We start from the raw sequence: 144179 nt of genomic DNA on the forward strand, positions 1-144179 counted from the left end.
CTTTTCAGTAGTTGGGAGGTATGGTTCTGACTCCCCCATACATATCTACATTCGGTTTAGACGAGTGTGTATGCATGTTCATTGGGGATGAGAGGAGAAAGCCACTGCCAGACACTTCTGGTAGTTGCTTGTATCCCAGGAGAAATAAAGGATTGGGTGAAAAAAATTCACTTCGTCCCGTTCTTCTCTCTCCTGACATCAGCTGCTGGGGGGAGGGGGGAGCTCCCCATACACATTAGATTGTCGGCCCAAATTGCTGTTCGATGTGGGCTTGGCTGACAATACACTAATGTGCATGGCGGCTTTAATATATGTGATTTACTGCATATGTATGACTTGTCTCCTCTCATCACAACATACTTGTTCCAGGCCCATCCATCCAAGTAGTTATAAAGAATTCGGGTGGGTTGAAATGGGGGGGGGGGGGGGGGGAGCAGCTGTAGGGGTTCCGCAGAGGAAAGCCCCTCCCTGCACCCAGTGCTGCTGCCCTTGCATTGAGCCTGCTAATCACGCTGGGATTAGACTCATTAAACCCACCGTTAGCTTCCCCGCTTACCGCGGTAATCCCCTCCGCTCCCCCCAGATAAACACATTCTTTCAGGGCTTACACAATATTTACTGGGGGTGACCGCAGAGTCCTCAATGCAAGTCTTGTTTTACATGTTCTTTTCCATCTGCCTCCGAGTGCTCAGTGGGGAGGTAGGAAATGTATTGAGAGATGAGGAGTCATGTAATGTTGGTTTAACTCTGTCACAAGTTATAATTTATCATGATCCTTTTCCGACTCCCTTTCACTTCAGATTTATCAGGTTCAATCTTTATTTCTTCTTCACAGAACCAATACACGTTTTACCATTTCCCATGTAAGTCCAAGAGGTCTACCATCTTCTCTGCGTGAATTGTTACCATTCGTCATTATCTGAAGAAAAACTATTTTTCTATCAGATTATCTATCGATTGAACAACCCCCCCTTCCAAACTCCAATCCATATAGCTTCTTGTACTCTATACATCAGCCAAGTAACTATACCCCGTTCATAGTAAGGCATTTCATCTAGCCATATTTCAGTTTACAGCTATCTCTCCCTTCCCCTCTATTCACTTGTAGCCGAGCATGCATGTCTTCTCAACAGGGAAATGGGAAAATGCTGCCAGCAGCTTATCTCTCCTAGAACAAAAGGATCGGGCATTTACAATAAAACTGCCTAATCCACACACGTGGACCCCATCCACACGCCGCTGAAAAATCTGTGCATAATTTAGCATGCTTTGGATTTTGTAATCTGCATCATGTCAGTTCAGATGCTTACTTATCACTGATTTCCACCCCCCAATTTCCACTTTTCAATGCATTAGATGATAGGCACCAAAAACTGTCAAAATCCACAGGTAACACATGCATATTTCTTGATGGATTCATTGCAGCTTTCATTGCAAATCCATGATGGAAAAATTCTGCAGTATGTGTACTCCTTAGGGCAGATGGCAAGTTATAATGGTTCCAAAATGTTCTGTAAACCCCATAGGATCCTTGTTTTTCCTATCTTTCCCATGTGCTTAATATACATATTCACCAGGAGGATCAGAGCAGTTGTCAATATTCCACTTACAAAAATTGTCTTAACGTGTCAACAAAAGAGAAGAGTGGAGACTCACGTAAGTGTGAAGCACTTTAGAGAGAACTTCTCCATATGAAATGCAAATTAATCTGCAGGCAGCATGTTATAGAGCAGGAGGAGCTGAGCAGATTGATATTTAGTTTTATGGGAAAAGATTCAGTAAAACTTGTAATTTATATATTTAAATCTCTGCTCTTTCTGAGCTTAGTTGTACACAGAGGCTGTCTTATTAGTGACTGACAGCTATCTATGTATACACACTTACACAGAGAATGCTACCAAACACTGATAAGACAGAGTAGAGATATAAATGTATAAATTACAAGTTTTACTGAATCTTTTCCCCCAAAACCATATATCAATCTGCTCAGCTCCTCCTGCTCTATAACATGCTGCCTGCAGATCACACTACATTTCGTGGTGACAGGTCCTCTTTATGTTTCAAAAGGTGTTTATTGAGTTTTGCATAGAAAAAAGCAATATAACAATAATGAATGAAAATAATTATCACATGAAAACAAAACATCTCTTAGAGACAAATAAACTATTGGTATGTTCATTAACATTATAGTAGGGTTATACAAAGTTTGGGACTGGGAAATGAAGCAAAAAGATAATCATCCTGCCTTCGTTTAGGAGGAAACACATTCTTTATAGGGAGATATTAAGACGTAGGTCCGAAGAGTGTGGTGAAGATAACCAGGGATCCCACACCTTTTCAAAAGTGGAAAATGAGTCTGTGCGGATGGCCGCCAATCTCTCGAATATCAATATTTTATTTATCCTATCTAGGACAGCCTGGAAGGACAACGAATCTGAACGCCACTTAAAAGCAATATGGATTCTAGCTGCAAGCAAAATAAATTGAAAAAGTTTAAACCTTGCATAGGATAGCCCATGGGGTTGATCCCCTAGAAGGCAAAATGGTACTGTTAGAGGGAAATTATAATCTAGGACTGATGAAATCAGGTGACAGGTCCTCTTTAAACAAAGAAGATTTGTGAAATATAAGTCTTCTACAGCCGGGCGTATTGCACAACATGTATACTGTTCATATTCCTGATGGTTATATTGAAGCAAACATTTTAATATGGCCCCCAATAGTGACATAAGTTTAGTTCAGTAGGGTCATAAGGGGGGTATTATTTTTCTCCTTATCCACCAATTTGTCTTATGAATACATTTATGTATTTCTCTTTGCTTCTACATTGATAAATTACACACAGTAGACACATGGACAGCTTGATGAAACCTTAGCCAATAGTTCTGTAAAATAATTTATAGCAGGGGTCAATGAGAAGCTGCAGTTTACAAGGTAGTGTGAGTGATGTGCTTACAAGTCATATTCACTTTTGGTCTGCTTTTCATAAACCTTTTAAGTTTTTTTTTTTTTACTCTCCTATATTCAACATTTTATTGTGATTTTCCTAGAAATGCTGACTTTTGATGCCAAAAAATGTAATGGACACGGCTACCACTATAAAGGTCCTTTCTTTCAGTGGCAGTTACCAGATAAGTGTTGTTCCTTTCCATTTGTATTTTAAGGTCTTTTAGACAGGATGATGAAGCAGGTGATTGTTAGGAAGGAAGCGTTCCTTCCCGACAATCACCTGCTCCTCAGCGGAGACTGCTTCATTTACATACAGTGGTCTACTCCACAGTATGAGGAGGACTCGGAGCAATCACTAATGCCATCGCTCGTCCCCATAAAGACTTGTTGCTTGCCGGCAGCAGAGGCAGTTTACACCGCACGATCTGCTGCCGGCAAACGACTGCACAATCTATTACTCGATGAATGAACGTTTCGCTTGTTCATTAGGTAACCGGGGCACCTTTACACCGCCATAATCTGGCAGATTCTCTGCCCATGTAAAGGGCCTTTTAATAGTCTTAATAGTCTTAAAGGGGTTGTCCGGGATTGGGGACATTGGTGTATTAGTACTACAGTGACATACACATTACATACATGCATGTCCTACCTTTGCCACATATTTATGAAGCCCCGTTTTCATATAGGAAATTCTTAGCCGGAAGTGACTGTTTTCTTATACTCGGTGACGTTCCGGGTCTCTTGCAGGCGAGCTGAAGCGTCTTCTTCCGGCTGCTCATGGGCGGGCTTTAGCGCTGCTCTAGCCAGTAAAACGGCTAGGGCAGCGCTAAAACCCGCCCATCAGAGCCGGTCACGTCACCAAACACACTGCCGGGCGGAAGTGTAAACAAAAGAGCCTTTGCCCTGCACGATTAAGCGCAGGGCAAAGTCGAGCAGCGGAGCATGAACTGCTCCGATACTCAAGTCAGTGGGGCTGCCTGGGTGAAAATAGAGATTTTTCCGGGTTCAGCTCTGAACCCGGACAACCCCTTTAAGTTTGTAGTCATATATCCTTGCTGTATTGAAAATCTGGTTTATTGTTGAGCGTCTGTTTATACCCAGCAGCCAATCTGAAGAGGAAGAGTTGTAGAGGGAAGGACAGAGCAGAAGCCTGAACCAATGATGAGACAGGAGGTGTGGCTCAGACTACCTTCAACTCCCTGTAGGCACTGCAGCTAAACTGTAGTCATTGATCACAGGTGTGCCCTAATGGAGATGCAGCTAAAAAGCAGCCAAGCTGAGGAGAATAAGCAACACGCAATCATCACCTATTGTTTGCCAATGCAAACTGAATGTGGGAGGAACAATTTCTGCCGTAGTTGTTCCTCCCTCAGTTCTGTTGATTAACAGCAGCACATCCCTTTTTTTTTTTTTCTGAACCAAATATAGACTTCTATATCAAGCAGTTCAAGTCTACAGAAATATTTTACACAAATTAGTACATTTGATCCTTTTAACCCACCACTCCCCTTTTAATTCACTGCTGCGGGATCCGCCCGTATTTTGATATCTACCTTAATTTCTGTTTCCAAAAATTTCCACTGTAAGGGGTCTTGGGAACCTGGAGCGAAGAAAAGAACCTGCCCTCTCAAGGTATCGTCACTCCGGTCTCCTTGCTACTCTTCTATAAGCCTCAATAGTGTCTAGCCAGGCCCTCCATTCGTAAAAGCTAGGGCTATTCTTTGTACCCTAATATTGGACTATCAAGGCCTTTGCAACCATGAAGCCTTCCATACTGACTCGTAGTTGGTGGGGGGTCAACTCAGAACGGGGAAAAAGACCCAGTATTGCCTGCGTAAAGCTTCGGTTCAGCTTGATCTTATATCTTTTGTAAAATTCCTCATAAATACTAGTCCAGAACCCACTCACTTCTGGACACTTCCATAGTAAGTGACTCAAATCCGCACTTTCTGATGAACGTTTCCAAAACAGGTCGCTCCTTTCCTATTTTGGCGAGGAAGGCGGGGGAGTAGTATAGGCGATGTACAATCTTGAACTGAATCAATCTATATTTCTGTGAGATTGATACTTTTTTTATATTTTGATATACTGTATCCCATTCCATGATGCCCCCATCGCCCAATTCAGCTTCCCAGCCTCCCTCATTTTTAAATATGGTTATTTCCCCCAAACAGTCCCGAAATCTATGATATATTTGAGAAAGTGTGAGTTGGGTGTCCTTAAATCTGAAACAGTAATCCAAAAAAGAACTAGCCCTAATGGCCAATAGACTTTTATCCTGAGTGCTCGTATATGCGTGACTAATTTGTGCGTACCTATATTTATCTAAGAGAGTCAGTGTACCTTTTATTAATTCATCTAAGTGAATAATATTACCATGTGATATTATATGAGTTAAGCGGTTAATTCCGCGTTAATTCCAGTATTTATAATCTACAATTGACTTAAATTCCTTTAAGTTATGATTGTGCCAAAGTGGGGTAAAATGAGTAGGGCATGTTACACCCAGTATTTTTTTTTATCTTGTTCCAAACCCTATTTAGTGTATCACTAATCAAACAGTGTTTTTTCCTCGTGCCCGGGTGACCGGTCTCCAAAATAGAAAAAATATCCCCATATGGCCCCTGAAAGTCCCTTGAAAGGATACTTAATAGCAAAGCGGCCTGATGATCCGCCCCCCAAGCACCACTTTATCTTGCAGCACATCCCTAATTACACAGGAAGATGTGCTGCCGATAATTGGGCATTTTTCCCCCTGATGAAAGATACTCATCAGCCGACAATAGAGCGTTTTCTCATTTATTGGCTGATCGGTTCCTCCAATTATTGAGAATGAGCATTCCTATGAACACTTATTCCCGATAGTTGGCCTGAAAATCGGGCGGTCTAATAGGCCCTTACATGTCATTTCTGAGCTTACAAGTGGACAATGTATAGAACCTGGACATACCAGGACAATGGACCCAAATTGTAAACTCTTTGGGCTTCAGAATTTGTCTTCTTTTGATGGATATGTTCAATTCTTTGACAAGATGTAAGCATTCATAGACAACACATTCACTTAGTCAGTATTAATAGTGATAAATTATAACTTGGTTTATTAACAGAAAACACATTAAATAAGATTGTTAAAAAGATATTAAATTCTGGTTGAACATTCATTGTCTCACATCTACAGGAAGCTGTAACTTTACAATGACCAAATTAAATTACAATTTATAAGTAGAAAAATATACTCTAATAATGATTGTGCAGCAGCTGTGTTAAAGCAGATTTTCTTTGGAATGTTACAATAAGACATGATCTAAAAAAAAATATACTTTTATTCAGGGAACTTGGCAACTCCCTGGAAAACCGCACATCCCACCTTATGTATTTTTAGTAATAGAGTGTGGCCGGAGCGAGAGTCTGCTGTATTCTCTGAATTCATCAGCCCAGTGGATTAGCTTGATGATGAGCTCAGACTATGTTAAGAGGGAACTCCACCCATATATATGTAAATGGAACGGCTATAAAGATATATTGTATATATTGTGAACATTAGAAAACAACAGGGTACCCGCTTGCCCGGGAATGAACACAGATATGTTAATATCTGGTAGATTTGTTGCAAAAATGGCTACAATTCTAAATTCCTTCAGTGCATCGGAATGTGCTTTTTTTTCTGTGGTATATGCATAGATTTCTACCAACCCCACTCAGTTATATGGAGCAGTTGCAGAAATATATGCAATAAATATGCAGCATGTGAATAAGTTCACTTTTAGGCTAGGGCTACACGACGACGTGTATCACGTGACATTGATGTCGCACCAATGTCGTGCGACAATTTTTATAATGATAGTCTATGGTGTCGCACTGCGAAATGCGACATGCTGCGACATGACAGTGGCAAAAAATCCATCCAAGATGGATTTTTCTGCGACTGTCGCGTCGCCGCATGTCGCAGTGCGACACCATAGACTATCATTATAAAAATTGTTGCGCGACATTGGTGCGATATCAATGTCGCGTGATACATGTTGCAGTGTAGTTGTGCCCTATGTGTTGTGCGACTTATTGTTGCGCGACACATGTCGTCGTGTAGCCCTAGCCTTATACTTCAGCTGTAATTGAGCTCCCATACAACAGTCCTTGCCACACCCATGTTAAAAAGGAATTCTGGGGGAAAAAACTTTAAAGAGTTTGTCTAGTTTCTGATATTGATGACCTATCCTCAGGTCAGCTGTTTAAAGAGACTGAAGCGCTTGTATGAGCGCTGCGTTCTATTCACTGTTAACCTGCTCGCCGTCAGCATTGCAGCGGTGAGCAGTGTAAATAAAGCTCCTCCGTCCCATTCACTTGCTTTGCTACAACTGCTTAGCATCAGTCAAGTGAATGGGAGGGAGAAGCTGTAATTACACTGCAGTGTCGATGCTGAGTAGGTAAACAGTGAAGAGAACGCAGCGCTCATATGAGCGCTGCAGTTTCCTTAAGGCCTCCTGCACACGACCGTATGGCTTTTTCAGTGTTTTGCGGTCTGTTTTTTACGGATCCGTTGTTCAGTTTTTTGTTTCCGTTGTGTTTCTGTTTCTGTTCCGTTTTTCCGTATGGCATATACAGTATACAGTAATTACATAGATAAAATTGGGCTGGGCATAACATTTTCAATAGATGGTTCCGCAAAAAACGGAACGGAAACGGAAGACATACGGATGCATTTCCGTATGTGTTCCGTTTTTTTGCGGACCCATTGACTTGAATGGAGCCATGGAACGTGATTTGTGGGCAATAATAGGACATGTTATATCTTTAAACGGAACGGAAAAACGGAAATACGGAAACGGAATGCATATGGAGTACATTCAGTTTTTTGTGTGGAACCATTGAAATGAATGGTTCCGTATAAGGAACGCAAAAAACGGCCAGTAAACGGGGGAAAAAAACGGTCGTGTGCACGAGGCCTAAGAGTTGGACCCCTGCCGATCTGATATTGATGACTTATCCTATAGATAGGTCATCAATATCGGAAACGAGACAGACCCTTTAAGCTTAAACTATTTAAATAATAACATTTTCAATATATTCACTTCTGTGTTCTGATACTGCTCTAGCATCACTGGATGGCCTGGATCCATGTGTGTATGCCAATGTGATGGCATAGGTAATAGCAAGTGTAATGTAGAGCTGTCTCAGGGGGCCAAGCAGAGTGCTGATGCAGAGATAGTATGAAAATGGTAGGTTGAAATAACTGCATATATTATAATGTAATATATATATTTTTTTCTGCATTAATTCCTCTCAGTTTTTCTAAATTTGTTGAAACTATACTACCTCTTTAAATCTAATATTTCATGGTCAACTTCATCGGTAATGCCAGTTAGACATGAAATGCTCACATCTATTCAAATCCATAGCCATGTCCATTTAGAACAATTCTAGTCTTAAAAAAGTATTCCAAAAGAATTCCAGGCTCTGTTCACATCATGTTTGTGATGCATGTCTTGGTCCAGTGTATAGCCTAGAGCACTTTTGACGTGCCCATAGACCAGGGATGGCCAACCTGCGGCTCTCCAGCTGTTGCAAAACTACAACTCCCAGCATGCAAAGGCTGCCTACAGCAGGGCATGGTGGGAATTGTAGTTTTACAACAGCTGGAAAGTCGCAGGTTGGCCATCCCTGCCATAGACCATCATTAGTCAAAAATATAAGATGCCAAAAGACTGTCCTCTTGGCATTCATTTGGTTGGTATATGTCAGCATACTTGATTGACCTTTTCAATTATTGTTTTCAATACAAGTGGATTCTACAAAAAAGAGATACACCACACATACACAATTTTAAAATGACTCAATGATAAATATATGCAGCTATATAGGAATATAGTTGCATATATTGGGTGGTGTTCTTATGCACGTTGAATGTAGTGCCCAGACATGATGTGAACATTGCCTAACTTTGACAGTCAATGGTAATAGGGCTGAAACAAACTGACAACTCGTTTTATGAGCCATAAATATGCTCAGAGAAGTTGTCATTTCCGTGACACAATTCCTATTGGCAGGTTATATAACGTACATTATTAATATATAGAGAGGTACAACAGTATCCAACAGCTACTCATATATGAAAGATTTTTAAAGATATGATGGAAAGTGAAATAAAAAAATATATTTTGCAAAATATGCATTTTTTTTTAAATAATCCTCTACCACTTATTAAGGCTACATTCACACGTCAGTATTTTTCTATATCCCGATTTTCGGTCCGTTTTTTGTGGATCCGTTGTTCCTGAAAATGTTTCCGTATGTCATCCGTTTTTTGCGGATCCGCAAAAAACGGAAACATGTATAAATTTCACTAAGCAAATAAAGTTGTTTGGATTTCTTTGAAAAAAAATAGAAAAAAAATAAGTGAATAAAAGTTTATAAAATAAAAATTTAATTTCCAGGAATGGAATCCACATAAAACGGATGACATACGTAATGACATACGAATGTCTTCAGTTTTTTGGGGATCCATTGACTTTGTATTGTACCAGGATCCGATTTTTGCGGAAAAGAATAGGACAAGTTTTATATTTTTTCGGATATGCGGAACGGAACAACAGAAACGGACAGCACACATTGTGCTGTCCGATTTTTTTCCAGGACCCATTGAAAATGAATGGGTACAGAACTGGTCCAGATCTGTTCCGCATAACACGGAACAGATCAGGAAAGAAAAAACGGACGTGTGAATGGACCCTTAAAAGGGTTTTCCAGGAGTATAATATTTGTGAATATTGGCTCAGTTAGGTCATCAATACCAATCTGATTGGTGGTGGTTCCAACTCCTGGCACCAATCAGCTATTTGAAGAATCCACTCAGGTTAGTGCTGCAGCCTTTTCCTAGGCCGGTGACTTAACGTTCATAGGTCACATGGGCCATGTGCTGCTCAGTCCCATTCAAGTGAATGGGCCTGAGCTGCAGTACCAAGCATGGTCACTGTACAATGTATGGCACCGGGCTTGGTTTGCTGTGGAGAGGTTGCAGCACATACCCGAAGATTCATGGCCATTTCAAACTGGCGATCAGAGGTGGCGGCGGTGCCAGATATCGGAACCCACCGATCAGTTATTGATGTCCTATCCTAAGGACAGGTCATCAATTTTATACTCTTGGAAAACCCTTTAATTTAGGAATGTGTACCAGTGAAAGAGGATGCCACAAACACCAAAGTTAAAAATGTATGTTCATGGGTGTAGTTCCCTTATAACAATTTTGATTGAATCACATATTCACCTCTGCCACTGAGTACAAACATAAATAATATTGTCATTCTGTAGACTGCTCTTAAAAATGTTTTCCGGGAATGATTTAAAATGACCACCAGCAACCTGTCCTAGAATGTGACCATGACTGGTTCCTTTCACTTGCAGAGCTGCCTAGAGGGGTGAGGGGATGGGGCCTCACTACACACTACACTCTGGCACTTGCTTATAATTAGTGAGCATTCCTGTCAGGCTGCTCAGCTATGATGGCATATCATAGGCAGGATCACATCATTACAATCTGTTGTGGAGCATTGTAGTGTTTAGTGAGGCTCTGTCCCCTCACCCCCCTAGGAAGCTCTGCAAGTGGAGGCAACCAGTTCTGCTCACGTTCTAGGACAGGTTGCTGGTGGCCATTTCAAATCATTCCCAGAGAACCCCTTTAAGTAAAAAGCATAGTGTTTTATTGCCTTGTAGCACCCAGTGTAGCCGGATTCCTGCATTCAAACAAGTTCTATGAGAACCTTCCATTACTCAGGACAGATACTGGAAGATCATAGCTTTAACTGAAATCAATGTAATAAATAATCAGTGCACAATGGCCTTTGTTGTCTCCTATGTTTCTGGCTCAACAGATTTCGGTTTGTAGCTGAGCACACTTGAAGATGTATGCATGTATATCTGATGGAACAAATGCTAACTACATGAAGTCATGCCAAGCCAGTCAAAAATGGAAGACGTTCTACGTAGATCGTTATCTCTTTAGTAGTGCTCATCTATGGCCAGTTACATGGTACTTACTGTTAAGCGGATGCTGCAAAAACCTAAAACCTGGCTAGATAAAGTTGGGTTTTGAGACTCATATGAAATCTGTATACTAATCAACACTAGTTACCTGGATTCTACCATGGAATATCCATGTGATCTGCAACAAGTTGTACAAGTATGGATGGATTAGCTTTAAGTGTAATTGCAAAATGAGACCTGGTCTCCTCCGCTACTGATCAAACATCTACTTTTTGACCATCCTCTGAGTTTTCTTATTCTTCTCACATGACCATTACCAGTTATCCACAAAGAATTGGCAGCTTCTTAAGCTAATTTCATGGAGCCTTTGACATGCTGCTGGTCCATCTGAACAACATGATCATTATTCACCAGCTTTCATAGTATAGGCACTTTGGGATTTGAGGTCCTTTGGAGCCATGGGGTATGTGCTGTGATTGTTGAGCTTCTGCAGCATACAGGAAGCACCGGATAGAAGTCACTGTAGGTCTACAAGACCCTATTTCAGCAGCATTTCCAAATTACTGACCTAACATATGGCACTTCATGGCATTTCCCATCTGAGAACTTTCTTGGCCAGCACATAGAGGAAGTGGCAGTACCAATGAATTCCATCACTGTCTACAAATTGTGGCAATATGGAGAACATGTTGTAAAGGAATCTCAAAGGAGCAAATGATATGTGTGCTAGATCATGCCATTCAATAGTTGCATAGCAGGATGTTAGAATGCCATCTACCAGTAGTGTACCATGGACTGTCAGTGGAGCAAAAACCCCAGTTTCTTCTTGTATAGACACACTCACCACTTTAGACGGTAGAATCTGAGTGCCATTGATGTAAATTTGAACAAAGTCTCCCACTTGCACATCATGGGCATAAACAGGCAGGAAAGCTGCCAGTGGGTTTTTGCTTACAAAAAGTAGATGGTTTGGTGTCAGCCGTAGCCTATAAGGATGTCCTTCAGCTTCAATAACAACAAAGGTGGCCAGTTTATCCAAGTCTTTGTGCAAAAATAACAAGACTTCTGTGGTTGTCACTTGTCCAGTCTCATCAGTAGTGAGGATCCTATCACCAAGCTGAAGCTCGGAAAGAGGTTTTCTTTTACCACCAGCTAGGTCAACCATGGCAGTGCCAGGAAAACAGCCCCCAGAACGGACTGCTAAGGAATTGTCTGGAAGTGAAGATAATACAGGTTTATATCAGAACACATTTAAAAGGTATACATTTTAAGAGACACAAAGTAAAAAAAAAGTGGTGAACAAACAACAAAATAGTAAAAAATGCCAAAGCTAAAGGTAATCTTGTCCACCCCAATAAGGAGGCTCTTCTCTACATCATTCTATGTCTTGTCTTCTACAAATTTCTCTTCTCATTTAGGTTGTTTGCCTATTATTGTCACGTACTTTCATGTGCAAGTTGTAGGAAGCTGCCACATGTTCAGGTTTTTTATGCAGTTTTTGAAGCCAAAATCAGGAGGAGATCCTAAAAGTAGAAAAAGTATTAAGGACAGATTCAATTTCTCCTCTTTTTTTTAATCCACTCCTGGTTTTGATTTCAAAAACTGCATAAAAAAAAACCTAAACACGTGGCAGCACCCTTAGGCTATCTACGGGTGCGGGTGAACGCACATAAGATCAGCAAGAATTTCCATGCGGATTTATGTGTATTACTGCAACATGACCACAACAAAATCCACAATTATGGTTTTCATTGCGGATTTGATGCGGTTTTGCCGCAGATCTCACCCTTCCATTGAAAAGTGTGAAATCCGTAGCTAAAACCACAAACATAATTGACATGTCATTATTTGAAATCTTTGTGTCAGATCAACTTCTGCATGGAAAAAATCCGCAAAGTGTACATCAGATTAGTGTAATCTCATACACTTTGCTGGTACTGTAAAATGCTGCGTTTTTTTCTGCACAGGAATCTGCGCTGAAAAACTGCACGTATTCCGCAAACGTGTGAGATGCCCTTAGGCGGCTGCCACATGTTCAGGTTTCTTTATGCAAAACCAGGAGTGAAAGAGCATAAGTCATATCTGTGCTTAATGTTTTCTCTGGCTTTATGATCATCACCTGATTGGCTTCAAAAACTGCATTAAAAAACCTGAACGTGTGGCAGCACCCTTAGGCCTCATGCACACGACCGTTCTGTCTTTTGGGGTCCGCAAATTGCGGATCCGCAAAACACGGAAGCCGCCTGTGTGAATTCCGCAATTTGCGGAACGGAACAGGCGGCCCATTGTAGAAATGCCTATTCTTGTCCGCAAAACGGACAAGAATAGGACATGTTATATTTCTTGCGGGGCCACGGAATGGAGCAACGGATCCGGACAGCACACGAAGTGCTGTCCGCATCTTTTGCGGCCCCATTGAAGTGAATGGGTCCTCACCCGAGCCGCAAAAACTGTGGCTCGGATGTGGACCATAACAACGGTCGTGTGCATGAGGCCTAAGGGTGCTGGCACACAAACAAAAATGCATTCACAACGCAGTTATCGAATTTAGCCAGCTTGGAAGCCTAATGAAACACTAGTGTTCTGCATAGGAGAAATCATATAAATTATTTAATTCATTGTTGCTGGCTCAATGCTTTGTTTGACTGCTTTGTGAATGCATGCTTGCTGACTAACTGCGTCACAACTGCCTCTGTGTGGCAGCATCCTTACCAGCGAGTTTTCCATCCGTGTGCGATGCGTAAAGAAAATGCATAGCATCTGGACTGAATCCTAAACCATTAATTGTTAGTCTTCAGTTTTTTTCATGCGCATGGAAAACGCTCTACGGCTAGGTCCACAGGACGACATTGAAATTTTTTTTTCCGTTTTTTATGTGGTTTTTTTGTGAATTCACTTCTATTGAAAAGGGAAGTGAAACGGGTGAAATCCGCACAAAAAAACAACAACAATTGACACGCTGCAGATTTCAAAACCTGCACAACAGATCAATTTCCGCACCTAAGAAAAAAGCAATGTGTGCATGAGATTTCTCTAATCTAATTCACTTTGCTGCTACTGTATTACGCTGCAGTTTTTCGACACGAAAATTGCTGAAGAAAAACTGAACGTAGTCTGCATTATGTGTATAAATGTGTCACTACCCAGTTATACTTAAAGAGATTCGGTCACCAGGATTATCGATATAGTGATATTTATATGTGCCCATTAGTCTCCATGCAGTGTTTACAATGATCCCTCTGTTTATGCTCTTTGTGTGTTAGATTCTTATAAAAAGCGATATTATTGATATGCAAATCACCTCTGTCAGGAGCCCAAGGGGTTGTCCCACGATATGTTGGAGCCCAGCCGCGCCCATTGATCCAGAGCCCAGCACCGCCTACCACTTAATTTATTCACTCCACTATCCTGACGTCAGTTCTTCTCAGTGCCGTAATCTCGCGAAGAGGGAGCCGGCGCATGCGCAGTTGACTTGTCAAAGCCGGTGCCAGTAGTCCGCACGGGCGCAGGCTACAGTGTCCACTGCGCCTGCGCGAGATTACAGCACTGAGATGAACTGACGTCAGGGATAGTGGAGTGAATAAATTAAGTGGTAGGCGGTGCTGGGCTCCGGATCAATGGGCGCGGCTGGGCTCCAACATATCGTGGGACAACCCCTTGGGCTCCTGACAGAGGTGATTTACATATCAATAAAATCGCTTTTTATAAGAATATAAGGCACACAGAGCACAAACAGAGGGATCATTGTAAACACTGCATGGAGACTAATGGGCACATATAAATATCACTATATCGATAATCCTGGTGACAGAATCCCTTTATTGATACCTTGCATTGTACACCACTATTCTCATCCAAAAACAATAAAAAAAAAGATGTGAAAAGTAAACCTTCCCTTGCAAAATGTCAACTTAGATCTGTTCGTATTTGCACTCGTTTTTAGACATAATCCATACCATAAAATCCACTACTAGGTAAGTGATGTGTGACTGTTTACTTTTTAGTAATTTCAACAGGTAAGTGTAAAAAGAGAAAAAATATCGAGAGATTAAGTGATTAAGGGTGGGTTCACACTAGCGTTAGGGATTCCGATTTGACATGGTTATAACGGAAAATAACGGAATCTATAAGACGGAAGGACGGATCCGTTCTTCTGCCCATAGACTTGTATTACGACGGAATGCAAAACGGAAGCCTTTAAAAGGCATTCCGTTTGCTCTCCGTCCTAATAGAAGTCTATGGGAATCAAAACAGATCCCTGTGGGTGCCGTTATGCAAGACGGAAAACAAAGTCCACAGGACTTTGTTTTCCGTCTTGCATAACGGGACCCAGACGGATCCCTTATGCTTTCCCATAGACTTCTATTAGGACGGAGAGCAAACGGAAAGCCTTTTAAAGGCTTCCGTTTTGCATTCAGTCTGGGTATTCCGTTATTTTCCGTTATAACCATGTTATAACGGAAAGCCATAGCTGAATCCCTAACGCTAGTGTGAACCCACCCTAAGAGAACACAATAGCGAGAACTAAAATAAGAGACGAGAAGAGACAATGTGAAAAGAGGGACTGAGAAGACAACAAAGAGAGTAAAGTGTGAAATGCTGGTGCTAACACAATGGCTAAAGATGTGTGAAAGCAGAATGGGGGTTATAGTGTCATTACACTCAGCACAGTACACACTGTCTAGTATTAATGTGGGTTCATTACTGTATAATGAAGCGATACAGTGTTACATCTCCTCAAGGTAAAACCTCCCACTCTCCACTAGACTGGAAACAAGTAATAACTGTATACCTACTGTGACATGTTTTTACTTTAAATGGCATCTGTCAGCAGATCTGTACCTATGACACTGGCTGACCTGTTACATGGGCACTTGGCAGCTGAAGGCATCTGTGTTGGTCCCATGTTTATTTGTCCCACATTGCTGAGAAAAATGATGTTTTAATATATGCAAATGAGCCTCTAGGAGCAACAGGGGCGTTGTCGTTACACCGAGAGGCTCTCCTCTCTCTGCAACTGCTGCATCCTCTGCACTCTTATTGAAAGGACCAAGCAGTGAAAACATCATCACACCTGGCCCTGTCAATGAAAGTGGAGAAAGAGCGGCAGTTGTAGAGAGAGCTGAGCCTCTCGGTGTAACAGTAACGCCCCTGTTGCTCCTAGAGGCTCATTTGCATATATTAAAACATCATTTTGCTCAGCAATGTGGCCACATATTAACATGGGACCAACACAGATGCCTTCAGCTGCCAAGTGCACATGTAACAGGTCAGTCAGGTACAAATCTGCTTAATAAAGGCCACTGTTCCCCCACATATGGGACATTTATAAAGAGCTCAGGTGACACTTTTTGTAGTTTAACTGCAGTAAAGCCAAATCTCCTCATCTCCATAGTCATACTTGGGCCCAAAAAACTGATAACTGGATTACTATCTGGTGTGGTTCCTAAATCAGTGACCTGTTTTAACTGTAAACAGGCTTACAGGGAATGTGTCATCAGAAAGTGAGCCAGTTGCTGCCCATAATATGTCTATTTTTTTCATTTCTTTTTTTCATTAGTAAATAGCTTGATGAGGGGAAAGGGAACTTTTTTACTTGAAATTTAGATTTTTACAAAACACCTTTTTTACTTTTTATTTTTTGTCTCAATAGGGGAGTTTTTGAGGGTATAACCCCCCTTTTACAATGCAGTACAATACATGCTGTATTGTATTGCATTGTACCTGTCAGTGTTACACTGACAGTTCGCCTATGAAACCCAGCCTGAGGACTGGGCCCAATAGGCCTCCATAGCTGGCAAGCCCCAAGGCCTTGGAAGGCCTTGGGCTGCTATAGCAGCTATCGGCACACCACGATCACATCGCTTGAAGCTGATAGGGTGAGAGAGGAAACCCCCTCCTTCTGTAAACCCCTTAGGTACCAATGTCAGCATTGACCATGGCATCTAAAGGGTTAATCTGTCAGCATTTGCATTTTCAGCGATGCTGGTGGATAGAACAGGTTGGTAACAGCTGGGCCCCTGCCAGCTTCTGTGTCTCCTCGATCACCAAGAAATCTGGAACTCTCTGTCAAAAGGGTTAAAGAATTTTTGGTGATGTTATTTTTAATTTTCCATGTCAATATCCATATAAAAAAAAATCCTGCAGTTTTCAACTGGCGACTAAGCCTAACAATGGGTCAATTCTTTGCGTTTGGGGTTCCGCTTGTGAGATCCGTTTGAGGGCTCTCACAAGCGGCCCCGAACTGATCCGTTCATCCCCAATGCATTCTGAATGGATAAGGTTCAGAATGCATCAGTTTGGCTCCGTTCCGCCTCCATTCCGCTCTGGAGGCGGACACCAAAATGCAGCTTGCAGCGTTTTGGTGTCCGCCTGGCCGTGCGGAGCCAAACGGATCCGTCCTGACTTACAATGCAAGTCAATGGGGACGGATCCGTTTGACGTTGACACAATATGGTGCAATTGCAAACGGATCCGTCCCCCATTGACTTTCAATGTAAAGTCAGGAGTCCCTATTAACCACCTCAGCCCCTATGGCTTAAACACCCTTAATGACCAGGCCACTTTTTACACTTCTGACCTACCCTACTTTCACGGTTTATTGCTCGGTCATGCAACTTACCACCCAAATGAATTTTACCTCCTTTTCTTCTCACTAATAGAGCTTTCATTTGGTGGTATTTCTTTGCTGCTGACATTTTTACTTTTTTTGTTATTAATCGAAATTTAACGATTTTTTTGCAAAAAAATGACATTTTTCACTTTCAGTTGTAAAATTTTGCAAAAAACCCGACATCCATATATAAATTTTGCTCTAAATTTATTGTTCTACATGTCTTTGATAAAAAAAAAATGTTTGGGTAAAAAAAAAAAATGGTTTGGGTAAAAGTTATAGCGTTTACAAACTATGGTACAAAAATGTGAATTTCCGCTTTTTGAAGCAGCTCTGACTTTCTGAGCACCTGTCATGTTTCCTGAGGTTCTACAATGGCCAGACAGTACAAACACCCCACAAATGACCCCATTTCGGAAAGTAGACACCCTAAGGTATTCACTGATGGGCATAGTGAGTTCATAGAACTTTTAATTTTTTGTCACAAGTTAGCGGAAAATGATGATTATTTTTTTTTTCTTACAAAGTCTTATATTCCACTAACTTGTGACAAAAAAATAAGTCCTATGAACTCACTATGCCCATTAGCGAATACCTTGGGGTGTCTTCTTTCCAAAATGGGGTCACTTGTGGGGTAGTTATACTGCCCTGGCATTCTAGGGGCCCAAATGTGTGGTAACGAGTTTGAAATCAAATTCTGTAAAAAATGGCCGGTGAAATCCGAAAGGTGCTCTTTGGAATGTGGGCCCCTTTGCCCACCTAGGCTGTAAAAAAGTGTCACACATTTGTTATCGCCGTACTCAGGAGAAGTTGGGGAATGTGTTTTGGGGTGTAATTTTACATATACCCATGCTGGGTGAGAGAAATATCTTGGTCAAATGCCAACTTTGTATAAAAAAAATGGGAAAAGTTGTCTTTTGCCAAGATATTTCTCTCACCCAGCATGGGTATATGTAAAGGGGCCCACATTCCAAAGAGCACCTTTCGGATTTCACCGGCCATTTTTTACAGAATTTGATTTCAAACTCCTTACCACACATTTGGGCCCCTAGAATGCCAGGGCAGTATAACTACCCCACAAGTGACCCCATTTTGGAAAGAAGACACCCCAAGGTATTTCGTGATGGGCATAGTGAGTTCATGGAAGTTTTTATTTTTTGTCACAAGTTAGTGGAATATGAGACTTTGTAAGAAAAAAAAAAAATCATCATTTTCCACTAACTTGTGACAAAAAATAAAAAATTCTAGGAACTCACCATGCCCCTCACGGAATACCTTTGGGTGTCTTCTTTCCAAAATGGGGTCACTTGTGGGGTAGTTATACTGCCCTGGCATTTTCCATGTGTGGTAAGTAGGTAAATGACCTGTGAAATCCTAAAGGTGCTCTTGGGAATGTGGGCCCCTTTGCCCACCTAGGCTGCAAAAAAGTGTCACACATGTGGTATCGCCGTATTCAGGAGAAGTTGGGCAATGTGTTTTGGGGTGTCTTTTTACATATACTCATGCTGGGTGAGAGAAATATCTTGGCAAAAGACAACGTTTCCCATTTTTTTATACAAAGTTGGCATTTGACCAAGATATTTATCTCACCCAGCATGGGTATATGTAAAATGACACCCCAAAACACATTGCCCAACTTCTCCTGAGTACGGCGATACCAGATGTGTGACACTTTTTTGCAGCCTAGATGCGCAAAGGGGCCCACATTCCTTTTATGAGGGCATTTTTAGACATTTGGATCCCAGACTTCTTCTTACGCTTTAGGGCCCCTAGAATGCCAGGGCAGTATAAATACCCCACATGTGACCCCATTTTGGAAAGAAGACACCCCAAGGTATTCAATGAGGGGCATGGCGAGTTCATAGAAATTTTTTTTCTTTGGCACAAGTTTGCGGAAATTGATTTTATTTATTTTTTTCTCACAAAGTCTCCCTTTCCGCTAACTTGGGACAAAAATTTCAATCTTTCATGGACTCAATATGCCCCTCACGGAATACCTGGGGATGTCTTCTTTCCGAAATGGGGTCACATGTGGGGTATTTATACTGCCCTGGCATTATAGGGGCCCTAAAGCGTGAGAAGAAGTCTGGAATATAAATGTCAAAAATTTTTTACGCATTTGGATTCCGTGAGGCGTATGGTGAGTTCATGTGAGATTTTATTTTTTGACACAAGTTAGTGGAATATGAGACTTTGTAAGAAAAAAAAAAATAATTTCCGCTAACTTGGGCCAAAAAAATGTCTGAATGGAGCCTTACAGGGGGGTGATCAATGACAGGGGGGTGATCAATGACAGGGGGTGATCAGGGAGTCTATATGGGGTGATCACCCCCCTGTCATTGATCACCCCCCTATAAGGCTCCATTCAGATGTCCGTATGTGTTTTGCGGATCCGATCCATGTATCCGTGGATCCGTAAAAATCATACGGACATCTGAATGCAGCCTTACAGGGGGGTGATCAATGACAGGGGGGTGATCAATGACAGGGGGGTGATCAGGGAGTCTATATGGGGTGATCACCCCCCTGTAAGGCTCCACTCAGACGCCTGTATGTGTTTTGCGGATCCGATCCATCTATCAGTGGATCTGTAAAAATCATGCGGACGTCTGAATGGAGCTTTACAGGGGGGTGATCAATGACAGGGGGGTAATCAGGGAGTCTATATGGGGTGATCACCACAGTCATTGATAACGCCCCTGTAAGGCTCCATTCAGACGTCCGTATGCGTTTGGCGGATCCGATCCATCTATCAGTGGATCCGTAAAAATCATGCGGACGTCTGAATGGAGCTTTACAGGGGGGTGATCAATGACAGGGGGGTAATCAATGACAGGGGGGTGATCAGGGAGTCTATATGGGGTGATCACCACAGTCATTGATCACGCCCCTGTAAGGCTCCATTCAGACGTCCGTATGCGTTTTGCGGATCCGATTCATCTATCAGTGGATCCGTAAAAATCATGCGGATGTCTGAATGGAGCTTTACAGGGGGGTGATCAATGACAGGGGGGTAATCAATGACATGGGGGTGATCAGGGAGTCTATATGGGGTGATCACCACAGTCATTGATCATGCCCCTGTAAGGCTCCATTCAGACGTCCGTATGCGTTTTGCGGATCCGATCCATCTATCAGTGGATCCGTAAAAATCATGCGGACGTCTGAATGGAGCTTTACAGGGGGGTGATCAATGACAGGGGGGTAATCAATGACAGGGGGGTGATCAGGGAGTCTATATGGGGTGATCACCACAGTCATTGATCACGCCCCTGTAAGGCTCCATTCAGACGTCCGTATGCGTTTTGCGGATCCGATCCATCTATCAGTGGATCCGTAAAAATCATGCGGACGTCTAAATGGAGCTTTACAGGGGGGTGATCAATGACAGGGGGGTAATCAATGACAGGGGGTGATCAGGGAGTCTATATTGGGTGATCAGGGGTGATCAAGGGTGAATAAGGGGTTAATAAGTGACAGGGGGGGGGGGGTGTAGTGTAGTGGTGCTTGGTGCAACATATTACTGAGCTACCTGTGTCCTCTGGTGGTCGATCCAAACAAAGGGGACCACCAGAGGACCAGGTAGCAGGTATATTAGACGCTGTTATCAAAACAGCGTCTAATATACCTGTTAGGGGTTAAAAAAATCACATCTCCAGCCTGCCAGCGAACGATCGCCGCTGGCAGGCTGGAGATCCACTCGCTTACCTTCCATTCCTGTGAACGCGCGCGCCTGTGTGCGCGCGTTCACAGGAAATCTCGCGGCTCGCGAGAGGACGCGCCGGCGCGTCCACCCGGAATGAATCAACCACCTCCAGGACGCGTCGCTGCGTTCGGCGGTCCGGAGGTGGTTAATATACCATCGGATCGGAGTTTTCTCCAATCCGATGGTATATTTTAACTTGAAGCGTCCCCATCACCATGGGAACGCCTCTATGTTAGAATATACCATCGGATTTGAGTTAGATCGTGAAAACTCAGATCCGACAGTATATTCTAACACAGAGGCGTTCCCATAGTGATGGGGACGCTTCAAGTTAGAATATACTAAGAACTGTGGACATAACGGCCCCCTGCTGCCTGGCAGCACCTGATCTCTTACAGGGGGCTGTGATCCGCACAATTAACTTCTCAGGTGCCGCACCTGAGGGGTTAATTGTGCGTATCATAGCCCCCTGTAAGAGATCAGGTGCTGCCAGGCAGCAGGGGCCAGACCCCCCTCCCTCCCCAGTTTTAAATTCATTGGTGGCCAGTGCGGCCCCCTCTCCCTCCCCAGTATTAAATTCATTGGTGGTCAGTGCGGCCCCCCCTCCCTCCCCAGTATTATATCCATTGGTGGCCAGTGCGGCCCCCTCCCTCCCCAGTATTATATCCATTGGTGGCCAGTGCAGCCCCCCAGTGCCGCACTGGCCACAAATGAATTTAAAACTGGGGAGGGAGGGGGGTCTGGCCCCTGCTGCATGGCAGCACATGATCTCTTACAGGGGGCTATGATACGCACAATTAACCCCTCAGGTGCGGCACCTGAGGGGTTAATTGTGCGGATCACAGTCCCCTGTAAGAGATCTGGTGCTGCCAGGCAGCAGTTATGTACACAGTTCTTTTAGTATATTCTAACTTGAAGCGTCCCCATCACCATGGGAACGCCTCTGTGTTAGAATATACTGTCGGATCTGAGTTTTCACATCGTGAAAAAGCAGTTATGCAGACGGATCCGTTCTGAACGGATGCAAGCGTTTGCATTATAGGTGCGGATCCGTCTGTGCAGATACCAGACGGATCCGCACCGAACGCAAGTGTGAAAGTAGCCTTACTTGACCGCAGTTATCTCTTTATCATTACAGACAGGATTAGAATGACAGACATCACCTGTGTATAGATAGCACAGGATCCACCATTCACAATAGATGATTGTCAATGCTCATCTACTTCCTCCTGACCTCTGCACAGAGCATGCCTAGAAAACTCTCCCATAGAAGTCAATGAGGTCCCTCTACACTATTGTGTCTATGGCCCATGGTGGCTGCTGTAAATACTCTAAATACTGTTAAGAACAGCTCAGGCAAGATGGCAGCCCCCATAATTATGTTCAGGAAATACAATAAAAAAATCTGCAATTAGAAAATAAAAACAGATAAAAAAAAAAAAGGATATGTCTCGCCACCTGGTTTTTACTGGAAGATATCATTTTCTGAGACCTATTCCCTTTAGAGAAGTACCATAGACTAACAAAACGGTGTAAACTAAGTCCTTGACCCTGCATAGTCTTTATTTACAGGGATTATAATTCATTGTTGACCAAGTATTAGCTCCCTGCCAAACAGTAACCCATATATCAGCTTCTCTGTACCACTGGATGGAGATTTGGCACAACTCCAGACAAACCGGAACTTTAAGGGTACGACCACACAGTCAGGTTTCCTGATGCAGTTTTGGAAGCCAAAACCAGGAGTGAATTTAAAAAAGTGAAGTTGTATCTGTACTTTCTACTTTCTCTCCTGATCCGCTCCTGATTTTGGCTTCCAAAACTGTATGCAAAAACCTGTCCATATAGCCATACCCTAAAGTAGTTTTCTTTGATGTGAAGGTCCGACCACTGGGGACATCCACTAATCTGCAGAACGAAGGGGGCTACTCAACTGAACTTATCTATTATATTTTATATTGATCCATTTTATATTGAAATGTAATCTCATATATGCAGTAGTGGTAGTTCCCAGGTCTGATATCTTCTGAAATAATACCTGCTTTCACAGAGACATGAATGTGTGCTTTTGACTCATAATACACCCAGTCAAAGCCAGCTTCAACTGCAAGGCGGGCCAACATGCCATATTTGCTTTTGTCTCTGTCTGAGGTTGTGATGTCAAGCGCACGTCCTTCATAATGCAGGGAATCATGGGAATGGTGGCCATCCTCATCCCATCCTTCAGTAACCCGCAACCTCACACCTGGCCACATGTTCATCACAGAGATAGCCAATGCATTCACTCTGTCCTTGCAGCGCTGAAATAAAGGGGAAAAAAAGACCAGTTAAGAGAAGTATATTTAGGTAATACTTCCACATGCAAATTCCATTTTCCAATTTCTAGTGAAAATTTAATTAACATGTATTTAATAAACTCATAGGTACAAGTATTCAGTTGTAAATATGATGGAAAAGGATCTAGGAATTTTAATAAACAGCAAACTAAGCTGTAAAAACCAGTGTCAGGCAGCTGCTGCCAAGGCCAATAAGATAATGGGTTGCATCAGAAGGGGCATAGATGCCCGTGATAAGAACATAGTCCTACCACTTTACAAATCACTAGTCAGACCACACATAAAGTACTGTGTACAGTTCTGGGCTCCTGTAAACAAGGCAGACATAGCAGAGCTGGAGAGGGTCCAGAGGAGGGCAACTAAAGTAATAACTGGAATGGAGCAACTACAGTACCCTGAAAGATTATCAACATTAGGGTTATTCACTTTAGAAAAAAGACGACTGAGGGGAGATCTAATTACTATGTATAAATATATCAGGGGTCAGTACAGAGATCTATCCCATCATCTATTTATCCCCAGGACTGTGACTGTGACGAGGGGACATCCTCTGCGTCTGGAGGAAAGAAGGTTTGTACACAAACATAGAAGAGGATTCTTTACGGTAAGAGCAGTGAGACTATGGAACTCTCTGCCTGAGGAGGTGGTGATGGTGAGTACAATAAAGGAATTCAAGAGGGGCCTGGATGTATTTCTGGAGTGTAATATATTACAGGCTATAGCTACTAGAGATGGGTCGTTGATCCAGGGAGTTATTCTGATTGCCTGATTGGAGTCGGGAAGAAATTTTTTATTCCCCTAAAGTGAGGAAAATTGGCTTCTACCTCACAGTTTTTTTTTTGCCTTCCTCTGGATCAACTTGCAGGATGACAGGCCGAACTGAATGGATAAATGTATTTTTGCGGCCTTATGTACTATGTTACTATGGTACTAAATACTCTGAAGTGATAACGTAATGACTATGCTTTTTGACGCTTACTCGGGCCGCAGGGGATTTCGTGCCAGATCTTCCGGCCCGTTGCAAGCAAATGGAGGCGGTAAATATGATTTTAATTTTCTTTTGTTAATTTCACCAATCACCAATCATGTATGAGCGTGGCATCTGAGGGGTACAATGATGGGCAGCGGCTATATCGCACTGGCCACTAAGCTACCAGCTACTTACAAAAAAATGCACTCTGTAATGAAGTAATTCATCACAAAGCGAATTTTTTTTTGAATTCGGCGAAGCAGCCAAATTGAATTTTCCAAAACTTTGCTCATCTGTAAATATTACCGTAGAGTCCTATATACATGCTTTTAGGAATTTCCATTAAAAAGAAGGTTTATGTTGCAGCAGTTTTTGGGATTTAGTATGGGACTAGCTTTTTCTGTAGTAAAGAATATACCTGTCCTCGTCTCATCTCTATATCCTAATGCTGTCTTCCTTCCTCTCATGAACTGATTTAAAGTGTAGCTGCCATTTATTTATTTTTTCTTCTAATGTGTAGGGACAGTGATAGGGAACATGCTGGTTAGTTACTCAGCGCATCGGGGATACAGAACAGAGCTGGCCACGGTGTGTCAATATAGCAGGAGGGCATGGCAAATTTCATTTGCACAGTACAGATATCTGTTTCTAGAAATATATAGGAGCCAGCAGGGAGGTAAAAAGAATTAACCCCAGCCGTTTTCACATTTCAGGGCAATGTTTCTCATATAAATGTAAAAGTTATCTAAATAAAGTGTATTATAAAAATTTTCCCTATTACTGTCCCTACACATTAGATGAAAAATAAATAAATGGCAGTTATACTTTAAGGTTTCTATTCATATTTTGCCTAGTAAACCCTCAGTCTATTTGTTTTACTGTCATCATTTTTTATTTGCCAGCCATGTACAATTAAAACTACAGACTGATAAATGGTTTCCTTTAGGAATTCTGTAACAAAATGCTGTGCCCAAGCAATTTGTCTGGTGCCCATCCTCCACCAGTCACCCACGGGCACAGCCAGTTATCTCTGGTATGCTTGCTCTGTAGTCAGTAGCGAGGGACAATCTTGTGTTTCTCTGAGACGATGCATTGGCACAGAGATTTTGTCACGTCAGCTCTACTAGATCTGTAGATACATAAAATGTATCTTGTATGCCCAATATACCATCAGTGGGCCTATTTTACATGTTTTGCCTTATAAATTTCAATAAGTGTTTCCTTCTGGTATCTTATTAGGATACATTAGACGCACAGAGCAGAGCACTTTATTAGGTAAACCTTACGATTAATGCAAATATCTACTCATCAAGGGGCATCATGAGAGGAAGCCAATGTGGTCCAAAGGTTCAGTTATAGTTTAGACTCAATACTAGAGTTGTGAAGAAATATTATGTGAATGACTGTTGATGACAGGTTTTGTATATTAAAAAGTGCTGAGAGACAGCTAATGGCCAGCAGCTATTGAAGGTGTATGGGCATCTTTAGACTGGGTCAGACTAGGTTCCTTGGGCCCACTAGAGGAAATTATTCACGGGGCCCAACCCACATATCATCATTAAAGTCTAAAAGGTTTTGATTAAAAGAAATAGACCGTAGTGGCAAACGATTGGCTCCAAAGGCATCTCCAAATGTTTTTTATTTTCTCCTGGACCTTTGAGGCCAACTGTGGTATCAGAGCCTGGGCCCACTGGAGGATCCTCTAGTACTCTTGTGGGCCAGACCAATGCTGTCTTTAGATGGTCACCAGTTCCCAATAGAATATAGCACATCTGGCATATTAAGAGAAAAGGGAGATTCCCAGCTGGAAAGTGTAGCCACAGCAAAATCATTTTTGTGAGTATAGACCAGAATCTCTCACAAATGTTTCGAAGACGAGGTTGAATCTATGCCATAAATAATTCAGTGCAAAGTGCATCCTAATCAGGCCTAAAAAGATGTGCCTCATACAGTCCTGATCAAAAGTTTAAGACCACTTGAAAAATGGCAAAAAATCATATTTAGCATGGCTGGATCTTAACAAGGTTCCAAGTAGAGCTTTAACATGCAACAAGAAGAAATGAGAATGAGACAAAACATTTTTTGAGCGTTCAATTTAATGAAAACAACGAATAAACAGGCTGTTTTTCAGCTGATCAAAAGTTTAGGACCACACCTCCAAAAAAAAACTAAACCCCCCAAAACAGAAATCCAAACATGAACTCAGTAATGAGTAGCTCCACCGTTATTGTTTATCACTTTTCGTTTCAGCATGCTTGATGCAAGCGTTTCCATGAGGTGAGTGGGAACATTTCTCCAAGTGGTGAAGACAGCCGCACGAAGGTCATCTACTGTCTGGAACTGTTGTCCATTTTTGTAAACTTCCCTTGCCATCCATCCCCAAAGGTTCTCAATTGGATTTAGATCAGGGGAACACGCAGGATGGGCCAAAAGAGTGATGTTATTCTCCTGGAAGAAGTACCTTGTCTTGCGGGCATTGTGTACTGTAGCATTGTCCTGTTGAGAAACATCGTCGTTACCACACAGACGGAGGCACTCAGTCATGAGGAATGCTCTCTGCAACATCTGGACATAGCCAGCGGCCGTTTGATGCCCCTGCACTTCCTGAAGCTCCATTAGTCCACTGAAGGAAAAAGCACCCCAGGCCATTATGGTGCCCCCTCCACTGTGGCGCGTAGAAAACATCTCAGGTGGGATCTGCTTGTCATGCCAGTAACGTTGGAAACCATCAGGACAATCAAGGTTACATTTTTTCTCATCAGAGAATAAAACTTTCTTCCACCTTTGAATGTCCCATGTTTGGTGCTCTCTTGCAAAGTCCAAACGAGCAGTTCTGTGGCGTTCAAGGAGACGAGGTCTTTGAAGAAGTTTTTTGTTTTTGAACCCCTTCAGTCTCAGATGCCGTCTGATGGTTATGGGGCTGCAGTCAGCACCAGTAAGGGCCTTAATTTGGGTCGAGGATCGTCCAGTGTCTTGACGGACAGCCAATTGGATCCTCCGGCTCAGTGCTGATGAAATTTTTTTGGGTCTTCCACTTGACTTTTTTGTTCCATAACCCTCAGGATCATTTAAGAAATCCCAAATGACTGTCTTACTGCGTCCCACCTCAGCAGCGATGGCGAGACCCTGAGAGACCCTGCTTATGTAGTTCAACAACCCGACCACGTTCAAAAAAGGGAGAGTTTTTTTGCCTTTGCCATCACGACGTGTGACTACCTGACAGAAAATGACAATAAATCCACATCTTTGCACAGATTTGGCCTTTTAAAGGCATGTGGTCCTAAAATTTGGATCAGCTGAAAAACAGCCTGTTTCAGTTTAATCGTTATTTTCAATTAATTGAATGCTCAAAAAATGTTTTGTCTCACTCTCATTTCTTCTTGTTGCATGTTGAAGCTCTACTTGGAACCTTGTTAAGATCCAACAATGTAAAATATGATTTTTTGCCATTTTTCAAGTGGTCTTAAACTTTTGATCAGGACTGTATATATATTTGGACTAGACTATATTTGTGTGTGCATGTCTATTCAGGTATGGCTGCTAATTTGACTTTTGATCACTTTCTGTAATACAAAGGGACATTCATTTTATGAGCCACTGAAGCCTTTATTCAATAATAAAATAATGTGGCCATGAATGCCTGAATGAAGCCAAGCTCCCTGTCCCGTCACTCCCAGCTCGTAACATACGGCTCAATAACTTCACTTTAATAGCTGGTCATTAATTAACTTGCTTCCATGCAAATTTCTAATCTGGAATGTTGAAAATCTAAAAACTTTAAGATTTTGCTTCCTGCAACACTCCCACTAATGACATTCTTCATGAGACACCTTACACAAAATATACAGTATTCCTCATGTTCCACCGAAAATTCACTGCAAAACGTCTCCAGGTCATAGCTGTGGTAATATATATCATTTGCCATAAAGAAAAATATTCTGATTTTTGCCTCTTTTGCTAGATTTTTGGGAGGGAAGGCCATATGTAAGTATACTGTAGAAGTGAGGTGAATATATAAGAGTGAAGACTCCATGGTGAATTCAAAACTTCCAGGTGTGGACCGGTGATTTTGAGTGCAAAGTGCCACCTCAGAGTGCTCTGGCTAAGCCCTTCCTTAACTGCACACTCATTAAGAGAATACAGAGGCCATTTTCTAGACCTGTGTTCTGTCAATGAAGATTTGGAGGGTGGTTGTGATGGTCATTAGTGCTTTACCCCTTTATCTCCCTACACAGAAGAAGTAATTGGTTCCTATATTCTATTGACAGGGCTTGATTTCCTCACGCCTGTTTTTTCCTTTTATTAGAATCAATCCTGGGACTTTTTGGAAATGCAGTTGTCTGAGGCCTCCATACACATTAGGCCTCTTACACACGGGCAAGTTTTCCACGCAGGTGCAATGCGTTAGGTGAGCGCATTGCACCCGTTCTAAATCCGGACCCATTCATTTCTATGAAGCAGTGTTTTTCACGCATCACTTGTGCGTTGCGTGAAAATCGCAGCAAGCTCTATATTGTGCGTTTTTCATGCAACGCAGGCCCCATAGAAGTGAATGGGGCTGCGTGAAAATCGCAAGCATCTGCAAGGCGTGAAAATCGCAAGCATCCGCAAGCAAGTGCGGATGCGGTGCGATTTTCACGAATGGTTGCTAGGAGACGATCGGGATGGGGACCAAATCTTTATTATTTTCCCTTATAACATGGTTATAAGGGAAAATAATAGCATTCTTAATACATCCACTTGTTCGCGCTGTGTGGCTTCTCTTCTTTCTTCTTCTAGGTGATGGACCATGTGATGTGCGCAGTGACGTCACCAAAGGTCCTTTTCCTCCCAGGTCATCAAAGAAGAAGAAAGAAGAGAAGCTGGGCTGCGCGAACAAATGGATGAGGTGAGTTAAATTTTTTTTACATTTTTTTTTTAACCCCTCCATCCCTAATTTACTTAGCATTCTGTATTCAGAATGCTATTATTTTCCATTATAACCATGTTATAAGGGAAAATAATAAAATCTACACAACACCTAACCCAAACCCGAACTTCTGTGAAGAAGTCCGGGTTCGGGTCTGGGTACCAAACATGACGATTTTTCTCATGTGCGTGCAAAACGCATTAAAACGCTTTGCACTCGCGCAGAAAAATCACGCATTTTCCCGTGACACACCCGCATCCTATCCGGCCCCGTGTGAAAGAGGTCTTAGTGTATAGTCGGCTCAGCTAAATGTAATGATACATTTCACTTGTCGATCCGTTGCTTCATTATGGAGAAAAGTACTTTTAATCAATATGCAAACAAGCAGTTAAGTGCACCAAGACTGACCCGAAGCCACTCTGTGCACCCTTGCTCCTTCCGCTTCCTCTGCCAGCCCCTCCCTCTCCTTCTTGATTGGCAGGGCCAGAGGATATGAGGATGCAGGAACCTGGTGACAGACTTCCTTTAAACTAACCATTATACAAACTCCAGTAAATTGGATAGAATCAGTCAATTTTTTCATCTTTTTTACTTGTAAGTCACAAGATAGCATACATGCCAGCCACCTACCACCACTCACTAGGTTTGGTCTTATGGTGAATTTAGACTGCCCGACAGAGCAGGCAATTATCATATAACTGCCTGCTTGTCAGTAAGAGCAGCACTTACATGCAGAGATCGCCTCCACTGCTGCCCAGAAATGATAATTGAGGTGCCCACATTCAGCATTCATCTGGAGATCTGCGGCACCTTTACATGGGCAGATTATCGGGAACCGGAGTTCGGACTAATATTCATTCCCAATAATTGGCCCAACAATTGTGCTGTGAAAATCCACCTTTAGTTGCACAGATAATTTAGTAGATATGACTGTTGCTAAACATTAGTATTCATCACGTTAACTAAGTCCAGATTGTTTGCAAACTACTTTAACTTCTTTTGCATCTATCACAAAATGTATCAGATACTAAAAAAATCTCTTTGTCTAACTGACATCACTCTCAGGGACAGTTGCCAATTAGTCACCAAGTGAGTGGGAGACATTGATTCCCTCTTGTTTTCTTTCCTGGCAACTAGTATAAAGCATCCTACACATTTACCAAAGCAACAGTATATTGATATATTATATGTGCACTTATTATTCAGATATGTTTGGGATGGATATCTTCTATCTTGCAAGTGATTAAAGTGCCATTCCTCTTTGGTGGTACAGAGGATATCACATATGCAGTCACCAAGAGACTACTACAAGCAGGAGTGGATTGAAACTACATTATGGAAATTATGGCAAAATCAAATCCCCCCCCCCATTCTCTAGTTTTGGATCAATTCTGCTTGTTTCAGAAATCATGCCTTTGGGGAAAGCACAGAATATTAGGAAAGGAATGGAATCCCATATTATATTTGCTTGTGTTGCCCAAATCATAAACACACTTTAAAGTAACCTCTCCTGACATGTCTGCTTTAGTAACTACATGCATTCCCATTGTAATAAAGATTCTGGAGCAGCTATTCTTATGACTCTTTGTAGTGCCATTTCTTTATTATTCCTGCTAGAAGTTAAGAATGAATTACTAGGAGGTTGCAATGAAGATCCAAACGGGTGTCACCAGCTATGGTTGTGTCCCTGCACAGTCTGACACTGGCAGCACTGATTGGATAATGTCAGACTGTTCAGGGACACACCTCCAACTGGTAACACCTTTCTGGACCTTCACTGGGGTGTATGTATGGTAAGGTCAGGCAGCACTGCGCGTTAGTCGGCGGGTGCTCGGTCTTGCGGATGTAATTCCGAAGTCTGCACAACGAAGAAAAACCGGCACTCCGATTTTCTTTGCTCAAAAGGATTTATTGGTCACTCATGTGACGCGCGTTTCGACACTCACAGGTGTCTTTTTCAAACAGAAAAAGACACCTGTGAGTGTCGAAACACGCGTCACATGAGTGACCAATAAATCCTTCACTGGGGTGTAATCTGGTGCCTGTATGAAATTGGGGGCTGATTTGGGGTGTGATCTGGGGTCTGTATGAATTTGGAATCTGATCTGAGGGTTTTTTGGGGCCTGAATGAATTTGATTTGGGGTCTAACGTGTGCTCTGTATGAATGTGTGGAATGATCTGGGGTCTGCATTAATTTTAGCATTTGATCTGGAGGTCTGCATTAATTTTGGAGTCTGTCTGGAGGTCTGTCTGGTCTGAAAGTCTATTAGTTTTGGGGTCTGAGAGTCTGTTAAATTTTGGGTTCTGCATCAATTTTGGGCTCTGTCTGGAGGTCTGTATGGATTTTGGAGTCTGGTCTTGGAGTCTATTAAGTTTGAAGCCTGGGGGGTCTGTTATTTTTGGGGCCCAAGAGTTTGTATTCATTTGGAGGTCTGTCTGGAGGTTTGTATAACTTTGGGTTTGGAGGTCCATATTTATTTTGGACTTTGTCTGGGAGTGTATTATTTTTTGAGTCTAGTCTGGGAGTCTATTAACTTTTTGGGGTTTGTCTAGAGCACTGTATTAATTTGGGGGCCTAGGTGTCTGTATTAATGTCTGGGCGACTGTATTAATTTTGAGGGTCTGAAAGTCTATTAATTTTCAAGTCTCATCTGGGGTCTGTATTAAGCAGAGGTTGTCCAGCCATGAATAATTTATTTTTGAAAACTACCGTAAGTATAATGTCATAAAATAATAAAAGTAGTGATATCGTTCTGATCCCCCAGTGCTCTTTTTCCGCTGCTTCCAATGTCCTAGCTGGTCTCTGTACTTCCAAGTCCTTCTCAGCTTGGACATGTGACCACCGCGGCCAGTTACTGGGAAGCAAACGATGGAGGGTCAGTATGGTTTCAGTAACTGAACCTCCTGGGCCCAAATGCAAAATATGTAACCAAGTGCCAAGTGCCATTTATTAATACTGATGTCTTCTTATATAGGAGAGGGGGCTGCATACCCTGGCCAAAAATGCCTACGCAGTAAACTCAGCACTCTTCAGGAGAAACTGTCACGATGGGCTGTTCCAAATGGAGAACAAAGTGGAGACATCATGTGTAAGTCACTAGATTTACATTTGTTATACTTGTCACTGCTTCTTTTATAATATGTTTACATTTCTTTATTAGAAAGTAAGGTCACTTTAAATTAATTCAGGTTGGACAAAATTAGCCTACTCTTCCTAAGGCACCAAAATACTTTGTCCCTGCCCTACTTAATGTAGAGGTGACCTTATTTTGTAATATATAATGTATAATGGATAATATATCAGCATACACAGCATTCTTGTTCATTCGGGATGGAATATAACCACTTAGACTACTTTCACACTTCCGGCAGAGTGATCCGGCAAGCAGTTCCGTCGCCGGAACTGCGTGCTGGATCCGGCAAAACGTATGCCAACTGATGGCATTTGTAAGACTGATCAGGATCCTGATCAGTCTGAAAAATGCATTGCAATACCGGATCCGTCTTTCCGGTGTCATCCGGAAAAACGGATCCGGCGTTTATTTCTTTCACCATTTTTTCGGTCTGCGCATGACGGATCCGGCATTCCGGTATACTAATACATTCCTATGGAAAAAAATGGCCGGAGATAAAACCGTAGCATGATGCGGTATTATCTCCGTCCTGATCAGTCAAAAAGACTGAACTGAAGACATCCTGAACGGATTGCTCTCCATTCAGAATGCATGGGGATAAAACTGATCAGTTCTTTTCGTATACCTAGGACGGAACTCAGTGCCAGAAAAGAAAAACGCTAGTGTGAAAGTACCCTTAGGCTGGTTATTCACAGTCAAGTTTTTTTTTTTTCTAAACATTTTTGTAGCCAAAACTAGGAGTTCATTGAACAAAAGAGGAGTAGTAGCACCTGTCTTATATACAGGACTTTCTCCTGATTTATGATCCACACCTAGTTTTGGCTTAAAAAAAACAAAAACTGAACAAAGCCTGAGTTTGGAAACCCAGCCTTAGGATGCGCCTCTGCAGCTGTAAACACACATTGGGGAGCTCACTGGGTTGGGGGCCCACTCAGATGTGTTTCTATAGAAAACCCCCTTCCCCCATGCTGAACCCCTAGCTATGTTTCTGAGAGGATGCAAGTAGTTGCTTAAACAGACAAGTTAGAAGAGGCTACATAACTCCTCAACACTTTGAAGATTGTAATGTTGAAATTAGCGGAAACCTTCACAAGAAACCTGAAAACCCACCCCTTCAGACAAGCCTACAACCTACAGTAATCCTGCTGCTGCTATACCACTATGACCAGCTTCACCCTCACCTACTGTGTCCTTCTCCCATCCCTTGTAAATTGTAAGTCCTCGAGGGCAGAGTCCTCTCTCCTTCTGTACCAGTTTGTAACTCATTGGGCCAGATTTATCATTACACCTTCATCTTACTCCACTTTTACATATGTCCAAAGTCACTTTTGGCTAAGTCAGATTTATTAATGGCCCTTTAAGACTGTAATAAATGTGGTTTGACGGTAGCAGTATATTCTTCAGTAAGCGGCTTTACAAAAGTCGCACGTCTTTACGAAAAAGTCGCATGTTCTATTAAAAAGTCGCATAAGATAAGCATGGTCCTCACTGGAGTGAAATTGTGCAATTTTTTGCGACTTTTTAAAATTGTCGCAATAGTAAATCTGTCTAGAGATTCTGTCTAGAGATTCTGTCTTTCAGAAAACTGGCGAGCATAGCGCAGAGCCAATAAAAGTCGCAAATTGTTGCGCAGTTTTAGCGATTGCGCAAAAATTTCCGACTTTTTCACTCCATTATTTTGATTTGATCTAATGATAAATCTGGGCCATTGTGTTCATGCTTATTGCAATTGTCTGTATTATGTATGTGCACCCCTTTTCATATGTACAGCGCCATGAAATGAATGGCGCCTTATTAATAATGATAACAAAATTACCTTTTCACTTTATGGCTATACAGGGCTTGCTACAAGACACATCTCTGAAAACTGTACCGTAGTGAGACATTCACCTCTGTGTCCATTGTATAACCAAGACAGATTCTTATTCACTGGAAGTAAACTATCACGGTCCCTCTTGAATAACTACAACCAGAGATCTTGTGTAGATACATGTAGATATACAGTATATTGGTAAAAATGTCTAACATTGCATTACACAAAGAACAACTTTTTTTCTTCTAAAAATGTAATCCCCTTTATGATACAGCCACACATGGCAGATACATTGCAGATTTAGGCCTCATGCACACAACAGTTTTTTGGGTCCGCATCCAAGCCGCAGTTTTTGCGGCTCGGGTGCGGACCCATTCACTTCAATGGGCCTGCAAAAGATGCGGGGCCAACGTTCCGTTGGCCCCGCAAAAAAAAATATAGCATGTCCTAGTCTTGTCTGTTTTGCGGACAAGAATAGGCATGTCTACAATGGGCCACCCGTTCCGCAAATTGCGGAAGGCCCACAGGCAGCTTCTGTTTTTTGCGGATTCGCAGTTTTTTGACCGCAAAAAATGGAACGGTCGTGTGCATGAGGCCTTAGGCTATGAATTCTGCAAACTGGTGCAGATTTTGCTGGTTGGAATACTGTCATATAGGCCTCATGCACACGACTGTGGAGTGTTTTGCAGTCCGCAAATCGTGGATCTGCAAAACACGGATGGCATCCATGCGCGTTCCGCAATTTGCAATTAAATGCCTAAGGACATGTTATATTTTTTTAGTGGGAGCACGGAATGGAGCAACGGATGCGGACAGCACATTGAAGTGAATGGGTCCGCATCCGAGCCTGCCAAAACGGCGGCTCGGATGCGGACCAAAACTGCATGAGGCCATAGACTGTGGATTTTCTGCCCCAAAACATCCGCAATGGACCGCTGTCCCATGTGGACGACTGTGTTTGATAATAATGGTAGTTGGTTTTGAAGCAAGCTAAAAGAGTGGCAGTGGCACAGAGTGGTATTCATGACCGTAGTCTATACTCATGGAAATAAATATAGATCATGGTAGTTGATCTTTTCGATAGGGGCACATACAAAGTCTCAATGCTGGCTCAAGCTATGTCATTTTCCAAGCTATGTCATTGCCTAGATTGTTAAACTTCATAGTATAGTATTTATAGCTGTATATATTTTGTAAATTATTTTTACGGAGCAACACATAGTCATAGAGACCATTAGAGGTGTTGTCCTATGAAGACAACCCCTGTATATAACCCATTATATAGCATATAGACATAACACAGGATTCCCCTGCTCATACCCCTACTCCTCACGAGACAGTTGCTCTGTGTCATGTGCCGAAGGCCCGAAGGCAGACCTCCGGGACGTCTTGAAAACAGGACACCAGCAAGATTCAGACCAGCGAACAACATAAAACTTTATTACACATGTAATAAAAGAAACATGAAAGTAAGATATGCAGTACAAGAAAATTTAGACTAGCACATTCATAATCATAATCACAGGTGCATATCCATCAAGCAAATATGGTTGATAAAAAAATGGCTGCACAACATTTCATATGCAAACAATAGAATTGAGAAATGGGGATCATTCTAGATTAAAGTGATATTATACTATAAATGATAATAATAATAATTGGTTCCTGCACTGCCCTGAAATTTGTAGGCTTAGGTAAGTCCAATAGAGGCGGTATATTAGTGTTAGGTACCCATCTGCGGAAGCCACCTTGACGCCTGGTAGATGGGCCCGACACACGTTTGATCAAAAATGCGCGCAAAGAACTTCTATTTTTTTCATTTATAGTAGGTATAATATCACTTTAATCTAGAATGATGCCCATTTCTCAATTCTATTGTTTGCATATGAACTGTTGTGCAGCCATTTGTTTTATCAAGTAAGATATGCAGGTTAGGCAATAGTGGTAGCACTACCACAGAACTAAGTGCACTGGCAGACCACAGGCAAAACCCAGAGGGCAAAGAGCCAGTGCGCCCCATTTTTCACAGAGCCCCTGGTGGTGGGGATGAATTGGGCCGAGGGCTCACTGGTCGCACCTCCAGGAAGGTACACTTGGCCCCTACCTGCAAGCACCAGCAGAACAGACAACAGAACTGGAACCCAAGCAAACACAGGACATGAAACAGACAACGGGACAAACGGGAACCAGCACAGAAGCAGATGCCTGGACCCCATGCAGAATGGAAGCATGGCGGTTTCAGGCAGAGCTGCACACAGACAAGAGATCCTCCCTCCGGAGAACCCAGGGACCCTCTCACGAAGGCAGGACAAACACAGGAAAGGAACAGAAGCAGTAAGGCACTGCAGGACAGACAAGGAACAGACTAGATCAAAAGCAGTAGGCACTGCCAAGTTGGACAAGGTACAGGCAGGAACAGAAGAACAGGCAAGGCATGGACATGGATAACATCAACTTCCTCACAGGACAGATACAGACAAAGCAACAATAACAACTCATTACCAGGCAACACCACACAGAAGGGAAGATGGTAAAAAAAAAAACTGGCTCAGCAGCAAGGGGCTACATCCAGTAAGGCACAGGACAGACAAAACCTCCTGGGGGAGCAGCAAGGTACTGCACCCAGCAAGACATAAGATAGACTGACAACAAGCCCCACAGCTCACAGGTAGATATAGCTGCATAACGGGCACCAGATAAGCCACACCCAGGAACAGACCAGGGGAAGTTAACCCCATCAGAACGGGAGTACCAGAACCATAATACAAACAGGCAGCAGTACAGGATGTTGCCCCTGGCAACCAGCATACACGGAGTCCACTGCAGCCAGTACGCCAGAGCACAAACAACCCGTGTCACAAACAGAAATGCATCTATTCTGAGACCCTGTTCACACACAAGGCCGCAGCCAGCACGCATAACAGAATCAACATGCATGGGAACGCCCACAGCCAGTACACAAAGCACATGCAGCCAGCCTGAATGGCACCGGTGACTGGCACCACAGAGATGCAGGAATCACAAACACATGCCACAGTTCACACACTACACCGCAGCCAGCACGCAGTCCCAAGCAACCGGCATACCCGGGTGTTGGCCTGCAGCCAGTACGCAAGGGAGCCTGCAGGCAGCCTGCACGGCAACAGTGATAAGAACTGCACAGAGATGCAGACACAGGGAGTACACACAAACATGGTCATAGTTTACACAAGGTTTCGGCATGCAGCCAGTACGCAAGAGAGCAAGCAGCCAGCCTACATGGCCAAAACTGTCACAGTGAACCGCACCGTGACACTCTGTAAGAGAACCTGCCGCTCTGTGGGACCTTGATTGTTCCTGCATTACGCAGACAGCTATTCAATTCAGTTGAAAGTAAAGAAGAGGCTTCCCCAGGTTCATAAAGAGGCTGTCCTCCTTTTTTTCCATAAAGCTATGAGGATGAGCGCATCTTAATCTTCAACTTCTCATTTACTGTATGTTACATGTGTTAAGGTCCCTTTACACTACCAGATGTTTGGGCAGATTATCACTAACAAGTGCATGTATGAACGCTCGTTAGTGATAATCTGCCATAGTAATGGTGCCGCCGGTTTCGCACGATCATTGTCCACATTGGTGTGGACACCTAAATCATTGTTTGGTCGGCAGTAGATTGTGCCATCTAAACAGCACTCTGGTGCTGGCAAACAATGATTCTGTATGCAGACAAGCCATGGCATTAGCGATCACTCCTCCCCGATGAGTGTAGATACAGCGGTCACCTCCACTGATGAGCAAGCAATTGTCGGGAAAGAACGCTTCCTTCCCAACAATTGTCTGCTCCATTGGGTCATGTAAAGTGGCCTTAATTCAGTCTGGTCTTCGCTTAAGGCCTCTTTCCCACTACCGTATGGCTATTTCAGTGTTTTGCGGTCCGTTTTTCACGGATCCGTTGTTCCGTTTTTTTTTGTTTCCGTTGTGTTTCCGTTTCGGTTCCGTTTTTCCGTATGGCATATACAGTATACAGTAATTACATAGAACAAATTGGGCTGGGCATAACATTTTCAATAGATGGTTCCGCAAAAAACGGAACGGATACGGAAGACATACGGATGCATTTCCAAATGCATTCCGTTTTTTTGGCGGACCCATTGACTTTATTGGAGCCACGGAACGTTATTTGCGGCCAAATATAGGACATGTTCTATGTTTGCACGGAACGGAGATACGGAAACACGGAAACGGAATGCATACGGAGTACATTCCGTTTTATTGCGGAACCATTGAAATGAATGGTTCCGTATACGGAACGCAAAAACGGCCCGCAAAACGAAAAAAAACGGTAGTGTGAAAGAGGCCTAAAACACATCCACCAGCTGCACAATAAGCTTCCTGCATATTCAGCAGTGACTCACATGTTGACTTTCGTGGCCTGGTTACCAAAAACAATTCACATGTTAAGTAGAAAGTACAGCTCAAAGGTCGGTGAAAATGGGACGTGTATTCCCTGCTATCAATAAATGTTTTATAGGTTTGAAAAAAGTCTTCAGAAAAGCAAGAAACATGTAATAAAATATGTTCCGGGCGTGGCAAGTGCCAAAGAAAATTGTACGTGTTTGCCCTTTTTAATTGCCAGTATAAAAGCAGTGAACTATACTACAGAAAAAGTGATCTGTGAATGTTAAATCTTATTACAAAGCTATATGAAGTTATTTAAATATACGTAAGAAATCTAAAAAAGAAGGACATTTCCTTTAAAAGGATTGTTTCTATATGACCCGTTAAGACATTTGGATGTCACAGAAGGAGGTCAACCCCATTCTCATTTCATTGCATGGCTAACCATACATTTGAATGGCTGATAAGTAACGCTATCCAACTCATGCAGCAACATTCTTCTTCCTCTAGTGATAGGAGATGATTGATGGAGGATTTCCACTCAAAATGTAAAAATGACCATATTCTAGTAGATCAGAAGTTTAATTTTTAATGCACATACTAAGTCCTTGTCCTTCAGCTGCTCATTTAGTGCCAAGGATGGATTTAGATCCCATCCTGGGATATCAGGAAAGTCTATTAGACTTTGAGAACTCTTTTCTAGATCTTTCATATATAAATAAGTATAAGCCACTAAAGAGAGAACCAAAGTTTGTTAATAATGTTTATTTTACTTACAGAGATATTGGATTTTTATTTTATTTTGCAGTAGCTATCTGCTTTGAGTTTAGCTACTCTGTAAATTGTCATTTTATTATAGCTTGAACAGGCTGACAAAATGACAGTTGATCATCAATTTTGAGAAGTAAAAAGGGTTATTCTGTCCTCAGAATAGGCTATTGTTAGCTGATCGGCGGGGAACTTCAATGGGAGCAGCGCTGCCGTGACAATCTCAGTCCACTACAAAGTAGATGGAGCTGTCTGCACTTGGCAACTGACCTACCGTTGAACAGCTGATCGGCCAGATGCCGGGTGTTAGACCCTGAGGATAGCCCATCACTTGATAAAAGGAAAATGTGCATTTTTTTGGAGTGAAAGTACGCCAACTTATTGGTGGAGTAACTTTAGACTAGACAGGGATTTTTTTGGTGCACGGACAAAATTCACTATGGTTATTATTCTGCGATCATCCATCACTGTTGTCTTCCGTGGGCGTCCAGGTCTTTTAGCATTGTTGCTTTCTTTCTCAGGATGTACCAAACTGTAGATTTTGCCACTCCTAATAGTGTAGCAATTTCTCGGATGGGTTTTTCTGTTTTTTCGCAGATGAAGGATGGCTTGTTTCACCTGCATGGAGAGCTCTTTTAACCGCATTTTTACTTCTCAGCAAAATCTTCAAAATGCAAGCACCACACCTCAAATCAACTCCAGGCCTTTTATGTGCTTAATTGAGATTGGGGTTCAGGTAGATAGCGAATAATGACAGTGACCAGAAACAGAGTAATACTGAACCAACTCTATCTGAATTGAATCCAGCAATTCAGCAAGGGTAATACACCACACAGCAACAAACAAATTCCAAACACACGAGGAAGACAATCTACAGATGCCTGAATACAGAGAAAACACACTTGACTTGAACAAGATCCCAGAATACTGAACAAAGTCCAAAATATCTGGAAGGGAATGCACTTAGCAAACATTATATCCAACAACCTCAATGACGTGAAGTCTGGATATACAAAGGCTCAACAATCACCAATTTCACCCTAATCAACCAGGCAATTTCACCCTAATCAACCAGGTAGTTGTATATTACTCTCTCTGTGACTTTTATATTCTAAGTACACACCTGTGCTACCTCCCTCTCAGTACACTTTTGACTCAAAATGGAGGAATCACTAAAATTTAACGTTTATTAGGATTGTTTAAAAAGAAAGTGATGTAAAATATGAAGTAGTTTCAAAACATTATGGGGTCATTGATTAAGACCGGCATTTTAGACGCCGGTCTTAATAAGCCTCTGCACTGGCGGCAGATCCATCGAAGTTATGTAGAGGCGCCAGCCTTTACATAACTTCGGTGTATCCAGCGCCAGTCTAAATGTAAGCCAGCTTCCTTGCTAGCTTACATTTAGATAATTTTGTATGCCAAAACAGGCGTAGAAAATGATGAATGAGACGGGCCTGCCAACCCATTACCTTCCACGCTGCGCCCAATTTTTTTTACTTGGCGTGAGCGGGAAAAAGTCGCAGATTGCAGCCCAAATAACCGTGGCACTGCAATCTGCGCCAGGAATACGCCTAATATAGAAGTTAGGTATAGTAAGCTGGTGCCAGTTATTGAGGTAATAAAAACTGACCAAACAAAGTTAGTGACTAGGTGAACATGAAGCAACATAGAGACTCCTGTTGCTCATAACATTTCTTTAAATTCTGACTTATTTATATATGGCCAATATTACCTTATGAGTGGCTCTTTAAATTAAATTGGACAAACAGATTTGACCTTTGTTGTTAGTGATATATCTTGTAAGCAATTACCATTAACTTATCTATATTAGTGGTAGATACAACTTCGCATGTATTGACACTAACTCCACTTTCATTCCACATACCGTAGTTTTCCATAAATTAATGTTTTATTATTAACTACATTATTACTTAGAGCAAATAGATAGCGATAAGAACCTTCACAAACATTTCACAGGCATTTTTACAGCATAACACTTACCATTTTATAGTTATTATTTCCACATTCTTCTTCATTAGCAATTACAACATATCACGGCACCAATTTTTCAATTACTGGACCATAATGGGCTGAACAATTTTACTACCATAAGAAAGTAAAATTGTCTGGACAGGGACAAGTTCCAACCAAAACTGAAATTTCAGTTTTGTTTGTAATTTTCCTTAAATAGAGAAATACAAGGAAGGTTGTACATTTCTGAAGTTAGGAAGTTATTCAAGGGGTTTTATGGTCGGAATAAAAAAAAAATGGGCCAGAATATGTTAAAAATAGCAATGAAACTTTACCTCCATCAATGCTTCTGATCCAACGATGCTCTGGTCCCTGCTGCTCTGTACTTCCTGTCTTCTCAGCCAATCATTAGTCTTAGCAGTGACCTGCCCCAGCCAGTGACTGGCTCATCAGGGATTTCCTAGCACTGAGCACTTCCTGAAAGCCAGGATAGGAAGTGCAGAGCACATAGCAGTATTGGAATGTCAGTGGCAGGCGATTAGGAGGTAAGGCTTCTTTGTATTTTTTAACATGTTCAGGACCATTTTTTAAACTCTCCCCTTTAACATTTCTTGATCCCAGAGACTCCAAAATCAAAGCTCAGATAAGTTCATATTGCAGATTTTCTTAGAAAACAAATATCATTCTGCAAACACTAAATTTCTGGGGACTGGATATTGGCTGATTATGTGAATCCTTAAATAAATTAATTCTGAGAAATGTGCCTTCAGCATATACAATGTTAATAATAATGTGGCTTTGTAAATGCAAACATTTAGGAACAATGGCATTACATTCCTTGGGCAAATACTAACACACAATTAACATTTGTCTCACTCTCTTAGAAAATTAACGATTTCTTATTTTGGAACGGGGGGGGGGGGGCGCTAAAGAGGGAGGTGGAATGGGTGTTGGTTAACTGTTTATTGACATCAGGTTTATCTAGCCTTGTAGGAGAACAAAGGGCAGTTCTAAGGAATTCCAGCCCTACAAAGTGTTCTGAAAGTTCATTGCATGAAGGAAGGGTTATTTATAACTCATTCATCTAGAATATGGTATTTAATATACTTTGCTCTGTTCACAAACTGTTCAAGCTATTCTAAAGAAAATGGCTAAAAATGAATGCCTGAGAAGGTGTGTGCCCTGTGTACTACGAGGCAAATAAATCATGTATTGATATTATGGAAATAACCCTACAGATTTACCACCAGGCATACATATCTCCAGTTCGGGGTCACCGTATGGGCGTCTTCGAATCTGATAACTGATTCTGGTGTAAAGAGGCAGGAGCAGACATTTTCCACTGCTTGTGGCTATGCCCAATGATACAATCTTTGTGGCATAAAGTTCACACACTACTACCCATCTGCTGTCTGCAGCACCCCTAGATCCTATATGGGTCATATTTGGATACACTGACCCAACTATCACATGGTGCACCCCTAGTATGTCTGATAGCAGCTGCAGGAATCAAGACCATCCTCCATACCTGGATTGACCCCACACCCCCACCGTTTAAGCTATTTCTCGAGAAAGTCTCCTTCTTAATGAAGATGGACTGGGTCGAGGCATCTTCTAGGAAGGAGACCCATGTGAAGCAGTTCTTTACTTGCTGAGAAAGCTTTATAAATATACTGCCCCTCCAGATCAAAAGGTCTATTGAGAAATGTTTTAAGCTCACCTCCTGGTATCAGACGCATGTTTTATTAGGCGATCCGCCAATCTCAGGAACATGAATCTGTCTGATGGCTCACTGGGGGTGCCCGCGTGCCTGCTCAGATTCTGACTCTACCAACTGTGGGGGAGAGGTGATCATGTTGGGTTATTGTTGTGTTCTACCCACCCTGCAATTTGTGGGGTGTTAAGTTATGGTTTCTAAATTAAGCTGTGTTAATAACCCCCCATAACATTTCCCTCCCCCTCTCCCTTTTCCCCTCACTCCCTTTCTCTACTTGTATTAAAAAACCGACTAGTGTCAGAAGGGTGACGTAGCAGCTCCAATATATCATCTTGATTGTCTTTCTTGGGACTTTTACTGAGGCCATGTCACTTAAAGAAATGCTTCAAAGTACTACTTATCATACCGCTATGTATGTACTCCTTTATTATGTCAACCTGAAATAAAAAACTTTTGAAAATAAATCCGGCCATATGTTTTGTAAATTGGTCTCATTAAAACCACCATTCTGATATTATTTAAGGGCTTGTCTCACTTCAGAAAATGGCATTTATCATGTAGACAAAGGCTAATTAAAGTACTGGAATTGTCCATATTGCCTCCTTTTGCTGGCTGGATTCATTTTTCCATCACATTATTCACTTCTTCTTCCCAGGGGTTATGACCACCGTGACTTGTATTAACTTTCTCTACATGATAAATTCCATTTGCCGAAAGAAGACAACCCCTTTAACAAAGTATTATTATTTGACATGATTGATAAAAGACACGACCATTATTGGGTTATCCACTTTCTGTTTAGTGAGTTTGTATGATGACCACATGGCTCTTACTAATATAATCTTTGTTGAAATTCTGCACCGTTTTCTATATTTCAGAAGGTATGCCCCCTTTAGTGATGTCCGCACAGAGGTGTTGTCCATAAAATGGCTGCTGATGGAGGGTCATGTGACCAGGCAAGTCACCTCCATGTGAAGTCTGCTCCATTCTAATACACTTCCTCTGCCATCTGCACTTGCACAGTTGGGAGTTTAGTGCAGGTACAGTCTGTGTGAATGGAGGAGACCTCACATGGAGGTGATTTGCCTGGTTACATGACCCTCCATAAGCGGCCTCTATGTTGACAGCACAGATTTGCATAATAAGGGGACATGGCTTATGAAATATAGCAAACATCACAGAATATCAACATAGCCTATATTAGTAAATGCCATACAGTCATCTTACCTACACAGCACTGGGACGAAGGGGTAGGCGGGGGGTAGGCGCCCAACTAGGGTAGGCGCCAGCTCATACAAGCTGGGGGGTGGGGTGCAAAAATACTCTTAATGTAGTGCATGCGAGTGCACACCCAGCACCTCTCTTCACCCTCAATGTCTCTATGACAGACAGCATTTCCTTGTCCCCTGCTTGTTATAATGTTCCACACTGCCAGACCAGCCTCCCCCGTCCCTGTGCATCCTACCGATGCTACAATATTCTCTGACTTGATTGTAGAATTGGTACGGCGTATGGCGCAGCACTCAGTCAGCTGGCTGCCTGCCTTCTTCCCTTGTGTGCAGTCTTTTGACTTAACTTCGGTAGAGGCGGCGGGCAGGCGCAGCGCAGGAAGAAGTGGTGGCTGGCTGCTCTGCTGGCAGGGGACAGACAACTCAGCTCACTGTCAGGCCCTAGGGCCAGTGGGCGGTGTACTAGTGTAAGGCACTCAGCCTGAATGAGATCGGGAGCTGTGGGAAGGATCACCGCACAGGGGAAAAGCTAACCAGCAAAGTTCATTGCGTGCTGCCTGCAGGTAATGAACGCTTTCCTCTCATACTGATGTAAGCTCTCATCGGTCTGTCAGTTAAAGCATCACTGAACAGAACATGAGCGCTTCCATCAGTATCACTGTACAAATACCTCCCAACTGTCCCAGATCCAGCGAGGCAGTCCTGGATTTCAGTGGCTTTCCCGTGGTCCCGGAACAGCTGAGGTATGTCCCGCTCTCAGGAAGCTGTCTCTAAATCCATAGGACGTAGAGACAGCTGATTGTAATGGCGAAGCAGGGTGCCGTGTACTCCCAGCTTCACCATTCAGCTCAGCTGCCGGCGCTCACCAGCAGCAGCACAATATTTGTCACATATCCCTCTGCTGGGCTGAGTACGAGGAGCCGGGAATCAGCCTGTGCACTCCTCCTACACTGCCCTGCAAGCACAATGTGTATCCTCCCTGCTGCTGGGGAGCGCAGGGGTGAGCTGTGATAATTGGAGGAACTAGGTCAGTATTTCCTTTTTTCTTTTACTTTCTGTGAAGTGGGCTCATATCTGGCCATAACTACTGCGATAGGACACATATACACATATCTGGGCATAACTACTGTAAAGTGGGCTCATATCTGGCCATAACTACTGTGATGGGACACATATCTGGGCATAACTACTGTGAAGATGGCACATATCTGGCCATAACTACTGTGAAGGGGCACATATCTGGCCATAACTACTGTAAGGGGACACATATCTGGGCATTGCAACTGTGAAGGGGGCACATCTGGGCATAGCTACTGTGAAGGGGGCATATCTGGGCATAACTACTATGAGGGAGCACATGTGGGAATAACTACTGTGTGCTGGAACAAAAGGGAAATAATTACTATATGGGGCATTAAGCGGACTTGGTGTGTATAGTTATGTTTTGGGTGGAGTTAGAGATGTGTCCTAAAATTACGGGCGGCGCACACATTGTTCCTCTTTGTGTTTTTCAAACGTTTGGAGGTATGTGTATAGACAGTCATCACACTGCAATGAAATAAATGGGGCCGCAGGTGGCTAGAGTGCGGCCTGATCTTTGTAGCCCCTCCTGCCTAGGGCATCAAAATAACTTGTCCCGGCCCTGTACCTACACTACAAGTAGCCAGAAGGTGGCCAACCCCTTTAAGTTTAGTTTATTATTCTACTGAAGTCTATCATTCTACAGCGTGGGTATGGGAGGTAAGTGACAGTTCCTGCTGCCTGTTCTTTGAACTACCAGTTCTTTAATAACAGCGGTCGGAGCAAGCAAGACGTTATCTGACCAATGTCATGGTTTAAAAAGGTGTGTGGGATCAGCATATTCATGACCTATCCCTCAGGATAGGTCAGATCGATGGGATGAAGCTGCAATATCCTGCGCTGTTGCTACTAAGCAGACAACGTGCAGGTAGTCAGCCATATGTACATAATGAAGAGGCAGCAGTCACATAAGCGCCATTAACCCCAACAAGCAGCTTGTTGGTGTGAGTGCCAAGAGTTGGATCCCCCACTCCCAGTCTGATATTGATGACCATCAATATACTGATCCTAGAATGCCCCTTTAAGGGCACACTTCTTGTAACCAAGGAACAGAGCCTAAAAAAACAAATGCCTGTTATGAGGACAAATGGAGTGAACCTTGCATATGTACATGTGTGTGTATATATATATATATATATATATATATATATATATACACACAAACCTCTTGAATCACTGGTCCCATAAGTCCCAAAAATCATAGTCTTCACACATAAGTACAATCATTTTAGGAAAATATTTGTTTCATGTCTCTTGATGTCTTTTGTATTTTTTGTCATCTGATTCTGTAAATACTCATGTACCTAAAAATATGAGTAAAGTGAGGTTAGTTATTAGCCTAGACCATATACAGTATCTACTAGGACCATCCTGGATTTCCAGTGATTGGTATTACATGTCTGACATCAGGCCATTAGACACATACATGGTCATTACTAAATATAGCTCTTTGTACATTAGTTTCTGTTCTGCTGTGGTCTTCAGTAGAATGAGATCACACAATCGTGTATCCTGCGAGAACCACCAACGTTCCATTTCCGTCTCCATAAAACCCCTTTGTTGATACATTTCAAAGCCCCATGTGCCAGTGTTTTTCCAGTATGATTGGCTGTTGTGTCTTCTACTTTCATAACCAGTCTACAACAAAGGAAGCAGAGGTTCTGGGCGCTCTTGCCATCTATTTAAGAGGGGCAGAACGGACTCAAGCGGTGGTGACTAGAACTTTCTTCCTACTCTCTCCAAACTACAACATAAGGATGACAGGAGTTTCCTTTTACTTCACTATGTCTTCCTTCCTCTCATCATCTTTAGCAAATGTTAGCGTATACAAAGTCAATGTGTATATGTAATAATGTACACTGCTCAAAAAAATAAAGGGAACACAAAAATAACACATCCTAGATCTGAATTAATTAAATATTCTTCTGAAATACTTTGTTCTTTACATAGTTTAATGTGCGGACAACAAAATCACACAAAAATTAAAAAAATGGAAATCAAATTTTTCAACCCATGGAGGTCTGGATTTGAAGTCACACTCAAAATTAAAGTGGAAAAACACACTACAGGCTGATCCAACGTTGATGTAATGTCCTTAAAATAAGTCAAAATGAGGCTCAGTAGTGTGTGTGGCCTCCACATGCCTGTATGACCTCCCTACAACGCCTGTGCATGCTCCTGATGAGGTGGCGGACGGTCTCCTGAGGGATCTCCTTCCAGACCTGGACTAAAGCATCTGCCAACTCCTGGACAGTCTGTGGTGCAACAGTCTGTTGGTGGATAGAGCGAGACATGATGTCCCAGATGTGCTCAATTGGATTCAGGTCTGGGGAACGGACGGGCCAGTCCATAGCATCAATGCCTTCGTCTTGCAGGAACTGCTGACACACTCCAGCCACATGAGGTCTAGCATTGTCTTGCATTAGGAGGAACCCAGGGCCAACCGCACCAGCATATGGTCTCACAAGGGGTCTGAGGATCTCATCTCGGTACCTAATGGCAGTCAGGCTTCCTCTGGCGAGTACATGGAGGGCTGTGCGGCCCTCCAAAGAAATGCCACCCCACACCATTACTGACCCAATGCCAAACCGGTCATGCTGGAGGATGTTGCAGGCAGCAGAACGTTCTCCACGGCGTCTCCAGACTCTGTCACGTCTGTCACATGTGCTCAGTGTGAACCTGCTTTCATCTGTGAAGAGCACAGGGTGCCAGTGGCGAATTTGCCAATCTTGGTGTTCTCTGGCAAATGCCAAACATCCTGCACGGTGTTGGGCTGTAAGCACAACCCCCACCTGTGGACGTCGGGCCCTCATATCACCCTCATGGAGTCTGTTTCTGACCGTTTGAGCAGACACATGCACATTTGTGGCCTGCTGGAGGTCATTTTGCAGGGCTCTGGCAATGCTCCTCCTGTTCCTCCTTGCACAAAGGCGGAGGTAGCGGTCCTGCTGCTGGGTTGTTGCCCTCCTACTGCCTCCTCCACGTCTCCTGATGTACTGGCCTGTCTCCTTGTAGCGCCTCCATGCTCTGGACACTACGCTGACAGACACAGCAAACCTTCTTGCCACAGCTCGCATTGATGTGCCATCCTGGATAAGCTGCACTACCTGAGCCACTTGTGTGGGTTGTAGACTCCGTCTCATGCTACCACTAGAGTGAAAGCACCGCCAGCATTCAAAAGTGACCAAAACATCAGCCAGGAAGCATAGGAACTGAGAAGTGGTCTGTGGTCACCACCTGCAGAACCACTCCTTTATTGGGGGTGTCTTGCTAATTGCCTATAATTTCCACCTGTTGTCTATCCCATTTGCACAACAGCATGTGAAATTGATTGTCACTCAGTGTTGCTTCCTAAGTGGACAGTTTGATTTCACAGAAGTGGAGTTACATTGTGTTGTTTAAGTGTTCCCTTTATTTTTTTGAGCAGTGTATATAAGTAAATTCCACACAATCTCTCCAGAAGTCAACCTCTTTTAGAAGACTACTACTATCTGATTTGAATTGTCAATTCCCTTTTATTCTGGGCAAGGGCAGACATAGACAGCTGAGGGTCCAGGTAAGTGCCCCCTTTGCTCTCCAATCATAGAGCATCCTTCTTATTATAGACCCCCCCCCCATGTCTCTCCAACAATTTAACAGTAATTGTAAAGTAGGAAATCCATTACCTAAGTCCCTTACATTAAGTTTAATAGACAGTGGGACGCTGTGTATTGCTCTCAAGGTGGCAGAAGGTTCTCCTAACTGCTGGGCCTCTCTACATCTGCACAGGGTGCACATATGTCTACCCCTGATTCTATGCATATTGATCCTCCTCATTGAGAGGATTACCCCTCTAAAAGACCATTTCACTACAATTTTAAGAGGTCATCTCAGATAGGTTTCACTCTATATAAAACCGTTTTTGAAAACATCAGGTAGCTGAATGATGTCTAGTTTGTGTTAATTGCCCTTACGATCCTGCTTTTAAGGGGTTGTCCCATGAAAACATATCCCCTATACACAGGATAGGGGATAAGTGCCTGATGTCCAACTTCTGGGACCTCTGTCAATCACTAGAAATGGGGTCTGTGTTGCCACTGACAATAAGACACTTATCCTGTAGAAAGGGGAATACGTTGTCCTGGGACAATTCCTATTACTCAACCGTGGGATATATCCACATCTGCATTCAGTAAATCAGACTTTAATGATAATATGGAGTTTGGGCCCCAAGAATAATTTCCTCTAGAGGGCCAAGTAAACCCAGTCGACACTGGGAATGAACAACGCTCATGCTTAATCAATGCCCCGTGTAAGCATATAGCTGATCACCTGACAAGCTAGTAAACTCTTAAACCTGTATCATTAATTAGCAATTATTACAGATACTGTATCTCTCCTGACTCCCCATACATACATGTTGGGTTTGTCCAAGCGTGCATGTGTATTCAGTGAGGAGAGAGGAGAAAGACGATGTCAGACACTTCTGGCAGTGGTTTATCTCCTGGGAGAACAAAAGGATATAGTGAAAAATATTTAGTTCGCCAGGAGCTCCCCACACACATTAGACTGCCAACTGAACCCGCTGTTCTCGGCAGTTTTTTCCTACAATGCACTAATGGGGGTCTTAAGGGACAAAAATCAATACGTGTAAATGGACCCAATGTCCTAATGTATCTTGTCCAAACTTAGTATACATGTTGACCCGGTGAACAAGGTGACTATACAATATTAACTAATATTATATCACAGCTTGCCCATCTGTATGAAAATCAGCCATAAATGGGAAGATATTGTGTAAAGAGTTGCCAACCAGCAGCACTTAGAGGGCCGATGGCGGAGTTCTTATGAACTGTGATGCCAGCTACAGTAGATGTCTTACCATGTATAGTTGCATTTGCAATATGCTAAAGCACATACTGCAGAGTGAAGCCTCTCCAAAAGGCCACCTCTTTGAGGAGACCACCCCCTTATCCACAATAGATTTCCTGTGACAGCTTTTCATCTCCACCATATATTATTTATACTGCCCATTTTTTTTAGGCCACCCCATAGAAGAACACTTTTTAATGGAATTTTCGGTGATCGTCTGAAAGAAGTTTCAATGTATGGAAAATAATGACTAAAACATAAATTTAGCAATATGATCACTACATTTATTTGTCGAATCCCCTCTTAAACTATATGGCACTGTTTGGTTCAAAATTGAAGGGGTTGTCCGGTTTCTGAAACAGGACAACCCTAGTTGATCCTCCTGCAAGAAAGAAATGATCATTACTTACCTGTCATATTCTTTGCCACCACTATGGTTCTCCCGGCTAGGATCTGTTTACCTGGCTGCAGCAGTGATGTCATGTCTTCGATGTACTGCTGAGGCCAGTGATTGGCTGCAGCGGTGACATGTCGCCACCATTGCAGCCAGGTAAATATAGACTGGCAGGGAGAATGGGTGCGGCCACAAGCAGGGGCGGACTAGAAATATAATGTGGCCCTAGACAGAAAACCTAAAAGTGGGCCCAATATTGAAGGTGGGTCCAAACTGAAAAGGTGAGGCAGTGCAACTAGATGGGATCAATACAAGTAGACAGGGTCAGTAATACCATAGGGCAGGACAGACTACCATCCCACAGAACCAAATACCACAGTGCAGCACAAAATACCTCCCCAGAAACTGTCCCACTGTGGTGGCCATCAATAACTGCCACAGTCCTCTTTCTCCAATTGTCTCTAATATGGTTATCCATCAGGGGCTTAGGAGGTGAAATGTAGGCCACAACACCAAGCCAGCCTCACCTTCAGCATGCTGCCTGGACTTCCTCTAATAACGACCCCTATAGTGCCCTCTGTTCTATGTACCCAGCCAGCAGCAGTGAGGAGGGCTCAGGTGGCCCTATGGGCATCGGCCCACCCGGAAAATTTCCTGTAAGGTCTATGGCCAGTCCTCCCCTGGCTGTGCAGGTAAGTAATAATAACTTGTTTATTGCAGGCTGTCCAGTTTCCCCCTGAATCCAGACAACAACTAGTTAACAATGTAGGAGCCCCATACCAAAAATACTGTATACCACCTTGAGATGCAATGAAAAGAGTTTGATATACCCCGATGCATTGTCATAACTGTTTGTAAACCGTGAAGAATAAGCAAGCCACTGTCATTTGTTCATGTGGGTATACATAGCATATGTGGTGCAGAGATTCAGTGGGTTACTGTACATGATGCAGCTGCAGTCCACTGAATAAGCCTTATGTTGTCTTCTTATCCTATTGTAAACTGGCACCACCTCCTCCTACACTCTGCCCGTTCACTGTCCGTCTACCAAATATCTTTCTCCACAGTCCCTTCCAGTGCGCTCGGCCAGCACAGGCGGAATGTTGATGGATGTTGATTTTTTGATAGTTCAGAGTTATTCTGTGGTGGAACAATGGCCTTTGTTCTGTGTGACTTTCTGAGCTGGGCACAGGTTTTTTTTGTCCCTCGGGTTCCAAACTGCCTTTCACACATCCTCTTGTTATCCTCCCACAGACAGGAGGTGCAGAGATGAGGACACTGACCTTCTGCTTCCCATTGTACAGACAGAAAACTAGAACAGATTCTTAGAAATAATAAGGCTTAAATAAAAAAAATAAAAAAAGAAGCAAATTCTGAAAGATGTGATCCAGATTTCAGTATTCTAGCCAATGAAGAGTTAATTAAAGAATCCATACATTAATATGTGTGTCGGCACCTTTAAGCATCTTGACCTAGGAAGAAAGGTCTGCATGTGGAATGGTACTTGGACTCCTTGCCAAGCCCAAACAATAGCCATTTTCCATTCTCCAAATGACTTAACAGGGTGAGAATTTGCCAGCGCAGAGTTCAGAAGCAACATACCAGCTAGCTCCCCAGCCTGCCCACAAAAGAGCTTTTCAGAGACGTCACTGCTGTCAGGAAGCGGGGCAAACGGGGAAAAGGGCAACGTGGGACTAAAGAGAGATCACTGTGCCCTGTGTGCGTCCTTCCCCTCTAGCAGGCACAAATGGCTCCTTGTAGACACCTCTCATGTCAACCTGAACTTCTTCACAATGTGAATTGCAGAAACATCATGTCTACTATATTGCCTATATAATAGACACTTGGATAATGCTCATATCTCACTGTGGTATATACTATATCTAGTTTTTATCATTGTATTATCAAGTTCACAGTTCAAATGGGTGTAGATTATTATGTTTCCAAAGTGTAAGTGTCACAGGCAAGGCTCTTCTGTGTTTGTCTTGCAGAAGGCCAAACTAAGCATAGAAAATACCAAGACTTCTTGAAGACAGCATGTACAGAATCCCTGTGAATGCTTGTATGGGTTAGGCTACTTTCACACTAGTAATTTTTGCGGATCCGTCATGGATCTGCAAAAACGCTTCCGTTACAATAATACAACCGCATGCATCCGTCATAAACGGATCCTGTTGTATTATGTCTTATATAGCCATGACGGATCCGTCATGAACACCATTGAAAGTCAATGGGGGACGGATCCATTTTCTATTGTGTCAGAGAAAACGGATCCGTCCTGACACACAATGTAAGTCAATGGGGACGGATCCGTTTTCTCTGACACATCGCGGACAGAAAAACGCTGCTTGCAGCGTTATTCTGTCCGCGATGGGAGCACAACCAAACGGAACGGAATGCATTTTGGTGCATTCCGTTTCGTTCAGTTTTGTCCCCATTGACAATGAATGATGACAAAACGGAAGCATTTTACCCTGCTATTGAGATCCCATGACGGATCTCAATAGCGGAAAGGGAAAACGCTAGTGTTAAAGTAGCCCTATACAATCACCCCTATTCTGTCCAGCAAAAAAAGATGGAAAATAAAGCCAGCCAGACTAGTTCAATAGCTGTTCGGTCCTCAGTTACCTGGTCTGAATCCCTTCTGACTAGACATACACGTTTAGTTCAGCCAAGCATGTACGGGATGCATCGTCAATGGGGAGAGGGGAGAGAATTGATGCCCGACATTTCTGGGAGAACAAAAGGACGGGCCAAAAAAATTCCATTCGCCACATTCTCCCCCCACCCTTCCCTTCCACGACAAAATCTATTGTGGGCAAGTCGGGTTCTCCCCATACACATTAGATTGTCAGGTGAACCTGTCATTATCAGCGGGTTCAGCCTACAAAACACTAATATGTATGCAGTCTTAATGGAAAGTAGGAGAATCAACCTTTGGACTCCCTTTTTCTTCTAAAAGGGGTTGTCTCACTTCAGCAAATGGCATTTATCTCGTAGACAAAGTTAATACAAGGGAGATGTAGCTGCCATCACTCTTCCTCATTGTGTGTGTTTGAGAGGAGAGGAGCAGCAGCAGAGGGTGATATCTGATTGGTTAGTGCACTAGCTCATCTATTACATCACACCATGAAGTGCCTGCCCACGAGGAGAGAGAAATTTTACATTTATGGAAAGTACAGACTATGTAGGTTAGACACAACATTTCTGTAGTAATGATATGTACACTTTAACTTCTTCATATGTCTTCAGAAGATCAGTGAATGATCTGCAATAATAATGTGGAAAATATCCGCTGTTTGGATTGACAGATACTCACAGACAGGTTGGCAGGGGTGGGATTCAGCTATTCTCCTCGGTTCCACCACACCGGGTGCCCATCTGGAACCTTCAATTGTTAAAAGTTTGAATCCCTCCCAAAACGTCAAGTCTCAGGACAAGTGATGTCATGGTGGCTTAGGTAACTATTTACTTTTTGATTTACTAATCTGGGGAGGGAAAACAGTTTTCATTTAAGAGCGGAGGCAGTTTATGATCATTTTTTTCTTTAGGTCACTGCTTATGGGATTAAAAGGTTTATAAACACTGCCATCAGGTTACATAAAAGGATGTAATATATCATTGACTCATGGGCACTAAGGCACTGAGCAGGTATAGTAGTTGAACCATTGACTACACCTGTAAAGAAACAGCTGAGCTTTTTCCCTATTACAGTATGTCTAGACATTTGACAACTAAGAGCCGATGCTGCACATCCCAATCAGTCATACTAATTTATGTAATAACATGAAGTGTAAAGCAAAAAGAAGAAAAACCAATGCAGCTCTGGTATTCACCTGCCATAGTACGAATTCCACTGTAGTTACACAAAGTGCTATAAAGTGGCACTCAACAGTTTCACAGTACTCTGAGTGGCACGACAAGTTCAGGTTTTCCTACAGCAGCCGGACAGGCTTGAATAGAAGTACATAACTTACATATATAACCTTCTATTCCAAAAAATGAACTCTAAGGCTCTGCTTCCTGATGACACTTCAAAAGTAACAAGTGTGGATGACATATTAAAAAAAACATGAAAATATTTCAGATGCAATCGATTATTAAAATGGACACTGATACTTTATGTCAAACATTCCAGGGCTTCCTAAAATGTACAGTCGTGGCCAAAAGTTTTGAGAATGACACAAATATTAGTTTTCACAAAGTTTGCTGCTAAGCTGCTTTTAGATCTTTGTTTCAGTTGTTTCTGTGATGTAGTGAAATATAATTACACGCACTTCATACGTTTCAAAGGCTTTTATCGACAATTACATGACATTTATGCAAAGAGTCAGTATTTGCAGTGTTGGCCCTTCTTTTTCAGGACCTCTGCAATTCGACTGGGCATGCTCTCAATAAACTTCTGGGCCAATTCCTGACTGATAGCAACCCATTCTTTCATAATCACTTCTTGGAGTTTGTCAGAATTAGTGGGTTTTTGTTTGTCCACCCGCCTCTTGAGGATTGACCACAAATTCTCAATGGGATTAAGATCTGGGGAGTTTCCAGGCCATGGACCCAAAATGTCAACGTTTTGGTCCCCGAGCCACTTAGTTATCACTTTTGCCTTATGACACGGTGCTCCATCGTGCTGGAAAATGCATTGTTCTTCACCAAACTGTTGTTGGATTGTTGGAAGAAGTTGCTGTTGGAGGGTGTTTTGGTACCATTCTTTATTCATGGCTGTGTTTTTGGGCAAAATTGTGAGTGAGCCCACTCCCTTGGATGAGAAGCAACCCCACACATGAATGGTCTCAGGATGCTTTACTGTTGGCATGACACAGGACTGATGGTAGCGCTCACCTTTTCTTCTCTGGACAAGCCTTTTTCCAGATGCCCCAAACAATCGGAAAGAGGCTTCATCGGAGAATATGACTTTGCCCCAGTCCTCAGCAGTCCATTCACCATACTTTCTGCAGAAGATCAATCTGTCCCTGATGTTTTTTTTGGAGAGAAGTGCCTTTTTTGCTGCCCTTCTTGACACCAGGCCATCCTCCAAAAGTCTTCGCCTCACTGTGCGTGCAGATGCGCTCACACCTGCCTGCTGCCATTCCTGAGCAAGCTCTGCACTGGTGGCACTCCGATCCCGCAGCTGAATCCTCTTTAGGAGATGATCCTGGCGCTTGCTGGACTTTCTTGGACACCCTGAAGCCTTCTTAACAAGAATTGAACCTCTTTCCTTGAAGTTCTTGATGATCCTATAAATTGTTGATTGAGGTGCAATCTTAGTAGCCACAATATCCTTGCCTGTGAAGCCATTTTTATGCAACGCAATGATGGCTGCACGCGTTTCTTTGCAGGTCACCATGGTTAACAATGGAAGAACAATGATTTCAAGCATCACCCTCCTTTTAGCATGTCAAGTCTGCCATTTTAACCCAATCAGCCTGACATAATGATCTCCAGCCTTGTGCTCGTCAACATTCTCACCTGAGTTAACAAGACGATTACTGAAATGATCTCAGCAGGTCCTTTAATGACAGCAATGAAATGCAGTGGAAAGGTTTTTTTGGGATTAAGTTAATTTTCATGGCAAAGAAGGACTATGCAATTCATCTGATCACTCTTCATAACATTCTGGAGTATATGCAAATTGCTATTATAAAAACTTAAGCAGCAACTTTTCCAATTTCCAATATTTATGTAATTCTCAAAACTTTTGGCCACGACTGTATTTTACAGTTTTTGACACAAGATAAATTTGTCTTATGTTATGGTGGTCACATGATCTCAAAGTGGCATCATGGTCATTTGGATCAGTTAGTATAAACCAATTCAAGATCGGGCCATTTACTCCCCTTTCTGACCAGATGCATTTTAATTTTATTTTTTTAGGACATACATCTTTGAAAGCCATAAAGTTTTTTTTTCTGTTTGGTTATGTAAATAATTTTTATGTATTTTTTCGTGATACGTTGTGCTTTATTTTCATGTCATTTTTATTTTTTATAGCTGTGAAAAAAAAAAAAAAAAAGGAAAATAGTCCTCCAAATTTTTTTTTTTTTAGCACAATGTGCAACTAATATACTTATTTAAATTATGTCCTCTTTCTGTAAAGTCATTTTGATATATGGGACGTATGGATTATGAGTTTATGGTAGCCGAGGCGGTGCTAGAAACTGTGGCATTTTTATTCCTTTTTTTTCCCTTTTGGGCGACATTCAACATAAAATTTTTGTATTGCTGATTTCCCCTGTAACAGGGGCTGACCTAGTGGCCCCAGTTAAAGGGGGAATACAACCTCCAGAGAGGTTGTACAACCGTGTACAGTCTCACTGCAGAGCTGATGTGGGTCTGCCAAGACACTCAACCCCTGGCGATCACAAGAACATTGTAACCAAAGCAATAAGCGGTATTGCCACTTGCTGACCTCTGTACACAGTGCTCATTGAGCATTTTTCTCTTCTGCACGATATATCTCTAATTTTCAGTTGTCCTTGAGCTGGAGGGTGGAGACTTGCTCTTGTGATGTCTGCCCATAGACTACATATGGAAACAGAAGACTCTGCTCCCTAACTCTCTGTCTCTCACTGCAACACTTATAAGGACCATATAGAACATTACAGAGAATTACTGAGCAGTAACGATGTTAATAAAGCACTTGGGGTGAAATATAACACATACTATTAGCTCCAGCAGTGTCTGTGCTGTTTCTGTCTCTCTCACTGCTGTTCACTCCTACTCCCTCCTCCATAGGCTTTTATGCGATGATATAATGTGATCCTTCAAAGAGCAAGTAGTCTGTCTTGGTCCTTCAGGATGGATTTCTCACAGAATTCAGAGAATGATAGGGAAGGTTGGAGGAAGAATGGAGCTGATAACTGGAGAATAAGACATTTTCTCTAATAAAATGTATTACAAAGTTTCTTATATTCAACTATATTATTGATTTATGCAACATTATGTTAAAGTACAGTGACCGTGTAAGAAATATATGAAAGGACCACAGTCAGTATATATTCTATGAAATTCAATCAGTTTAATGGTTACTTCCACGTTTGCAAGCATTTCTATTATGCCGAAGAATATATAATAAAAATGGAGCAGCTTTGTAAATAGTCTTGATTAAAAATAACCAACATTTTTTGTCTACAGCTCCTGTACAGACCAACAGGACAAGGTCCCCGTAGAGTTTACAGAATTTGCCCCCTTCTGCCCCAAACCCCATTTCATATGCTCGATTGGCTTGGAAGTTCATGCATGTGTTCTCATTAGGTAGAGGGGAGTAAGCTACTGCCATAAACCTTAGGAACAGGCATGCTGAAATCCAGAACGACCAACCTACCTTTCCTTCAACATTTGCAGGTAGGGGAAAGTCAGTATACCCCATGAACATTAGATAGCTACAAAATCATCAGATTTGGTTGACATTCATGTTTGTCCAGTTTCATATGCCTCATTAGCATATGGATAAGAAGGTATCATATGGAAAAACATATGGAAAGAAGGTATGAAGTTCTGTAAGGACATACTTTTGGTTTAATTATCTAGGTGACAGATACCCTTTAATTAAAAAAAAACAGACCTTAGTGGCAAGTAATTGGCTCCAAGGGTAGCTCCAAATGTGTTTTCCCCCATTGGATGATCCTCTGCTACTCTGGTGGACCAGGGAGACACTGCATTTGTGTATCCTTTATCATACACACCTTTCTAGCTATAGTACAGGGAGTGCAGAATTATTGGGCAAGTTGTATTTTTGAGGATTAATTTTATTATTGAACAACAACCATGTTCTCAATGAACCCAAAAAACTCATTAATATCAAAGCTGAATATTTTTGGAAGTAGTTTTTAGTTTGTTTTTAGTTTTAGCTATTTTAGGGGGATATCTGTGTGTGCAGGTGACTATGACTGTGCATAATTATTAGGCAACTTAACAAAAAACAAATATATACCCATTTCAATTATTTATTTTTACCAGTGAAACCAATATAACATCTCAACATTCACAAATATACATTTCTGACATTCAAAAACAAAACAAAAACAAATCAGTGACCAATATAGCCACCTTTCTTTGCAAGGACACTCAAAGGCCTGCCATCCATGGATTCTGTCAGTGTTTTGATCTGTTCACCATCAACATTGCGTGCAGCAGCAACCACAGCCTCCCAGACACTGTTCAGAGAGGTGTACTGTTTTCCCTCCTTGTAAATCTCACATTTGATGATGGACCACAGGTTCTCAATGGGGTTCAGATCAGGTGAACAAGGAGGCCATGTCATTAGATTTTCTTCTTTTATACCCTTTCTTGCCAGCCACGCTGTGGAGTACTTGGACGCGTGTGATGGAGCATTGTCCTGCATGAAAATCATGTTTTTCTTGAAGGATGCAGACTTCTTCCTGTACCACTGCTTGAAGAAGGTGTCTTCCAGAAACTGGCAGTAGGACTGGGAGTTGAGCTTGACTCCATCCTCAACCCGAAAAGGCCCCACAAGCTCATCTTTGATGATACCAGCCCAAACCAGTACTCCACCTCCACCTTGCTGGCATCTGAGTCGGACTGGAGCTCTCTGCCCTTTACCAATCCAGCCACGGGCCCATCCATCTGGCCCATCAAGACTCACTCTCATTTCATCAGTCCATAAAACCTTAGAAAAATCAGTCTTGAGATATTTCTTGGCCCAGTCTTGACGTTTCAGCTTGTGTGTCTTGTTCAGTGGTGGTCGTCTTTCAGCCTTTCTTACCTTGGCCATGTCTCTGAGTATTGCACACCTTGTGCTTTTGGGCACTCCAGTGATGTTGCAGCTCTGAAATATGGCCAAACTGGTGGCAAGTGGCATCTTGGCAGCTGCACGCTTGACTTTTCTCAGTTCATGGGCAGTTATTTTGCGCCTTGGTTTTTCCACACGCTTCTTGCGACCCTGTTGACTATTTTGAATGAAATGCTTGATTGTTCGATGATCACGCTTCAGAAGCTTTGCAATTTTAAGAGTGCTGCATCCCTCTGCAAGATATCTCACTATTTTTGACTTTTCTGAGCCTGTCAAGTCCTTCTTTTGACCCATTTTGCCAAAGGAAAGGAAGTTGCCTAATAATTGTGCACACCTGATATAGGGTGTTGATGTCATTAGACCACACCCCTTCTCATTACAGAGATGCACATCACCTAATATGCTTAATTGGTAGTAGGCTTTCGAGCCTATACAGCTTGGAGTAAGACAACATGCATAAAGAGGATGATGTGGTCAAAATACTCATTTGCCTAATAATTCTGCACGCAGTGTATATTAAAGTAAAACTTTGCTGTAATTTATTTCCAAAACTTAAAATTCAGATGCCGGGAAGGTGAGTTTTACAGGAAGTGTCATTGTAGAATTAACTACTTTTAGTTACTTTGCAAATTGTAATGATATGCATTTTCATTGCTTCTCATTGCAGTGCATTACAGCAGGAAAATAATTCTGGTTATATTAAAATACAAATTCTTCTCTCTTCTCACACCGAGCAGGCTATGATAATTTAACTTCACAGCCAATAATAAGCATTCACACTTATAATAAGTGTTTCTATAGTCACAAAACACTCTTGGCCCTCCAGAGGAGCTCATCACAATTAGTGGAGTGAAACGGTCTATGGCCAGCATGAGGCAGAGGAGCCACTATCCCGCTCTATAATGCACATAATGAGCTCAGCATCTATAAGCATGAGGATGCAGTTATGAGAGGGTAAGGGTACGGCCACATGGTCAGCTGTCTGCATGCAGTTTTGGAAGCCAAAATCAAGAATAGATCATAAAAGGAAAGAATAAAGGTCAGATAGGACTCCTGATTTTGGCTTCCAAAACTGCACGCAGATACCTGTGTGGTCGTACCCTAACATAGAGAAGAAAATGTAGTCTCAGGCTGGCATTGCCGGGAGTTTGCATTCCGTTATTGGCGAAAGTTTGTAAAGCTTTACAAACTTCTGGCAATGCCGGAGTGCGCAGAGTGGTGGAACAGCTTGCCGGATTGCCGCTACTAGCGTGCAACTAGACTAACCCAGTTCACATGCAACTGATCATTCCCATGCAGTTTTGGGCATAGCTAAAAATCTGTTGTAGAAATAAGTCTCAGATTTCTGCCTTAGAAATATGGCACTGTACCCAGACGAGTGAACATACCCTAAAATGCATATGAACTTAAGACACAGAGAGTGTCCCTGCCCCCAGCTACACCTCAGCAGCTCCAGGTAATGTGAGGTGGAGAGAGATCAAGGTGTGTAGCAGAAAGAAATCAGAAGGGGGGGGGGGGTGCTCTGTTGTCTGAAGGGGGTGGTGTTTTGTGAGTTCAAGGAGTGCTGCAGGGTCAGCAAAAGTTTATCACCCATAAAAATAAAAAAATAAATAACACTTCAAAATCCTTGAAATTACTGCCATTCCAGCGGGCTGGGAAGAGTGTCAGACAGAGAGAGGGACACATTTTGGGGATAGGACACTGTTGATCCTTTCTTGGAGACATACACACTATAATTCACATACATAAAATGTGTTGTAAACTTATGCTCCATACACTACCCACAAAAGTTTGGCTTTCGTGTGAAATTTATGGAAAACTTAAAAAGTTCACGCAACGGTGATATTATATCATGAATGTAGGGCATTTAAGTAGAAGCATCTTGAGAATCAATTACAGCTTGACAACGACGTCTCATGCTGTTCACAAGTCGACTTATCATCTGCTGAGACATGGCATCCCACTCTTCTTGAAGGGTGGCCCTCAGGTCATTGAGGTTCTGGGGTACAGAGTTACGAGCCTCTACGCAGTTGTTGTTCATGCAGAGGCACAATGACTGGATTAATGATGTTATATATATGAAGTAGTATGGGCTTGTCACTGTACCATTCACAAAGTGTAGTTCACATTGTAACACCACCACCACTAAAGGAAAACAGTGGCTGATGCATAGCGCTCTCCTTGACGTCTCCAACATTGTTGGTGACCATCATTTCTGCTCAGCGTGAATCGACTTTCATCAGTGAACAGCACTGAGGCCCACTGGTTCCTCGTCCAGCGTAGATGCTCCCAGGCCCATGCAAGACGATGCCGCCTGTTCCTGGTGGTGTGGTCAAGTACCCTTGCAGGTTGTCTAGCACGCAGATTAGGCTGATGTAATCGGTTTAAAATGGTCTGACGTGACACTTGGGTGCCTCTCACCTAACTTAAATGTGGAGTTGTGTGGCATTCATCATCCGGTCCCACAGGGCATTGTTCACAATGAAGCGGTCATCAGAGTGGGATGTGGCCAAAGGATGTCCACTTCTATGCCTTTCTATGACTTATTCCAGTCTCTCAGTATATCTGTGGCAACCTGCTGATGACACTCTGTGACACTCTAAGCTCAGTGGCCACTTCCGTCTGAGAACATCCCACTTGAAGACTCGCAATGGCGAGGTACTGTTGATCAATTGTTAGGGGTCTCATTATGTCAAAATGTGAACAGCATGATGAGGAGGACTGTTTAAATACCAATTCTAACTGAACCAGTAAATTTATTGGGAGATTCATGGATCAAACATCTATTGTGAATTTTGCCGTTAAGCTCCTTGTTAGAGAACAGCAAGTTGTGCAAAAAGAACTGAAGCACTGAACAGTTGGACATGTGCGTTCAAAAGTTTAGAGAAGGTCACATTAATTTCACCTGTAAAGGTTAGAGTGCATTTGAGGTTCATCCTGAAATTTCACCCACAAGCCAAATATCCCAAACTTTTTGTGAGTAGTGTATATACTTTACTTAAAGGGTCACTAAACTTTAAAAAAAACTTTTGATATGTTATATTGACATATCAAAGGTTTTGACGAGTAGAGGTCTGTGTGCGGAGACCCCCACCGATCACTAGAACGAGGAAAGTGAAGCCTTCACATATCGCAATCTCTTTGCTCTGTGCAGGAGACTGAATCGAGACGGGTCTATATACTTTCTAATGAGACTGTCTCCTCCAGTGAGGAGAGAGAGTGTGATATGCGTTCTCTTCTTGCTCATCTTTCCGACAATTGGTAGGAATCTTACGCCGCTGATCAAAATCTGTGATATGTCTCTATGACGTATCAAAAGTTTTTTAAACGTTCAGTGACACTTTAATTATTAGAAAACGACTTATCTCATACATATACATAACGGGGCACATTTACTGTTGCTGTTGCACCAGAACACTGGTCACTTCTTTTTAGACTAATTTGTTAATAAGAACAGATGTTTGCTGCTTGGTAGACAGATTTCAAGAGTGTCTAGAAAAGGACGTGTGGTCGGCAAGTCAATTTATTACTGGAGTGCACAGGGTTTTTTGGCACAAAATTATGGTCTAAAGCTAGTTTCACACTCCTGGCACAGCTCTTTAGATCTAATGTTACCGCAATGCCTGCCATCTCCATTGCGGTAACATCCATCATTGCTGGATCCAGAGAACTCCGGCAGGCTGTGAACTGTGCCACGAGTGTGAAAGAAGACTTGAATAAGCCAACTATCGCCCAGATTTAGTAATCCTATAAATGGTGTAAATTTAGAATGGCAGTCTAGACCTGCGTCAGAATTATCACAGGGGCTCAGGCTGGATGATACATGTGGTGCAGGGATAGACATTTTTGTCTAACTCTGTTCCAACTATTGGTTGGCTTACTTTAAGACAGAATTTTACATGAGAATTGTGGCTCAATTTTGAAGCAAATTGGTGCATTAAAGGCCACACCCATTTCCCACAAAGCCCCACCCTTCTGATCATCCCCACCCCTTTCGAGCAAGTCATAAAAAAAGTCTACAAACCCTAGTTACATAAAACTGGGCCAGAATTGCACCAATTTGCACCACTTTTAAGCTACAGACGCATTATTAAATCTGGGCCCATAAGGAGCTGAAATAAGTAACAGAAAAGAGTCACCAAATGTATCACACAGCGTGCACTATCGTGATGACTTCAGACTAAATATTATACAGCATTGGTAAACATGGGCCAGCGTGTGCCTACAGACCTGTCAGCTCTGCTGATGTGTGCTTTAGTCAATACTTGTAGTCTTCGTGAAATAATTCTGGAGCATCTTAAAGGGAACTTGTCATCGACTTTATACTGACCTCACTGAGGGCAGCACAAAATAGTGACAGAAATGCTGATGTCAGCGGTGTGTCACTCATGAGCTGAGAGTAAGTGGTTGCTGAGAACCAGCATCATAATCATTGGAGCCCGGGCCCTGAAAAGAGTCCAATCTACCTGAGAAGAGTCCTGGTTATTCCTAATCTCCTGCTCTCTCGCCCATCTGCTGATGATTGGCAGTTCTCTCCTAGAAAGAAAGGGAGAAAACTAGGTAGAAGACTGTCAGCCATCAGCAGGTGGGCCGGGGGAGCAGGACTTCATGAATAACCAGGACTCTTCTCAGGTGGCCGGGACTCTTCTCCAGGCCCAGTCTGCAATGATTGTGATGTTGGTTCTCGGCAACCACTTACTTTTAACTTATAAATGACAGACCGCCGAAATCATCTCCCCTGTCTCTACTTTATACTGCCGTTAGTATGGGCCGCACAAAGTTGATGACAGGTTCCCTTTAAAGGGAGTGTGTCTCCTATCGTTTTATTATGTCAATTAAAACCAGACAGCGACGCATATTCTTTTTTTCTAATCTGTTATTTTTTTAAATTGTAGATTTTTATATTCTAAGCTATTCTGAGCAGCATTTAGCCTGGGGCTAAACTGTGATCTTGACCCACAGCACGAGCAAAGTTTACCAGCTACACTAGAGCATTTTTCCTTAAAACTGTATATTGTGCTGTTCCTCTATTATTTGTTCTTGACGTTTATGAATAAAGGCACATCTGGATGTTACTAGTTGTGGGGGGGGGGGGGTCCCTGCATAGTCTGACACTGGCAGCACTGATTGGATAGAGAAAGAGAGTGCAGGGACACACCCCCAACTTCTAACATTGAGTTGTATCTTTATTTATAAACTTCTAGCAGGAATAATAGAGGAATTGGACAGCACAGAGTAAGAATAAATGCTCCAGAATTGTTATTTCATGTGGAATACAATTATTTACTGTAACAGACATGTCACAAGAGATGACAGGTCCTCTTTAAAGGGGTAGTTCCACGTGAACATTTATGGCATATGCCATATATGTATGATAGGTGCAGATCCCACATCTGGGACGTCTCAAAAACAGAGCCCCACCGTGAATAGAGAGCAAGCCACGCATGCATGTTTTGTTCCATTCAGTGCTTTGGGACTTCCAAAAATAGGTTCGCCTATTTTTGGAAGTCCCATTGCAGTGAATGGAAAAGTGAACGTTCCTAAGCGGCATCTTTTCCATCCATTGCCATGGGATTTCTGAAAATAGCCTAGAGCATTGGCTTAGCTAATTTTGGAAGTCCAATAGCAGTGAATGGTGAGGACGCAGCACGTGAGATGGGACCCTATTGCTATACTATACGTGTCCTAGATGGGACAACCCCTGTAAGTGATCTCCAACTGAACCGAATCTAAACCGTCCTAGTCCTTATTCACTTTTGTCATAGGACGAGTGATGTAAGTAACCCTAAATTTGCTTTAAATTGTAGGTTCTGGCAAATGCATTGAACCGCACAACAATAGATGCCGCTGTTGTTATCTAGTCCAGTCTTTGGTGACTACACATTTCTGTTCTAACTTATTTAGGAAGAATAGCAAGTAACATTTCTTTATTTCTGTAGCCAATAATCCAAAAATTCTAAGTGCAGGGGCGCACTGGGAACTTAAAGTGGCCCTACAAAAACCTAAAAGTGGCCCCTATGTTGTAGGTGGGTCCAAAGAGACAGAAAGCAAGGCAACACAAGTAGACAGGGTCAGCAATACCATAGTGCAGCACAAAATACAGCCTCAGCAGAACCAAATAGCATAGTGCAGCACAAAATACAGCCTCAGCAGAACCAAATATCATAGTGCAGCACAAAATACCGCCTCAGCAGAACCAAATATCACAGTGCAGCACAAAATACAGCCTCAGCAGAACCAAATATCATAGTGCAGCACAAAATACCGCCTCAGCAGAACCAAATATCACAGTGCAGCACAAAATACAGCCTCAGCAGAACCAAATAGCATAGTGCAGCACAAAATACAGCCTCAGCAGAACCAAATATCACAGTGCGGCAAAAAATACCGCCTCAGCAGAACCAAATATCATAGTCAGCACAAAATACTGCCTCAGCAGAACCAAATAGCATAGTGCAGCACAAAATACCGCCTCAGCAGAACCAAATATAACAGTGCGGCAAAAAATACCGCCTCAGCAGAACCAAATAGCATAGTGCAGCACAAAATACCGCCTCAGCAGAACCAAATATCACAGTGCGGCAAAAAATACCGCCTCAGCAGAACCAAATATCATAGTGCAGCACAAAATACCGCCTCAGCAGAACCAAATATAACAGTGCAGCGAACAGTGCCACGTTCTGTCCTCCTCCACCAGTTATCTCTAATTAATATATGGAGCATGGGACTTAAGAGTTGAGATGAGGGCCACAGCACCAAGCCCGACCTTCCTCCAGCGTGCTGCCTGTATAGACCTCCATGGTACCTCCAGTAGTTAGCTCCCCAAGTGACCAAAGAAAGAAAAAAAACACTTGTTCCAAGCCACCGTCTGAGGTGGAGGCCTTAGGGCTCTTGTAGCCTGTGGCCTGAGACACCATGAGGATGAACTGCTGGGCAGAAAGACATGGTCTGCCGTGCTGTGCCGCAGTATTCAATCATATTATTGTCCTGAGGATGGCAATACAATGGAATTTAGGTGGGCACCTGTCCTGTGGCCGTGGGCCAGGTACCTGAGTACCTGATGCTCCTAGCATTAATTAATGATGAGAACATCAGACCATTATGTACCTGGCCAGCGGCAGTGACGAGGGCATGGGCAGCCTCCTGGGCATCGATCCACCAGGAAATTTCCCTGTAATATCTACGACCCGTTCGCTCCTGGTATAGTCTGATTTATGGGAAAAAAGTTCTAAATAGCTATACATCTGATATGTACATATGTTATCTATCTGTGACTGTCTAAATTGTAGTGGAAAAATACATTGTGTTGGGTAGTAGATTTTTACAGAAGGCTGGGCTAAGACACCTTCTTCTTCTTCTTCTAAACACAAGAGAGGTTTTACATAGGTGCAGGTTACTGCCTTATACCGGGAGAATAAAATCCTGATGGCTCATACCCTGAGCGGATTTCCTGGTCACGGAGGGGATGAGGATTACATACGGCACCCAGCACCGCTCTCTAGTGACGTGACTCACACATTCCCGAAAGGATCATGGACATCGCTGATCCTATTTAAACCAGAAGCTTGGAAGTACATTTGAGGGGAGGTGGTGGGGAAGGGGTATGGGGGTTAAGTGTTTTGATAAAGATGGGGAGGGTGCCCTAATGATACATAAGGTGGAGGTATATAGATAAAGGCTTGTATACAGAAGCCTGTTTGCAAGTCTGGACACCCCTGTTTAACTGGGCTGTGCACAAAACCTTAAACAGAAGCCGGAATAAGATCTTAGACGTGCTTAATGCTGTTTTTATTATTCTGTCCGGAATAACACAAGTGACTTCACACTATGGAGCAGTAGCATGGTCATTTCTCCATAATATGCTACTGGAGCAGTACTCAACATAAGAGGATGAATTTCTAGTCATAAAGATGATAAAAAACAGGCACTACTATAATTCACACAAAAAGATGTAATTCTATTTAGAAGTTCTCAGAACTGGAGATACAGAAGCAGGAAGAATGAAACGCAGTAGAAGCCAATTACATTACTCTGTAGATGTCAGTGGAAAATAACCTAAGAAGTTGGTTGTCCCACCATAAGAACGTATCCCCTATCTACAGAATAGGGAGTAAGTATCTAATTGGTGGGGTTAAGACCAATGAGACCCTCATCTATGACAAGAATGAGGTGCCAGAGTGTCCAGAATGAATGGAGCTCTGCCACTCTATTCAACTCTATGGTACTTCCAGAAAGAAGTCAATTACAGTGCTTGTTCCATGGAGCTGAACGGAGCAATCCGCATGCTGTATCAGCGATCAGTGCTCATTATAGGCTGGAAATCTACCCATATCAAATAACTATACCTGCCAACTGGTACGAAGGAGTTTAAAGGGACACTTCCTTCAAAAAAATGTATTACATATTAACAGTCTGTATGTGAATATTCCAAATAATTTTTATATAAAAATGGGTGAATGGTCTTCTGGCCATAAATGTCCAGATAGGAATACCCTTTTAACTTTCTCAGTCAGCCCATCACTGCGGCCAGGGAAAGGGAGGAGGATGAATGACTCACCTGGAGCATCATAATGTATGAGAATTGAAATGTCCCACCAATCCAAAGCTGAGGTGCAGCTAGAAGTCCAGCGCACACTCTCAAGTTCAAAATAGGCAAAAATTCTAAAATTATTGTTTTCTATGAATATTGAGATTTTAAAAAAATGACCCCTTTCTGATGGAACTGTCTTTTCAGTCCTTTTATTTTTTAAATGTTATCTCAGCTGTATCTTCTGTATCTTTAAGCTCTAACGTCTATGGTATATGTAAAATAGAATTATAATAGTTTGCTGCTTTCATTACTCTTGTGCCTGTGCTCGAGGAACATGCATCAGAATTACCCTGTACTAGATCACTTGGGTAAGGCTACATGCACACGACCGTATGTATTTTGCGGTCCGCAAATTGTGGATCCGCAAAAAAAAAACGGATGACATCCGTATGCCATCCATTTTTTTTTGCGGATCCATTGTAACAATGCCTAAGACGGACAAGAATAGGACATGTTCTATTTTTTTTTTGCGGGGCTACGGAACGGACATATGGATGCGGATAGCACAGACATGGAAACAAAATACGTTCGTGTGCATGATGCCTTAAGCTGATTCTTTCCAGGTATAAATTGGGTTAGGAAGAAGAAAAATGTAAACGTAGGTTGATTGCAATCATCTTCTGACCCCATTTGGTCAAAAATGATCAAGTTCAACAGGTCATCATCATTTATTAGTTATCATATTTACTTTGTAGTCAGAAATATCACGAAATTAGCGACAGAATTCCAAGCCCGTGCAAAGCGATATTACAGGTGAAATTGAATATCCAGGAAGCTGAGAAAAAGCTACCAGCAAGCACCGCTAACACCTCAGATCTGGTGGGGAACCTGCGAACAAGTTACGCAGCGGAGGTGGTGAGAGCCGCTGTGCGCCAGACAGCCTCGGTTAAATCTTAAATCTTACACTGCATTCATAAGAGTTGGACATATCAGCTGGATTACATCTATATACACCTATGTACTTTGCTATCACACTAAGTCACTCACTGACAAGGGATTTGATATACAGTATACAACAGTGAACGTTGACCAGCAATTGCAATATTGGACACTAACGCAGCAGGCGTGAATTGAGACTAACTGTGCATGCGAGGGCCATGTGGCACAGATCGTATTGATTTAGACCAGGACCATACTATTCAGGTCCTCCCTACCAGTCTTTCATTACAGGATGGCAGGGTTGACGTCAAGTTTCAACAGTGTATCGTTAGGGTTGATTGTTCTGAGTACTACTAAAGCTAATGCTAATGAGGTGCTCAGAGCACTGAGGGGCAAGCCTAGCTCCTAGGAGCACTTCTTCATTTCTGCCTTTCAGCCTGAGCCACTCTCCTGCACTGATTGGCAGGGCCAGGCATCATCGCTGTTTCAATACTTGTCCAATAAATCTTGCACTTTCGCAGTAGATGTCATTCAACTGTCCCCACTCCTGAGATCCGAATTGTGCCGACTGAACTCCCACAGGCACTTGAGAAAGTTTTCGGAGCAAGGCATCATCAGTGTTCTGATGCTTTGCTCTCAAATCTCACACATACACAAGGTCAGTTCGGATCTCAGGAGCAGGGATAGCAGATCTACTGTGAATGCATCGAATGAACTCTTGCCGAGATTTAAGGGCCAGGCAATGGGACCATAATTATGCCTGGTCCTGTCCATCAGTGGGAGAGAGAAAGTGACTAAGGCTGAAAAGATAAAAGCAATATTTTCTCCAAAACCAAAGATTGGTTTCTACAAGACAGAGGTCATTGCAATCAACATCATGAAGTCCTATCAGGCAGTATGTCTGGTTTATTTAGGTTCATCTTGCTGACAGATAAGGCCAGTGATTGGCTGCAGCAGCCATGTGTTGTTGACATGATGTTAGTACTGAAGCCCTGTAAACAAAGTCGGGGAGTACAGGAATTTCAGCTCTGGAGCAGTGGGAGATTTAACAGACAAGTACTACTTATTCTGCTAGATTATGCCGCCGCTTGCCAGTGACCCAATTTTTTCTAATCTTGGACATCCTCTTTAAGGTGAGAAAAAGCAGCATCGTCCAAGGGCAACGTGCCAGGCAATTCTCCCTTTTTTTTGGCTTCCTCTGCATCCTGCAGTGTTGTGGGGTGGCTGTGGTAATAGTTGGCTCATGAACACATAACGTATTAAAGTATGCAAATTTTAACCACCTAGAGGTGACTATCTCCAGTGCCGTGTGGGAAAATAGAGCAAGACTTCTTGTTCCCTCTTTCAGATCTGCAGAGGGTTCTGGCAGGGTAAACACAGCAGCCAAACAAACAATTCTGCAATAAATGACGAATACACATACAACAATCCGCCAACCTGGCTTACAATACTTGAAAACCTGTCTAAAAAATGATAAAGGTCAGTGGCAAATAATGACTGCCCAGCCCAGGAGTGTTCATGTAACTCACACCACACACTCCAACATCAAGGACGATAATACAAAGAACACCTAGAAGGAGTGAAGATAAAAAGCCTGTTACAATATTGTAATGCTGAAGGGTGTTACATGGATCCTTACTTTACATACAGATGCTTCACCGCCTTTTTTTGTCTGGTGTTACTGTTGTTTTTTGTCTTACAGAGCTGTTCTTCATCTTCTCTCTTACAGGACTGTTGATCGGGTGTTTTGGAAGTGTTCACTATGCCTTCTACACAAAGGTGTGCACCATTTGTGCAATTATCAGACTTTGAACAGGACCAAATAGGGGAACTTCAAGAAGTTGGATGGTTAATCCATGAAGTCTTGGAAAGAGATGGGCAAGAAGCTTCTGTAGTGCATCGGAGGGCACTCAAGGATACCTGTACTGATATTCCGAGAGAGCCCACTGAAGGCATGAACAGCAATTATAGTGTTCAGTGATGAAAGCAGGTTCTACCTTGGTACTAAGGGCGGGTTCACATCAGCGTTATGGATTCCGTTTTTGTTTTCCGTTATAACATGGTTGGGTCCCGTTATGCAAGACGGAAAACAAAGTCCTGTCGACGTTTACTCAGTCAGGAGATGTGGTGTTCCAACAAAATAATGCCTGCCCGCACTACACAATGTGCTCTTCAGGATATCTAGCAAGCTTCCCTGTCCAGCTTAATCATCGCCTGGGACTAGATGGGGCACCGGATCTTCAACAACAACCACCTTGGCTGAACTACAGGTGCAAGTTGAAAAAGCTTGGAATGACATACCACAGGAGGATATCCAGTACCTGTATGACTAATACCATGCCTAAGTGACAGCCGGTATCACAGCAAGGGGAGATGCCCCTCAGTATTATTGTGACCCTGCCTCAACATATACCCCTGCTACAGAACCCAAAATAAAGGGTGCACCACCATGGTTGTGTGATCATTGACCAAGCACCACCAGCAGTTTATACTTTGTCAGTCTGAGCTCAATCACATTATATTTTCCAGGTGTTCTCTTTACGTTTTCGGATAGTGTATTTTACACAGATTCCTTGCAGGTATCAACCATTTTCATTGACTTCAACATTCCTACCAACAGATTTGGGTGGTCTAAAAGGTGTCAATTATTATAACACATACATCACAGATGCACTGGGTGCTAGGTCAAACATATTGGGGGATAATAGTGCTGTCTTTTGCGCCAGAATATTTTGCCTCCACCCATTTTATAATGTGCCATCTCTATGACTAGTGTGTTCTTTGTCTGTTAAATGTGTTGTAAATTGCGAATGATGCAAATGATGTGTTTTGGAGAAAAAACGGACTTCCAGACAGTGTTACGTATCTGTCATGTCACAAATGGGTACAAATTCTGAAGCACGCATTTAGTATATTTGGTGCATCGAGCGCGTGCTCCACAAATTCTGGTGCAAATAAAGTATGATTCTAGATGCACATTAAAGGGGTTGTTCAGACTACGGATATCTTCAGGATAGCTCATTTCGTCAAAAAAAAACTTTTGGAAAGTGATGGGTTAGCCCAACCTTAATCTAATTTGTATAGGCACTTTTACACTTAATGGGGGAGGGGTGTTAGTCCAAAATGTTCTCTGGAGTAAGATGGGAGAAATTTATTAATAGTTAAAGGTGTTTTCCGGGATTTTAATATTGATGACCTATCCTTTCGCCTCCAACATAGCAGGTGGAATTACAAGCCGTCCCATTCACTTCTATGGAACGGCTCATTTGTATTCAAGTAGTCCCCTATCAATGCTCATTTTTAGAATTAGGCTAGTAATATCTAACCACTATTGTACAACCATTCATTCATAAACCTGGCAGAACAGTTGACCTCAACATCAGCACTGTGGACAATATTGTCCACTGTAGGTGCCCATTCACACCGTACACTCACCATTCTACACAAAGCACCTTTTATTTCACCATTCTCTACTTTATTTACCTGGAATATGTGCATTTCTCACAAGGTTAACAACCCCATAAACAGTCACACCTGCTAAATGGTCAAACGTGTGGGATCTTCTTTCCCACTGCTCATGGTGACAATTTTACCCAAGTATTGTAGATTTTAGTCTGAATTATCCTGAATATCCATAGAGAAGGAGGGATTTCATAGTAAATTAAAAAAATAAGCCCCATGTGTATCTACTGCTTGACACTAAGCATACTGCCATGTAGGGTAGAGGCCTCAAAACACAACCAGGCCTTTCTTGTGAAAATCCGCTCCTGTAATCTTGAATAATGCTTCCCTTTACTTTATGTAAATAAGTCCTTTTGGGCAGGGTGGCTCCATCCAATACTCATGGCTTCCCCTGCATCATCGCTCCTGCTCTGAAATCTCAGGGACAGTCAATCAAGCAAATGGGGAGGTGTTGGGGGCGTGACTATGGCGGAGGAAAGATGCACCAAATGGAGTGGCCCCGCCCACTGTGCACCAAAAACCTTATTTGCATAAAATGTATGTAATCACTTCTCAGAATCATAGGACCACATTGTCACAAGAAACATATGGTTACATTTTGGGGCACCTTCCCTACATGTCTACTTTGAAAACTATTTTGGAGGTTACAGTCTCCCTTTAATCACTCGGGGCAGGAGGTCCTAGAGCCCTCATTGCTGTTTTTAGAACTCATACTACTATTTTTATAATTGCTAACATTGTAGCACCTGAAGATTTGTCATATCTATGTAGATTTTACCACACATTACAATGGAGACAAGACTAAGGCTGAGTTCACATCACCGTTCAGTCTTTCCGTTATAGGAGCAGGAGAACGGAAAGGACGGATTCGGCACATAACTGAGCCAAACGGAGCCTACGGACCCCATAGACTATAATGGGGCCCGTTAGGTTTCCGCTCAGAAGATGATTTTGGAGGAGAGACAAAAGTCCTGCGCGCACAACTTTTGTCTCCGCTCCAAAATCATCTTCTGAGCGTCTCAGTTATGTGCCGAATCCGTCCTTTCCGTTCTCTTGCTCCAATAACGGAGCAGGAGAACGGAAAGGCTGAACGCTGATGTGAACTAAGCCTAACCCGGAACAGGTCCCCTCTCCAGGGGTACCACTGCACCCACATCCCACTCACTCCAGGGGTCCCATGGCGCCCACATTCCCCTCTCTCCTGGGGTCCCATTGCACTCACATTCCCCTCTCCCCAGGGGCCCCATTGCACCCACATTCTCCTCTTTCCATGGGTCCCACTGCACCAACATTCCCCTCTCTCCAGGGTCTCATTGCCCCCACATTCCCCTCTCTCCCGGGGTCTCATTGCCCCCACATTCCCCTCTCTCCCGGGGTCTCATTGCCCCCACATTCCCCTCTCTCCCGGGGTCTCATTGCACCCACATTCCCCTCTCTCCCGGGGTCTCATTGCACCCACATTCCCCTCTCACCAGGGGCTCATTGCCCCCACATTCCCCTCTCTCCCGGGGTCTCATTACACCCACATTCCCCTCTCTCCAGGGGCTCCATTGCACCCAGATTCTACTCTCTCCCGGGGTCTCATTGCCCTCACATTCCCCTCTCTCTCAGGGTCTCATTGCCCCCAAATTCCCCTCTTTCCATAGGTCTCAGTGCCCCCACATTCCCCTCTTTCCAGGGGCTCCATTGCACCCACCTTCCCCTCTCTCCCGGGGTCTCATTGCCCCCACATTCCCCTCTCTCCTGGGGTCTCATTGCCCCCACATTCCCCTCTCTCGGGGTCTCATTGGCCCAAATTCCCCTCTTTCCAGGGGTCCCATTTTACTCACATCCCCTCTCCCCAGGGGCCCCATTGCACCCACATTCCCCTCTCCCCAGGGGTCTCATTGCCCCCACATTCCCCTCTCTCTCTGGGGCTCATTGCCCCCAAATTCCCCTCTTTCCATAGGTCTCAGTGCCCTCACATTCCCCTCCCTCTCTCCAGGGGCTCCATTGCACCCACCTTCCCCTCTCTCCCGGGGTCTCATTGCCCCCACATTCCCCTCTCTCTCGGGGTCTCATTGGCACAAATTCCCCTCTTTCCAGGGGTCCCATTTCACTCACATCCCCTCTCCCCAGGGGCCCCATTGCACCCACATTCCCCTCTCCCCAGGGGCCCCATTGCACCCACATTCCCCTCTCTCCAGGGGTCCCATAGCACCTGCATGGGTTGTCTGTGTGGTACATTGGGCACCTTAAAGCACATGTTCACCTTTGAACACATTTTACACTTTACCCACAGATAGCATCTATTGTACATAAAATAGTTGAGTAACTATGTAAATACATTGAAACCACATCTCCGGAACCTGATTTCTAACCTTTCCTGTGGCCTGTGGCTGCGTTCAGAGATCTGTAGCCTGTACACCTCACATCTCCCAGCATTGCTGGCTCTAGTGATATAAAGGCACAAGTCACAGCACAGTAATCTGACTTGCATGGAGCCACGGAACGTGATTTGCGGCCAATAATAGGACATGTTCTATCTTTAAACGGAACAGAAAAACGGAAATACGGAAACGGAATGCATACGGAGTACATTCCGTTTTTTTGCGAAACCATTGAAATGAAAGGTTCCTTATATGGACCGTATACGGAACGCAAAAAACGGCCAGTAAACGGGGGGAAAAAACGGTCGTGTGCAGGAGGCCTTAAAGATAGAACATGTCCTATTATTGCCCGCAAATCACGTTCCGTGGCTCCATTCAAGTCAATGGGTCGGCAAAAAAACGGAACACATACGGAAATGCATCCGTATGTCTTCCGTTTCCGTTCCGTTTTTTGCGGAACCATCTATTGAAAATGTTATGCCCAGCCCAATTATATCTATGTAATTACTGTATACTGTATATGCCATACGGAAAAACAGAACGGAAAAACGGAACAGAAACGAAAACACAACGGAAACAAAAAGCTGAACAACGGATCCGTGATAAACGGACCGCAAAACACTGAAAAAGCCATACGGTCGTGTGCAGGAGGCCTAACTCTGCAGACAGCATACGTTGTCTGCATCTTTTGAAGCCCAATTTAGGGGAATGGGTCTGCATCCGATCCGCAGTGCAGCACAGAGTATTACAGTAGTGCAGCACAGAGCATAGCATTACAGTAGTGCAGCACAGAGCATAGCATTACAGTAGTGCAGAACATAGCATATCATTACAGTAGTGCAGCACAGAGCATAGCATTACAGTAGTGCAGAACATAGCATATCATTACAGTAGTGCAGCACAGAGCATAGCATTACAGTAGTGCAGAACATAGCATATCATTACAGTAGTGCAGCACAGAGCATAGCATTACAGTAGTGCAGAACATAGCATATCATTACAGTAGTGCAGCACAGAGCATAGCATTACAGTAGTGCAGCACAGAGCATAGCCTTACAGTAGTGCAGAACATAGCATATCATTACAGTAGTGCAGCACAGAGCATAGCATTACAGTAGTGCAGCACAGAGCATAGCATTACAGTAGTGCAGAACATAGCATATCATTACAGTAGTGCAGCACATAGCATATCATTACAGTAGTGCAGCACAGAGCATAGCATTACAGTAGTGCAGCACAGAGCATAGCCTTACAGTAGTGCAGCACAGAGCATAGCCTTACAGTAGTGCAGCACAAAGCATAGCATTACAGTAGTGCAGCACAAAGCATAGCATTACAGTAGTGCAGCACTCAGCATAGCATTACAGTAGTGCAGCACTCAGCATAGCATTACAGCAGTGCAGCACAGATCATAGCATTACAGGAGTGCAGAGTATAGCAGAACGGAGCATAGCATTACAGTAGTGCAGCACAGAGCATAGTATTACAGCAGTGCAGCATTCAGCATAGTATTAAAGCAGTGCAGCACACAGCATAGCATTACAGTAGTGCAGCACAGAGCATAGCATTCCAGTAGTGCAGCACAGAGCATAGCATTCCAGTAGTGCAGCACAGAGCATAGCATTCCGGTAGTGCAGCACAGAGCACAGTAGTGCAGCACAGAGCATAGTTGTGCAGCACAGAGCATAGGATTGTGGTAGTGCAGCACAGATCATAGTAGTGCAGCACAGAGCATAGCATTCCAGTAGTGCAGCACAGAGCATAGCATTCCGGTAGTGCAGCACAGAGCATAGTAGTGCAGCACAGAGCATAGCATGGCAGTAGTGCAGCACAGAGCATAGCATTGCAGTAGTGCAGCACAGAGCATAGTAGTGCAGCACAGAGCACAGTAGTGCAGCACAGAGCATAGTAGTGCAGCACAGAGCATAGTAGTGCAGCACAGAGCATAGTAGTGCAGCACAGAGCATAGCATGGCAGTAGTGCAGCACAGAGCATAGTAGTGCAGCACAGAGCATAGTAGTGCAGCACAGAGCATAGCATTGCAGTAGTGCAGCACAGAGCATAGTAGTGCAGCACAGAGCATAGTAGTGCAGCACAGAGCATAGCATGGCAGTAGTGCAGCACAGAGCATAGTAGTGCAGCACAGAGCATAGCATTGCAGTAGTGCAGCACAGAGCATAGCATGGCAGTAGTGCAGCACATAGCATAGCATTGCAGTAGTGCAGCACAGAGCATAGCATGGCAGTAGTGCAGCACATAGCATAGCATTGCAGTAGTGCAGCACAGAGCATAGCATTCCAGTAGTGCAGCACAGAGCATAGCATTCCAGTAGTGCAGCACAGAGCATAGCATTCCAGTAGTGCAGCACAGAGCATAGCATTCCGGTAGTGCAGCACAGAGCACAGTAGTGCAGCACAGAGCATAGTTGTGCAGCACAGAGCATAGGATTGTGGTAGTGCAGCACAGATCATAGTAGTGCAGCACAGAGCATAGCATTCCAGTAGTGCAGCACAGAGCATAGCATTCCGGTAGTGCAGCACAGAGCATAGTAGTGCAGCACAGAGCATAGCATGGCAGTAGTGCAGCACAGAGCATAGCATTGCAGTAGTGCAGCACAGAGCATAGTAGTGCAGCACAGAGCACAGTAGTGCAGCACAGAGCATAGTAGTGCAGCACAGAGCATAGTAGTGCAGCACAGAGCATAGTAGTGCAGCACAGAGCATAGCATGGCAGTAGTGCAGCACAGAGCATAGTAGTGCAGCACAGAGCATAGTAGTGCAGCACAGAGCATAGCATTGCAGTAGTGCAGCACAGAGCATAGTAGTGCAGCACAGAGCATAGTAGTGCAGCACAGAGCATAGCATGGCAGTAGTGCAGCACAGAGCATAGTAGTGCAGCACAGAGCATAGCATTGCAGTAGTGCAGCACAGAGCATAGCATGGCAGTAGTGCAGCACATAGCATAGCATTGCAGTAGTGCAGCACAGAGCATAGCATGGCAGTAGTGCAGCACATAGCATAGCATTGCAGTAGTGCAGCACAGAGCATAGCATGGCAGTAGTGCAGCACATAGCATAGCATTGCAGTAGTGCAGCACAGAGCATAGCATGGCAGTAGTGCAGCACATAGCATAGCATTGCAGTAGTGCAGCACAGAGCATAGCATGGCAGTAGTGCAGCACAGGGCATAGTAGTGCAGCACAGGGCATAGCATGGCAGTAGTGCAGCACAGAGTCTGTTGACAAGCTCTTGGCTGGTTTCAGTAGCAGAATTGTGACTGGGACCCTGGACCACCAGACCGGCTGTCACTCAGTACATGATAAATAAAGGATTGGATGCACAAAGTTACTTTGAATGTAGATTGTATCTAGACATAAACTGAAATGATGTATAAAGCTGAGCCTTTGCATCTTAGTTATGTCTCCCTAAAAACCAGTATAAAATATCGCTGTTATCACATATGCGGAGACCTCGTGTGTGACGGTATATACTGGGACAGAACGGTGGCCCATTTCTGAGAACCAGAAAATGATGTTAGATGACATTTTATAATCAGTGACTGCTCGACAGGCTTTGTGTCACATTCCAATATCTGTAATATAAGAAATCATCAGGGGACGGGGTCACACCCAATGTCCACCTGGAGAATGGTAAATCCGTATTTCCACAAAACAAAGAAGTAGTTTGTAATCTAGAGCCCTATAATGGTGGAGATTTATCGAGGCGGGTGTTCCCTACGCCAGTCTTCATCTCCCTACGCTGGGGTAAGGGACACACATCGACTAGTCCTAAATCCTACCATTTTTTACCAGTGTTTGGGTATTTCTATGAGATTACCTGCTAAGGTACAACTAGGCTGTTATAGAGAATGAGCTTGCGGCACCTATTTGTTTTCAAGGAGGGCTACGAGACTCCTTCTATGGCCTTCATCCGAAAATGAGACTGACGAGCTTAAAGGGCTGAAAAAGACAGTTGTCCAAATATCTATTTCCATGGGAGTCCTTACAGGAGGAATGGTGGTGGCCACCAACTCTTTTGGCTTCCGATTGTCAAAATATTTGTCCAGATTAACTGATCCTAAAAATGGTGTCCCCTCTGACTACTTTCACATCTGCGGCAGGGTGATCCGGCTGCCTGTTCCGCCAGAGACTGCCGGGAATCGGCGGGACACAAACTGCAGCGTGCCTTTTGTCTGGCCGATTTTTGACATTTTTGCTGGATTACAACCGGATCTCCGCCGGACCCAATTACAACTAATGGGGCCGGAGGCCACTCTGGTTGTATCCGGCAGTGCTGGCTCCAGAGGACTCGAGCAGGCTGTTCTCTGCCGGAATTGGTGCCGCACATATGAAAGAAGCCTTAGACAAGGTGTCTACCGGCACCAGGTTTATCACAGGGGCTCAGGCTGGATGGTAAATGTGGTGCAGGGACAGAGGCTTTTCTCTGACTCTGTACCTACTGTTGGTTGGCTTACTTTGAGACCAGAATTGTGGTGGAAAATGGCCAATCTTAAAGGGGTTGTCTCATCACAGACAATGGGGGCATATCACTAGGATATGCCCCCTTTGTCTTATAGGTGCCAGTCCCACCACTGGGACCCGTACCTACAAGGAGAACGGAGCGGAGAAATTTGAGGAAGGTGCACGGTGCATGCGCAGCCGCCCTACATTCATTTCTACGGAGCCGCCGAAAATAGCAGAGCGCTGGCTCGGTTATTTCCGTCGGCCCCATAGAAATAAATAGGAGCGGTGGCCGCGCATGCGCGGTGCGCTTCCCATTCACTTCAATGGGAGATGCGGGGAGCTGCGCCTGGTGGTGGAAGGACCCCGGGAAACCACAACTCTCCCCGGCTCCGTTCTCCTTGTAGGTGCGGGTCCCAGAGATGGGACCCGCACCTATAAGACAATGGGGGGCATATCCTAGCGATATGCCCCCATTGTCCATGATGAGACAACCCCTTTAAGCCTCATACCATTTCCCTCAAAGCCTGGCACATTGGAAGAAAGTGTAGAAAGCTTAGATCGCCAATTTGCGCCACTTTTTAGACACATTTTTGGTGCCTCACGTTCACGCATTAGTAAATCTGGGCCAATGAGTGAAGTATAGACATGTAGACGGAACATCAAAGCCATGCAGGTCCTTCACCTCTACATATCTGCTGCCACACAATATTATCACCTACCCCTAACCCACCTCCAAACTACCATTTCCAAGATGTACACTCTGCTCTCAGAACTCCATAGAATGGAGCATGCTGGGAGTTGTAGTTTTTAATTGGTGTATTATACCAATGGTAGCTCCCTGTCCTTGAAGGTTCAGTTTAGGTCCATAGAGCCACGCATTGTATTACCACTAATAATAGTGTAATAATCCCACAGAACAATATACAGAGTGGCAACAATCAGTAAGCTACAGAAGAGAGCAGGGCAGAGGTGGGCACACTAGCAGGTGAGGGCAGGGCTGGGTACACACCTCAGTCATGACTCGGTCCGCACTGGTGTTCTCCTCATCCTTGAAGATGATGTCCGGGTTGTAGTTCAGAACCAGCTCCCGGAACCGCTCCGAATCGCGCCGGATTTTGCCCTCCGTTTTGCCGCTGGCGCCTAGCATCTTCTCCGGCACGTTGGGCACGAACTGTTTGTAGCGGAGGGGCACGAGCTTCCGCCGGTACGGGCGCCGGCCCACTGGACCCCGGCCAGGACCACAGCACCTCACCGGGACCAGGAGGAGCCAGAAGCAGGCAACCAGGACCAAAACCCGGGCTGATGGCATGTCCTCTTCTACCACTGCATGGCGGGCATCTCAGATAGGGCACAGCTCTCCGGGACCGGGGACCTCCAGAAAACTAGTCTGTCATGTGCCAGGTGAAGGTGACTGTAAAGTGCCCACATCAGGCAGTGACCTCACCATGGGAGCCTGGCAGTGCCAGGTAAGTGAGGTTAGGGCAGGTGTGCAGCCCCTGGCTTCCTCATGGCAGGGTCCCTCATTCCAGTCCCATGGCTTGGCTAACCAGGTAATGTCCTGCAAAGAATATAATGCCAGTGTCAGTGAGGTCACCAAATCTTGCCCTGTCCAGGGGCACCTGTCACAGTCAGCACGGGCACCACAGGGCCAGTCCTCAGCACAGCACAGTCCGCAGCCACCTCTATGCCATCTCCCAGGACCGGCTATCTGCCTCTCCCCGGCCATCGTCAGCCTGATATAGGGAGAAGGACAGCGCAGTCCTGGCTGCCCCCACCCCTGGGCACGCCCCCGGCCTCCTCATGTGGCAGACTGCAGTGCTCCTCAGAGCCAGTCACTTACAGCCCTGCACCTGCCACTGGGGCCCCACTATACCTGCTGAAATCCTTCTCTGTTATCAAGGGGTTAACAGTCTATGTCTAGGGAAGGGATGACCACAGTAATACAGCTCTCCTAGACCTGAATGGCAGGTGACAACTAATATGGCGGTCATTAAAGGGTTTTCTCCAGAATCAACATGGGATAGGGCATACTTAAATCCAACACGTCCTATCATTGGTTTCCCTGGAGCCAGCATTGGGAGCCCCTTATCACTATGTTCATCGCCAGCTTTTCACACAGGTGACCCCCGTGGGGGTCATTTACAAAGACGCCTGGTGTAAGACTGGGGTTTTTTTTTTTGCCAACATTTACACCTGTTAGTATATTTGTCAGGGCAGATGTCCCGGCCCCCATCACGCTCCCGCCACTCCCAAATGGCAAGAATGGCGTAAAAACACCTCTGTGACAAAATATTGTCGCACGCATTTAAAAACGTCACACAAGGGGGTCTTGCAACTTTTTTTGACGCCAAACACTGGCGTAAAATAACCCCCAGGGAGATATACTAAGACTGGGGTTACTTTAGTGTCCGTGGGCGCAGAATGCACCAAATTAATAAGAGGCACAGGCCTGCAAATGTGCGGCATATTCAGGCGGCCGTGTGCCCGATTTTCAAACATGAACTGACATAGGTCTGAGCTATTATTTACGCCAGTTTCCCTCTAAGCCCTGCCCACTTTTTTTGCCACTTTTTAAAAGAAGGGCCGAAGATCAGCCAATGGACTGAACACTTGTGGGCGGTCATTGGCTCTTGTAAGCCGCAGCGTTCAGCTGACAAAAGAGCAAATGCTCGTCTGTCGGGCGATCAGAGCAGAAAAAGTGCTCGCTGGTCAGCAATATGCTGACTGAATTTGGCCTGTCTAAAAGATCCTTCAGGACCCTGCCATTTTTCACCTTAAGGACCAGGCCATTTTTTGCAAATCTGACATGTGTCACTTTATATGGTAATAACTTTAAAACGCTTTTACTTATCCAGGCCATTCTGAGATTGTTTTCTCATCACTTATTGTACTTCATGACAGTGGTAAAATTGAGTAAAAAATAAATAAATAAATTCCAATTTAACAAAAAATTTGGGAAAATTATCAAATTTCCAAATTTCAATTTCTCTACTTTTATAATAGATAGTAATACCTCAAAAAATAGTTATTACTTTACATTCCCCATATGTCAATTCATGTTTGGATCATTTTGTGAATGCCATTTTATTTTTTGGGGATGTTACAAGGCTTTTTCAGGACCAGTTCAGGTCTGAAGTCACTTTGTGAGGCTTACATAATAGAAACCACCCAAAAATGACCACATTTTACAAACTACACCCCTCAAGGTATTCAAAACTGATTTTACAAACTTTGCTAACCCTTTAGGTGTTCCACAAGAATTAATGGAAAAATTTCAAAATTTCACTTTTTGGCAGATTTTCCATTTGAATCCATTTTTTCCAGTTACAAAGCAAGGATTAACAGCCAATCAAAACTCAATATTTATGGCCCTGATTCTGTAGTTTACAGAAACACCCCATATGTGGTTGTAAACTGCTGTATGGGCACACAGCATTGCGCAGAAGGAAAGGAACGCCATATGTTTTTTTGAAAAGCAGATTTCACTGGGATAATTTTAAGCTGCCATGTCCCATTTGACGACCCCCTGATGCACCCCTAGAGTAGAAACTCCAAAAAAATTACCCCATTTTGGAAACTACGGGATAAGGTGGCAGTTATGTTGCTACTATTTTAGGGTACATATGATTTTTGGTTGCTCTACATTACACTTTATGTGAGGCAAGGTAACAAGAAATAGCTGTTTTGGCACCGTTTTTATTTTTTGTTATTTACAACATTCATCTGACAGGTTAGATCATGTGGTATTTTTATAGAGCAGGTTGTCACGGACGCGACAATACCAAATATGACTACTTCTTTTGGTTGTTTGTTTCAGTTTTACATAACAAAGCATTTTTGAAAAAAATATATTTTTTTAGTGTCTCCACATTCTGAAAGCCATTTTTTTGGGTGACTGTCTTGTGTAGGGGCTCATTTTTTTGGGGGATGAGATGACGGTTTGATTGGTACTATTATAGGGTGCATATAACTTTTTGATCGCTTGCTATTACACTTTTTGTGATGTAAGGTGACAAAAAATTGCTTTTTTTACACCGTTTTTATTTTAATCTTTTTACGGTATTCACCTGAGGTGTTAGGTATTGTAATATTTTTATATAGCAGGTTATTACGGATGCGGAGATACCTAATATGTCTACTTTTTTTTATCTATGTAAGTTTTACAAAAGGATTTCATTTTTGAAACAAAAAAATCATGTTTTAGTGTCTCCATAGTCTAAGAACCATAGATTTTTTTGTTTTTGGGCGATTATCTTAGGTAGCGTATGATTTTTGTGGGATGAGATGACGGTTTGATTGGCACTATTTTAGGGTGCGTATGACTTTTTGATCGCTTGCTATTACACTTTTTGTGATGTAAGGTGACAAAAAAAATCCTTTTTTTTTTACACAGTTTTTATTTAATCTTTTTTACGGTGTTCATCTGAGGGGTTAGGTCATGTGGTATTTTTATAGAACCAGTCCTTACGGACGTGGCAATACCTAATATGTATACTTTTATTTATTTATTTAAGTTTTACACAATAATATCATTTTTGAAGCAAAAAAAAATCATGTTTTAGTGTCTCCATATTCTGAGAGCCATAGTTTTTTCAATTTTTGTACGATTATCTTAGGTAGGGTATGATTTTTGCGGGATGAGATGATGATTTGATTGGCACTATTTTGGGGTGCGTATGACTTTTTTATCGCTTGCTATTACACTTTTTGTGATGTAAGGTGACAAATAATGGCTTTTTTTTACACCGTTTTAATTTTTTTACGGTATTCACCTGAAGGAGTTAGGTCATGTGATATTTTTATAGAACAGGTTATTATGGACGGGCCAATACCTAATATGTCTACTCTTCTTTTATTTATTAAAGTTTTACAGAATTATTTCATTTAAAAAAAATAAATCATGTTTTAGTGTCTCCATAGTCTGAGAGCCATATTTTTTTCAGTTTTTGGGCGATTATCTTAGGTAGGGTATGATTTTTGCTGGATGAGATGATGGTTTGATTGGCACTATTTTGGGGTGCGTATGACTTTTTGATCACTTGCTATTACACTTTTTGTGATGTAAGGTGACAAAAAATTGCTTTTTTTTTGCACAGTTTTTATTTTAAAAAAATTACGGTGTTCATCTGAGGGGTTAGGTCATGTGGTATTTTTATAGAGCCGGTCATTACGGACATGGCAATACCTAATATGTATACTTTTTTTATTTAAGTTTTACACAATAATATCATTTTTGAAGCAAAAAAATCATGTTTTAGTGTCTCCATATTCTGAGAGCCATAATTTTTTACACTTTTTGTGATGTAAGGTGACCAAAAATAGCTTTTTTTACACATTTTTTAATTTTTTTTAAGGTATTCACCTGAAGGAGTTAGGTTATGTGATATTTTTATAGAGCCGGTCGTTACGGATGCGGCAATACCTAATATGTCTACTTTTTTTATTTATGTAAGTTTAACACAATGATTTCATTTTTGAAACAAAAATAAATCATGTTTTAGTGTCTCCATAGAGAGCCATAGTTTTTTCAGTTTTTGGGCGATTATCTTATGTAGGGTATGATTTTTGCAGGATGAAATGACGGTTTCATTGGCACTATTTTAGGGTGCGTATGACTTTTTGATCGCTTGCTATTACACTTTTTGTGATGTAAGGTGACAAAAAATGGCTTTTTTTTACACAGTTTTTATTTAAAATTTTTTTACGGTGTTCACCTGAGGGGTTAGGTCATGTAGTATTTTTATAGAGCCATTCGTTACGGACGTGGCAATACCTAATATGTATACTTATTTTTATTTATTTAAGTTTTACACAATAATATCATTTTTGAAACAAGAAAAAAATCATGTTTTAGGGTCTCCATATCCAGTTTTTATGCGATTATCTTAGGCAGGGTACCATTTTTGCGAGATGAGATGACGGTTTTATTGGCACTATTTTGGGGTGCGTATGACTTTTTGATCGCTTGCTATTACACTTTTTGTGATGTAAGGTGACAAAAAATGGCTTTACACCGTTTTTATAAAAAAAAAATTACGGTGTTCACCTAAAGGGTTAGGTCATGTGATATTTTTATAGAGCAGGTCCTTACGGACGCAGGGATTCCTAATATGTATACTTTTTTTATTTACTTAAGTTTTACACAGTAACAGCATTTTTAAAACAAAAAAAACGATACCTAATATGTCTACTTTTCTTTTTTCCTTATTTTTTACAACATTTATTTTACTTTATTTGGGCAAAATGACGTTTTTAGTTTTTTTTTTACTTGAAACCTTTTATTTTTGGGGGGGGAAAACTTTATTTTTTCAATAATTTTTTTCTCTTTATTTTTTGTCCCACTTTTGGGGGTCTGATCCCCTTTACAATGCCTCATCCAGCTTCCTGCCTGTGAGATCTAGGGGGGCTGGATCTCACAGGCTCTCCACCGGAAGGCAGCCCCGATGCCTAAGGAAGGCATCTGGCTGCTTTCCATGCCATCGGGTCCCCGTCACAGCAGCACGGCACATGAAGGGTTTATGCGCCGGCATTGGTGATTTCACCGATGCCTGCGCATGCAGCAGGGGTCCGGCTATCAGTGACTGCCGAACCCCTGCCGCAGATCGGGTGGGCGCAGCTCCTGCACCCGCCCGATCCCCATAAAGTACATGTACGTCACGGGTCTTTAAGTCCCGAAAAGAAATGACGTACATGTACGTCATGGGTCCTTAAGGGGTTAAAGTGTAACTGCCATTTAAAAGGGTTGTCCAGTTTCAGAGCTGAACCCGGACATACCCTTATTTTCACCCAGGCAGCCCCCCTGAGGCTAGCATCGGAGCATCTCATGCTCCAATGCGCTCCCTTGCCCTGCGCTAAATCGCGCAGGGCACGGGCTCTTTTGTTTATCATAACACACTGCCGGGCGGAAGCTTCAGTCCGGCAGTGTGTTCGGTGATGTCACCGGCTCTGATGGGCGGGCTTTAGCGCTGCCCTAGCCGTTTTACGTCACCGGGCTTCCTGGCAGCCCCATGGAGAGCCCGGTAGGTGCAATTTAGCGCAGGGCGAAGGAGTGCATCAGAGCATGAACTGCTCCGATGCTCAAGTCAGGGGGGCTGCCTGGGTGAAAATGGAGGAATGTCCGGGTTCAGCTCTGAACCCGGACAACCCCTTTAATTTTAATTTTTTTTGCTGATTTATAGGGACAGTGACAGGGAACATTTTTGTAATATACTTTATTTAGGGAAATTGTATATTTATGGTAGAAAACGTGGGCTGAAATGTCCCTTAGCGGCACTCTCTCAAATAAGCGTTGCCAGGGGCGGATTGGCCATAGACCTTACAGAGAAATTTCCCATGTGGCCGCCTGAGCCCTCCTCACGACCAGCCAGTGAAAGTTTTTGGAGATGTATTTTGTGCTGCTGGCAGTATTTTGTCATGACTGTGGTATTTGGCTCTGTTGTAGTGGTATAATGTGCCACAATATAGTATTGCTGGCCCTGTCTTCCATCAGTTTTTTTCAGGGCCACTATAAGTTCCCAGTCCCCACCTCAGCGCTGCTAAGGGACATCCCTCTTCCATTAGCATAGGAGAGACGGGCTGTGCTGGGAGCTGCGGGCCTCTGCCTGTCCTGCTCCCTCACAGCCTGGTGGGCACGGGAGCCTTATGTGTTTAAAGTAAATATACATTCCCTCTTTTAATAAAATATGAACTTGTACACTATGTATATGCTTACTGACCAGCATGGCCAGCTCTGTCAGTGAGCTGCTTTTCATCATAATTTATAAAAAAGAGGGAATGTATATTTACTTTAAACACATAAGGCTCCCGTGCCCACCAGGCTGTGAGGGAGCAGGACAGGCAGAGGCCCGCAGCTCCCAGCACAGCCCGTCTCTCCTATGCTGATAGCAGACGGATGTCCCTCATTGGAGAGAGAGCAGCTAAGGGACTTTTAGGCTAAGGCTACATGACGACATGTGTCACGCGACACATAGGGCACAACTACACTGCAACATGTGTCGTGTGACATTGATGTCGCACCAATGTCGCACGACAATTTTTATAATGATAGTCTATGGTGTCGCACTGCGACATGCGACTGCGACAGTCGCAGAAAACTCCATTTTGGATGGATATTTTGCTAATTTCGTGTCGCAGTCGCAGCATGTCGCATGTTGCAGTGCGACACCATAGCCTATCGTTATAAAAATTGTTGCGCGACATTGGTGCGACAAAATGTCGCGCGACACATGTCGTCGTGTACCCCAAGGCTTCAGCCCCAGTTTTCTACAACAAATAAACGTTTTCCCAAAATAAAGTATATAACAAAAATTTTCCCTCTCACTTTCTCTACACATTAGCAAAAAAATAAATTAAACAGCAGTTACACTTTAATCAAGTGCCGATCGGTTTGTTTTATCGTCAATCGGCATTCATTTCGGGCGAAAGAAAATACCTTAAAGAACCTTAGAAGATGTCACCAAACACTCCAGGTAACTTTTCTTCTTGGACCTGTGAGCTGGACATGAGGGGAAGATTTTTGGCGTTACACATGATTTACACGTCTAATCCTATTGTTTCCAAGGATGTCTGACAGTCTGTCATCTTAGCACTCATGCCATCTTAGCATGGAATGGAAGGAACAGCTTGAGGGCTCATGCACATGGCATTGCCCGGCCGTGGCCGTATTGCGGCCCACATACACGGGCACCCCACACCGTGTGCACCCCACACAACGGATGCAGACCCATTCACTTGAATGGTTCCGCAATCCGGGAGATGCGGTGCAGAACGGAGGCACGGATCAGAAGCCCACGGAAGCACTAAGATGTGCTTCCGTGGGTCTTCTGTCCGTGCCTACGCACCGCAAAACAGTAGTGCATGCACTACTTTTTTGCGGTGCGGTCCGTCAGATGCGGATCGTGGACCCCATTCAAGTGAATGGGTCTGCGATCCACATGCGACTGCCCCACAGCCAGTGCCCGTGCATTGCGGACCGCAATTTGTGGTCCACAGCACGGGCCCGGCCAGCACACGGTCGTGTGCATGAGCCCTCAGGGCACCTTTACACATGGCAGATTTTGTGGCAGAAAATTCTGCGACTGAAAATTTGTTCCATTTACCTTAATGGAGCTTGCAGAAACCCATGTGCTTTCTGCCCAATTCAGATGAATAGAACTGATTTTCAGTTGCTGAATTTTCTGCCACAAAATCTGCCTTGTGTGAAGGCTCCCTTAAGACGACCATACACCTTCAGTAGCTGTCCGACAGCTATTCCTCCTGACCCTGCTCCCCATTACACATGTACACTTATCAGGTGTTCTTAATAGGGAGTGGGAATTAAGCTACTGCAAGACACCTATGGCGGTTTATTTCCTGTGAGAACCAAGGGTGAGGCATACTGAATTGCAACATGCCCAATCCATCTTTCCCTTTGACATAAAAAGAAGACAGGACACCCCCATAAACATAAGATAGTCAACTGGTCCCACCACAACCAACCAACTATGCTCTAAAGTGTATAGCCACCTTAAAGGGGTTTTCTGTGATTTTATGTTTTACGTTTTCCCCATCTCTGTGTTCAGGCTCCATGGCTCCTAGGCTGTCTTCACTAGACTTCTGATCCCTGTCTGTCAGCCTCTGCATGGACGGGGTCCTAGACGCCACAGCAGCCAGTGGCTGGTCTCAGCAGTGATGTGCTGCTAGGGCTCATGTCAACCCTGAGGCCAGTCATTAGCTGCAGTGCAACACTTGACCCAGTCTATGTGAATGTGAGATTGAGAAACAGCTCTCATTGTTTGAACACTGTTTGTGTGTGGATTAAGTAAAATGTTCAGGACTGATATCCTGCTGTTTGGCCACAAGATGCCGCTGCTTCTTAAACACAGCTAATAGACTACAGATATTTGAATATTCAAAGGAGGTGGGGTTTGAAAACTGTCTAGAAGAAGCAACAGCCATCTTAGAAGCTAGCTGAGACTGAGGAGCTGTGTGTGAGCAGAGAAACTGATGGATTCAGGAGTGAGAGGACCCCTCAGTGATCACAGCTAAGTGAAGTCGATCGTTGTCAAAGACCCAGATCCTGTCCAGGGAAAGGAGGATTGTTTCCAGGAAGGCTGATAAGAGCTGAGGAACAAAGCTGCATACCCTGCAGGACCTCATGTTTGCTGGAGAGACTGGTTGTTCGGTTCAGGGTTATCAGTGGATAAAAAGCAGACCCGGGTCGGTAAGATCGTGCACACACTTCACTGCAGTGTTGACGCCTAGAGACTGAGACCAGGCTTGTAGTTAGCTAGTTAGGGTCTCTGGTTTGTGTCAGGCCTAAAGTGTTGCTACTGTTACTACAAGGACTCCATTACTAAAAGGGACATTGTACATTTGAGAGCTGATAAACACCCTCACTAACTCAATCCAGTTCAGCGTTTTGCTCAGGAGTAATACTCAGGCACGTGCTACCGGACAAGTTATGGGAGGGGGAATACTATAGAGCACAGTGAGATTGTAAACTGTTGTGTTGCACCGCAGACTAGCCCGTACTAAGCACCCAAACAATTGTTCGTGTTTGCTTCAGGGTAATAATAGGTACGGCGAGGCAGTTTTAGTTGTGCCCGCGAGTAGGTAAATTACCTCAAAATTTCCTCCGGCATCCATCAGAGGGGGCCGTGCTGTGCAACACAGGGGTCTCAGCCTTCGGGCTGGGTGTATGCAAATTTATTTTAAATTCTCAGTATTTGTGGTTGTGTTTATTACCACGTGTTAGTAAAATTCTGTTTTGGCAAAAGCTGATGTGGGAGTTGCTTTCCTCGTTCGTGACTTCGCTGTATCCTGGGGAACCCACCCCGGTACACGGCTTACATGAAGACAGCAGGGGAGCCATAGAGCTGGAACAGAATGGCCGAAAGAAAGAATAGTTCTCTTCACAGGCACTACAGAGTGGGAGAGAATTGCTAAATGAAATACTGGACAACCCCTTTAGGTGTATGGCTGCGGTAGGGTGGTTTCACATGCAGGGGGCAGATACAGTCCTGATCGAAAGTTTAAGACCACTTGAAAAATGGCAAAAAATCATATTTAGCATGGCTGGATCTTAACAAGGTTCCAAGTAGAGCTTCAACATGCAACAAGAAGAAATGGGAGTGAGACAAAACATTTTTTGAGCATTCAATTTTATGAAAACAACGAATAAACTGAAACAGGCTGTTTTTCAGCTGAACAAAAGTTTAGGACCACACCTCCAAAAAAAAACTAAACCCCCCCCAAAACAGAAATCCAACTTCCAAACATGAACTCAGTAATGAGTAGCTCCGCCGTTATTTATCACTTCAAAAATTTGTTTCGGCATGCGTTTCCAAGTGGTGAAGACGGACGCACGAAGGCCATCTACTGTCTGGAACTGTTGTCCATTTTTGTAAACTTCCCTTGCTATCCATCTCCAAAGGTTCTCAATTGGATTTAGATCAGGGGAACACGAAGGATGGGCTAAAAGAGTGATGTTATTCTCCTGGAAGAAGTCTCTTGTCCTGCGGGCATTGTGTACTGTAGCGTTGTCCTGTTGAAAAACCCAGTCGTTACCACACAGACGAGGGCCCTCAGTCATGAGGAATGCGCTCTACAACATCTGGACATAGCCAGCGGCTGTTTGCCCCCCCTGCACTTCCTGAAGCTCCATTGTTCCACTGAAGGAAAAAGCACCCCAGACCATTATGGCGCCCCCTCCACTGTGGCGCGTAGAAAACATCTCAGGTGGGATCTGCTTGTCATGCCAGTAACGTTGGAAACCATCAGGACCATCAAGGTAAAAAAATTTCTTATCAGAGAATAAAACTTTCTTCCACCTTTGAATGTCCCATGTTTGGTGCTCTCTAGCAAAGTCCAAACAAGCAGTTCTGTGGCGGTCAAGGAGACGAGGTCTTTGAAGACATTTTTTGTTTTTGAAGCCCTTCAGTCTCAGATGCCATCTAATGGGGGTCGAGGATCGTCCAGTGTCTTGACGGACAGCCAATTGGATCGTCCGGCTCAGTGCTGATGAAATTTTTTGGGGTCTTCCACTTTACTTTTTTGTTCCATAACCCTCAGGATCATTTAAGAAATTCCAAATGACTGTCTTACTGCGTCCCACCTCAGCAGCGATGGCGCGCTGTGAGAGACCCTGCTTATGCAGTTCAACAACCCGACCACGTTCAAAAAGGGAGAGTGTTTTTGCCTTTGCCATCACAACGTGTGACTACCTGACAGAAAATGACAATGAATCCACATCCTTGCACAGATTTGGCCTTTTAACCCCTTAGGGACCCATGACGTATCGGTACGGCATGGTTCCCGAGTCCTTAAGGACCCATGACGTACCGGTACGTCATGTGTTGTTCCGATCACCGCCGCCCGGTGCGGCGGTGGTGCCATTGGGTCCCCATGGGGCTGTGGGGGGGACCCGATGGCATGGAAGGCAGCGCGATGCCTTCCTGAGGCATCTGCTCTGCCTTCTGGTGACGAGCCTGTGAGATCCAGCCCCCTGGATCTCACAGGCCGGAAGCTGTATGAGTAATACACACAGTATTACTCATACAGCCAATGCATTCCAATACAGAAGTATTGGAATGCATTGTAAAGGATTAGACCCCCAAAAGTTCAAGTCCCAAAGTAGGACAAAAAAAGAAAGTGAAAAAAAAGTTTAAAAAATTAAGTTTCCCCCCAAAAAAATTTAAAGTTTCAAGTAAAAATAAACAAAAACGTCATTTTCCCCAAATAAAGTTAAAATAATTGGTAAAAAATAGGGGAAAAAAGTATACATATTAGGTATCGCCGCGTCCGTATCGACTAGCTCTATAAACATATCATATGACCTAACCCATTAGATGAACACCGTAAAAAAAAAAAACTGTGCTAAATAAATAAAAAATTGTCACCTTACATCACAAAAAGTACAACAGCAAGCGATCAAAAAGGCGTTTGCCCACCAAAATAGTACCAATCTAACCGTCACCTCATCGAGCAAAAAATGAGCCCCTACCTGAGTCAATTGCCCAAAAAATTTAAAATCTATGGCTCAGAATATGGAGACACTAAAACATCATTTTTTTTGTTTTAAAAAAGCTGTTATTGTGTAAAACTTACATAAATAAAAAAAAGTATACATATTAGGTATCGACGCGTCCGTATCGACCGGCTCTATAAAAATATCACATGACCTAACCCCTCAGATGAACACCGTAAAAAATTTAAAATAAAAACTGTGCTAAATAAACCATTTTTTGTCACCTTACATCACAAAAAGTGTTATAGCAAGCGATCAAAAAGTCGCACGCACCCCAAAATAGTTCCAATAAAACCGTCATCTCATCCCGCAAAAATCAGACCCTACCTAAGGTAATCGCCCCAAAACTGAAAAAATTATGTCTCTCAGACTATGGAAACACTAAAACATGATTTTTTTTGCTTCAAAAATGAAATCATTGTGTAAAACTTACATAAATAAAAAAAAGTATACATATTAGGTATCGCCGCATCCGTGACAACCTGGTCTATCAAAATATCACATGATCTAACCTGTGAGATGAATGTTGTAAATAACAAAAAATAAAAACGGTGCCAAAACAGCTATTTCTTGTTATCTTGCCTCACAAAAAGTGTAATATAGAGCAACCAAAAATCATATGTACCCTAAACTAGTACCAACAATACTGCCACCCTATCCCGTAGTTTCTAAAATTGGGCCACTTTTTTGGAGTTTCTACTCTAGGGTTGCATCAGGGGGGCTTCAAATGGGACATGGTGTCAAAAAAAACAGTCCAGCAAAATCTGACTTCCAAAAACCGTATGGCATTCCTCTCCTTCTGCGCCCTGCTGTGTGCCCGTACAGTAGTTTACGACCACATATGGGGTGTTTCTGTAAACTACAGAATCAGGGCCATAAATATGGAGTTTTGTTTGGCTGTTAACCCTTGCTTTGTAAAAGTAAAAAAAATATTAATATGAAAAATCTGCCAAAAAAGTGAAATTTTGAAATTGTATCTCTATTTTCCATTAATTCTTGTGGAACACCTAAAGGGTTAACGATTTTTGTAAAATCAGTTTTGAATACCTTGAGGGGTGTAGTTTCTTAGATGGGGTCGCTTTTATGGAGTTTCTACTCTAGGGGTGCATCAGGGGGGCTTCAAATGGGACATGGTGTCAAAAAACAGGTCCAGCAAAATCTGCCTTCCAAAAACCGTGTCATTCCTTTCCTTCTGCGCCCTGCCGTATGCCCGTACAGTAGTTTACGACTACATATGGGGTGTTTCTGTAAACTACAGAATCAGGGCCATAAATATTGAGTTTGGTTTGGCTGTTAACCCTTGCTTGGTAACTGGAAAAAAATTATTAAAATGGAAAATCTGCCAAAAAAGGGAAATTTTGAAATTGTATCTCTATTTTCTATTAATTCTTGTGGAACACCTAAAGGGTAAACAAAGTTTGTAAAATCAGTTTTGAATACATTGAGGGGTGTAGTTTATAGAATGGGGTCATTTTTGGGTGGTTTCTATTATGTAAGCTTTGCAAAGTGACTTCAGACCTGAACTGGTCCCTAAAAATTGGGTTTTTGAAAATTTCTGAAAAATTTCAAGATTTGCTTCTAAACTTCTAAGCCTTGTAACATCCCCAAAAAATAAAATATGATTCCCAAAATGATCCAAACATGAAGTAGACATATGGGGAATGTAAAGTAATAACTATTTTTGGAAGTATTTCTATGTATTATAGAAGTAGAGAAATTGAAACTTGGAAATTTGCTATTTTTTACACATTTTTGGTAAATTTGGTATTTTTTTATAAATAAAAATGATTTTTTTTAACTTCATTTTACCAGTGTCATGAAGTACAATATGTGACGAAAAAACTGTCTCAGAATGGCCTGGATAAGTCAAAGCGTTTTAAAGTTATCAGCACTTAAAGTGACACTGGTCAGATTTGCAAAAAATGGCCAAGTCCAGAAGGTGAAATAGGGCCGAGTCCTTAAGGGGTTAAAGGCATGTGGTCCTAAAATTTGGATCAGCTGAAAAACAGCCTGTTTCAGTTTAATCGTTATTTTCAATTAATTGAATGCTCAAAAAATGTTTTGTCACTCTCATTTCTTCTTGTTGCATGTTGAAGCTCTACTTGGAACCTTGTTAAGATCCAACAATGTAAAATATGATTTTTTGCCATTTTTCAAGTGGTCTTAAACTTTTGATCAGGAGGACTGTATATGATAGTGCTTGTGCCTAGAATCAGTCACCCATTGCAGCAATTATTCTGGCGCACATCCCTTGCGCGGCATATATTAATGTGCTGCACCTAATAGTGTTATGAAGTGCTCCATGCTACACTGCTTTCTTGGGGGTCATTTTTTTCAGAAACTTTTTGGGCTCTTTATCTTTTCCTAATCTAAGCCATGTTGAGTCACATCTGGCTGACTAAAAGTATACCAGCTCCAAGGTGGTATAAAAATGGTGTAATATTCTGTTAGTAGACATCACATAACACATTGTGTTGCAAATAGCCATCGCTGTGGCATATTGTGTCACACGAGTGTCACTTACACCATCACGTTAATGCATCTTCCCTACATACTGAGCAACACCTAAGACAATTGCACAAAAAAAATAAAAATAAATGGCTTTTAGAAAATTGCAACACAAAAACAAGATTTTATTCTTTTTAAAAAAATGCTTTTACTGTGTAAAACTTAACAAAAATAAAAAAACAGACATATTAATTATTTGAGTGTCCGTAAAAATCAGCTCTATAAAAATATCACATGATCTACCCTTTCAGGTGAACACTGTAAAAATAAAAACAGTGCCAGTATAGTCATTTTTTGTCACCTCACAAAATGCACCGCACAAAATGCGTAATATTGAGTGATCAAAAAGTCATACGTACCCCAAAATGGCACCAATAAAAACTTCACCTCATCCTACAAAAAAATGAGCCCGCACATAAGACAATCGCCCCAAAAATAAAAACTAATGGCGTTCGTAAACCAATCCATCAAAATCTGCGCTGCAAAGGCCATATAGCGCTCCTTCCCATCAGAGTCCTTCCATGTGTCCCTACAGCAGTTTACCACCACATATGAGGTGTTTCTATATTTAGAAGAAAATGGGTAACAAATTATGGGGTGCTTTTTCTTCTGTTACCTCTTGTGAAAATGAAAATTTTGGGGCTAAAGCAGCATTTTATTGGAAGAAATTAAACTTTTCATTGTCACAGCCAAGGTATTCTAAATTCCGTACAACACCTATGCGGTCAAAGTACTCAGTACACCACTTAATAAATTCCTTGAGGGGTGTAGTTTCCAAAATGGGGTCCCTTTTTAGAGGGTATCCACTGTAGGGTTACCTCAGGGTCAGTACAAAATAGCGCCCAAAAACCATTCTATCAATACCTGCCCTCCAAAAACCATATAGCACCTTTCCCTCTGACCACTGCTATGTGCCCCTACAGCAGTTTACCACCACATATGGGGTATTTCTGTAAACTGCAGAATCAGAATAAGGCCTCATGCACACGGCCGTTGTTTTGGTCCGCATCCGAGCCTTTTTTTGCGGCTCGGATGGGGACCCATTCACTTCAATGGGGCCTCAAAAGATGCGGACAGCACTTTGTGTGCTGTCCGCATCCGTTGCTCCGTTCCGTGGCTCCACAAAAAAAATATAACCTGTCCTATTCTTGTCCGTTTTACGGACAAGATTAGGCAGTTATATCAATGGCTGTCCGTGCCGTTCCGCAAATTACGGAACGCACACGGACGTCATCCGTGTTTTGCGGATCCGCAATTTGCGGACTACAAAACACACAACGGTCGTGTGCATGTAGCCGAAGGCCTCTTTCACATGAGCGTGACGGATTAGGTCCTGATGCGTTCAGGGTGCGTTCAGGAAAACTCGCACCACTTTGCAAGCAAGTTCAGTCAGTTTTGTCTGGGATTGCGCGTTCAGTTGTTCAGTTTTTTCCACGCGGGTGCAATGCGTTTTTCACACACGTGATAAAAAACCGAAGGTTTAGGCTACTTTCACACTCGCGTTTGGTGCGGATCCGTCACGGATCTGCACAAACGCATCCGTTCAGAAAATACAACCGCTTGCATCCGTTCAGAACGGATCCGTTTGTATTATCTTTAACATAGCCAAAACGGATCCGTCTTGAACACCATTGAAAGTCAATGGAGGACGGATCCGTTTCTATTGTGCCATATTGTGTCAGTGAAAACGGATCCGTCCCCATTGACTTACATTGTGTATCAGAATGAATCCACTTGGCTCAGTTTCGTCAGATGGACACCAAAACGCTGCAAGCACCGTTTTGGTGTCCACCTCAAAAGCTGAATGGAGGCGGAACGGAACCAAACTGAGCCAAACTGATGCATTCTGAGCGGATCCTTTTCCATTCAGAATGCATTAAAGGCAAAACTGATCCGTTTTGGACCGCTTGTGAGATCCCTGAACGGATCTCACAAACGGAAACCAAAACGCCAGTGTGAAAGTAGCCTTACAAACAACATCTCCTAGCAATGATCAGTGGAAAATGCATTGCATCTGCACTTGCTTCCGGATGCAATGCGTTTTTCCCTGAAGCCCCATTCACTTCTATGGGGCCAGGGCTGCGCGAAAAACGCAGAATATAGAAAATGCTGCGTTTTTTCACGCAACGCAGAACTGATGCGTGAAAAAAATGGGTCAGGATTCTGTGCAGGTGCTATGTGTACACGTCACACATTGCACCAGCGCGGAAAACTCACTTGTGTGAAAGGGGCCTTATTGAGATTAATTTTGCTAGTAAACCTTGTGTTGCAAGAAAAAATTGATTAACATAAAAAAATCTGCAAAAAAATGTAATTTAGAAATTTTACCTCCCTTTCCTTAAATTCTTGTTGAACACCTCAAGAGTTAGCAAAGTTTGTAACGTCAGTTTTGAATAATTTTAGGGGTGTAGTTTCTAAAATTAGGTTATTTATGGGTGGTTTCCATTACGTAAGCCCCTCAAAATTATAACTGAATTGGTACTTAGAAAAATGGTTTAGGAAATTTTCTAAAATTCTAAGCCTCCTAACATCCTAAAAATATAAAATGGGATTTACAAAATGATGGCAACATAAAGTAGACATATGGGTAATGTGGCTTGATAACTATTTTATGTGGTATTATTATCTGTCTTAGGCCTCATGCACACGACCGTTGTGTGCATCCGTGGCCGTTGTGCCGTTTTCCGTTTTTTTTTTCGCGGACCCATTGACTTTCAATGGGTCCGTGGAAAAATCGGAAAATGCACCGTTTTGCATCCGCATCCGTGATCCGTGTTTCCTGTCCGTCAAAAAAATACGACCTGTCCTATTTTTTTGACGGACAACGGTTCACGGACCCATTCAAGTCAATGGGTCCGTGAAAAAACACGGATGGACACAAGATTGGCGTCCGTGGCCGTAGGCTACTTTCACACAGACGGATCCGCAGATCCGTCTGCATAAAAGCTTTTTCAGAGCTGAGTTTTCACTTCGTGAAAACTCAGATCCGACAGTATATTCTAACACAGAGGCGTTCCCATAGTGATGGGGACTCTTCTAGTTAGAATATACTTTGAACTGTGTACATGACTGCCCCCTGCTGCCTGGCAGCACCCGATCTCTTACAGGGGGCTGTGATCCGCACAATTAATTGTGCGTATCATAGCGCCCTGTAAGAGATCATGTGCTGCCAGGCAGGAGGGGGCACACCCCCCTCCCTCCCCAGTTTTAAATTCATTGGTGGCCAGTGGGCCCCCCTCCCTCCCCTGTATTACTGTAGATTTATTGGTGGCCAGTGGGCCCCCCTCCCTCCCCCTCCTAATTAAAATCTCCCCCCCTATCATTGGTGGCAGCGGAGAGTTCAGATCGGAGTCCCAGTTTAATCGCTGGGGCTTCGATCGGTAACCATGGCAAGCAGGACGCTACTGCAGTCCTGGTTGCCATGGTTACTTAGCAATTTTTAGAAGCATTATACTTACCTGCGAGGCTGCGATGTCTGTGTCCGGCCGGGTGCTCCTCCTACTGGTAAGTGACAGGTCTGTGCTATAAGCAATGCGCCGCACAGACCTTTCACTTACCAGTAGGAGGAGCGCCCGGCCGGACACAGACATCGCAGCCTCGCAGGTAAGTATAATGCTTCTAAAAATTGCTAAGTAACCATGGCAACCAGGACTGCCGTAGCGTCCTGGTTGCCATGGTTACCGATCGGAGCCCCAGCAATTAAACTGGGACTCCGATCGGAACTCTCCACTGCCACTAATGATAGGGGGGGGGGAGATTTTAATTATGAGGGGGAGGGAGGGGGCCCACTGGCCACCAATGAATCTACAGTACTACAGGGGAGGGAGGGGGGGGCCCACTGGCCACCAATGAATCTACAGTACTACAGGGGAGGGAGGGGGGCCCACTGGCCACCAATGAATTTAAAACTGGGGAGGGAGGGGGGGTGCCCCCTCCTGCCTGGCAGCACATGATCTCTTACAGGGGGCTATGATACGCACAATTAACCCCTCAGGTGCGGCACCTGAGGGGTTAATTGTGCGGATCACAACCGTCTGTAAGAGATCGGGTGCTGCCAGGCAGCAGGGGGCAGTCATGTACAAAGTTCTTAGTATATTCTAACTTGAAGCATCCCCATCACTATGGGAACGCCTCTGTGTTAGAATATACTGTCGGATATGAGTTTTCACGATCTAACTCAAATCCGATGGTATATTCTAACATAGAGGCGTTCCCATGGTGATGGGGACGCTTCAAGTTAAAATATACCATCGGATTGGAGAAAACTCAGATCCGATGGTATAATAGGGACTCCTGACTTTACATTGAAAGTCAATGGGGGACGGATCCGTTTGCAATTGCACCATATTGTGTCAACGTCAAACGGATCCGTCCCCATTGACTTGCATTGTAATTCAGGACGGATCCAAAATGACATTTTTTTCATGCCCGTGGATCCTCCAAAAATCAAGGAAGACCCACGGACGAAAAAACGGTCACGGATCACGGACCTACGGACCCCGTTTTTGCGGACCTTAAAAAAAAAACGGTCGTGTGCATGAGGCCTTAGGGTACTTTCACACTTGTGGCAGAGGATTCCGGAAGGCAGTTCCGTCGCCGAAACTGCCTGCTGGATCCGGCAATCCGGACACAAACGGATGGCATTTGTCAGACGGATCCGGATCCGTCTGACAAATGCATTGAAATACCCGATCCGTCTCTCCGGTATCATCTGGAAAAACTGATCTGGTATTATTATATATTTTTTTGCATTTTTAAAGGTCTGCGCATGCCTGGAACACTTAATGCCGGATCTGGCACTAATACACTTCAATGTAAATTAGATCCGGCATTCCGGCAAGTGTTCAGTATTTTTGGCCGGAGAGAAAACTGCAGCCGGTATTTTCTCTGCCCAAAAAAACGTAAGAGGGACTGAACTGATGCATCCCAAACATGCATTCAGAATGCATTAGGATAAAACTGATCCGTTTTTTTCCAGTATTGAGCTCCTGTGACGGAACTCAATACCGGAAAACAAAAACGCTAGTGTGAAAGTAGCCTTAAAAGTAGAGAAATTCAGATTTGGGCGGGGATCAACGCTGCCATCAGCTCCCCGTGCTGCTGTGACATGGACCCGATGGCATTGGGGCTGCCTTCCGGTGGAGAGCCTGTGAGATCCAGCCCCCTGGATCTCACAGGCAGGAAGCTGTATGAGTAATACACACTGTATTACTCATACAGCCAATGCATTCCGATACAGAAATATTGAAATGCATTTTAAAGGGTATCAGACCCCCAAAAGTTGAAGTCCCAAAGTGGGACAAAAAATAAAGTGAAAAAAAAGTTTAAAGTTTCCCCCCCCAAAGTTTCAAGTAAAAAAAAAAAACAACTTCATTTTCCCCAAATAAAGTAAAACATTTTTTGTAAAAAATAGGGAAAAAAAAGAAAAGTAGACAGATTAGGTATCGCCGCGTCTAAATAAAATTTTTTTTGTCACCTTACATCACTAAAAGTACAACACCAGGCGATCAAAAAGGCGTATGCCTGCCAAAATATTACCAATATAACCGTCACCTCATCCCTCAAAAAATGAGCCCCTAAGACAATCGCACAAAAAATAAAAAAAAACTATGGCTCAGAATATGGAGACACTAAAACATCTTTTTTTTGGTTTGAAAAATTCTGTTACTGTGTAAAACATAAATAAATAAAAAAAAGTATACATATTAGGTATCGCCGCGTCCGTAATAACCTGCTCTATAAAAATATCACATGACCTGACCCCTCAGGTGAACACCGTAAAAAAATTAAATAAAAATGGTGTAAAAAAAGCCATTTTTTTATCACCTTACATCACAAAAAGTGTAATAGCAAGCGATCAAAAAGTCATACGCACCCCAAAATAGTGCCAATCAAACCGTCATCTCATCCTGCAAAAATCATAACCTACCTAAGATAATTGCCCAAAAACTGAAAAAACTATGGAGACACTAAAACATGATTTTTTTTTGTTTCAAAAATGAAATCCTTGTGTAAAACTTACATAAATAAAAAAGAGTAGACATATTAGGTATAGCCGAGTCCGTAATAACCTGCTCTATAAAAATATCACATGACCTAACCCCTAAGTTTAATACCATAAATTTTTTTTTTTTTAAACGGTGTAAACATTTTTTTGGTCACCTTATATCACAAAAAGTGCAATAGCAAGCGATCAAAAAGTCATATGCACCCTTTAATAGTACCAATCAAACCGTCATCTCATCCCGAAAAAAATTTGCTCCTATACAAGACATTCGCCCAAAAAATCAATAAAACTACGGCTTTCAGAATGTGGAGACATTAAAAAATCCTTTTTTTTCAAAAATGCTTTGTTATGTAAAACTGAAACAAACAACCAAAAAAAGTCATATTTGGTATTGTCGCGTCCGTGACAACCTGCTCTATAAAAATACCACATGATCTAACCTGTCAGATGAATGTTGTAAATATAAAAATATAAAAACGGTGCGAAAACAACTATTTCTTGTTACCTTGCCTCACAAAAAGTGTAATATAGAGCAACCAAAAATCATATGTATCCTAAAATAGTACCAACAAAACTGCCACCTTATCCCGTAGTTTCCAAAATGGAGTCACTTTTTTGGAGTTTCCACTCTAGGGGTGCATCAGGGGGGCTTCAAATGTGACATGGCAGCTTAAAATTATCACAGTGAAATCTGCTTTCCAAAAAAACATATGGCGTTCCTTTCCTTCTGCGCAATGCCGTGTGCCCGTACAGCAGTTTACGACCACATATGGGGTGTTTCTGTAAACTACAGAATCAGGGCCATAAATATTGAGTTTTGTTTGGCTGTTAACTCTTGCTTTGTAACTGGAAAAAATGGATTCAAATGGAAAATCTGCCAAAAAAGGGAAATTCAGAAATGTAATCTCTATTTTCCATTAATTCTTGTGGAACACCTAAAGGGTTAACAAAGTTTGTAAAATCAGTTTTGTATACCTTGAGGGGTGTAGTTTATAAAATGGGGTAACTTTTTTGGAGTTTCTACTCTAGGGGTGCATCAGGGGGGGCTTCAAATGTGACATGGTGTCAAAAAAACAGTCCAGCAAAATCTGCCTTCCAAAAACCGTGTGGCATTCCTTTCCTTCTGTGCCCTGCCGTGTACCCGTACAGCACTTTCCAACCACATATGGTGTGTATGTAAACTACAGAATCAGGGCCATAAATATTGAGTTTTGTTTGGCTGTCAACCCTTGCTTTGTAACTGGGAAAAATTTATTCAAATGGAAAATCTGCCAAAAAGTGAAATTTTTTAATTTTATCTCTATTTTCCATGAATTCTTGTGGAACACCTAAAGGGTTAATAAAGTTAGTAAAATCAGTTTTGAATACCTTGAGGGGTGTAGTTTGTAAAATGGTGTCATTTGGGTGGTTTCTATTATGTAAGCCTCACAAAGTGACTTCAGACCTGAACTCGTCCTGAAAAAGTGGGTTTTAGAAATTTTCAGAAAAAATTTAAGATTTGCTTCTAAACTTCTAAGTAGAGTTGAGCGAACCCAAACTGTAAAGTTCGGGTTCATACCGAACTTTAGGTTTTTCGGCACCCGGACCTGAACCCGAACATTTACGTAAAAGTTCGGGTTCGGTGTTCGGCGCTTTCTTGGCGCTTTTTGAAAGGCTGCACGGCAGCCAATCAACAAGCGTCATACTACTTGCCCCAAAAGGCCATCACAGCCATGCCTAATATTGGCATGGCTGTTATTGGCCAACTGCAGCATGTGACCCAGGCTCTATTTAAGCTGGAGTTACGTAGCGCCGGCCCGTCATTCTGCTCGGATTAGTAGGGACTGTAGGGAGAGGCTGCTGTCAGGGAGAGATCAGGGAGAAATATTATGAACTGCCTTTTTACTCAGCGATCTACATCAAATGTGTTTTGTGGGTGCAGTGCACAATTTTTTTAAGCCTGCACTGAGCCAACTACTGCTGAAAATGAACTTTTTTTTACTTCAGTTTGTCAATATCAATACATAATCGGCAGCCATTTTTTTTTTAAACTTTCAAGTTTTATTGATTTTTCAGCATAAGAAAATCAGACAGTAAATATGTCACTTGCATAAGCCAGAACAATGTTAAGATTTGCAAAGTACAACTTTGACATTCATATTGTGATGTTACATAGTTAAACCAACATAAGAATACCAGACAATAAATGTCACTTGTATAATCCAGCAACTATCACTAATATATGCAAAGCATATTGATGACATATACAACAGATTGTAACATAGTCAATTCAAGAACAAAACTAATAGATTGAATCCAGAACTTGTGATCCATTTCTAAGATATAATTTATTCTATACTTTAGCGTACCCCTATATGTGTTTACTCTACACCGTTATCCATCCACCGTCCTCCATCCACCGTTCTCTCCCGCCATGTATGTATACCACAGCATCAGTCACTACAAAGCCAAAGAGTGAATCTTAACTGCAAACGGGCAAGAGTTCCACAATTCCCATCTTTTGTGAGCCCTTAAGCGTTCAGAGTGAGAATCTGCATATATATATATTCATGTTGCATATACTGGTTAACTAGTGAGATCACATCAGACACCTGAGGAGTAATGGGCAGCTTCCAGGAGGTCGCAATAAGCTTCCTTGCAGCCGAGAGAATGCCCATCATAACCGATCTATGGGAGTGAGGTAAATCTCCTATTCCGATGGATAGCACAGCTAATGGAGGGTCGAGGGGGATCTGGAAGCCCGCCACTGTCGAGATAAGGTCAAAAATCTTCCTCCAAAAAGGGAGAATAATAGGGCACGACCACCACATATGTGATAAGCTTCCCTTTTCCCCACAATTCCTCCAGCAGTTTGAACTATATTCAGGATCCATGTGTGCTATACGGGCTGGAGTCAAGTACCATCTAAGCTGTATTTTCCTATTTTGTTCAATGTGATTAATGCATTTGGCAGTAGCTATCGTCCAGTGGAAAGCATCCCTCCACTCCTCGACCGACCAAGAGCTCTCAAATTCTTCTTCCCACTTCACCATAAAGTTAAGCTTTGTTTCTAGAGTAGGGTCAAGTGCATGATATGCAGTAGCTAGGCCTTTCCCCTGACCTGTCGTACTAGTAAAATATTTACCAAAAGGGGTAGTTTTATTCAATGAAATAATAGGAGGTCTCGTTCTGTGCAGCATATGCCTAACTTGTAGGTATTGATAGAAACAAGTATTAGGTATACCATAATTTTGATGCAAGGTCTCAAATGTTTTCATAGTGTCACCTTCATACAACTGATCCAAACGTATGATACCTGCTTTCTCCCATTTATCTAAGGAGAGATCGGGAACCCCATACGTAAGCGCAACCAGTGGGATCTCAGATCTCTTAGGTGAGAAAAGCAACCCTTTCTCTATATAATGGCACCAGGTCCAAACTGCCGCTTGCATAGTCAAGAGAGGGGGTGAAGATTTAGGCGCTTCCAGGGAAAGGGCGGCAAGAAAGCCTGGGAGAGAACCCAGTTTTGTGTAGGTGGATTCTAATTCATGCCATCTCTGTAGCGAGGAAGGCGCCCACCACTCTTTAGTCTGCTCAATGAGGTTCGCCTTGTAATAACGAATAAGGTCCGGTTCCCCAAGGCCCCCTTCTCTCAGCTTTGGGTATAGGGCTCGTCGGTCCACTCTAGGTGTTTTGTTACCCCATATAAATTTTATAAGGTCCGACTGCAACAATTTTAATATTTTTTGTGGAATGATAAGAGGAATACATCTAAGTTTATAGAGGATCTTAGGTAGAATCATCATTTTGACCGCATTAATTCTGGCCAGCCATGACATAAACAGCTTAGAATACTCGGCATAATCTGTTAGTAATTCTTTTCTCAGGGAATCGAAATTGCTTCTCACCAAATTTAGTATACGAGGTGTTAATAATATGCCCAGGTAAATTATGCCATCCTCTGCCCACTGAAATGGAGCTTTCGCCAGAAGCTCCCTTTTGAGAGGTTCTTGGATCGCAAATGGGAGAATATGCGATTTTGTAACATTAAGTTTATAGAAAGAGGCTTGTGGATATTCTTTTAAGACTTCCATGACATTTGGGAGAGATATCTCTGGGTTCGTAAGTGATAACAGGACATCATCCGCGTACAGTCCTATTTTATGTGATGCATTACCCACATGTATACCCAAAATACCTGGGTCCAACCGGATTCTTTCTGCCAGGGGTTCCATCACTAGCACAAAAACCAACGGTGACAAAGGGCAGCCTTGTCTGGTACCGTTCGTTATATCAAAGCTTTTGGAATAAAAGCCGGATGCTAATACTCGAGCTGATAAAAGGGAGTATAGATTTAAGATAGCCGATAAAATAGGTCCCCGGAACCCAAAATTATTCAACACCTCCGTCAGAAACCCCCAGTGCACCCTATCGAAAGCTTTTTCAGCATCAAGCGATATAAATACAGGGAGTGCAGAATTATTAGGCAAGTTATATTTTTGAGGATTAATTTTATTATTGAACAACAACCATGTTCTCAATGAACCCAAAAAACTCATTAATATCAAAGCTGAATATTTTTGGAAGTAGTTTTTAGTTTGTTTTTAGTTTTAGCTATTTTAGGGGGATATCTGTGTGTGCAGGTGACTATTACTGTGCATAATTATTAGGCAACTTAACAAAAAACAAATATATACCCATTTCAATTATTTATTTTTACCAGTGAAACCAATATAACATCTCAACATTCACAAATATACATTTCTGACATTCAAAAACATAACAAAAACAAATCAGTGACCAATATAGCCACCTTTCTTTGCAAGGACACTCAAAAGCCTGCCATCCATGGATTCTGTCAATGTCTTGATCTGTTCACCATCAACATTGCGTGCAGCAGCAACCACAGCCTCCCAGACACTGTTCAGAGAGGTGTACTGTTTTCCCTCCTTGTAAATCTCACATTTGATGATGGACCACAGGTTCTCAATGGGGTTCAGATCAGGTGAACAAGGAGGCCATGTCATTAGATTTTCTTCTTATATACCCTTTCTTGCCAGCCACGCTGTGGAGTACTTGGACGCGTGTGATGGAGCATTGTCCTGCATGAAAATCATGTTTTTCTTGAAGGATGCAGACTTCTTCCTGTACCACTGCTTGAAGAAGGTGTCTTCCAGAAACTGGCAGTAGGACTGGGAGTTGAGCTTGACTCCATCCTCAACCCGAAAAGGCCCCACAAGCTCATCTTTGATGATACCAGCCCAAACCAGTACTCCACCTCCACCTTGCTGGCGTCTGAGTCGGACTGGAGCTCTCTGCCCTTTACCAATCCAGCCACGGGCCCATCCATCTGGCTCATCAAGACTCACTCTCATTTCATCAGTCCATAAAACCTTAGAAAAATCAGTCTTGAGATATTTCTTGGCCCAGTCTTGACGTTTCAGCTTGTGTGTCTTGTTCAGTGGTGGTCGTCTTTCAGCCTTTCTTACCTTGGCCATGTCTCTGAGTATTGCACACCTTGTGCTTTTGGGCACTCCAGTGATGTTGCAGCTCTGAAATAGAAACATAGAAACATAGAATGTGTCGGCAGATAAGAACCATTTGGCCCATCTAGTCTGCCCAATATATCTGAATCCTATTAATAGTCCCTGGCCCTATCTTATATGAAGGATAGCCTTATGCCTATCCCATGCATGCTTAAACTCCTTCACTGTATTTGCAGCTACCACTTCTGCAGGAAGGCTATTCCATGCATCCACTACTCTCTCAGTAAAGTAATACTTCCTTATATTACTTTTAAACCTTTGCTCCTCTAATTTAAAACTGTGTCCTCTTGTGGTAGTTTTTCTTCTTTTAAATATTCTCTCCTCCTTTACCGAGTTGATTCCCTTTATGTATTTAAAAGTTTCTATCATATCCCCTCTGTCTCTTCTTTCTTCCAAGCTATACATATTAAGGTCCTTTAACCTTTCCTGGTAAGTTTTATCCTGAAATATGGCCAAACTGGTGGCAAGTGGCATCTTGGCAGCTGCACGCTTGACTTTTCTCAGTTCATGGGCAGTTATTTTGCGCCTTGGTTTTTCCACACGCTTCTTGCGACCCTGTTGACTATTTTGAATGAAACGCTTGATTGTTCGATGATCACGCTTCAGAAGCTTTACAATTTTAAGAGTGCTGCATCCCTCTGCAAGATATCTCACTATTTTTGACTTTTCTGAGCCTGTCAAGTCCTTCTTTTGACCCATTTTGCCAAAGGAAAGGAAGTTGCCTAATAATTATGCACACCTAATATAGGGTGTTGATGTCATTAGACCACACCCCTTCTCATTACAGAGATGCACATCACCTAATATGCTTAATTGGTAGTAGGCTTTCGAGCCTATACAGCTTGGAGTAAGACAACATGCATAAAGAGGATGATGTGGTCAAAATACTCATTTGCCTAATAATTCTGCACGCAGTGTATTGTGGGTGCACCGGAGGTATCCGCTATTTGGAGCAGATCAATTACTCTACGAGTTCCATCTCTACATTGACGGCCAGGGATGAAACCAACTTGGTCAGTGGACACCAATTTAGGAAGAAGGGGCTGTAACCTCAGGGCCAGCAGTTTAGAGAATAATTTCAGGTCATTATTTAATAAAGATATGGGGCGGAAATTTGCTGGAGTATCATGAGGTTTCCCTGGTTTAGGGATTGTTGTGATAATAGCACATAACATATCTTTAGGTATAGTACCCGGGAGTAGAAATGTATTAAAAAGCCGCGTAAGGTATGGTAATAAGCTTACTTTAAAGGATTTATAATAGTCCCCCGAAAAGCCATCTGGGCCTGGAGCTTTATGCAGTTTTAATGATTTGATAGCTATATCTACTTCCTGTTCCGAAAAGGGGGCATTGAGCAATTCCAAATCTTGGGAGGCAATACTTGGGAGAGATACTGATTTTAAGAAATTCAGTATGGTATGTGAGGTGGGTTGTGGGGTGCCGCCGTCATTTTTCAAATTATAAAGGGAACTATAGTAATCTGCAAACGCATCCGCAATATCTATCGGATGTGTAGTCATCTTTCCATTATTTTGCTTCATTGAATCTATACGGGAGGCTACCTCCCTTTTTTTTCAGTCTGCAGGCTAGCATAGCCCCGGCTCTATCTCCTAAGTGATACCATTTTGCCTTTGACCTGGTTAGGGCCTTTTCAAATTTGCAGAGCAAGAGAGAGCGTAGTTGAAAGCGCAAGTCTGTGAGTTGAGCTGATAATGTATCTGTAGGGGTCTCCTTAAATCGCGTTTCTACCTCCACTATTTGAGCTAAAATGTCCTGCATCTGTTTATCTCTTTGCTTTTTAAGTTTGGACGCAGTCTGAATGAAAAGGCCTCTCATGAAGCTTTTATGGGCGCACCATAATGTGGAGACGCTGATATCTGGCGTGTCATTAAGAACAAAGTATTAGTCCAAAGCTTTAGAGAATAATTGGTGCCGATTTTCATCCCTCAGCAAAAATGAGTTAAGGCGCCAAAGCGGTGGGTTAGGATTAGGATAATTATCTGAGATGTGTAGGTAGATTGGAGCGTGATCAGACCATGTAATATTGCCTATTGCTGTGTGAGTGGTTTTATGAAGAAGGTCTTTGGATATAAGGAAGTAGTCGATTCTAGATTGGGAGATATGAACCTGGGACATAAAGGTATAATCCCTTTCTGTCGCATGTTGGTACCTCCATACATCATGTAGGGGAGTAGTTTTGAGAAGCTTACCCAACGCAGGCCGATGACCCCCCGTTTTCTTGGAACAGTCCATCAAAGGATCAATGGGCAAGTTAATATCCCCTCATAGAATGATGGAACCCCTGGCAGAATTCAACAACTTCTTAAAGAACCTCGTAAGGAAAGAAATTTGGTGAGAGTTAGGTACATAGACATTAGCTATGGTGTATTCAGCATGATTGATAGAGCAAAGGAGAATAATATATCGTCCCGCTTGATCAATAATAGTTTGATGTGCTTTAAATTGGACTGAACGCCTAACCCCTATAAGAACCCCAGCTTTTTTAACTTCTGCCGATGCAAAATAAAGATGTGGGTAGTGCCTATTTGAACACTTACCAACATCTTTGGTCAACAAATGAGTTTCTTGAGCTAGCACTATATCACACTTGGTCTTATTAGCATCATTCCACAGCGCAGAGCGCTTGTAGGGGGAATTTAGACCCCTTACATTTATAGACATTAGGTGTAGTACAATTGTGGTTTTGTGGGGATAAGTAAGTACTTAGCGTTAAACTGGAGAGAACGGTGGATTTCAGACGGCGCGACGGACACAGCAGATTCAGGATCACATTGAGTCTGGAAGAAACAACAGAAGTTAACAAGATCACAAAGTAAAACTAGGCAAAAATGTCTATATTGGTACGAAAACCAAAGATAAGCGCCCATGAGTTTTCAGGAGCGCAAAGGTTTCCAAATTAAACAGAAAGATCCTGACAGGATCACCTTAATTTATAAGAACCGTAAGTAATTTTGAGGTTAGAGTATTCAGAGAAGATAAGAAATTTGGCATAGCAACTACAACAGTGGAGGCGTTACCCATTCCAGCCCACTCTATAGACAGAAAAGAAGGAATGTTAGGCAGTTTATGTAAGGGTTAATGATAGATTGAATACAGAATAGAAGGACGTAGGTGTCTCAGTTTAGGATACATGAGTATTCCCACATCATAAGAAAATTTTTATATTAGAAAATATTCATGTTATCTCCTCATCAGGTTGTTTAGGGGACAACCGATCATTCTCTCTTTTATTACTTTTCCCATGCCTGCCAGCTTGTGCAGTGGACCACGGGATCGGGGCTGGTATTACTGGAAATGCCTGTAGATTTTGGACACTGCACCAATCTTCAATGGAGATCATGGGGTCTCCCAGTGCTGATAAAAGTTCCGTAAGGTCCTCATATCGGCGGATAGAATTTTTTTTCCCCGCCACCGTAGTGGAGAGTCCAAACGGGAACATCCAGCGGTATAATATTTTCCTATTTCGCAGCAAATCTGTGAGAGGTTTCAGTTGTTTCCTTTTGTGCAGAGTTATAGGGGCTAGGTCTTGGTATAGCACAAGCTGGTGATCTTCAAAGGACCAAGAGGGGCATACCCTAGCCTTCCCCAACATATCTTCCTTGACTCTGAAGTCCAGAAATCTACAAATAATATCCCTGGGGGGATCATTAGGGTTGGGTCTTGGTCTTAATGCTCTGTGTGCTCTCTCAATTTCAATGGAGAGGGGATAATGGTCTCCCAATAAAGCAATGGCAATCTGTTTCACCGTTGAGAGTAGAGATTCTGCAGTATACGTTTCAGGAAGGCCACGGATTCTTAGATTATTGCGTCTATTGCGATTATCTTGGTCCTCCATTTGGGTGTATATCTGGTTCAAGTGATCTTGACATGTTTGAAAATGAGTAGCAACTTCTCTAGAATGATTGCAGAGTTCGGCTGTGGTGTCCTCCAAACTATCCACACGGTGACCAATATGGCGTAGATCTTGTTTAATTTCTTGCAATTTCTGTGCTAGAGGCGACAGAGCATTGGTGAGGGTTTGCTGAAAAAAGTCCCTTGATAGAGGGAGATCCGTCTGTGCTGCAGCTTGTGGTTCATCCTGCAGTGTGTCACTTAAAGATAAAGGTAGATTCACATGAGCAGAGGTTTCAGCACTTGCAGACGCTTTTGTAATAAATTTCTCTATATTGCCTTTGCCATGCAGAGTTTTCTGAGGCATGTTAGGATCTCTAGGGGTAGGTTGGCCGTATTTAACCATTGCAAGATAGGTGGTTTAAGTCCCTTAGATGCTGGAGAAATCACTTATGGGTGCTATGCCTTTGCGTGCTGCATATCCTCACATATGCTATAAAGGTGTCCAGACAGGATAGATCATAATTAATAATCTGAAAACATTGAGCCTGTGGCTCTAATACGTGGAATAGAGAGACCCCCTCTTAAAAGGTAAAAGGAGGGACATTTAAAACATTAGGACTCAGTCCTCACAATAAATCAATCCAGACATAACTGGGGAGACCAGATGCGTTATGTGCTAGTGGCGCTTCACTTTTAAACGGAGAGTGGAGCCAAGAGAGGCCTTAATAATGGCGCTGGTTCCTCTAGTATAAATTACAAAGTCACGGTACCTTCAATATACAGAGCCCGAAAAGCACTGAACAGCAGGCCTCCTTTCACCTCAGAGAGCCTCAGCTCCGATCAGTGCAGAGTAGGTCTTTAATCCTCCACTGGAGATGCTCCCTCTCAAGATGGCGCCTTACTTCAGGCGGTTCTGCCACGCGCTGCTAACGCCCGGCGCAGCGGGACTCTCACTCCACACTGCACAGGTTCCTTATTCGCAGCGGGATCCCATCCAGGGAAGCTCCGGTCTTCACCTCTCCCTATAGTTATTCGCTGGGAGGTTTGTAAAATCAATGTCCCGGCCTGTGTGTTGGATCCGGGTGCCGCCTGTTAACTAGGCCCCGATCACATCTCCGGTTCACCGGCACCCAGAGAGCTCCAAATAGGGTCAAATTGTAGCTGGCGGGTTACAGCTTTCCAAAATGAGGGATTTGTGGCTGTATGAGGCGGTTTTCTAACAGGATGGTGGTAGATGTAGGATCAAGTGGACAGACCTCCCTCACCACACGTCTCTTCCTGTCCACGGCAAGTCACGCCCCATCGGCAGCCATTTTATGCAACGATAGTGCACCAGCACTATCTATCTGCATGTCTGCAAGTCCAGAAATACAGCGTTTTGCTTACTGTGCTTAAAAAAACTTTTTTTTCATATAATGCACATCTAGGATTAGACGTGCATAAGGGACTGTCACATTTAGGCCACAAATACGGCTATTAGGATACTGTGGTGAAAAATCCCTCTGATATACTGCACATCTGGGATTACACTTGTATAGGTGACTGTCACATTTAGGCCACAAATAAGGCTTTTAGGATATTGTGGTGAAAAAACCCCCTTTTTTTCATATACTGCACATCTGTGATTACACGTGCATAGGTGACTGTCACATTTAGGCCACAAATAAGGCTTTTAGGATACTGTGGTGAAAAAACCCTCTGATATAGTGCACATCTGTGATTACACGTGCATAGGTGACTGTCACATTTAGGCCACAAATACGGCTATTAGGTTACTGTTAAAAAAACAACTTTTTTTCATATACTGCACATCTGTGATTACACGTGCATAGGTGACTGTCACATTTAGGCCACAAATAAGGCTTTTAGGTTACTGTGGTGAAAAATCCCTCTGATATACTGCACATCTGGGATTACACTTGCATAGGTGACTGTCACATTTAGACCACAAATAAGGCTTTTAGGATACTGTGGTGAAATGTTTTTTTTTTTTCATATACTGCACATCTGTGATTACACTTGCATAGGTGACTGTCACATTTAAGCCACAAATACGGCTATTAGGATACTGTGGTGAAAAAAAACACATTTTTTTCATATACTGCACATCTGTGATTACACGTGCATAGGTGACTGTCACATTTAGGCCACAAATACCGCTGTCATATAGAGTTAAAAAAAAAAAATTTGAGTGCATTACCCTACATCAGGGTTTTTATTGGCGGTTAATTATTTTTAACATACTTAACCACTTTTTACTTTGCTTTGTGAATGCTAACTATGAGGCAAACATCTAATAAGGGACGCGATCATGATCGTAGTGGTGGTGTTGGTGGAGCCTCTGGTGCAGGGAGAGGACGTGGCCGTTCTGCCACAGCCACACGTCCTACTGAACCTACTACCTCAGGTCCCAGTAGCCACTAGAATCTACAGCGATATTTGGTCGGGCCTAATGCCGTTCTAAGGATAGTAAGGCCTGAGCAAGTACAGGCGCTAGTCAATTGGGTGGCCGACAGTGGATCCAGCACGTTCACATTATCTCCCACCCAGTCTTCTGCAGAAAGCGCACAGGTGGCGCCTGAAACCCATGCCCATCAGTCTGTCACATCACCCCTGTGCATATCGGGGAACCTGTCTGAGCCTCAAGTCATGCAGCAGTCTCTTATGCTGTTTGAAGACTCTGCTGGCAGGGTTTCCCAAGGGAATTTAATTAAAGAATCAAATATACAAATAGTATCGGTGTCCGTATAAGGGAGTTTTAACCTGGAAATGGACCCTTTTAAAATATCGCTTTTATTAATTTTACTTTAAAAAGCATAAATATATACACCCTCTGATAACCGGGTATCCAAAATAATAATAGGACAAGATGCTGCCAGCTACCACCGTGAAATGGTGAAAAAGACTAGATACATAAGATAGTTCAGGTATGTAAAAATTCCCGGGGCGTTGGTGACATTTATTGGAGGTTGGGAGTTGGGTAGATGATGGGGCACATTATTAAGGGTATTGGGGATGGTTCTCTCCCTGTACCCGCCCTAAGATAATCCTCTGCCCAGGGATGAGCCCTGATGGTGGGATCACCCTGTCCCCGTACCTACCCTGTCTAGCCCTGTACAACCCTGTACATTGGGAATTTATTATACAGATGATGTCAGTTTTTTACCCCGACGCGTTTTCCACACTTTTGGTTCATCAGGGGGTCGGTTAGAAGATAATGGTTATAATATATAACATCATGCAGGATGAAAAAAACAGATACTAATGGATATATTTACTGTGTCCTGGTGGATGCCATGATGGGGCAGGCCATGTAGGAGGAACTGAAGATTCACATTTATTCTCCTGAAGAAAAGGAGATGTCACATGTTAGGTGTCCCCCTGCGATATGGACTGCCGCCTGCCGTATCTACCCCCCCCCAATTCCCCATCCTTCTTATATTTCTAGTAACGATCCTAGAGCTCACTAGTAATCATTTTCTGACAGTAGGAAGGCAGTAGTCTGGGCCTACATTTTTTGAGCTAAAGAATATAATGCTCTTCCAAGCAATTCACAGTGACTGTTATTAATTATTATTGTTGTTTATATTAATAAAATATCATTATTTCTTTGTAAGAATGTGGATCATTTTATTATATAGTTTAGTTTTCTTTTGTAGATAACTGCGGTCCCTCTCCCATCCTGTACCCATCTCATGTCCTATGTAGTCCCATTCACATTAAAGTTTTCCAATATTTCCCAAGAGTACCTCAGGATAGGTCATCAATGTCAGATCAGTGGGAGACCAGCAGCCAGCACCCCCACCGATAAACTGTTAGAGCTATGGCACACCATAGAGCGCTGTGGCCTTTTCCTTGGCCAGTGACGTCACATTCATTGGTCACAGCACTACCAAGCATAGACACTATACATAATACGGCGCTATGCTTGGTATGCTCTGAGGGGGTTGCATGGTACTGCAGCCCTTTCAAACAGCTGAAAGCCAGACTTCACCAATCTGATATTGACCTGCAATATTGTACTTGTTAAAAAAAACTTTTAATATTATTGTGTTGTAGTCCACTAGATGAGAGCTTCCCACGTGTTTTCCTACATTACCCTAAACTGGTTATCAGAAAGTCATTTCACCCAGTGTAACTAAAACCCTAACTACACAGAAAAACAAAGAGAGATTGGTTCAGAAATAAGATGCAAACTATATGGTGCTTTCAATGTCTTTATTTGAAACATCTCTAAACATTTTAGCTGGCACAAAAATTTTGGGAATTATTCACAGTAAATATTTCATCATCCGGGTCATAAAGGTTCACACCCCACTTATGAGGACTTCAGATGAAGTTTCTCAAATCAGTTTATCAAATTGGTACTATAGACACATCTAACTTGGTATTCTTCCATAAAAAGTAGAATCGCTTTTGTGTGAACATTATAAGGCACTGTTCACATTAACTCGAGCAGTTCCATCATTCCGTCAATATTGATGGCAGGAACAGAACTGCATGCTGTGCCAACCAGGGAACCCTTGATGAAACCCCAAGGGATCCCTATAAGTAAACGGGTCCTGTTGGGCACCACTGGTATTCATTATGAAGCAGATCCAGAACAGCATTGTGGCTTTCATTCTGAAAGAAAGCCAATGCACAAATGTGAACAAAGCCTTAAAGGGGTTTTCCATGACTATGATGTTGCCAACACCTGATCATTGGGATAACAACTGGTGATACCTTGCTGATCAGCTGATGGAAGGGCTATGGTGCTCCAGCATCCCCTTCATTGTATATTTGGCAGTGGCCGTGCCTGGTATTATAGTCCAGTGCAGCTCAGTCCTATTGAATGGGCATTACCAGGTACAGCCACTACCAAATATATGAAGCTGTGCTTGGTAAATTAAGGGGATTCCGTGCTCACTGGAGTGCACGGCCCATTCGGTCAGTTGGAGCTCAGATAGGCCATTAATATTATAGTCTTCATAATCGCTTTTAGAGAAATGCTCTGGAAAATGTGCATACAAGGCATAGTGCTCAGCCTAAAGGCATGCCATAAGGATTCCAAAAACACTAGGGCTGGGTCAAGGTATTTTGGCACCCTAGGCGGAGCAGGCAAATTAAAAGTAAAACAATTAAAAGCGACATTACTACTAATAAAAAGATTAAAACACAGGTAAAAGAAGCAGTGGACTGCAGATCCAGTGACTTACAGGTGACGTCTCCATGGATTCCAGTTGTTCACTTTCCTTTCCTTCTCCATTTGGTCCAGACCATCACGGGCAGACGCCTTTAGTCAGGGGTATACAGCCCCATCTGCCACATAAGACACCAGTATTACTATAGGACACATGGTAGATGGGGGACTGTCACAGATTTAGCAAGTGCCAGTGCCACTATAAAATGTCCCCCCCCCCCCGCCCCAGTGCCGGTATATAATGCTCCCCCACCCAAGTGGTAGTAAATAATACTCCCTCCACTACCGAGGACATTTCAGGGCTCCTAGGGTCTAGGTTCCGGCGTATGTATTTTCCCACCTTCAGGGTCTATACATACTGACAGGAGTCAGGGCCAGGTTTAGGGGCTTCCTAGGAGGTGACCTTTTTCCTCTCCCTAGCCTTGAGGCCTAGTTCTCTGTCCCTCCTCTCCTCTGTATTCATGACATTAACGCTGTGAGAATCAGATACCCATGTACGCAGCTAGTGACCGCTCATGCCCTCCTGAATTCAACTGCTGTGGCCCGAATCTCACCTCCAAAGCTCCCTGCTCCATATTTTAATCAGAGACAACTGGAGGACGAGGACAGAATGTAGCAGCTATTGATGGTTACCACAGAGAGACAGCTTTTTGGACAATACATTGTGTTGCACTGTGGTATATGGTTCTGCTGGGACGTTATTTTGCACTATGATATTCCAGACCCTGCCTATTTGTGTTGCTCCATCTTCTGTCAATTTGGACCCGTCTAGAACATGAAGCCACTTTATTTTATTTTTTACAGAACTGCTTTAAGTTTTCAGTCCACCCCTGCTCTGCACTAGGCATGTGTATCAGTTTTACCTCACAAATGTAAAACTCTTTTTTTGGCACATATCTGGAGGACGTTCCTCCCTTTCTGTGGGTGGGCTAGCAGCAGCTCAACATTCACCTGCATTGTTAACCCCTATTTCCCCTGCATAGAAAATAGTCCATGAATTTTTGCTGTTTTTACAAGTCAAAAACATTCTTGGAAAAAAATAGTGTGGCAACACCCCAATAAGGGTGCTGTGGACTGCAAATTGCGGTCCGCAATGCATGGGCACCGTCCGTGGGGCAGGCACATGGGGATCACAGACCCATTCACTTGAATGGGTTCGTGATCCTTCCTTTCCGCAAAAAGATAGAGCAAGTTCTATCTTTTTGCGGTGCGGAAGCACTGAACGGAACCCCAGAAAGCACTCCGTAGTGCTTCCGTAGTGTTCCGTTCCGCATCTCCGGATTTGCGGACCCATTGAAATTAAAGGGTCCGCATCCGTGATGCGGAATGGCCAGAAAACGGTGCCAGTGTATTGCGGAACCGCAAATGCGGTCCGCAATACGGCAACGGGCAGCACGACTTCGTGTGAACGAGCCCTAAGGTTCAGCAGTGCTCGCTGATTCCTTTTCACTCTCTCTTTTAAACATGAAGAATTTGGAAACTGTAAAGAGTGAACATTTTTCAGGATTCAGTGCCATACAGGTAATATACCAGAGGCCATATTGTTTTATGACTTCACAGTCGGTGGTAATTGTGGTTGGGTCATTGTAATCATTGTCATTTGCTCTGCTCATTCAGCTGGGGGATATCAAAGAGGTTCTACTGACTGCATAATGCCAGAATTGTGAAAATGTTGCTTATAGAGGACCTGTCACCTCTCCTGACATGTCTGTTTTAGTAACTACTTGCATCCTTCTTGTACTAACAATTCTAGAGCATCTATTCTTATGACTGTATGTTGTGCCATTCCTTTAAAAAATGTCTATCACTAAAAAGTAAGAGGTGTAGCTATAGGGGTGCAGAGGTGGCCCAGAGACTGTACTGACATGGCAAATGCTAGGTGGGGGGCCAGTTACAGATTTCACGTCATTTTAGAATTTTTTTACTTCTATTTCCTGTCTTTTCCCAAGATATACATATGTTGCAAAGCAATTTACTACTAATGTACACGGTACATGTGGTTACAACGATGCTGGCATCCAGTATCACATGGTCACTTTCTGTGCACTCGTTCCACACGTTATATAGGAGCATCCTAGCTTAACTGGGTTATTGTCTAGCAAGCTGGCCATTTACACACAAGGATAGTGTTTCACATCCAGAGTTCCATGATTCATTGCGGGGTTAACTGCTGGAAAACTGACATAGGGCGAGCAAAACATTCATCAAGTGTGAACTACTTCATGTTTTCACTGCTCTGACTTTCTCTGATGCACATGGTTTTAAGTTTGTCCCAATTTTATACAACAGTATAAAAAAGGATTGTGTTATCCATGCAATGAGTTATGGCAGTGACTGATCCATGATAGTAGGGTTTTTATTGATGGGAAATATCTCCATGGATTCTTTTAAGGGCATGCGATGGGGCATAGCAGCTACAATTTGGCACAGTGGATAAGGGGCTCCACCTCAACCCAGAGGTGAGGTATAGTTAGAGGTAACTAAGGAAAGGGAGAGTAAGAGGGTAATAAAATAAGGAAAACCCCCAAAATAATAATATGATACAGGAGACCATAATAATCATGCCTCCCTACCCACTTGATAATAGTCATGAATAGGGGCATCAGGTCTCATTCAAAGTTTTGCAATGAGGTCTCTTGAGTTCTTCAATGGGAAAAAATGGGAATCACTGGCTCAACAGTAAGATCTTAGCAACTGGGTCATTTTGCTTCAAACATTTTGCCATTTGGCAATAGTTATTGGGAGTCATTTATCAAACTGGTGTAAAGTAGAACTGGCTTAGTTGCCCATAGCAACCAATCAGCTTCCTCCTTTCATTTTCCAAAGGATCTGTCCAAAATGAAAGGTGGAATCTGATTGGTTGCTCTGGGCAACTAAGCCAGTTCTATTTTACACCAGTTTGAGTAATTGACCCCGATTATCTTTATAATATACTATTTGCACCATAATGTACCAAAAATCACTATACAATTACTGCATAATTACAGAAAAAAACAGTATTTTTTGTGACATGTGTGTTATTTTTATGCATCTTAAGGGTGTTGGCCACCTTTTGGGAGGTTTTGTCTTATCTGTTTCCTGCTGCTGGCTCCCAGCACTTTCACTCCACAGCCTCAGCTACCTCATTCAGGTACCCCACTGTCACCATCTTCTTTGACCCCACCTCAGCATTGTATTATGTCACTTGGTCACCCTACACAAGTGGGGCAGGTCACCATTGTGGTCAGTCATTGGCTGCATCGCTGTCAAAGCAGATGTTAACAGCGGGGGACCAGAACAAGGCAGCCAAGGCTGGGGAGTGAAGGAGGCAGAACCCAGCAGCGGTGTGCAGGTAAGTAAGCTTCCCTTTTGCCAGTCTGGCCTGGTGGGGAGTTTGCAAAAAAAAAAATACCAAAAGGTGGCCAACCCTTTTAAGGCCTCTTGCACACGAACGTTTTTTTTACCCGTTTACGTTCCGTTTTTGCGTTCCGTATAAGGACCGTATACAGAACCATTCATTTCAATGGATCCGCAAAAAAACGGAAGGTACTCTGTATGCCTTCCGTTTCCGTATTTCCGTTTTTCCGTTCCGTTCAAAGATAGAACATGTCCTATTATTGTCTGCATAACGAACAAGGATAGTACTGTTCTACCAGGGGCCAGCTGTTCCGTTCCGCAAAAAACGGAATGCACACGGACGTCATCCGTATTTTTTGCGGATCCGTTTTTTGCGGACCGCAAAATACTCAAAAAGCCATACGGTCGTGTGCAAGAGGCCTAAGGCTGCCAATCATTGAGAACAAGTATTGATAGGAATGTTCATTCCAGACAATTGGCAAGGTAATTGTGCTGCCGATCAGCAGAAAAACAAGAAAACGCTCCTTTGTCGTCTGATCGCATCTTTTATGCAGAATAAAAGATGCCTGATTATCGGGGGCACATCGCCTTGTGTAATCAAGAACGTGCTGGCGATAATCAGTGCAACTGAATGGAGGAGGAACAATTGCAGTAGATTGTTCCTCCCCCAATATACTTTTCATTGGCCTGTGTGATAGGCGGATGCAAACGACTGCCGATCAATGTTTTTATCGCCGATCGATGCTTGTCCTACCAGAACATTAGGCATTACAGTCTTAAATGGCCCTTTATACGGGCCTAGAATCGCATAGATTATTGCTAACAAGCATTGATAGTAACGCTCATTAGTGATGATCAGGCGGTGTAAATGCATTCTGAGCGGATCCTTTTCCATTCAGAATGCATTAGGGCAAAACTGATCCGTTTTGGACCGTTTGTGAGAGCCGTGAACGGATCTCACAAACGGAAAGCCAAAACGCGAGTGTGAAAGTAGTCTTACTTACTGAGCTGAGTCATTTTATTTTACCTGTAGGCTTGTTATCAGCAATATCCCAATCCAAGAGTCAAATAGACAAAGGTGATTTGGGCGGTTTACAGGAGGACAGGTGATAGACTGCATGGGTCAGAGCTCAAAAGAATCTCAGGTTGGTAAACAAATGCCCATTGAATAAAAGGACAGAGGCCGAGAGATAAGGGAGGGAATCAGGGGTGTCGTAAAGTGAATTTTTTGTATCCTGTTCCATTCTACAGTTAGTAACATGTGATCGTCACATACTGTAGGTTCCCTTCTGTAAAGCTGTCTGAGGTCACTGCCAGAGCACTGAATTCCCGGGGTTGGCTTGTTTTCAGTGGCTCTAACAACAGGAATGGCATAAAAAGTCTGTTATGTAACATTCCCTGATATACATTGACATACACAGTCTGCGAGCCTCACATGCCTATTTCATTTACAGAGAACAATTGGAAAGCTGTTTGCATTCCTTCACTATATCAGTATAACACCACGCCACATTACATTTCAACACCGCAGCTCGACAGACACTTCTTTTCTTATTCTGCTTCTTGTCTCTGTTTTTGGAAGCTGGAAGGGGATTGATAGGAATTTTGCATTACAAAAAAATTATGTTTATACGTATACCATTATTGGAGAGCTTCACAATCATCTTTTTTTTTACTAGAATAATAGAAATTTGACACATGAAAAGCGAGGAATGCACCCAAAATGTAAAAAGAACAATGCATTACCGGTGCAAATTCCAGTTAAGTATAAGCCACACTCAACATGACTACTATGAAACCTATAAAGAGCTTGATTCCATATGTTAGTGCAAACAGTCCAATGCATATAAGTTACGCTGGGTTCACACCAGAGCGTACTGAACGTATGCTCTGTAGGCGCGATTGTACGGGCATTTACAATCGCGCCGCGGAGACAAGCGAACGCTCATTGTCGCGCGTTCCCGGAAGTCTATGTATGGGAACGCGCGACACTACGCCCCGAAGAAGCTCCTGAACTTCTTGGGGGGTCGGGCGTTTTACAGCGCGATCGTACGCGCTGTAAAACGCCCAGGTGAGAACCATGCCGATAGGGAAGCATTGGTTTCTCCTTGTTGAGCATTTTACAGCGCGTAGGAACGCGCTGTAAAACGCGCTGTAAAACGCTCAGGTCTGAACCAGCTGTTAAGGCTCCTTTCACACTTGCGGCAGAGGAATCCAGCAGGCAGTTCCGTCGCTGTAACTGCCTGCCGAATCCGTCAAAAGGTATGCCAACTGATGGCATTTGTAAGACTGATCAGGATCCTGATCAGTCTTACAAATGCATTGAAATGCCAGATCTGGATCAGATCTGGCATTTATTTTTTTCGGTCTGCGCATCCGGAAGGGCGGATCCGGCATTGCGGTATTTTAAATGCACTAATACATTCCTATGGGAGAAAATGCAGAATCCAGCATTTTCGGCAAGTGTTTCCGGATTTTTGGCCGGAGATAAAACCGTGACATGCTGCGGTATTATCTCCATCCTGAACAGTCAAAAAGACTGAACTGAAGATATCCTGATTCACCCTGTACAGATTTCTCTCCATTCAGAATGCATGGGGATAAAACTGATCAATTCTTTTCCGGTATTGAGCCCCTAGGACAGAACTCTATGCCTGAAAAGAAAAACGATAGTGTGAAAGTACCCTTATTCATAAAATGTGCTAAAGTGCTTACATGCAAATCACAGAAACGCATTCAGGGCATCACAGGAGACTAAATACTAATGCATATGGACTGGATCACTGCAAATGGCATCCACTAACCCACATGGACTGAGAGGCATTTGTAGTGGTCAAGTCCTTATGGGTTAATATTTGGTTTTCTGTGATGCCTACGGACAGTAAAAGGTGGTATTGTCTTCAAGGGACTGACTAGATAAAAGACAGGTAGTAGTTACTTCAGAGGGAGCAGTATAGGTTCTTATGCATTGCACTTCCTACTTAAGTGGCTGCAAGCGGTCCATACCAGATGGGAAGAAGGCACCAAGATGGCAGACAGCCCATAAATGGCTTATACTATATATACTATGGGGGAGATTTATCATTCTGGTTTAGCGACCAATCAGATTCTACCTTTTATTTTTTAGAGCTCCTATCTATCTATCTAAAACCAGAAAATAAGGCCGCACTCCAGATATGGTGAAAGGGTGAAGACCCGTTTATTCCCAAGGCAACGTTTCAGCCCAACACAATGAGGCCTTTGTCAATCTTTCTAATGTTGCTGCCAGTGGTGCTGCTGGGGAGGTATCTGCACTTGGGGCGGCATTCCAATTTTTGAGTGAACCATGTCACAGGGAATGTTCTAATAGGATATGTATCGATTACCTCCCTAATTTTTTTGGGGACATATTCTACCATATGTGTATGTGTCTGACTTGTTATCGATACTGGTGGTATCTCGTATCTGCGATGTTGCTGCACAATCATGCATATCTACTATAATTATGTAAATTGATAATTTTTCACTTTTTTATATTTTTTTTAACCCTTTTCTTGATATATTTACTTAAAGGTTCAGCGACACCGCTTATACGTTACTGTTAGTAGGTTTGTTATTTGAACTACATATACTTTTGGTGTTTGTGGTGCTGCCGTATATTTAAGCCAATCTGTATCCCTTTTGTGAGCTATTGGGGATTAGCAGACCTCTATACGATCCTATTGGGTTTTTGTGTATGTAGATGCTGTTATGTTCTATGGGCTGGTGAGATTTTTGTAGGTTATTTTTTTTTTTAGACTAACATCAAGCCTGCATTACAGTGTACACTTACAGTCAGGTCCATAAATATTGGGCCATCTGCACAATTCTAACATTTTTGGCTCTATACACCACCATAATGGATTTGAAATGAAACGAACAAGATGTGCTTTAACTGCAGACTGTCAGCTTTAATTTGAGGGTATTTACATCCAAAGCAGGTGAACGGTGTAGGAATTAGAACAGTTTGCATATGTGCCTCCCACTTGTTAAGGGACCAAAAGTAATGGGACATAATAATAATCATAAATCAAACTTCACTTTTTAATACTTGGTTGCAAATCCTTTGCAGTCAATTACAGCCTGAAGTCTGGAACGCATAGACATCAGACACTGTGTTTCATCCCTGGTGATGCTCTGCCAGGCCTCTACTGCAACTGTCTTCAGTTCCTGCTTGTTCTTGGGGCATTTTCCCTTCAGTTTTGTCTTCAGCAAGTGGAATGCATGCTTAATCGGATTCAGGTCAGGTGATTGACTTGGCCATTGCATAACATTCCACTTCTTTCCCTTAAAAAACTCTTTGGTTGCTTTTGCAGTATGCTTTGGGTCATTGTCCATCTGCACTGTGAAGCGCCGTCCAATGAGTTCTGAAGCATTTGGCTGAATATGAGAAGATAATATTGCCCGAAACACTTCAGAATTTATCCTGTTGCTTTTGTCAGCAGTCACATCATCAATAAATACAAAAGAACCAGTTCCATTGGCAGCCATACATACCCACGCCATGACACTACCACCACCATGCTTCACTGATGAGGTGGTATGCTTAGGATCATGAGCAGTTCCTTTCCTTCTCCATACTCTTCTCTTCCCATCACTCTGGTACAAGTTGATCTTGGTCTCATCTGTCCATAGGATGTTGTTCCAGAACTGTGAAGGCTTTTTTAGATGTTGTTTGGCAAACTCTAATCTGGCCTTCCTGTTTTTGAGGCTCACCAATGGTTTACATCTTGTGGTGAACCCTCTGTATTCACTCTGGTGAAGTCTTCTCTTGATTGTTGACTTTGACACACATACACCTACCTCCTGGAGAGTGTTTTTGATCTGGCCAACTGTTGTGAAGGGTGTGTTCTTCACAGGGAAAGAATTCTTTGGTCATCCACCACAGTTTTTTTCCGTGGTCTTCTGGGTCTTTTGATGTTGCTGAGCTCACCGGTGCGTTCCTTCTTTTTAAGAATGTTCCAAACAGTTGTTTTGGCCACACCTAATGTTTTTGCTATTTCTCTGATGGGTTTGTTTAGTTTTTTCAGCCTAATAGTGGTTTTTTTCACTGATAGTGACAGCTCTTTGGTTCTCATCTTGAGAGTTGACAGCAACAGATTCCATATGCAAATATCACACTTGAAATGAACTCTGGACCTTTTATCTACTCATTGTAATTGGGATAATGAGGGAATAACACACACCTGGCCATGGAACAGCTGAGAAGTGTTGAGAATGGAACACCTGAGAATTGTCCCATTACTTTGGGTCCCTTAACAAGTGGGAGGCACATATGCAAACTGTTGTAATTCCCACACCGTTCACCTGATTTGGATGTAAATACCCTCAAATTAAAGCTGACAGTCTGCAGTTAAAGCACATCTTGTTCGTTTCATTTCAAATCCATTGTGGTGGTGTATAGAGCCAAAAATGTTAAAATTGTGTCGATGTCCCAATATTTATGGACCTGACTGTATATCCACAAGTGCCTTCAAGTGTCATTAAATTGCTATCCAACCAGCCACCATACCTGCTCATCTGGTACCAGAATCTGCACTTTGTACTTAAAAATACTGCTGGATGTGCAGTATATTTTGCATTAGAGAGACTTTTAAATGTTTACTTCCACTACCTTTCCACTGCACCGATCCCCAGGGAGCAATTGCCTGAAGAAGTACACCATGACAAAGCCTCATCAGGGCCACTACCACTCCCATCCTCTGCACGGCTCCTCAGCGTGGCCGCGTCACATGCGCTATGTGGTCATACCCTTATAAATGTAGTATTATTATTCACTGAGGCAGTTCAGATGAATGTCCATGTGATACATGGATGACCTAATTTTGCCAGAGTGGGAGTCACAGTTTTGCATAATAGATGGGTCTCTTGAGCTACGGCGCTGAACCACCTTCAATGACCTCCAAATGCCCAAAAAGGACATATATATGATCATGTGTTGTCGTGATGGCACAAGCAAGCACCCTATAATTCGAAAGTATATTATCTTGATGTGGCATTTACATAATATTAACATATGGCAGTTGTAGCAGCACAATCAGCAGTAAGAGAGTGACCGTGATCCTTGCAATCAGTGATATTAATGCTGTCAGCAAAGGCTCAGTGTGAACCCAGCATTGTCATCACCAAGGTTCACATTTTTATGCAAGCAGCCTAGGTCTTTTGAAAGGCAACCTGCCTGGTGATAATAGCGTATTATTATGTACAGGCATGATTAATTACAACCAGATAAAGCTTTAGTAGGGTGCCAGCCACATAGTAACATGTAGTGCATAGTGGTGGCTACTATGTTATTGGTCTTGCCCATACTTAGATGGTAATGTCTGTAAAGCGCTGTGGAATATGTCAGCGCTATATAAGTGAGTAAAATAATAATAATAGTAGGATTGGCCATTCCAGTCAGTTAGATTAATTTAACCTAAATGTTTGTATTTTTGTTTTGCAATGTTGATAGAGAATAAGGAGAAAAAGGTGCAGCCCACCTAGTATGGGCATGACCATAGGCTGCTAGCCAACACGCTGCACTGCACATACTGTAACTGATGTGTTCGAGAACTGTATCAATTTAGAACTGCAAATAATTGTGGCAAATATGTCTGTATGGTGTGCTAATACTGCAACTAGTGTTGAGGGAAGCAAGCCTCGGATCATAGATTCGAAGTCTTGCAAGACTTCAGAGATAACGAATTTGACCTCACCGGAGCCCATACATTTGAATGTTGTATGAAGACGGACCTCTGTACAGCATTCAAGCAAGGTTTCGACCGCAGCGATTTTGGATCTATGATCCGAAGCTTGCTTCGCTCAACCCTAACTGCAGCATTCTGTTTTATCATTTTAAGGTCATCTGTCAGCAAATTTGTACCTATGAAACTGTCTGACCTGTTACATGTGCACTTGGCAGCTAAAGGCATCTGTGTTGGTCCCATGTTCATATGTGCCTGCATTGCTGAGAAAAATGATGTTTTAATATATGCAAATGAGCCTCTAAGAGCAACAGGGGCGTTGCCATTACTCCTAGAGGCTCAGCTCTCTCTGTATGAATGTACCCTGGACCTGTCCTTGAAATATGATATGATTTTATTTTTCATATAGAGATATTACACAGAAATATACCAGTATGTTATAGTCAAAAGAAAATAGATAGTCCCCACACGACAATAACATTTTAACAATAAATCAAAAAGATATTTAAAATAAAAATGAACACCATTGAATAAATATTTTTAAAAAATTTAATTAATCTTCTACACTGAACAAAAATATAAACGCAACACTTTTGGTTTTGCTCCCATTTTGCATGAACTGAACTCAAAGATCTGAAACATTTTCTACATACACAAAAGACCCATTACTCTCAAATATTGTTCACAAATCTGTCTAAATCTGTGTTAGTGAGCACTTCTCCTTTGCAGAGATAATCCATCCCACCTCACAGGTGTGGCATATCAAGGTGCTGATTAGACAGCATGAATATTGCACAGGTGTGCCTTAGACTGCCCACAATAAAAGGCCACTCTGAAATGTGCACAGTTTTGCCTTTCTGGGGGGTTCAGAAAACCAGTCAGTGTCTGGTGTGGCTACCATTTGCCTCACGCAGTGCAACACATCTCCATCGCATAGAGTTGATAAGATTGTTGATTGTGGCCTGTGGAATGTTGGTCCACTCCTCATCAATAGCTGTGCGAAGTTGCAGAATATTGGCAGGAACTGGAACACGCTGTCGTATACGCCGATCCAGAGCATCCCAAACATGCTCATTAGGTGACATGTCCGTTGAGTATGCTGGCCATCCAAGAACTGGGATGTTTTCAGCTTCCAGGAATTGTGTACAGATCCTTGCAATATGGGGCCGTGCATTATCATGCTGCAACATGAGGTGATGGTTGAGGATGGATGGCACAACAATCGGCCTCAGGATCCCGTCACGGTATCTCTGTGCATTCAAAATGCTATCAATAAAATGCACCTGTGTTCGTTGTCAATAACATAACCCCACCACCACCATGGGCTACTGGATCCACAACGTTGACGTCAGCAAACCACTCACTCACACAACACCACACATGCTATATACCATCTGCCCTGAACAGTGAAAACCGGGACTCATCCGGGACTCTTTTTTGCAAATTCAGTGTTACAAAATATTAACGGTGCAAAAACAATTGCAATAGGAAGGGGTATAAGAAGCAAACTCAGGACCTGAGCCCTCTCCTCATGCTGCGTTTACCGACTATATAATACAATCAGACAGATTTAGTTTCACTGGCAGCCTGATGGATGAATCTGCTGGATGCACAGAGAATGTTACCTACTGAAATGCATAGTGCCTGCTGAAAATTATGGTGGACGGATAATACAGGGTGGGCCATTTATATGGATACACCTTAATAAAATGGGAATGGTTGGTGATATTAACTTCCTGTTTGTGGCACATTAGTATATGTGAGGGGGGCAACTTTTCAAGATGGGTGGTGACCATGGCGGCCATTTTGAAGTCCGCCATTTTGAATCCAACTTTTGTTTTTTCAATAGGAAGAGGGTCATGTGACACATCAAACTTATTGGGAATTTCACACGAAAAACAATGGTGTGCTTGGTTTTAACGTAACTTTATTCTTTCATGAGTTATTCACAAGTTTCTCTTTGTTTACAGCCATTGACATGTCGCCGAGGTTAACACGTAAGGAGCGGATAGAAATTGTGTTGATGTCTGGTGAACGCAGTAACCGGGTCATTGCAGCAGATTTCAATGCAAGACACCCTACGAGACCACCCATCTCCCATGCTACAGTTAGCAAACTGCTTGCTAAGTTTCGTGAAACGGGTTCAGTGTTGGATTTGCCAAAATGTGGACGCATGAAATCTGTCTCTAATGAAGAAACACCAGTGGCTGTCCTAGCTTTATTCAGCAAGAGCCCACAGCGTAGCACTCGCCGCATGTCACTGGAGAGTGGCATTAGTCGAACATCCCTTCGGCGGATATTAGCTACTCACCAATGGCACCCTTACAAACTCCAGCTACTGCAGCATCTCAACGAGGATGACCCAGATCGGCGCACTGAATTTGCAGAATGGGCAAAACAAAAATTGGAACAGGACCCTCAGTTTACGCAGAAGATTTTGTTCAGTGATGAGGCAAACTTTTATGTGAATGGTGAAGTGAACAAACAAAACCACCGCTATTAGTCTGACACTAACCCACATTGGATAGATCCCTCCAAGACTGTTGGAACAAAAAAATTGATGGTATGGTGTGGTATATGGGGTACAAAGATAGTGGGGCCATTCTTCATCAATGGAAACCTCAAGGCCACTGGATATGCGAAATTGCTACATGATGATGTGTTTCCCTCTTTATGCACTGAAGCTGGCACGTTCCCTGAGTTTTTCCAGCAAGATGGTACACCAACACATTATGGGTGTCAGGTCTGAGCATTCCTAGATGAACAATTTCCTGGAAAGTGGATTGGTCGTCGTCGTGGGCCAGTTGAATGGCCCCCAAGGTCTCCCGATCTGACCCCCTTAGACTTTTATCTTTGGGGTCATCTGAAGGCAATTGTCTATGCTGTGAAGATAAAAGATGTGCAGCACCTGAAACTACGGATACTGGAAGCCTGTGCTAGCATTTCTCCTGCGGTGTTGCTATCAGTGTGTGAAGAGTGGGAGAAGAGGGTTGCATTGACAATCCAACACAATGGGCAGCACATTGAACACATTTTATGAGTGGTCAGAAACTTGTAAATAATTCATGAAAGAATAAAGTTACGTTAAAACCAACCATTGTTTTTCTTGTGAAATTCCCAATAAGTTTGATGTGTCACATGACCCTCTTCCTATTGAAAAAACAAAAGTTGGATTCAAAATGGCCGACTTCAAAATGGCCGCCATAGTCACCACCCATCTTGAAAAGTTTCCCCCCTCACATATACTAATGTGCCACAAACAGGAAGTTAATATCACCAACCATTCCCATTTTATTAAGGTGTATCCATATAAATGGCCCACCCTGTAGTATGGGACCTTTTTAAGGGTTAGGGCCCTTATTTCCGTTGAATACTAATTGAAAGGCTGCCGCATATCAAGACATTTTGGATAATTGCATGCTTCCAAATATGTGGAAAAAGTTTGGGGAAGACCATTTCCTATTCCAACATGACTACACCCCCCTGTTGTACTGTTGGACAGCCCTTTAATGTGTGAATATTGTTTTCTTCTGAGGATGATCTGGAAAGATAAAGCTCTAGTTTTGACCATAATAAATATTTAAAGGGAATGTATAATCAGAAAATAACCTATTGATTAAATCAGATATTTGGGGGGGGGGGGTGTTAGAATTTTTAGTGATTGAAAAATTTTCAATTTCAATATCTTTAAAAAAAAATAAAAATCTTTAAAGTGTTTGCCCTGGCTCCTAGGCCTAATAATATGTCAAGATTCCTGTTTAGAGATACGCTTTACAGCAACCACATGGTGAACTAATCGATTGATGAACAAATCGATTCATCTCTAATAACAAGGCTTAGCTGCCAGTATGAAAATTGCAGGATTTGGGGATAAAAAAAAATAATAATATATAGATAGTGACATGGAAAATTGAAAAATAATTCTAAATAAATATATTTAATAAAGCATCCTGAGAAGTATCCTGTAGTGTTGCACACCCGCGCTTGAAGCATTACCCAAAGGAGACCCAACATGTACGGAACCCCTGAAGCACCTTGCTAGCTGCTTGAGATCGAGCCCGATGCCAAAAAAGGGGCAAACTCCTCTCCAGCCTGAGCGGGATGCCTCCTCCTAAGATGGCGCTGGGGGTGAAGGAGCTGCAGAGGGAGTGAGCCGAGTTATAACCACGTGGCTGGAGAAAGCTGCCTGCAAGTCTGAAGAACCGGGCACTGATATTGTTGAGAAGGATCGAGTTCGCCCATAATCCAGACCAGAATGGGGACTCTTCTGATGAGGATGTTTCTCTTCCCCAGTCGCGGACCTCACCACAGACGCAGAGTCCCAGACGTAGTATTCCTACAGAAGGGCCTGGTAAGGATCCCACTCTCAAAGATGTTATGGTTGCGCTGGCTAAATGTAATACCTCCTTGTGACCCCTTAATACTCAGATGGGGGGACTGTCTTCAGACCTCTCCCTCATCAGGCATGACTTGCACAAAGTGGCAGAATGTACAAAGGAGGTGGAGAAAAGGGTCTCTGATCTGGAAGATGTAGTTCCTCCTCTTAAAAGCACAACTAAGAGGGCAGACCAAGATATACTGTAGCAGCATTATTTCTTAAAGCGGATGATATGAGGTATTTAGTAATCGTCTATTGAAGGGTATGCCAATTTATGCTTACTGTGTTGTTTTGGGTATTTGGGATATGGGAAGCAGTGGGGGTGGTTCTCTTATTCTGGTCTTGGGTTGCTGATGTGGCTGTGGGAAAGATGGGTTGAAAGTTTGTCTACAGTACAGCATTGTAGGATTATGCACCATGGAGATGTCTGTTCCAATTCTCAGTTGGAATGTTCGGGGGATAGCAGACCCCACTAAGAAGATGGAAGATGAAGATGGATATATTTAAATTTCTAACGAAAAATACAAATGTGATAGCACTCTACATCCAGCAATTTGCCTCCATGCTGGATGAGGCATTGGTGTACATTTTGGCCAAAGCGTAGTAAGCCACTCACCGCGTCAAGGTCGCCTCTATTTGAGTGGTCCCTAACTCTAGTTCCTACCTGTTCATGGGCCATGACAGCCACACAAAATCCAGGGAATGCAGGTCAGCGTGCACGCCAAGCACACTCTGCTTTTAACCCCGTCCGGTGCCATTACAGCTTTCATCGGATCCAGGGATGCAAGTACCAACATGCACGCTGAGCCCACCATATACTTCTCCTGGAGCCAAATGACTACTGGTAGGTTCTATATATGCAGACTCAGTTTTATACTGACTTTAAAACCAGCCTCCAGGACAGATTGACTGGTCAGGTGTGCAATGACTCCAAGGAGATCGCCACGCCTCCAATATATACTGCAAAGAAAAAATTTGGGGATTTGGGTCAGCACAACCTGTATGTGGTGCACATCACTATGGCGAAATACATATACAAACGAAAAATACAAATGTGATAGCACTCTACATCCAGCAATTTGCCTCCATGCTGGATGAGGCATTGGTGTACATTTTGGCCAAAGCGTAGTAAGCCACTCACCGCGTCAAGGTCGCCTCTATTTGAGTGGTCCCTAACTCTAGTTCCTACCTGTTTATGGGCCATGACAGCCACACAAAATCCAGGGAATGCAGGTCAGCGTGCACGCCAAGCACACTCTGCTTTTAACCCCGTCCGGTGCCATTACAGCTTTCATCGGATCCAGGGATGCAAGTACCAACATGCACGCTGAGCCCACCATATACTTCTCCTGGAGCCAAATGACTACTGGTAGGTTCTATATATGCAGGTTGTGCTGACCCAATTCCCCAAATTTTTTCTTTGCAGTATATATTGGAGGCGTGGCGATCTCCTTGGAGTCATTGCACACCTGACCAGTCAATCTGTCCTGGAGGCTGGTTTTAAAGTCAGTATAAAACTGAGTCTGCATATATAGAACCTACCAGTAGTCATTTGGCTCCAGGAGAAGTATATGGTGGGCTCAGCGTGCATGTTGGTACTTGCATCCCTGGATCCGATGAAAGCTGTAATGGCACCGGACGGGGTTAAAAGCAGAGTGTGCTTGGCGTGCACGCTGACCTGCATTCCCTGGATTTTGTGTGGCTGTCATGGCCCATGAACAGGTAGGAACTAGAGTTAGGGACCACTCAAATAGAGGCGACCTTGACGCGGTGAGTGGCTTACTACGCTTTGGCCAAAATGTACACCAATGCCTCATCCAGCATGGAGGCAAATTGCTGGATGTAGAGTGCTATCACATTTGTATTTTTCGTTTGTATATGTATTTCGCCATAGTGATGTGCACCACATACAGGTTGTGCTGACCCAATTCCCCAAATTTTTTCTTTGCAGTATATATTGGAGGCGTGGCGATCTCCTTGGAGTCATTGCACACCTGACCAGTCAATCTGTCCTGGAGGCTGGTTTTAAAGTCAGTATAAAACTGAGTCTGCATATATAGAACCTACCAGTAGTCATTTGGCTCCAGGAGAAGTATATGGTGGGCTCAGCGTGCATGTTGGTACTTGCATCCCTGAATCCGATGAAAGCTGTAATGGCACCGGACAGGGTTAAAAGCAGAGTGTGCTTGGCGTGCACGCTGACCTGCATTCCCTGGATTTTGTGTGGCTGTCATGGCCCATGAACAGGTAGGAACTAGAGTTAGGGACCACTCAAATAGAGGCGACCTTGACGCGGTGAGTGGCTTACTACGCTTTGGCCAAAATGTACACCAATGCCTCATCCAGCATGGAGGCAAATTGCTGGATGTAGAGTGCTATCACATTTGTATTTTTCGTTTGTATATGTATTTTGCCATAGTGATGCACACCACATACAGGTTGTGCTGACCCAATTCCCCAAATTTTTTCTTTGCAGTATATATTGGAGGCATGGCGATCTCCTTGGAGTCATTGCACACCTGACCAGTCAATCTGTCCTGGAGGCTGGTTTTAAAGTCAGTATAAAACTGAGTCTGCATATATAGAACCTACCAGTAGTCATTTGGCTCCAGGAGAAGTATATGGTGGGCTCAGCGTGCATGTTGGTACTTGCATCCCTGGATCCGATGAAAGCTGTAATGGCACCGGACAGGGTTAAAAGCAGAGTGTGTTTGGCGTGCACGCTGACCTGCATTCCCTGGATTTTGTGTGTCTGTCATGGCCCATGAACAGGTAGGAACTAGAGTTAGGGACCACTCAAATAGAGGCGACCTTGACGCAGTGAGTGGCTTACTACGCTTTGGCCAAAATGTACACCAATGCCTCATCCAGCATGGATGTACACATTTGTATTTTTCGTTTGTTTATGTATTTCGCCATAGTGATGTGCACCACATACAGGTTGTGCTGACCCAATTCCCCATATTTAAATTTCTGCTGCGCCACATGCCCACATTGTCTCCAAGAAACACACATGTCTCCCAACACGGTCCACCTGGCAGGGGTATGCTTTACATGCTATGCACACTAGTCACTCTAGAGGGGTAAGTGTCATGGTGCATAAGAATGTACGTTTTCAATGCTTGAGGGCTCTTGCAGATCCAGAGGGGCAGTTTGTCTGCATTCTTTGTTCTGTACATGAGGTGCAGATGATACTAGTTCCACACCTTTTACTAACGTGCCTTTTAACAGGGTGTTGGCATTTATTGCACAATATCCGGAGGTGCCATGCCTAGTGGTTGGAAAATTTAGTAACGTTATTAATGAATCCTTGGACCGATGTAGATTTGCCACCTCTGGACCTGCATCACAAGTTACTTCCTTTGACCTATTGGTATCTGAAGTGGGCCTAGTGGATTTCTGGAGGGCTATGCATGGTGACAAATGCCAATACTCTTGCTGCTCTTCTACGTATTCCTCCTTGCCTTGTCCAGTGTCACGGTGTGAAGTGGGGGGGAAACTCCACACCGTACACCGAAAGGAAAACCGAACAGAAACTAGGCCTAGACACAGGGGAAAGGGAGCAGGGAACTTCCTAATGCATCCCTAAACCTCGCCCTGACTCCGTATGAGCGGACCCAGATGGTAGAAGGGCTCATACACAGGAACCTGGGCCCTAGCTGACCCTGAATAACCCTGGAATAAAGTCAGAACTGAGACACCCTGTTCGTCCACAACAATGATGAACAGGAGTCTATACAGGCCTAGCAGCAAGGAGAGAAGAGGAGAAGACAGTGAACAGCAACTGGATCGGCAGGTAAGAACCCAGTGATACAACACACCAGAAGAACTAGCACTTACCTGCCGCAGCAACAGGATGGAACACCAATACCAATAGCTACCTGGACCCCCATGCGGACAGGATGCATGATGACATCAGGCAGAGCTGCTCACTGACTTGTGGTTCCCCCTCCAGGGAACCCAGGAGCCCTCTCACCGAAGGCACAGACAGACATGGGAAAAATATCTAGCAAACATGCTGGACTACAAACACCAACAGACAAGACATGTAACAACAAGTAGACATACAATAAAACCGCAAACAAAACCCACACCATACTAAAAGACATGTAAGGAAGGGTAGAGGACATAACAACAATAGGAAGACATTGGAGAGACCTTGATGTCAAACTAGGTGGCCCTCACACTGGACAAATGAAATCTCCAGCACAGGAGCATAACTCCAGCACACACCAAGGCTGGAGTACAACTAAACTCCTGCTACCAGCCACAGGCAATATAAGCACCTAGTGACCACACCCAGCCAGGTAGTTAACCCCACACACACCAGACAGGGAAACCAACCATAAAGGCAAATTGTACACACATGCTGCAAAAAACACGTTGCCCCAGGCAGCGAGCATGCACGGCTATCGTGTCACAGCGAACAACAACACGACCATGACACAGTCTGTCCTTACTTCCTGCAGTGTGGGCAATTGACTACTTGCCTAGGTCCCTGTCAGATCATGCTCCTTTATAGGTAATTCTGCTGTTTGGGGAGCAGATGCAACATGGGCCCTCAGTTTGGCACCTACAACCATTTTGGTTAAAGGTGGTGTGAGATGAGGACAGAATTAGAGAAGACTAATCCAAGTTTTCTAGGCTAAACAAAGGTACTGCCTCACCCCATATGGTGTGGGACGCTATGAAGGAGTTTCTTAGAGGCCTATACATTGGTGCCATACATAGAGAAATTAAAGACAGAGACAAAGATATGGCATTTCAGCAGACATTAAAGGCTGCAGAGGAGGCTTATGTTCTTCTCCCGTCCCCTGCTAATAAAGTTAGGCTGAGGGTCCATTTACACGTCCGCAAATGGGTCCGCATCCATTCCGCAATATCTGATCCATGGGGCCGGAGGAGATGCGGAGAGCACACTATGTGCTCTCCGCATCCGCATTTCCGGAACGCGGCCCTGAACTTCGGGGCTTCAGCCCTAAACTTCCGGGCCGCGGCTCCGCCAAAAAATAGAACATGTCCTATTCTTGTCCGCAACTGCGGACAAGAATAGGCAGTTATATGGGGGGGGGGGGTTCGGCCGGGTGTATTGTGGATCCGCAATACACTACGGACGTGTGAATGGACGCTGAAGGTGGCCCAAGAGGACTGGAATGATCACCTGCTGGAAATGGCTACTAGGATGTGGCAGTTTTATAAGCAACAATACTTTGATGAAGGAGAACGGGTGGGGCATATGCTTTCCATGGTGGTTAAAGTGCAGCATGGTGGGGGTATTCTGACAGTCCTGGGAGACTTTTACTCTTCATTGTAGGCCTCTAAGGTATTCCCTTCTGACTCAGAAATAGCCATGGGCATAGCTATAGGGGGTGAAAAGGTAGCAGTCGCTACCGGGCCCAGAAGCCAGAGGGGGCCCTAAGACCCTTGTGCCGCATAAGAAGACACTGGTATTATAGAGAGTGCATGCTGGTCAAGTTACACCTCTGGCTGGAGGGAAGGGGTTAGGTAAAAAATTTGACATGAGGGGGGGTGTTTCAATTTTGCCTCAGGCAGCAAGAAAGCTATGTGCTTCCCTGCCCCTGGACACAAGACACTGAGGGAAGGGGGCCCAAGCTGAACCCTTGCACCAGTGCTCATGAGCCTTTAGCTATGCCCCTGGAAATAGCTGCCTTTTTGACCAGGGTGCAACTGGCTAATTTGTCAGTGGAGGATAGAGATACAGTATGTTAGATGCCCCTATTACTACTGAAGAGGTAGACCTGGTGCTACAAGGTAAGAAATATACAAGGACTCCCTTTTGCCTTATCTATTAGAAATGTTTAACTACTCTCTGGAGGTTGGCTGTCTTCCACCATATCTGCAAGAGGCGTTAATAGTGGTCCTTCCCAAACTGGCGAAAAATCCGCAGCTGACAGACTCTTACAGACCTATGTTCCTCTTGACAACTGACATTAAAGGCGTTATTCGATATCTAAAATATATCCCGCCCCCCAATGCCCAGGACCCTTGTATGGATTATACTTGCCTGCTCCCCAGCACCCGCGTCACTCCCAATTCTTAGGAGATCCAGTGATGTACCGGGGCTCTCCATGGGGCTGCCAGGAAGCCCGGTGACGTCACCGGCACTGATGGGCGGGATTTAGCGCTGCCCTAGCCAGTAAAAAGGCTAGGGCAGCGCTAAAGCCCGCCCATCAGAGATGGTGACGTCACCGAACACACTGCCGGGCGGAAGTTTCCGCCCGGCAGTGTGTTATTGAAAACAAAAGAGACCTTGCCCTGTGTGATTTAGCGCAGGGCAAGGGAGCGCATTGGAGCATGAGATGCTCCGATGCTAGCCTCAGGGGGGCTGCCTGGGTTAAAATAAGGGTATGTCCGGGTGCAGCTCTGAACCCAGACAACCCCTTTAAGAGGCTTAACCTTGTGCCCTTATTATCGACCCTTAAGGAGAAGGTATCTGCCTGGTGCAAACTTCATCTCTCTGTTATAGGATGGGCAAACCTGGTTAAAATTATATTTATGCCTCAGCTCTTGTATGTCTTACACAATGCCCCTGTTAGGATACCTTTGGGCAGATTGGTCAACGCTAATTTTAGGGATTTAGTGTGTAAGAAGGGACAGGCAACAATTAAACTGGAAACCCTGCAGTATAATATGGCAGGGGGACGGACTGGCGCTCCCAAACCCCTGGGTGTACTACTTGGTGGCACAGAGCCAACATATGCAACACTAGAATCATGATACTCAGAGGGATGTTTCTAGCCTGATTCTGTGTCATTATCTGGGGTGCGAAGATTTAGTGGCGTGGGTAGAGGGAGGGGGGACTGCGCCAGGAGGCCAACCTCTTCCTACTATTGGGTTGCTGTCCAACGTGTGGTGGAAAGTTATATAGCTTCAAGTGATTCCCACATACACCACTTTTACTCCTTTGTGGGGGAATGACAAGTGGCCAGACTTTAGGGATCTGGAGGGATTTAAGGCATGGGAGAATAGAGGGATAACCCGGTTGGGACACATATTGCAAAATGGTTTACAGAAAACCTTTGGTAAATTACAGGAAGAATTCCATCTTCCATAGGTGCTTCTACCAATTTTTGCAATTCCGTCATGCTTTTGACACCATGCACAGGAACTACCCTTGACGTGCTCAGAAAATGCCTTTCTATCCTTGATAATCATTGGTAAAGACAACTGAGGGATGATCTCGCTGGTGTACAAACTACTATTAGATAGGTTCCTAATGAGACATCCACTGTCTGGGATGAAACAAATTGGAACGGGATGTAGGGGAGACTTCGGAGACTACTTGGTCGGACATTCTGGAAGCTGTTCCTAAATCTTCATTATGTGAGGGAGCTAAGCTGTCACAATTGTATATCATACGCCGAGTCTAGAAGACCCCTATATTTTTACAAAAAATAGGCATCCGTCCGGACAATGTGGATGCGAAGAAGCAGGGGTGGGGCTGATTCATATGCTTTGGAGATGTCAGATGCTTCTCCCATATTGGGATGCAGTGTTACAAGCAATCTATGACAATCACTAGGTCTCTATACCGAAACATCCCAAAATATGGGGATGGGATATTCCTCATATTGTACCTCAGGTTGATAATTGCCTTGCTTATACACTTTATGCTTATATCTTGTATACACAAATGCTCATGTAATGTATGCAATTTTATACTTAATAAAAATGATCTGTTTTAACAAAAACAGCAGTGAAAATTCCTCTGCATGCATGATTTTTTTCTCCACTAAAAAAAGCAAGATCCTGTATGGAACCCAAATGGACCCCATTACTGTATAGTCAACGGGATCTATTTTTCTTCATTCAGGTAAGTTATGTGCCGAATCCAGCACTTCTGGTATTTTATTTGTTCTCCTCCTATAATGAAGCAGAACAATAGAAATAAATAGCGCAAGTGTGCAAGTGCACACGACCGTATGTGTTTTGCGGTCCGCAAAAAATACGGATGACATCCGCGTGCATTCTGTATTTTGCGGAACGGAACAGCTGTTCCCTAATAGAACAGTGGTATCCTTGTCCGTAATGCGGGCAATAATAGGACATGTTCTATTTTTTTGCGGAACGGAAATACAGACATACGGAAGCGGAATGCACACAGAGTAACTTCTGTTGTTTTTGCGGACCCATTGAAATGAATGGTTCTGCATACGATCCCAAAAAAAAAAAAAAAACGGACACGGAAATAAAATGCGTTCATGTGCATGAGCCCTTAACCCCTTATGGACCGGGCACATTTTCACCTTAAGGACCAGGCCATTTTTTGCAAATCTGACCACTGTCACTTTATGTGTGAATAACTTTAAAACGCTTTTACTTATCCAGGAGATTGTTTTTTCGTCACATATTGTACTTCATGACACTGGTAAAATGGAGTAAAAAAAATTAATTATTACATTCCTCATATGCCTACTTCATGTTTGGATCATTTTGGGAATGCCATTTTTCAGAAATTTTCAAAAACCCACTTTTTAAGGACTAGTTCAGGTGTGAAGTCACTTTGTGAGGCTTACATAATAGAAACCACCCAAAAATGACCCCATTCTAGAAACTACACTCCTCAAGGTATTCAAAACTGATTTTACAAACGTCGTTAACCCTTTAGGTGTTCCACAAGAGTTAATGGCAAATGGAGTTAACATTTCAGAATTTGGCTTTTTTGGCAAATTTTCCATTTTAATCTATTTTTTCCAGTAACAAAGCAAGGCCAAACAAAACTCAATATTTATTACCCTGATTCTGTAGTTTGCAGAAACACCCCATGTGGTCGTAAACTACTGTATGGGCACACGGTAGGGCGTAGAGAGAAAGGAGCGTAGTGTGGTTTTTGGAAGGCCGATTTTGCTGGACTGGTTTATATACACCATGTCCCATTTGATGCACCCCTAGAGTAGAAACTCCTTAAAAGTGACCCCATTTTGGAAACTATGGGATAAGGTGGTAGCTTTGTTGGGACAATTTTTAGGGTACATATGATATTTGGTTGCTTTATATAAAAAATTTTGTGCATGCCGTTATATGGCTTGAGGACTTGATCAGAGAAATCAACTCCTCCCATATACTGATTGTAGTCAACAATACAATCGGGCTTGAGGACCGTTGCCGCGGTACCTCGCACAGGGACAGGGGTGATGCCGTTACCGTGAATTGTGAACAGTACAAGGACATCCCTCTCGTCCTTATATCTGACCAGCAACAGGTTTCCACTGGTAAGGGCATGGGTCTCACCCCTGGGGATAGGAACCTGGAGGGGGGTGGGTAGGGAGGCCGCATTGATTTTTCCGCACGGTCCAACAAGCGGACATGGATCTGGCGGCAAGGGACCGTAACAAGGGGATACTAGTATAAAAGTTATCCACGTACACTGGTAACCCTTATCTAGCAGTGAGTGCATAAGGTCCCACACAAGTTTCCCGCTAACATCCAGAGTGGGGGGACATTCTGGGGGTTCAATACAGGAATCTCGCCTCTCGTACACACAAAACTTGTAAGTGTACCCTGAGGTACTCTCACAAAGTTTGTACAGCTTCACGCCATGCATCGCTCGCTTAGAGGGAACATACTGATAAGAGACTCATCAACCGCAACCTCCCTTCCAGGTACATAGGCCTGCACAAATTTGTCCCCAAAGTGATCGATGACCGGCCTGATTTAGTACAGGCGGTCATAGGCAGGATCACCTTGGGTGGGACATGCTGCATTATCTGCATAATGCAGGCATTTCCGAATGGCCTCAAAACGGGAACGTTTCATGGCCGTACTGTAAAGTGGGGTCTGGTAGAGGACGTCCCCACTCCAGTAATGCCTGACACAGTTTTTTTTTTGACTAGGCCCATGTGCAGCACAAGGCCCCAAAACGTCCTCATCTTGGCTGCACTGACCGGAGTCCAGCCCCCGGGCCTAGCCAAAAAGGAGCCCGGGTGTTGAGCAATGAACTGTTGGGCGTACAAGTTTGTTTACTCCACCATCAGATTCACAAAGTGGTCACTGAAAAAAGACTAAAATAGTCCTATTCAGTGAAGCCCACTGTGGGAATCTGGATTTCTGCTTGGCCAACAAAATCAGGAATCACAGGAGCTGCTCGAACTAGTGTGGGCCACAGGGTCCCTGGCATGGCGGTCCCCTTGCTCCGCCTGGCGGCGTCTCCGCCGCCTTGGGGGTTCATCATCATCGCTAGATGATGAGGAGGACGCGGATGACAAGAGGAAAGTGGGGTCATCCTCGTCCTCACTGGGGCTCTCGGAGTCAGAGGCAAGCTGGGCGTATGCCTCCTCGGCCGATAACATCCGGCGGGCCGTAGGGGAGTGTGTGCGTGTGTGTGTGTGCGTACGTGGAAAACTTTATTTAGTGTGCATGTGTGTGGGGGCACGGGTGTTCACGGACTTTGCCCTAAACCTACCAGAAAAAATAAAAATAAAAAATGTATTCAAACTTGATGATCAGCCGTTCAAAGCTGATCAGCGGTGGGGTGGGCGATGCGCTAACAGTGGCCGGTGATGCTACAGTTTAAACGTTTTTTGTTTTTTTCCCTAAAACTTTCCCTGAATATCCCTGCCTAACCTAACCTAACCTTTCCCTAACCTGTCCCTATGTACCTTTTAGTGCCAGATGGCACTGTGGATGGTCAGAAAGGGGTTGCTAGGCACAGATCCGACGCTGCTTCTCTCTCCACGGGCTCTGGCCGCAGAAAGGTAGAGGAGGGAGAGCCGCAGGAAGTTTAACCCTCCCGCCTGCCCTGCAGCCAATCAGAAGTGATCCTGAGAGGTGATGTCACCATCACCTCTCAGGATCGCAGGATGGTGATTGGTGGTGTATTATCACACCACCGATCACCATCCTGTTCTGGGTTATTGGGTCACCAGAGACCCGAATAACCCGGAAACGCAGCAAACCACAGGTCTGAATTGACCTGTGGTTTGCCGCGATCGCCGATACGGGGGGGTCACAGGAACCCCCCCCCCCCCCGCATTGTCCCAGGGTGTCTGCCGATTGATTTCAGCAGGCACCCAGTTCAGCGTGGCGGTGATCGGAAATACACATGACATACCGGTATGTCATGTGTCCTTAAGTACCGGGACATCATGACGTACCGGTACGTCATGTGTCCCCAACAGGTTAAAGTTACTAGATTTATGTAGAAGAGTGATTGGTCGGAGTAGTTATTCTGATTTCCAGATATGGAGTCAGGAAGGATTTTTTTTCCTAAAATTGGCTTGAACCCCATCTATGTTTTGCCTTCTTATTTTCAGCCTTGCCTACTATGCATAGCCGTTACACGTTTTTTTCTTCAATGCTCTAGTGAACTAAAAATGAATAGAAAGTTCCCAAACACTATGAGAAACTAAACAAAGACTTTGTATACTGTCAGGTCCGTACTGTATGTCCATGATGGTCCTCGTACACATTTACAAACATGGTAGAAGGTTCCGTCTGTTTTCTTTCTTCTTTCTTCCCCTTCTGGTCACCTCCTATGTTTAGAGAAGGGCAACTGCAGGTCTGCTATTTCCTCACATATAACTTTGCTTCCTGCCTTTCATGATTACAGGAGGCACACAGTGAGGCATGCTTGGGTGTAAGGAGATTTTATTAGTTTAGTGGGGTGGGATGGAGCAGCCACAGTGAATGAATGAAGGATAAAATCCCAACTCTGTTTAACTCCTTTCTTACTTTTCTACTGACTTCATATCTAGGACAGAAGTCATACCTTCTTTCTAACATGTTTTTAACAGAAGTCCTGACACTGACAGATCTCTTGTTCAATGGCTCCAAATGATGGCGGTTGCCAACAGGCTCCAGTGACCTTAACGTTCTTTGCCGAGTTTCCACCGGGCTCCAGTCTTTCTGACAGCAACGCTGTAGTCTGCACTGTCCTTGCTTTCAAAAATCGAAGCTTGCTGATGGCTCCAAATGCAAGTGCAAACAGAGCACTCGGGAAAGTTTACATTTTTCTAAAATGATGCTCTAAAAACAATGCAACCAAGTAAATATTTCATGACTGTATCACTGCTGAGTTTTTTAGGGCTCCTAGTGAAGAAAGACACCTTAACGAGGTTGTCCCTTCTGAACTTTTAGGGCACATCGACAGGATAGATAAGTATAGCAGCTGTATATGCAAAATGGTAGGATACTATTAATCAAGACTTTTTTAAAACCTGAAAAATACATTTGGATCAGCTCACCTCCATACAGGTATGGTGCACGCGATCTGGGCTGGCAGAAAAAACGTGGATAGATCCGGCACCCAAATAAAAACGAATTCATTTATTGAATAAAGGAATTTGTTTTTATTTGGGTGCTGGATCTATCCATGTTTTTCCTGTATTTGAAAAACTGCTTGTTTTTTTTAATATATTTTAGATGAATTAGAGCAATTAATTAAATTGGAGACAAAGGTGCTTCTATCTACTGTTTATTTCATTTCACACTTTCGGGGATTTACAGAATCGGAACGCTTCCATACAGTAACTGCCATTTGCGTCCTTACCGGTGATAACCAAGTCTCTCTTCCATACTCCGGGCTGATGGTATGGGGTGGCAGTCAGACGCTAGACAGCAGCTGCAGAGGTGTAACACAGCTTTCAGGGTTTCCTGACTCGTGCCAGGGGCTGCCAGGCGGACGGACAAAGCTGTCAGTGCTGCACACCGCACCCTCCCTAGACAATGTAATCAGTGGCAGGAAATACATGAGTACCCCCCATCGCGGAGACTGTGTGACATAAAGGACAAGGAAACAATCATTTAAGGATTTCCACTTCAGTGGCATAAAGACACATATACAAATGCCAAACTTAAAATAAGGTAAAATAAGACCAAATAATTAATAAGAAGGTCATTGTTTTTTTTTCCGTAAAAGATCACAAGATAAATTGACGCAGGGCCTCACCCTCAACAATTTAATGATTTATTTTACTCACTAGTGATGACATATTCTGCAGAGTTTTACAGAAAATATCATCACTTACTGTGCCCAATGACGCTCACAGTATGTCTTTGGAGTGTGGGAGGAAACCATAGCACACAGAGGAAGCTCACGCAAACACGGGGAGAACATACTAACTCCATGCGGATGTTGTCCTTGGTCAGATTTGGAACTTGGACCCCAGCGGCTGCAAGTCACCAGTGCTAACCACTGAGCTGCCCATTTTTACAGTATATTTGGTGAGGTAGCATATAATTCTGGGAAGGATGGGTACCTCCAAAATAACACACTACAATTACGGTATTATTTTGGAATCCGTGAGAAAACAACTGTATGAAAACTGGAGGTATGCAGAGGTAACGGTATAAGGCGTATACTATGGACCTAGGGTACTAGCGATCTGCACAATGGCAGTGTGTACATCATATACTTACCCTTATACAGGGTGTCTTACCAGTAAGGGAACACACATCTAAAACGGTTTGTCAGATGGCAATCCACCAGCGGTGAGGGGATGAAGAAGTAACCCGTTAGGCCATGTCACCAACATGACAGTTATCTTGAAGGCCGCCATCTTCAGCTTCAGTGTTTCAAACTGATAGAGAATTTCACCAAGAAATAATGGTGTCCTTCATGTCATTGTAACTTTGTTTGATCTCAGTGTCAGTTCCCCTGTACAGGTCATGTGAAGGATGACGTTCTCCTAAGCAGAACGTGTAGTGATTGTTCTATTATCCAGTGATTGAAGCACATATGTCATTGCAGAAGATTTCAACCCTTGCCCTAAAAACAGGCCTCCCATTATCCATAGTGCAGGTGAAAAACCCAAGAAGTTTGGCAACTGCACTGTGGGTAATGGGAGGCCCTTTTAATACAACGGTATGGTTTTAAAAAAAAAATAAAAATTATTGCAATGGCAGACATATATAATGTATAGGCATACCGTTGGCCCCGTGCTGGGCTGTTTAAAATGGCTCCACTGAACCTAAACACCAACATGCAGTTTGAACATAGACTAATGTTTGTTTTTAACAATATTCCACTGTTTAAAGCCTGCAGATCCGCAAAGCACAGATACCGGCCGCGTGCGCCCCGCACTTTCCTGTTCTGCACTATACTGTGAGAAGACAACTCCTACAGCTGATTAAACCAGCAAGAAAAGGGTTACACTGGCCAGTGCACACTTGCTATACAACAGACACCATTATCTTAACCTAGATCTAGGAAACAATCACAGCAGGTTTATTATCACCATTGGCCAAAGTCCTGCTAGATAAGTGTTGTTTCTGTGTACTGACTTAACCCCTCCCTTTACATGAGTCAATGATCGGGACAATTCTCAAGAAGGAGCATTCCTTCTGCTTTCACATCTGCAGTTTTGTATTCCAGTGTTGAGATCCGGCAGAGGATCTCAAAACCGG

The 144179-nt window shown here is 43.3% G+C and overlaps 1 protein-coding gene across 1 annotated transcript; it reads right to left on the reverse strand.

Moving 5' to 3' along the window:
- Positions 1-9684: 9684 nt before the first annotated feature.
- DHH (desert hedgehog signaling molecule) lies at positions 9685-80985 on the reverse strand. The gene is made up of 3 exons (XM_040425534.1): positions 80324-80985; positions 23287-23548; positions 9685-12141 (listed from the first exon to the last, which is right to left on the reverse strand). The coding sequence occupies exons 1-3, from the start codon at positions 80621-80623 to the stop codon at positions 11513-11515; spliced, it is 1191 nt and encodes a 396-aa protein (XP_040281468.1). The 5' UTR covers positions 80624-80985; the 3' UTR covers positions 9685-11512.
- Between the last annotated feature and the right edge of the window lie 63194 nt (positions 80986-144179).

Source organism: Bufo bufo, chromosome 3 (genome assembly GCF_905171765.1).
Source record: "Bufo bufo chromosome 3, aBufBuf1.1, whole genome shotgun sequence".
NCBI lineage: Eukaryota > Metazoa > Chordata > Amphibia > Anura > Bufonidae > Bufo > Bufo bufo.

Coding starts and splice junctions, on each gene's coding strand:
- DHH (XM_040425534.1), bottom strand. CDS start 80,623: ATGCCATCAGCCCGGGTTTTGGTCCTGGTTGCCTGCTTCTGGCTCCTC. Junction 23,549..80,323: donor CGGACCGAGTCATGACTGAG/GTGTGTACCCAG, acceptor CCTTTATTTCAG/CGCTGCAAGGACAGAGTGAA. Junction 12,142..23,286: donor TCATGTCTCTGTGAAAGCAG/GTATTATTTCAG, acceptor CTTCACTTCCAG/ACAATTCCTTAGCAGTCCGT.